Source organism: Protopterus annectens, chromosome 4.part0 (assembly GCF_019279795.1).
Source record: "Protopterus annectens isolate FY-2018-M chromosome 4.part0, PAN1.0, whole genome shotgun sequence".
NCBI classification, from domain to species: Eukaryota; Metazoa; Chordata; order Ceratodontiformes; family Protopteridae; genus Protopterus; species Protopterus annectens.
Window position 1 is genome coordinate 1692672339 of NC_056733.1, and position 144179 is coordinate 1692816517.

The window sequence follows — 144179 nt, forward strand, 5'->3', positions numbered from 1 at the left end:
GATACCATTTTTCCTTTTTTAGGGGAGAATATTTCATTAATATGATTAAATCTACTTAATCTTTTCATTCTATTTGGAATAATTTTTAAGGATTTAGGGTTAGAAGAGACATTTATAAACTTGAATTTTTCTATATTGATCATAGTTTTATGTTTTAATATTTCTAAATATTTATAATTTAACATATTTATTTATTTTCTTTTATCTGATATATCTTTATCACCCATATTACTAAGTTTTAAAGTGTCTAATTTACATTGTATATCTTGCAGCTCTTTATCCCAAGCTTTTTTTTTGTTGTTGTACCAATTCAATATCCTACCATATAGATAAGCTTTCAGGGCATCCCATATGTAAATTTCTGATATATCATTAGTATTGTTAAGTTCTAAAAAATTCTGTACTTCTGTAGAAATAAAATCATTAAAATCTTTTAATTTTGTGATATAAGCTGGGATCCTTTTTATATGACTATTAAAATTTGGATTGACTACCACTTCAAAAATTATAGAAAAATGATCTGATAAAGGACATGAAATCACTGCTGATTTGTTTAAGGAAGCTGTTAAATTATTAGAAATAAAAATTCTATCTATCCTCGAGTATGAGTACATCCATGAAAAAAAATGTATAAAACAAAGAAGTAGTATCTGCAAAATAATTTATATCTTTCAAAACATAAGTATATGAAAAGTCTTTTAATAATTTAGATGATGTAAATATTCTTCTCTTCCCATTAGGACTAGAGTCTTTGTAATCTAGAATACAATTGAAATCTCCTGCCAAAATAATGTTCCCTTTAGAGAATAGTACAACTTGATGTTGTTTCACAGTGTTTATCCCTATCCCTGGGATCCAATATATGTTAATCAATGTGAAAATTTTACTGTTTATTTCTATGGTGACTGCACAAAACATTCCTTTATTATCCTTATATGTATCTATTATTTTAGGAAAAGGCATTATGCTGTTCCATAGGATAGCTATTCCTCTATTTTTCTTAGTATGTTCAGAACTTACTAAAATCTTATATGTTTTAGATTCAAGTCTGAATATATCTTCTGTTATTGAGTTTCTTGTAAAATACTAACTGGGATTTATGTAACTTAAGATATCTAGTTAAATTCCTCCTTTTATTAGGATTATTTAAACCATTAATGTTAACTGATATACCTTTTAATGTAGTCATTGAAAATTAAATGATGTAAATATAAACATACTGATCTAAGAAATACACAAGAATATATCTAATAGGAATATTATTATGATCATTAGAACAAGCATAGTGTACGAGTATCATATTCTTAAAATTAAGGTTGTTTCCTACTACATAAGATATGAACGTCTGAAAAGTTATTAGAAAATATTTATAACATAAACATGAAACAAAATAACCAACCCGAACCCCTCTGGAGTTTAAAACTCCTAACTCGAATGGCATCAGTTACTCAAATCAAAAGCAGCATCCAATAAGCACCTGCCTAAATGTCTATAGTCACAACTATAAAAATAAGGCTTCTCATCAATAACATAAACAATTTTTTGTATGAAACAAATATATAGATATTCCCCAGGATTCATAAAGCTTGCGCCAGCCGCAGGCAGTATAATGCCAAATATGGCCGCCGAGTGATTCAGGTGAGATCCAGTTCCACGTGCACTACCAGTGTATGCCAGATCTGCACAGCCCTCGGCTCAGGTATGCTAATCACCCCATGCGCAGTACTGCACCATGCAAATGAAGGTACATGGCAACTCATTAAGTGGTGCAGGCATAGCGTAAGCCCACAGAAATGTAAACCAAAAAAAATGGTTTACATTTTGCCAAACAGAACATCGGAGCTATGAAAGCGGACCAGACTCATGTATTACAAAGTTAACATATGCCAATAGCTAAATATACAGCCAATGGCATAAGAAAAGATGCAAAACACCTAAAAAACATTTAATGTCATGTCCAAAGTAACGCAAAGTACAATTGCAGGGCATGTGTGCGCAAATGGGAACACAAGGAAAATATATACAAATGTCATAAAATCACAATGTAATACAAATCATGATTTCACCATAATACTCAATGGTATGCATGGTACACCACAACCAAGCTGCAAGGGTTGCTAAGGGTCTGTGACATTGTTCGGCACGGTAACTATGAATTAGTAGTCAATGCTATGCAAATGAGGCAAGTAATAGTGAATCGCAAATGTCCTGCCAGACTAAGGATGTACCATACGGCGCAGCGCTACAACACTGAGAAGTGGTTTGGAGGTATACATGACATCAGCAGTGGGGTGTGCACTGTAGCTGTAAGCACACTGGAGCAATGCAAATCCAGGCTGCCTGTTGCTAAGCAAAGCCGCAGGATAGGGGTGGGGATGTAGGTATAGCATTGTTTAGCTGAGAGCACATATGGTGCCCAAAAGCGCATGTGTACATGGATGAAAATGTGCCCGAAACCCGGTAAGCGGATGCACGCACCATGCACCATAGCTCAAACAGGAAGGTTAGGGGAAGAAAATAAGGAAATGCCACAGTAGGGTTATTGGAGTACAACTGAGCAATTAACACCTATTAACTCACAGTGGGCAATGGACGGCAGCTAACAAGTCTGCTCGCAGCAACCTGCAGAACAGGATAGGGGAGGTGTCGGATTGCAAAGAAAAGAGAACTGTCATAGCAGAGCAAAGCAAACCTGCAGTAGATCGGCCATAGAACACATTTCACAAGATAAGCCAGGTTTTGGAAAGTACAAAAGAAAGCAGGCTGCTGGATGCATGCCAGAAAATGGGAGGAGAAATGTTAAGGGAAGGGCAAGAGGTAATCCACGGCAGCTAAATGTAATTTAACACCAAAGGCACCACAATAGCAGTACCTGTGGTAAAACACATAAGATGCCCTGTAGCTCTGATTGTACATACACACCCTATGACATCATCAGTGTTCAAAGCACAATAGTATAAAGTGTGAAGGCACCTCACACACACCTGTGTAAACCCAAACACTGCGCCATTGGTGTAAACAGACAGGGAACTTTTACAATGTACATGTTGGGAGCTTTCATAGCTGTGATTCATCACCATGTGCTAGAGACTGAAAGTGTTGTGGAGGATAATGCTGACAACCACCGCAGGCCCTGGAGGAGGAGAAGAGTGTACAGACCAAGGGTAACCTACCAGGGGCTACATGATCTGGAAATAGTAGAGCGTTACAGGGTGGACAGGGACATCTTACAGCAAATAATTGAGCTGTGCCTGCCACGCCTGAGATCCAAAAACAACAGAGGGGAACCCATCCCAGTGGACACGAAGGTATGTGTGAGCTTGAGAATACTAGCCACAGGTACCTTTCAAAGGCCAACTGGGGATGTAATGGGGATCTCACAGGCATCAGCATCCAGGGTACTACACCAGTTCCTGGATACCATGTTACCACATGCCAATATGCATATACACTTCCCCCGAACTCAGGAGGAGTTGGCCAACAATATGCGTCTCTTCCACCATGTGGCACACTACCCGAAGGTACTGGGTGCGATAGACTGCATGCACATACAGTTCAGGTCAACACCCAGTGAGCATGGTAGGCACTACGTAAACCGCAAGGAATACCACTCCATCAACTGCTAGGTCGTTTGCAATGCCCAGGGCATTATCATGGATGTGTGTGCTGGCAGCCCTGGAAGTTACCATGACTCCCACATCTGGCATGCTCAACAGCTATATCAGGTATTTGTCAGGGGGGACATCCCACATGGCCACCTTGCGGGGGATGCTAGCTATGCACTGGAGCCGTGGATGATGACTCCCATCACAAATGCACACGCACCCATGCAAGAACACCATAATGAGGCACACGCACAAACCAGAATCATCATAGAGCATGTGTTTGGGATGCTGAAATCATGGTTCCATTGCTTGGACATATCTGGTGGAGCCTTGCAGTACTCTCCAGGCACGTGTGCCCACATCTTCATAGTATGTGCCATGCTACATAATATGATCCTGTGGAAATAGTTGCAGCAGGGACATAATGGTGAAGGCCCTCAAAGCCCACCGCAATTGCCAAGGCCATCACAGGCACAGAGGGATTCAGACCACGAACACCCTGTGCCAGCCCCAGTAAGCAGATGGAGGCATGCCCAATATGCCCATGCCTTGGCAAAGAGGGAACGTATAGCACATACACTGACAGTGTAGGCCCCTACAGACTGACACACCTCTCCACCTGCACACACAGTAAACTGGATGGCACACACACACGACCACCTGTAAATTGTAATGTATAGTTGACCTACTGTGTGAATCCTACATAGGCAGCCTTCAACCATTGCACACACAACAGCTATTGGAACAAGGAATGTCAACACCTGAACAGTACACGCACCTAACAGCATATGTGGATACTGTATGTATAAGTTCCTAGGTACATCAGTAGGTACATGCCCGATTGTCAGAGGCCATTCATCAACCAAGGCAAACAGTGTCTGCTGTTGCCACCACATCAATTAACCGACTGTCCCTCAGTGGAGCAGAGCCAATTGTGGGATCCATGTGTGTAATCACTGTTCCCCACACACTCTACATGGATTCCCTGGTGTGTTAATGAGGGTCTCCATAAAATGTAATCATGGATGTAGTGGCAAAGCATGGGGAGTACCCATGACAGGTTTCTGTCACCCCAGCATGCTCCACCTATGGTTGTGTGAAGGTGTAGCACATTATAGTGTGTGGCTCACTGTGACATACATTCCCAATGTTGGAGCACACCCATTAAACATCACTTGGACATACCATTAATAGGTCTCATCCATATGTAAACTAACTGAGTTACACATTTGATTGCAGCATGAAGTAACAGCCATAGTACAGTCCACATACAAAACACCATAACACGTGTACAAATCCCAGATGCCCAAGTGGTAAATGCACTGACTGTCATGCATGTTCCCAGTTCCATGTCCTGCAAGGGACGTTATGTAATCCCAAAGGCACGAATAATGGATGTTGGATGCAGGTCATCAGATCAGGTTTAGCACATTTTATCAGGTTTATGTGTTGGCAAGTGCTGGTAAGCGTTGTCTAAACATGACTATAAGGATATGCGTGAAGCAGGGCTAAGCTGTGCTGAATATCGCACAGATCACGGGCAACGATGTCCAGAACAGGGGAAACTAGCATTATTCACCCCTGTACTAATAGTGCCTGCTCTGAAGGGTAAAACAACCACTGCCAGGAGTAGAACATGCAATCATGTACACAATCACCTAACACTAAGCTACCCGAGATGTACCAATGGCAGGTGTGTATTGTGACAGGTTAAAAAACAAATGTGTGGAGTCCAGGAAACAGTATACACCACCATGTACACAACGAAAGGTGTGTTCTCCCTCTCACAGTCTCTCTCTCTCTATATGTTTAGATATATATATATATATATATATATATATATATATATATATATATATATATATATGTAATAGAGATAGAAAGGGTGATAGAGAAATATATGTTGATGTATACAGATTCACCTATATCTGCAAATATATAGATAGGTCAACGACATGTACACAACCGTGGAGGTAAAAATAAATAGGATACTGCCAACTATCGAATGTTTCACATACCGACACATGGAATCACGAGGCTTAAAGACCAAAAGACCATAGTACTGGAACACTAGAACCAAGAGTAATATTATCATGATGTTAAGAGACATTTAGTTATCGCTGCCGGTGCTGCGGTCCAGGTAGGTACTGTGTTCAACTGTGTTTGTGATTACTATAGTCTGTGTAAGTGTGTGTTGAAGGTGCCGTGGAGGTGCTGTGTGCGTTTCCGTGGGACTGTAATGTGTGTGTGTGTGTATGCATCGTGTGTCTGTTAGTGCTAACTCTGAGGTAGATCATTACGGTAGGTGTGGTCATAGCTGGAAGTAGGCATATGGTTACCACCTGTCCCACTTTAAGAGGGACAGCCCCTCCCTGGGCAGTTGTTTCCTGACAACAAATATTAAAAAAGGCAAATGTCCGAGATTGTAGGACATAATTATGTCCCATATATTATGTAATAGTTGCATTAAATAGTTATTCCTGTATCTAAAATACGTAAATGTTACATGAAACATGATAAGTAGCTAAAGTGCTACAAGAATAAGTATGTATTTAGGATAAAAGTACGTTCTATCCTGTGTACTGACCATGGGTATGTGTCGGCCTGTAAGCACCGATGTGTGTCCTGCAAATGTCCCATTATGGCCATTTGAAAAGGTGGCAATCCATGCCAAAGAGGTTCAGTCACCAACACAACTGCAATGAGTGCAAATATCTGTGACAGAAATAAAAGAGACAGCTGTCATTTAGTAACATTCCCTTACATATCGATGTATTTCCAGAGGTATTGAAGTATCAACCTCACCTGCATGCTATATAGGAACCAATTAACAATGGCTCAATGTATAAGCCCGCAACAACCATAGTTTTAGTCTACTAAATGATAGGTCTTCATTTAAGGAAGGAGCCCACATACACATATATGGAATATGTAGAAATGCAGTCCCCACAAACCTGTATATGCTATGTACACCCACCTACATCTCCCCCACACCCGAAACAATTGCAATACAGACTGTAATAACATCACAAACATCCACTCACTCAATTACATCTGCAGAAGCGTTAACATACCTTGTGAGAGACACATTTGTAATGGCACCATGTGAAATTGTAGCTGTTTTATAATGGAACAGATGGTGATGTTGCAGGCTTTGTTTGCAATAGTCCCTTATCAGACAGTTGAGCTGACAGGTACACTCACATGTAGAACCACATACTCTAGCCATCACACACAATCCACGGGGGACATGAATTCAAAATATCTGTGTCTCTTCAAATAGCAGTTGCAATTCCTCACAACAAAACACATACAGGCCGTCTCCCCGAAGGTAGGGCAAAAGGGCAATGCCCAAGTGGAGAATTCAATTATACCCCACTGTTGCCACATAATTCGCGAATGGAGTAGCTGCACATCCAATGTGCATGTAATAATTTACTCAGGAACACCAATTGGTGGCAGGATACCACATGTTACAGGTATTGACGTATATAAGGATGCCTTGCCATACATTCAAACCATATGCTCATACCATAGAACCGTTTAAACAGTAAAGGTGTAAGAGAGATATTTACGAAGACTCGGAACGCTAACAAGGTATGTAGAACACTCAGTATGTTAGTGTATGTAGGGCCTGTTTTGTATTAATTAAAGTGTATGCAATGCATAAAGTGGGAAAATATATTATGTAGTGATGTCTTGTTGAGCATAGTAACGCTTGTAGAAATTGTGTGTCCTGCTGTGGGCCACAAGGTAAACACCTCATACACCACAAGGGATGCTATATGAGGGCTTTAAACACAACAATTCCACACCACCAGCCATCAGTGGTAGGGTTTGTCCAACAAGTAAGTGCCATAGCAGGGGATAGTATATGTTGATATACTGTCACAGTAGGCATGTGTATGGGCATATAACGAGAATAACATGCCTAAGGTGGTCCTGCTGTGCAAGTATGCTTTGCATTATGGGATAATGTTTAAAATATGTGTAATGTACAGTATTGTAGGTAGATATGTCAGATATTTTGCACAGCATAACTGTTATATCATGCAAACAAAACGTATGTCTTTTGGCATGTACAATACACAATAACAGGATACATATAGCTGGTAGTCACGGGACACTGTAACAGCATGATAGCTAATTGAAATGGAAGAGCTACTCAATTATCCATGCACAAAGGGCATGTAATAGCTTCACAGGTTCATAGTTAGGTACTATGCTGTCTGGCCCAAGTCCATTTGTAAGCCCAACTACAGTGTTTTCACTGGTGGCACCTCCCTAGGGTAGTGTCCTGTGTCTGTGAACAGCAGAGCCATGTGTTACCTGCACCTGTGTACAGTACAGCCACTGCAGTGATCCCTGGCGTACATGTGTGTCTCCCATCCACCCATCGAGGTATCTCATGAAGAGTGCTAGTGAGTGTCCCTGCTTGATGTGCATAGGAATCATGTTCCAAAACATGGTGAGTGTCTGGTTCAGGAATGTATCCCTCAAGCACGCCCCACTCATCGTTGCATTTGTGTACATATCCATGAGCATGTTGCTCTCAGTGGCTTTTGCTTATGTTGCTTATGTGGAGTATATCCATCAATATTGTTGTGGACATGGGCCTTGTATGTTCAGCAGAGGTCACCCCTGAGTATGCAGTATGCAAATGTGTACAGTTGTGGTGTCCGTAGGTGTGCCGCATACGTCATCCTTCGGAGGTCAATAATCCTCATGGTGTGTTAATGTTGTGGTATGTAAAGCCGTTGCTGTTCTGTAAGGTGCACCCCAAAAGGGGTGTTGTACCCTTGAAGGTGTGTCATATGTCAGGAGTATAGCGGTACAATGGGTGCCTTTGTTCCAGCTACAAACCCATTACACATAAGGGTGCCCACGTAGAAGGATATCCACGCCACATTGGCAATATGGTTATCAAAGGAGTGGGTGCTATATATGTGTGTACTAAGATCCCGTATAATGTCATATGTATGTAGGGGACTACCACCTATGTGATAGTCAGTGGGTGATTGGTGTAATCCAAAGGGGATGTCTATGCACCTTGTGTCATGCAGCTTGAGGCCATGTTATCGACACCAGGTATCCGTCACAGTGACACTCTTATAGAGGGTGTCTGTATCAGCTGGTGGATCAATCATGGCTCCTTGTTTGCAGTCATCTGGAAACTTATTCAGGAAAAGTCCCTCTGTGCTAGCCTGTACCTCAGGGAAGCATATACCGAACATGAGGGGCCCTATGACCGAGGACTGTGGTACGCCAAGTGTAACTGAATTACAGTAAGTACTATGGTATGCTACCCTAACTGTGTGGGTCCTGTCCGTGAGCCACTTTGCATAACATCTCGAGACGTAGGGGTTGATGTGCAGGTCGATGTGTATGTTGTCAATACCTGAATGGAGAACGGTGCTGAAAGCCAATGAGAAGACAATGTAGGCTGTGTGGACCCCCTTACCATCATCAACTACCCTGGTAACTGTATCAAAGGAGTCCACCAGATGTAGGAGCCATGGTCTGGCCCTAACAAATCCAACCTGGGTGGCATCAAAGGTTTGGAGCCCACCAATGTTTCTGTAAATTACTTCCATGATGATGTGCCCCATAGCCTTGCAGAACAGTCCAGTCAGGTGTATAGGGCAATAGTTCCTCTGGTTCATTGTGGTGCCACCTGTGTGGAGTGTGATAACTGTTGCTGTGCACCATTCAGGGGTCACAATGTCTGATACCAGGCTATTAGTGAATCTGGTGGCCAAGTGGGGAGCCATGTCATTCTGAGGTTTGTGTAAATCATAGCCTGGGATGTTGGACGGTCACATGGAGTCTGTGTTCCAGGCCTTAGAGAGTGCAGGTTGGAACTGCATAGTTGTGACCGCAGGGACTTTGCATTGTTCCTGTATAGATTTGGGCCCTGTAGGGAGTGAGAGGGTGTAAAGTTAGCATTGAACCTATCTGCCAGGATATTGCCAATATCAGTCGGTTCTGTAATGTTCCTGCCTAACCGCCATATGTCAGAGCAGTTGTGGGTATTGCCATCGAGTACTGACATACCTTCAAAATGCTTTGTTGTAGTCATTGGAATGTGTTGCAGTAATGTTTATGTAGCTAGCTTTGGAGGATGTGATAAGGGATCCCAGATTCCTACTGAGGCTGACCAGTAAGCTACCCCACCCATGGGATTGTACTCCACTTTGCAACAGCCTCCACCTTTTGTTGTACATTATGTCCATGGAACTGGACCCCCAGAGTGGCATCCGTTATCTGGTGGGTACCATCATGGCTCTGTTTGGGATAGCATGATCCATGCAGTCGTGTAAGTGCTAATGAAGTGCACTGGTGTATGTTTCAGCTTTTGTAAGTACATTGAACATCTGCACGGGTGTCATGATGTTTACTACCGCTGCCATAAGACTTCTGAAGTAGGCCTTATAGAAATCTTGCACTGTGTATACCATGAAGGGTGTGGTGCCAGGATGTGGATAACAAGGGTGATTAGCATAAGTTCAGAAACTACAAACGAGGGGATAACCCCAGGTGTGGAACACCAGTCACATGTTGGTAATGTCCATGTCTAGGATACTGCTGGCCTAGGTGGTGGTGTATATGGGTTGATCCAGCCGAGTAGAGGTTATGAATCCTAGAAAGTGTTGGCCTAATGTGTCGGTACATGAGTAGGTATCCCAGTTAAGTGTGGGGTATTGTCAGTCTCACATCAGTAGTTCCTGTCTGAATCCTACTGCCCAGTACACCAAGAAATGAGGGCCAGTAACTGTGGGGTATGGTGTGGAATCTGTAGCAAGTTACAATGCGTATAGCAGTTCTGGCCACAGTTAGTTGCACGTGGATTACCTCTGATGCATTGTGCTAAGTAACCAGACTGGAGGTGTGTACATCCTTGTGAAATATGGACACACCTCCACCGTGGGTGTTCCGGTCCTGGTTACATGACTGAAAGGTGTGGTCTGCATATAACCTGTCAGTGCAGGTGTGCTCTCCGGAGCCTAGAGGCAGGTCCCAGTCACTGCAGAGATACCAAAGTAGTCCATTATAAGAAGTGCCTCACCTGAGTGCATTAGAGATGAAGATGTCAAGTATTGAGTAACATTACCCCAGGTTTTGCTTGCCTGTTCCTGTTCTGGTGGTGAATATGTTATTGGAAACTGTCCAACACAGGCAGTATAAGAGCAGCAAGAGCCTTACATGTTATCTGTAATCCCAGGGCTGACAGATGCAGGTCATCTGTGCCAAAGCATTGTGTTTTGTTGACCATGTCGTTCAAAGCAGACAGATACTGGATGCCTGTGGAATGACAGCAGAAGCATAGGCAACTGTTGAAGTGAAACATTCAGTTGTACAGTGGTATCAGTCTGGATGAATGTAAAATGCTTCTCAGGGCTTGGGCAATACCTTCTGGAATACAAGACCGGAGAGCTATTGCATGTCCCTGTACATGTAGTCCAGGAAGTTACATCTCAGGGCAGTCACACTAACATGGAGAATGACAGCCAAATTGTACCTGGTCAGGTGTGGCATGGGTGCATAGGTTATGTTGCAGATCCTGTTACCCGACAGCCAGATGTAAGCGACTATCACCTTGTGTAGCCTGCTGAGTGGGACATCAGTGTGACCGCCTACAGAGTCACCTATGACTGGTGTGTTGGGTATGTTATAACACCCTATTGGCTGTAGTTGATGGGCACACATGAGTCTGTGGGCTATAAGTAATTGGTGTTGTGTTTGGTGATGGGGCTGCCTCTGTTGCCTACACAGAGAGTATGGAGAGGTTCTGCAAATGTCGTAGTCATACTATGTGTGGCCTGTGGTGGTGGAGATCTAGTGAGACTATGTGATGAGTGGGGTGTGTTGCAAATGTTTAATGTTCCCACATGAATTTTAGGTTCAGTCTGGGTTGGAGAGAGCATTACCCCCAGCATGGCTACATATGTGCATCTCCCACAGGCTGTAGTGTTGTATGTTGGGAGGTGAGCATTGACTGTGTACATGAGACAATTGCTCTATTGCCTCATGTTTGCCATATTCATCATATAGACAGGCAATAACACTGGTAAGTGACACTTGGACATACCTGTATATTCAACCATGTCTCACAAGATATGTGAGGTACATGTGTACAACAGCTGTTGTACTGTAAGCAAGCTGGAAATGTAAGGACAAACAGTGTACTTGTAGGAAATGAGTTGGAATGGGTGCTATAGTAATTAGTAGCTCATGAAGTGCTTACATGTTCTGACCAAGTGCTAACCATAAATATGCAATACAGATAGGGTGTTGGATAATATAAACCCACTGCAACCCACAAGTGGAGATGCAAGTCATAATTGGAGGCAATGCACTATTACCCTGCTGAGTATGGTCTGCAAGTCTATGAACCTTTATCAACGTAGATGTTAGCAGTACAGATGTAGATGACAGTATGGATGATTTCACACTGCATAACATACCTGTGACAGGTCATAAGACATCATCACCCATACTGTGTTCCAGCTACACTAAGTATACTAGATGTACCTTCATATGTCACAGGAGTGTTCTACCAGTGGCCTGTTGACAGAAGCAACACTACAAAAGGTGTTTGAGTGACATGTGCATATCACGCCAGTGGCAGCTACAGTAAAACAGGGTTAATGTTTTGTACTCCCCCCTCAATGTAGCCCATACCACACAGACAAATGGGAGGCATCTGCATATGTAAGGATGTGAATGGCCATGACCTAGGAGCAATAGCTGTCTCAGTGTTGTGGACAACATACAGAATGGGCTTTGTGGGTGAGGTGTGTGACATGTGTGCACAAATTGGCAGCTGCTAATAGCATTGTCACCACTAGGTGAATAACCCTGTACCCATTAACTACCACCTAGGCAGCGGTCAACATTATGGGCACTGTGTGTAAGGGATGGTGCTGTGCAGTTCACCTCCCTGAGCTGGTGACATCTCCAGGCCTATTAGGTAGTCATACGAGGCACCCATGTCACAACAGGGTGCCATCAATAAGCATGGAGATCATTGGACAGGCATACTCAGCACTCAGGTGACCAATATTGGATCACATATCACCTTTAAGGGGTATTGGCCATGCGTGGATGGGCGACACCAGCCTTCACAATCCTCACCTCCACTATTCAGCATGCTGGCTACCTTGCATAAAGACATGTGCAACACTGTGATGTTGGACATGCTGCATGTACATATCCTGATCTAAAAGACATACGTCATGGACAGCCACCTTCCTACTACAAGGATCGCCACATGCTGGACAGATCCCTGTGCCATACATGTTACATACTCCTGCCATACCATGCAACCCTGTCCATCAAAGCTGCACATGTCATCTCTGTCATACATTATGTGATGACCGCATGGTAGATGTATCATTAACCGTCTGGATCAGTAATGTGGCACTGATGCACCTGGCGGTGGGAAAATGGCTGTTGGATACAGCTGGAAAACCTTGCCCGTACATGCTATAGTTGATAATAGCGAATAACGTCCGGCTAGCCATTGTCCCATGTGTATCACATGTGCAACACAGGCGATAAGTGGCAGGGTGTTGAACTGCTGTATAGTGCCGTGTAGATGCATATGGCAAAACAAATGCATGTAAAGGTTTCCGTGCGCATGTCTGCATTGTCACTGCTCATGTCTGTTAAGGCAGTGTATGTGTTGATATGTAACATATACATAGCATCAAGGTCAACAGCATTACTGTGGACACATCCAGGCATGTGCTGATAGGTATGAACACCAGTACAGGAAAACAGACATGCCCACATCAAGACAGCATTCACATGGAGTATGAGCAATGTAATGAGGTGACACACATATATGGTGATGATATCCAATGCACAACGGGTGTTATATGTGTGTGACACAAACATGTCAGTCGTGTCAGTGTCATGACTATTTTCAAAAATAACTGTTCATATGTACTAGATTTAATACAAATGTATGTGCAGCTGTATCGCTGTACACCTCTGTGATACTGTGACATGTCTCCATCATTATGTCTTCCAGATAATGCCTCGTTTACGCCTGCCAGCGTATAGCCACCTGGAGGATGATGCCCTCATACCGTACCTCCATGATAACTATGAGGTGTTGTTCAGCCATGTGCCACAGCATGCCCAGCAGCGTGATGACCTGTGGCAGGAACTTCGCAAGAGGGTTAATGATGTAGGTGGCCATAACCGCACCTACCAGCAGGTGCGCAGACACTGCACGGACCTGATACAACATGCAAAACAGCGTGCCAATGCAATCACCAGGGAACAAGGTAGAACAGGTGGTGGGCCACCATCCCAGCCCCTACTCACACCTACCAAGGAGCTACTGGCCAGACTGGAGACACCCTCAGAACAGCATCCACAAACACTAGCTGCCATCATGGAGGTGGGTGTCTCCCAACCACTGAGCCTGGAGTTGCTTGGTAAGTCATTACTGCACATATAACTATTATATCCCATTTAGTTGCATGTGTCACTGTACAATATGTAATGTAACATCATATGCAAGGTATGTTTACACGCATGCCGCATACTATAGTATGCTACCCTGTGTATGCACACATGCGCATACCATATGCTATTGTACAGGCAAATGTGTTAACATGCACAGTGCACCCTGTAGCTGTCACACAATCATGGCTAATGTTCAAGCTGCTGTGTCAACCCTATACAGGTACCTCTGGTGAGCCACACAGACATCAGTCCGTTGCAGGTGAGACAGTTATCAGTATCAGGCATGTTAATGCATAGATCTATTCGCCATGTGGCCAGTTAACACATGTACACATAATGTATGGTCCAGTCACGATATACAGGTCACATCTGTCATCAATCACACTGGCTACCCATGTGCAATATATACAAACTAAATGAAACACCGACATGAAACCACAGTATCTGTCATTGCTAGATGTGTGGACAGCTGTGCATACAACGGTGGAGGTGTTGTTCAATGTAGGAATATGTACTATACATTGGAACAACACATGTGTGGTACGCAAACAGTACCACACAGTGAGCTGGGATATGGGCAGCCCACAAGATTCACCATTGTGGAATATGCCCCTGCAATGGGTGCACACGTTGTGATGTGCCATCTGACATGTCCCAGACATGTAGCGTTCCGGCTGCAATATTGTCTCACTATCCCATAATACATACCCCACATACCAAACATACAACCCTTTGTCTGTATAACCCTGTGGACAGTGAAGTATCTGACATCTATGGGTGTATGTCATATGGGACAACACAGACATGTGAGATAGATGGCCATCACAAGTATTTGGCAAACACATGTTCACACATGGCCATGGAGGATGGCCAGAGACATGTAGCAACACACAGTAGATGTGATGTGTATACACCATGTTGCACATTGTTCACACATGGTCCAACTATAGCCTTTGTTGAATGGTTATATAGTTGATGTGGAACAATGGACATCCTAAAAGCCTGTGCACAGCTTGTGGAGGTGTCACTTAATTCATAGGTTCATACTAGGCTATCTGCCCTAGGGCATTTATAAGCCTAGCCAGAGTGTGTTTGGCTTTTGCCACCCATTTTAAATTAATTTTGCTATGCCCTCTTTCGAGGTTAGTATACTGTGCCTCTGTCTAACAGTGACACAGAAGTGATACCCGGGGTAAACTATGATCTCCCATCCACTCATCAAGATTCCTCTTGAAGAGAGTCAATGAGGGACTCTGCCTAACCTGCACTGGGATTTTATTCCAGAGTGAAGGGAGCCTCTGGGTTATGAATCTGTCCCTCCAGCATGTCCTATTTATTTCAGTGCTGAGGTTCAAGTCTCGGTAGCGTAGCTTGATGGGATTTGGATTTTCTGAGATGCAGCATGTCCATTAATTCTGGGTTGGACATGGCTTTATACGCCAGGCAAAGATCGCCTCTGAGCAGGCGGTATGCCATTGAGTAGAGCTGGAGTTTCTTTAACCGGGCAGCATATGGCATCTGTTTGAGCCCTTTGATTCTTTCATATTCGACCATATAAGATGTGTTGAACATCATGACTGTGTCATAGCATGACAGTAGTCACCTGTACAGCTTCCACAGACATAGACACCACATCAGGCCACAGATACCGTACATTTCCCTTGCTGCTGTTGGACATCACTGTCAGCCGTGCACCTCTTGTGTGTGGTACATAAATGTCACGTGGGACATGGTGTATTGACAAGTCTGCCATGTGTGGACACGGTTGCCAGGCAGCTAAGATATTTTAGTAGTTGTGCAGGGGTGTCATCCGTAGGTCTTCCAGTGACCTGTCACATGACACAGCATGGTTTAGTGTGTATACACCTCAGCGACGTGGGTCACAATCCACAGTAGTTATGTAATGTGTATGCACGCAGTCATGGCTATGCACTGTGTGTGTATTCCACACTGTATAGCAATATAGATGCCTCATCATGCCATGCAATGGCACAGTGTCTGTACTTCACACTATATAGCAATGTAGGCGCCTCATAGTACCCTCCAATGCTCATGCACATCTGCTAAATGTGCATTCTGTCTGTAGGGCATACAGACAACACTGAAATGTGATACCCATTACACCGCTGTACATGTGTCAGGACACCATTGTGTCAGACATGTATGCATGTCAATGCACACTTCAGCAGATTACATGTCATACTACATGTTAATGTCAAGGTCACATCAGCCATGTGTACTGTTAACCTGTGTTGGTCCACATGGTGTATCACATGGATGCATGCTTACTACCATGATTGTGTGAACTGCATGGCTTCTGATATGATACCTGCTTGCTGTTGTGTGCAACCCAGGGATGTATGCTAACTACCACTATTAATGTTTAAGCTGCATGTCGTCTGCTGTATCACATGCATGCTGCATGCCGTCTGTCAAATCACATGCATGCTCTGTCTCTGTGTCTGTGTCTGTGTGTCTGTGTCTATGTCTGTATGTCTGTCTCTGTGTTTCTGTGTCTGTCTCTGTGTGTCTGTGTCTGTCTCTGTGTGTCTGTCTCTGTCTCTGTGTGCGTCCCTCTCTGTGTGTGTCTGTCTGTGTGTCTGTGTGTGTGTCTGTCTGTCCATGTGTCTGTGTGTCTGTGTCTCTGTCTGTTTGTGTGTCTATTGTAATATTGTAATGTAGAGTCTTTCTTTGCATTCACAGGTGATGTAGGTGTGTTACCCTCCTGCGGTCCATCTGATGTTAGTGTCCCCACAGACTATAGCAGTGATGAACATATGCATTAGGTACAGGCAGGCTTGCCAGGGGATAAATCTGTGCCAATGGTTGCCATCCCAGCTATGTCCCCCTCTTCCCCGCACATAGTTTTCATGCCAATACATACCCCATCACCAGTGGCTATAGAGGAAGGACAGTCAGCGTGTGTTACTTTGGAACAGGAACATGTGGTGGCTACAGAAGGTGTGTCTTCACACCATGGTGTCAGTGTAATGACTGCAGATGTGCCACACAGGCATGTGGCCAGTGCTGCTCGTAGAAGGACATGCACCTGCAGGACAGAGCGCAGCAGCTGGTGACACCAGATGCATGTTTCAGACTGTAATGGCAGTACAGGCACATGCTGAATGGCAGAACAGAAAAGGGCAGAGGCTTCAGAGGGCTGCTATCCATTCTTTAAATGACAACATCCAGGCATTGGCAAATGCTCAACAGCAGATTGCTGACGTTCTGGACAGGTGATTGGGTGACATGGTTTGAATCCTTGACCATGGCATGGCAATCCATGAGCGTGAGCTGTCTGTGCTGGAACATCTGATAGGAGTGAGGCATAGGCCACATGGATGTACGCCAGCTACACCACCTGGTGCAGGTCAATGTGAACGAGCTACCTCACATGCCCACTCCCACAGTGCTGGTAGCAGTAGCAGTGCAGCTGGTGCTACGCTGTCCACACCAGGACACAGCAGGCTACATGGACGTGGCCCTGGATGTTCCCAGTGGGGACACGGCTCCAGTGGACATGTGTCATCAGACAGTAGCCAATCTGTACCTCTGCCTGGTACTGCACGTGCAACCCCTGGTAGGCACGGGTCACGTGGCTGGACACAGTGAGCTGTACATCCTAGTCTGTACAATCTGGAGCTGTCAATAATACCCCTGTGTAGGCCGGACATATGGCAGAACTATGTGCACACATACACGCACCCAGCAGAAACATCTGTAGGGCACCGCAACACCCACATGCATAACAACCACACATGTCCAATCAGATCACTGGCCCTAACCCACACAAATGATATCATCCACTGGTGCAGCCTATGCCCCTGGCAATCATTATCACCCTGTGCATATGATGATGCCTGTGCCATATCCCTGTCATCCACACCATCGGTGCAGGGACATGCTCATATGGTCTGACGCACAGGGTGAACAGAATAGTGAGATAAGTGTATATTACATTTGTTGTGTACTGTTGACACACACTAGACATACCATGTAGTACAGGTTTAGAATGCATTGTTATATGTTCACAGTATGTGTCTTGGTAAGAACAGTAACAGCATGTTGGTAATTATGCCCTGCTTCCCTCCTTAAGGTCTAATTGCATGTGACATTACATTACAGTGTTTGCAGTTAGAGTGCATTGTTGTATGTTCACAGTATGTGTCTTGGTAACAACAGTAACAGCATGTTGGTAATGATGCCCTGCTTCCCTCCTTAAGGTCTAATTGCATGTGCCAATAAGTAGCAGTGTTTGCAGTTTCCCATGTGTAAATGTGGAGTACTCGCAGGCATGTATGGCAATACCAGCATCCTATACGTAGCCTCAACCTCACTGTTAGAAAGGCTACCATTCCACAGATGTCCACACATCTACTGATCCAGAAGCATGTGAATAGGCTACAGTGGCTAGAGACATGACATCCATACCGGGTCACATCCAAGGTACAGTGACATGGTGCGGGGGCTTTACACAGTGGTCTGGCTGATTTCAGGGTTAGAGGCCAGTTGATAGCATGAGGCCTCACTGTGTAGCAGTAATACACTGTCACATTACAGGATGAGAACACGCACAGACATACACAGAAACACACAGTAACATGCCCAAACTTACGGGGTCAACAACACTATAACGCATACTCGATAGTGTTGAGGTGAGGACCCCTGCCTATGTGGTAATCACCTTCACAGTACTGTGCACCCACATGATGCGACACAAAGAATGAACATGTACAGGTAGCCAGTAAGGCTGAAACAGACCGCATCAACAGGGTATTAGACTGCAAAGCCATGAGGGGTTAGGGATCCTGTCTGTTCTGTATGGTAGCATACACCCTCACTCCATGCACCAGACAGCCATACACACACACACACACACACACACACACACACACACACACACACACACACACAGACACAGCGCATTCTATAACTGCGAAATGCTGTAGTGTGATAAGGTAGTTAGGTGTATGTTTGACTCCCAGCCCTGCCAAATGTGTGTGTGTCTGTGTGTTTCCAGCTGCCTGGGCACAGAGTAATGCTTTTAGACTGCTCACTCTCCATACATTCCTTAACAGCGTCTTTGCCTTTGCTGATGATGCCATCCACCTAGAAGTATGCATCTGGGAGTGCTATGTTCCAGTAATATCGGTAGCGCGTTCTGTAACTGCGTACTGCTGTAGTGTGATAAAGTAGCTAGGTGTATGTTCTAATCCTAGCCCTGCCAAGTGTGTGTGTGTTTCCAGCTGTTTGGGGACAGAGTAATGCTTTTAGACTGCTCACTCTCCATACATTCCCTATCGGCGTCTTTGCCTTTGCTGATGATGTCACCTACCTAGAAGTATGCCTCTGGAAGTACTGTGCTTCAGTAAACTCGGTAGAGTGTTCTGTAACTGCGTAATGCTGTAGTGTGATAAGGTAGTCAGGTAGTACATTCTATGTTCTAATCCCAGCCCTGCCGCGTGTGTGTTTCCAGCTGCCTGGGCACAGAATAATGTTTTTAGACAGCTCACTCTCCATACACTCCCTATCAGCATCTTTGCCTTTGCTGATGATGTCACCCACCCAGAAGTATGCCTCTGGGAGTACTGCGATGCTGAAACTCGGTAGCGCATTCTGTTACTGCGTAATGCTGTAGTGTGGTAGAATAGACAGGTAGGTGCTCGATTCCAAGGTGTGGCAGGTGTGTTTGTTTGGCAGTTATACCCTATGTGTTGGTATCTGTGGGTGGCTAGCTGTGGGATGTGTTCAGTGTGTTTTGTTGCTGACCTATATAGTGTCCACATCCCGCATATTCTGCCAAGACACTGGGTTGTCAACACATACATTCGCCAATAGATCTGGTGAGTAAATGTCAGCAGCCCTACTCTTACCCTTAATACAGTCTGACCCATGTGACGCAACAAAACACACATGCCTTGATAATAACAACACTACATGATGCAGGTGGCACATGTAGTTTCCTTTTCATTCCTGTCTAATGCTTTGCTGTCATGTGGTCCGCTGTTGTGATATAAATGCAATATCTACATGTGTGTGTATATGTATATGTGTGTATGTATGTATGTATATATATCTATATATATATGTATACATATAATATATATGATATATATAGATATAGAGAGATAGACATAGATATAAACATGTATGTCTGGGGACATCAGCACTATTGAATGTTTGTGTCGGATGATCTGTATGTGATAACTTCGGATGTATGTATATCTCCAATGGCGTGGTGGTAATGCACATCGTCTGTTGTGTGCAGGGTCCCGGGTTGTAGTCATGTAGACACCAGTTATTTTGTTGCTGAGAAGACCATGGGACATCAAATATGGTGATAGTAAGGCACCTGTTACCAGTTGTGTATGGATCTGAGTGACACTAAGCAGTGGTTATTAATTTGGAGGTTCGGTATGGGTCATATAACTATTCATTAGAAGACTATACTATGCAGATGAGGTTGACAATAGTGTATCCCATTTATCTCCAGGGTGTGATGCAGATCCCTGGAGTGTATGTGTGTAGTTAGCCATGTGCAGGGCTCGAATATAGTTGACAGCATGGGAGGGGGGGTCAGGCATACTGTATGTACATTGCAGAACTGTGCCTTGGGAGTGCTCCTGCCTTAGCACACCTAAGCTAGGGGTGTTTCTTTACCTGCCTGGTGACATTGGGAGGGACAAAAGCAGTAGTGGGGTAGTCAGGGTGTACAGGCTGCACAAACTGGTGATGATCAGCACAATCAGCAGATGACATGGCCAGCCCACACCTGAACAGCACGGTAATGTGAACAAGCAGCATACACACAGGTTTCTTCTGCACTCTACACCCCCGGTGTATACCTGCGGGGACATTTCACAACACAGTCCAACCAAATGTGAAGGGCTGCAGCAGGCAACATAGACCAACATGTGCAGGAGGCTGAGGGCAGTGAGGATGTGTATGTGCCGAACAACCCTTACTGGGGTGACATAAGACTTTATAGAGCCAGGGTGACTTACCAGGGGCTACATGAGCTAGGGATGGTAGAGCACTATGGGGTGGACAGAGACCTCCTACAGCGGCTTGTTGACCTGTGCCTGTTACACCTGACACATCAAACAGGCTGAGGGAAACCCATCACAGTGGATACCATGGTATGTGTTGGCCTAGGTATATCAGCCACAGGTACCTCACACAACACAACTGGGGATATCATGGGGATCTCACAGGCATCTGCATCCAGAGTATTGCACCAGTTCACAGATGCCATGTCAACACATGCTAGTGAGCATGTACATGTCCTCAACACACGTGATTAGTAGACAAGCAATATGCATCTCTTCAACCACATGGCTGACTACCCTGGGGTTCTGTGTGCTATAGCCTGAACACATGTACACATCAAAGCACCACCCGGTGAGCGGGGTAGGGCCTACATTCACTGCAGGGGCATACCCTCCAACAGCTAGGCCATATGCGATGGCCAGGGCATTCGATTGAATGTGTGTGCTGTCTGGCCTGGAAGCTATGATGATTCCAGTATATGGCTTCTGACACAGCTGCACCACACCTTTGCCAATATGGACATCCCCTACAGTCTCCTAGTGGAGGATGCTGGGTAACCACTCGTGTCGTGACTGATGACACCCATCAGAAATGCACACACACCTGAACACTCACACCATAATGAGGCAGATGCACAGGCATGACATATAATTGAGCATGTGTTCGGGATGCTAAGGTCACGGTTCTGGTATCAGGACACATCCGGTGGCGCCCTGCAGTATTCACTAGCTACATGCACACAATTTGTTATGGTATTTGCTATGCTACACAATATGATTCTGCAGTAACAGTTGCAGCAGGAACAGCATGGGGCAGGGCCACATGGCCCAACACCACTGCCAAGGCCTGTACAGGCACAGTGTGACTTGGCGAAGGAACTACCTGAGCAGGGCCCAGTCGGCGAAAGGCCCTGCACAGTATGAACTGCCCTTGGCAAAGAGGCAACACAAGGCATATGCACTGACACAGTAGGTACCCACGGATTTTCCCTCTCTGACCCACACAAAGTACAATGGATGCCAAACATGACACTACCTGTGTTTGGCCATGTATAGGAGGTGCACTGTGTGTATCCGACATAGGCAGCCCTCCAGCTCCGTCCACAGGTCCAGAACACCCCCAGGGTACATCTATCGACCTAACAATTGGCAGTTGTATTAAAATGTGTATTTACCCGTTGCTATGGTATGTATGTGAGCATACAAGAGACATTGGTGGCCGAATGTTAGGGCAGCAGACAGTACACCTCCATAGTGACACCATGACATCTGTAGCACATACAGGGGGCACAATGGTTGCCAGTATTACACAGGGTGTCCCAACCAACTGCAGATTATGGGCTGAACATCATCTGTGTCCATACAGCCCACACATGTTCCATGCAGTTAGACAGGTGTGGACCAATACAGACAAATGATATACAATGGCCTATGGATATGCCCAATGAATGACCCCAACCCCCAAAGACACAAACAGACTACAGCAGGCCAGGCAGTTTGATGTAGGTTGTGAAAGCCAGGACGTCCAACACCACTATGCTGGTATTTAAAGCTGGGATCTGAAGTACACTGGCATCCCTCCAACCAGCAATTTAGGTAGGTCCACACACTGACATGGAGTACATGGCATACCAGTACAGTAGTGGCAGATGTGTACAACTGTCAGCTGTGCCCACCAGTCCAACCTACACAAGTGAGAGTCATGTGCACCACCCACGGTGCTGTGTAGGACTGTGGATGTGGTTGGATGTCCCCCCATGCTATGCAGACATGTAGCAACTGTCAATGCCACATGACCATTAGCTACCCTGCAGACACAGCATGATACCTGCCTGTGTAGAACGGAGGGGTCGGCAACATGGTACTGACTATCTGGACATGTGACACATGCGATACAGTTGTCCATACTTGGCATGCTCACACACATGATGGTATGATGTTAATGTCGGTCGACAACATGCGTAACAGTCATACTGGGCATGCTCACACACTGAAACACAGGACGGCCAGGCATGCATACACCAGTAGTCCGGACATATCTGCCAGTACATTGCTATACTGTTGGATGACTTTGCTGTATGGTGTGTGTGTGTGTGTGAGTGTGTGTGTGTGGTCTATTGTCTGTACATATGCAATGGTCTATTGTTAATTCACATGAGCTATGTGTGCAGGGTACTGCTACCAGCACGTGAATAGGACGGTTCTTTGTTTGCGGACAGACCGACACCTTTGGATACGGACTGGGTAAGGCACATTCCAGCAGGTGGGAGCAGTTGCGCGTGGGTTTGCACGGTGTTAAGCACTGTTGACCTCTGGTTACAGCACCTTATACCCGTTTAGACTCCACATTTCTTTGACAGTGCACTACTGGCATACTGGTAGACAAAGACGCTTACAGCCGCTCGCTCACCGACATTTGTGCTTACTTTTGTCACTCACGCTGGGTGTGTGCAATCCCTTGTGATGTGTATTACATTGGACTACATGACTACAGTATCGGGTATGTCTAACCATTTGGCAATGGCAGGCGTTCGACTGAATAGACTCGGCGGCCTGTCCAGTGATGTAATCGTATAATATGCGTGTTCCTCATACGATCTGCTCCCATCTGCCTGATACATGGGAACCGATACTCTGGAATGCTGACATGTGAATGTTATTTTGTTACCGCATCTGTCTGCCGAGTCATGCTACCGCATACCTACTGTACGTTTTCCACCTTTCAGATTGCACGACGGGAGACTGTAAGAGTAACACCTTTCCCACTTTGCATGGGACAGTCCCTCATTAGGCATATGTCATGTGACAATACTCTAGCCATTGCAACTGTCCTGATTAGGGGACATTCTCATATTCTATGTGTCTGTAGTGGTTGCTTGTTACAGGTCTTGTATACCTGACACGTCGATATGTTATATGTAGTAGCATAAGCAACTTTACAGCTGCTAGACTAAGCTTTGATTTGAGCTGATATGCATATTTCTGTACTATGCATGGCTGTAGGTATGTTCTGCCCTGGTACGTCTGACATTTCTACAGAGCAGGTCCCACTTTGGCCATTCAGAATGGTGGCGGCCCTATAGATCCTATATGTAGAGCTATCCATGTGTCAAGGCAACACATACCCACAGCCAGCAGTAAACTGACTACTTCAATGGTTTGCATACGTTAAGGTTATTCTTGTAGCATTATAATTGTTAATACTGTTTCCTATTACATGTAGCTGTTTCTGATACAACAAATTAATTTCTGACACCACTACACACAATATATGGCCTCCTTTCCCGAACTCACAGGCCATGTGCCATAACATTCATTTTGCAGGACACAACTGCCCAGATGGGTGTGTCCCTCAAAGGCATACGGGTGGTAAACCTCATCTATTATGTTATCATCTACCTAAGGTGGTCAGCAAATTATGCACTTTCCGTTACTAGCACACCTCACATACCAATTGGGGAGAATGAACACTGTATCAGGAACACTGCAACCCTGTGGGACACATTTAGATGATTGATTCTATTAACCAGACACACTGACAGTCACAGAGCATATGTATTCATTCACGTTTGTCAAGGTACATGCTGTTTATGACTCATACATGTTGTCATCTGTCATTACCTGTATTCCGCCACCTGTCCACCTAATATCACTAGTTCTGGAAGTGTTTAGTTGGACTTTGTTACATTCTGATTCATAACTATGGACGTCCATGCTAATCGGGTACAAGGCACTGATTTGGTCCCTATGTATTCCTCCGATAGTTTACAGACTATCCGGTAGATGTGCTCTTTAGGTTTGGGAGGTATAGCTGTCTGCTATGCCCACATAGGAATATTAATGACTTCCACTGGGCGGGTCTACTACATCTCTGCCAGCCAGAACCTGCACACTTAAGCCCATTATTGCATACCCATGGTTCACCTACCTGGCATCCCTCTACAGCACTCATGAGAACTACTTACTGTGAGCGCAGCTCGGGTATGAGCACACCGCTACACATTGCCCAGTCTCCCCATCTCGAGACACATGTCGTACATTTTGTCAACCCATGTGTTATTACACTTGCAAAACCTACTGTTCCATGTACAGCTACATCCTGCTTGCATCAATCACTACAGGTTGCCTGTATAGTAAATTTTTAGTGTCCCGCAAGGGACCCCATTATCCATGTTTAAAGTGTAGACCTTGCAGATCCCTCCCACTGGTACTTTCCTGCTGTTGGTTTGGAATGCAGCAGTATATTTACCTTTATTGCATGTCTGTATGTCTGACCGGCTTAGCTGGGTGGTGTGGGAGGTAAAACGTTTATTTATTGGACCTCCCAGTAACATATGGCCGGTCTGAACATATGTTACCCCTAATTGCCGTAAAGTAACAGAGTTATGTACATGTGTATATCTACAATGACATATATATTTGTTTTGTGTGTATATGTATATATCAATACCTGTTGTATGTGGCCGGTGCCATTACATTAGACTATTGTTGTTCTGCCTCATTTATATGTATACCCGGCACTACATAATATAGGGCGGGGAGTGGTTCCACTACATAATACAGGGTAGGGTGGTTTCCATGTGTTTCCCTTCACATTTGACTATTTCATTCATTTATATATACTATGAATATTATTCTGGACATCAGTTATAAATTCACTACAGGTATGTAATAGTCCTATCAACAAATGTGACGGTTGGTGTACATATGTATACAGACCTCTGTGATACTCGGGGACTAGTTTCTACAGTGACAGGGAGAAGGCTATGACAAATCAGGGACAATCACGGACACTTCTACCATATTAGTACTATTAACTTGGAACATGTTGACAGATTTGTATTGCTACTTATTTTCTGCAGTTAAATGTGCCTATTACTCTTAATTGTTGTAATTAGTCATTCTCATTCAACACCTTTCCTCCAAAGGTCACTGGCTTGTGAGTGATTAAGAGGCTGGCCAGTTATTGTGCGAATGCTCTTAACATTGGTACAATGGTACATTGAACAAGTTACTTATTGTCATATGTACAGGTTGGGATATATTCTGGGGACACTAGATTGTTTAGGCCAAAACATACCCACGGTCAGTGCAGGTTTAAAACATTCATTATTTTCCTAGCTGAGAGTCTATACCTTTAGCACTTTAGTTGTTAGTCTGTTTCTTGGACGAATTACGTATTTTCTATCCTGACATGACTATTTTAGGCAACTGTTACATGCAGCATGGTACGTAGTTATTTCCTACAATCACAGGACATTTGGCATTGTATCATTGTTGGTCAGGACACACCTACCTACACAGTGACTGTCCCTCACACAGTGGATCAGGGGGCATCCTGTTTACATCAGTGCCTTCATCACCCTATTTCCAAGTGCCACTATGCGAATGTGTACAATATATTCTCTCGATTATTCATGTGGGGACACGTGCATAACGGGCAGGTGTTTGATCCTGGGTAGTAGGTTCTGCATGACCGTCTAGGGCTGGACAGTCTCGTGCACCACTACTGCACATTCAAACTTGTATCCAGATGTCTACAGGACTGGACATCGTGTCTTGATACCCATTCTGATGTTTACACAAGTTACTTATCCCATGAGGGATATCCAAAAATTTAACAAGACCGATACCGACCATTCTTCTGGCATTACGAAAATGTGCTGGGGGTGTTACATGCAAGGGATACATAGTTTGCAATCCTGAAACTGAATAGGGTGACACTGCCTACTACATACGAGTAGTGGTCACTATATGTAGATGTGGCTGCGCCAAGCTAGTAGGCCAAGTATGGCTGGATTTGGTGGAAGTTCAGGTATTGGGGCGGGTTGTGTGCTGTGGAGGGGATGATGGGTATTCCATTATGCATCCAGGTGTGTTGCATTTGAATGGGCCGGTTCCATCAGGACCAATCTGTGGGTATGTGCCGGTGACATTTTTGTACATTTCTATCGCACATTTTAATATTCATATGTTTGTGGGATTGTGTTCAACAGTATGGCCTGTCAGGTTGTATTGCAGATGTGTATACATGTTCTTTGTGTTTCTTTCTGATTCACCCGCTGCTCCCTCATACACCTCTAGTTCACCTATTCTGCATATGACACAGTCTCGCCTTTGAGGATTATACCATTACCCACCCCCCCCCACATACATATTCCTGACACTCCATCCATCACTGATTTGGTTGATGGCCCATGACACGGTCAAGGTAACACATTGCATACACTACATATGTCAGGTACCTGTATGGTTGTGTGCACTACCCTGGCATATTTCACCTTCCACATGCTATACATCACGCACATAGGTACATGCCCATACTTAACTTTCATGACATGGTTGGTACACCCGGGTAATACCCGTTCAACTGTGACACATCCTGACAAGTATGGCTTGGAACGCATATGTGCAGATTTTGGCCGACTGCTCTGATCATTGGTAGGGTGCCACCTTTTCCTATGTCCAGGATGGGATATATTCCGGACACATATCCGATTGTACTGGACAACACATACCCACAGTCAACGCTACGGATAATACTGTTCCTTTAAGCCTACATGTTGCCTTATTGTTGTAGCATTTTATATGCTACTTCTGTTTCATTTTCTTGCTTATTCTATTTCTTGTCACATATGGTATGTTAAATACGGACATACCTATTGTATGTGACTATTACATGCGTTGTGGGATATAATTCTGTCATACGGTTGCTAGATATTTACATTTATCGTGGTTTTGTTATGGACACATCTGCCCAGCTGTGTACTCTCCCTCACAATGTGGGACAGCTGGTGACCCTGACCATTGGGCTGGGCGTAGCTATTTGGCGGCATGCTAACATGATGCGTTTCACTTCCACTTGGTATAACTATCTACACTGCGTTGGACTACGGGCACACGGTTTTCAATGTCATTTGTTCAAGGGATAGGGACCCGTTATTCCCTACCGTGCACTTGTGTTTGCTTCTTCATTTTGTGTTCGCAGGAACTGTCTTGCATGCTTTGCATATGTTTCAGTATCCACGGACACTGACAGCCGTGATTACTATTGCATGCAAATTGTTATATGCAATCATTTTAGGTTGCACATCGACAGCTGACATTTCCACGCCTCCGTGAGGCACTTCGACATGCCCTATGCACTCACGCTCGTTTCCTATGCACGTGGCTGTGGCGGCAGCGTGCCTTCATTAATATGTATTTGGCACTACTGCACCATCTTCATGCCACACGGTCGGATCAAGCCTAACGCCGGCCTTGCGCCGAGCTTCATGAATCCCGGGGATAATGTTGTGTCAATTAGTAAATTGATGACAGCTACATCTTAGGAATAAAGTACAGAATTTTCTTACATTAGTTAGTAGGTTATTAAGAACTACTATGATCTATTAGTTCACTCTTCTGTTTTAAAGTAATCACATTTGATAAGAACCTTAAAAATAGTCTATGACATTATTTTATTACCGAAATATGGATAATAAAGGCTGAATTGTGATATATAGTACTGCCATAGGTGATCATCTAACTGGGACATAGTTGTAAATTAATCACCTAAGAGCCTTCAATAACCACTAACATTGGCAGCTAATAAATAAAATGCTAATAAAAGTGATTTTGCTAACAATCAACTAACATACTGATTGTTCTGAAAGAAATGAACACTGCATTTCTTTGCCAGAAACTAAATATAGTGATTACTCATCAAGAAGTAAAACAAACAACATCCTGCTAGTTTTCTTATAAGCAAACACCCCGGTGCAGTCTCTCATAGAAGAGTGACTAATAAACCTTAAAAGTCTGATCTTCCATTCATTGCATTAATCTGAGTTACCTCAAAGGGTCCATCACCATACTGAAAACTAGTGAAAAGGTCATATTAGTTCAAAGAGGCAAGGTGCTTAAATAGCTCCTGTATACTATATAAAAGCCTTATTTAAATATAATGAGCTTTTTATTATTCAATTATAGCTTATACTATCGTTGAATTTTGAAAAGCTATTTCATTAACAAAACAAAAGATGAAAATTTCACATTTTCTAATGATAAACAGATCTAACTATTTTTAATGCACCTGTCCTTGCAATATTATTGCTGCCTGTGTGGTACATCCCTATCAGCCTATTACACAAATGCATTCATAAAATAACTGAGATAACCTATTATATACATCTTTACATTTAACATTTTGATAAATGCTTCATGAATATTTTCTCAGCAAGTCAACAGTTATAAAAAATGTACATGTAACACAAGTATATAAACAGCTTGTAGCGTTATTAAATCTTGCAAAAATGCACAAATCACAACTAGTATTTCTCATCAAGATATCAGCACCCTTGTCATACATAAAGCAAATATTTTATGAGAATACTATTCGTATATGAATACATAAAGCTCAAGAATACCTATGATGATCAGAAAAAGTATTTAGGCTACATGCGTAGTATAATCCCTATTTGTTTAAGAGATTATGGCATATAATAGTTGAAAGTAGTAATCTAGCTATATCTTCTTTCTGTATGTTGTAGGAGGAAACACATTTGATTCAGTAGCTTCCCAGTGAGGATCAGAAGATCAATTTACTACCGACACCTTTATAATGATGTTTTAAGAAAGCTCCGAGCTTTCCAGCCACGATGGATACCACAGTCTTGAGCTCATCATGAAGATAAAGCTTTCAAAGTTCCGTCAGGAAATAGTAAGTAAAACATTACTTACCTACATGTAAGGCAATGTCTTGAGACTCCCTCTATACCGAGGGAGATGAGAAAGAAAGAAGAAAAAAAAAAACCTTGCATACACAACACGAAGCAATGACAGCTATCAGGCAAAGTTTCACCACACTATCAACCAGACTCTCCGGTTAATCTCCGACCAAAGCACACAGGCACCAAAACATACAATTAACACAAACAACACCACACATGTTACAGCACCAAACCAGAGCTTCCAAATAAACACACCAACAACTCAGAAACGACAACAAAGCCTTATCATTACTCCAGCCAAACTGCCACTCACATCTCGGGTCAGAGGTACCATCATTAGCACAGCAATTCTGCAACTATACATCAGGCCATCATACAAGATTCCTTTATCAAACAATTAACCATAAATCAACTAAAATACAAATACAGCAATTATAACTAAATAAAAGTTTTCCAACCACTATAAGAACCAAAATCAAGATAAACAAATATGCCCCCTAGTGATAAGCACCCCTACAAGACATCCAGAAGCATAGATGTCTGAGACAGGAGAATCACTGCATCCATGGGAATCAAACCAATAAACATTAAGATAATTAATCTTAAACAAATAGTACAAATGAAAAAAAAAATCCCAACAAATGACTATTCTACAAAACAAAATAGACAACTATTTAGTTAATCAATTTACATTATTATAATACCAAAAGCTCACCTGGATGTCTGGTTTCATTTCCCCAACTGAGTGAATCAAGTTCAAATATGTACTTGTTATGATTCATCTTTTGATTTTTTTTTTTTAGGGTCAAATGTTTTCCAAGTGTTGTTCTCAGCATTCTTTTTAAGACTAGGACTGGCCCACTCCATTTCATCTACTTTTTCCAGTATGTTATTAGATTTTATATAAGTTATTGCATTGTCTAGGTCATCAAAAATTTTAAAACCATCTTGATAAAATATTTTCAGTCTAGCGGGAAAAAGCAAATGGGTTTTTATTTTATTCTTTTTTAGTTCTCTGACTAAAGGCAAGAACATTTTCCTTTTTGATAATACTGAAGAAGAATAGTCATTATCAAAGCGTATAATATTGTCCTTCAGTTTGATTCGGGATTTTGCCCACACAGTCTTTAGTACCATTTCCTTATCATGGGCTGACAGGAACTTTACAATAACAGATTTAGTATAATTACTCTTGGTGTTTTTAGATGTCACCATTGATCTATAGGCTCTTTCAATACCATATGAAAGAGCCTCTGGCAGTTCAAGTACTTCAGGCAACCAAGAAGATAAGCATTTTTCCACATTATTTCCCTCTATGTTATCCGGTAAGCCAAAAATTCTCACATTATTCCTACGGGACCTGTTCTCAAGGTCATCAACCTTTGTCTGAACAAGAGAATTTTGCTTTAACAGCAACTCAACATTATGTTCACTCTCCTGAATTCTGTTATCCATATCACTTAATGCAGTTTCCATTCCTGAAATCAGCTTCCTTTGTTGCAATAAATCTTCATGTAGAATGTCCATTTAATGAGAACACTTTTCTTTGAAATTGTCAATTTTTATATCCGTTTTGTCTATCTTGACACTTAGTTCCTGAATAGTAGTTAGTAATGACTGTAGTTCTTTTTTTATAGTTGCCTCTTGATGAGAAGATTTAGTGAAGCTCATCCTGTTCTTTTACTGTAGTATTTCCAAGTGTAACTTTGACAGGAAAACTTAAAATCTACTTGACATTTTTTATATACTACCCTAACATATATTTTAAAGAATTAATTAAAATAAAAAAAAAACTATTATTAGGGAAGTTTATATCAATATTTCCTGTCACTAAAGTTCTATAAAGGCAGAGCTGATAAGAAAAGCTGTTACTCTGTGCTCATCTTGGCCACGCCCCATTTTTTTCCCTGGATTTTTGAGAGTGGAGAAAGGATGGCAATAGGCCTGAAATTGGTGGTGTCAGTGTTTTTACCTCCCTTATGGAGTGGAATGATGAATGAGTGTCTCCAAATTGAAGGAACATAGGATTCTTGGAGGGATCTGTTTAGTAAAATGGAGATTGGTAGGGTTATGCTGTTGGCAGATAATTTGAGGAAGGATGGGGGTAAATTATCTGGTGCACTGCAGCATGTTATATAACATTTATTAGGTTAACATCATATAAACAAATACATCTTTGTAATTACGTTCAGCATTCTGTAATGGGCTAGTTGAGAGCCTGGTACGTATTACTGATCACTGGTTGATTATATCAAAACAACATCAGGATGTTTAGTAATGTCACCATTTCTTTTTAATGGGGTAAATGAACTGATCAAGGTAGATTATTGTCATCCAGGTCCTACACATACCAAATTTTACTAAGATATTCAAAGTATATATGGATGTATGAAACCAGAATAGCAACAATCATAAATTTAAGTTTATCATTTACAATGCATGAATTCTTACTTACAGTATGACTAGATTCAGGGACATGCAATGTAAATATCTAAAAGTGAAATGTTGAAAAATCCACATGCCAGAGCTGTAAAAAATCCATAAGTACCCGCCACTTAGAGAATGACTGTATACATTACTCCATAACTGGAAGAGTACAGATAAGAATAAGGTAGCTAAATGACTAGCAACCCTATGTTCCATGATTTAAAAAAGGCAATGAGTCACATAGTACAGACTGGAGGAATTCTACAAATATATGTAAATGCAAGTGCTTAACTTTGGCATATAAAACACTCCACCATATCTGTCTTGAAGTAGATAAGAATCTCTTGTTGTCATGTTTTTGTCAAAATGCATTATGGAAGCTACAACAGTGTCCACCAAGACAGGCCACAGTGTTACTATCTTCTAGTATTTATGCCAGAAGGAATGTTCGCTGGAGCAGTTAAACTTCTGCCCTTTGTATGCTGACAGGTGTTTAAACTACTGTCATACTCAGTATGTCAGGAAAGCCTGCTTTAATACATACTGGGCAGATTGTTAGACCAGAAAAGTATAATGAAGGTACCACCAGATGTAGGGTCACATAAGCCTGCGTCAGATTGCAATGTTTTTGTTACAAGTGATTCCATTGATGCTCCACTCACCATAACTGAGAAGTGGAATATAATGGACAGCTGAGCAATATTCATCACTGATCTGTACCAAAGTCTAAGTTCAAAAATAATATTTCTGGGTGCAACAACTAATTTGTTACCTGGTGTCATTGTAGGTGAAACAAATGTGCATCTGCCTGAAGACACAGTAAATAGTCATTTTTGCTTTGCAGGGAAAGTCCAGTACCTATCATCACATTGATTTTGTGCAGTAGCTAGAATGTTTTCCCCCATTATGTTTTTTTTTAGGCAAAGAAATTTCTGCAAAGTAACGACAGAGGAAAGCATAGTTAGGCAGCATAAGATGGTGGTGTATGATGACATTGGTGATCAAGAAGAAGAGGAAGAGAGTGAGGGCAGTGCCAAGGATCAAATTATGGTATCTGAAAAAGGATGACTGTAAGGTGGAGTTCAGGGAAGACTGAAGAAAGGCACTGGGTGCCAGTGAAGAGTTACCAGATAGCTTGACAGCCACAGCAGAGGTGGTAAAGCAGACAGCTAGAAAGGTGCTTGGTGTGACATCTGGACAGAGGAAGGAGGACAAGGAGACCTGGTCATGGAATGAGGAAGTACAGGAGAGTATACAGAGGAAGATTTTGGTGAGGAAAAAGAGGGATTGTCAGAGAGATGAAGAAAGTAGACAGGAGTACAAGGAGATGAGGCATGTGGTGAAGCAAGAGGTGTCAAAGGCTAAGGATAAGGTGTATGGTGAGTTGTATGAAAGGCTGGACACTAAGGAGGAAGAAAAGGACCTGTATCGATTGTCTAGACAGAAGAACCAAGCTCTGAAAGATGTGCAGCAGGTAAAGGTGATAAAGGATAATGAGGGAAACATACTCATAAGCGAGGAGAGTGCATTGAGCAGATGGAAAGAGTACTTTGAGGGCGTGATGAATGAAGAGAATGAGAGAGAGAGAGAGAGAGAAGGTTTTATTAATGCAGGGATACTGAATCAGGAAGTGCAATGGATTAGTAAGGAGGAAGTAAAGACAGCTATGAAGAAGATGAAGAATGGAAAGGCTGTTTGCCCAGATGACATACCTGTAGAAGCATGGAGTTGTTTAGGAGAGATGGCAGTGGAGTTTTTAACCAGATTGAAAAAACAACACAAGAAAAAAGTTATTCAGCAACAACAAAAGCAAAAAACAGTGAGTCCCAGCTCTACTTTCCGTATCTTGAAATTTATTCATTTCAATCAAATTTCTCTAGCTCCTCGGCCACAGCCTTTACAGAGTAAAATATTCTAGCTTCTAAAAAATCACAATATATACAACATAAAAAGTACAGTTTTGTACCTACCGTAAATGTAGATGTTCGAAGATCCACATTGCTGCAGTCCTTACATATGGGTAGTCCGCTGTCCTCGGTCAGCCCGAATACCAAAGTATTAGGCTGACGTCGGTCAAGGCGCTTAAAACTAACATCAGGACGTCAGGGTACAAAAGCGCATGACCGACGTCATTTCCTCAGTCTTTTCTTGCCCCAGATGTCAGAAGGCCCTAACAAGAAAGGCCAAAGCCAAAAACCAGCAAAACCTAACCAACCACCCGTGCACTAACCATATTTACAATATGTACAACACAAACCACACCACCACCTTCAACAACAGAGGGAAGGAGGGAGGGTAAATTGGACTGCAGCAATGTGGATCTTCGAACATCTACATTTATGGTAGGTACAAAACTGTACTATGTTCTTCATCTCACATTGCTGCAGTCCTTACATATGGGTAGAATCCCAAAGCAGAGGTAAGGGAGGATGGCAAAACTATTAGGAACTGCCAACATGCCCTGTAAAATTGCAGTGGCAAATCCAGCCCTAGATTTAGAGTAAAGTGGAAGGTGGTAATGCTTAGAGAAAGTATGCACTGAACTCCAAGTAGCTGCTTCCAAAATATCTTTAGTAGCCACTCCCCTTAAAAAAGCTGTAGAAGTGGCAGTAGCCCTAGTGGAATGAGGCCTAATCCCAGCTGGAATCTCCTTACCATGATGGGAATAACAGAAAGCAATACAAAAACCAATCCACTTAGAAATAGTTTGTTTTGAAACAGGTTTGCCCTGAGAACCCAAAGCAAAAGAAACAAACAACTGCTGAGACTGCCTGAACCCTTTAGTTCTGCTCAAATAATATCACAACTGTCTGTGTATATCCAAAGTGTGCAAAATCCTTTCCCCTTTATTTTGGGGTTTGCATAAAAAGTAGGCAAATGAATAGTTTGGTTTAAAGCCACACTAGAAACCACTTTAGGCATAAAAGAAGGGTTAGTACGCAAAGACACCCTATCCTTGTGGAAAATTAAGAAAGGCTCAACTGCCATAAGGGCCTGTAATTCAGAAACCCTTCTCGCAGAGGTAATGGCCAACAAAAAGCAGTCTTCCATGATAAATATTTCAACTCTGCCGATGCTGCAGGCTCAAAAGGTTGTAGAGTGAGTTTCTCCAACACAAAATTGAGATCCCAAGCAGGAGTAGGAGCTCTACGTGGGGTCTTATATTCTTTGCCCTCTAAGGAATTGCTTAAACAAAGGCTGAGAAAATAATGGTGGGTCACAGTCATAGTGAGCAGAAATTGCTGCAGCATGAACCTTTATAGAGGAGAAGGACAAACCTTTGTCCAATAACTCAGTAAGGTATTGAAGCAACACTTAAATTAGGTTTAGAAACATCAAAGTCCTTTGCTGTACTCCAAAATAAAAATCTCGTCCATTTATCTGCGTAAACTTTCCTTGTACTAGGCCTTCTGGCCTCCAAAATAACATTCAAAACTTGTTGTGGAAGCTGAGACCCTCCAGGGTTTAAAACAGAATATGCCAGGCTGTCAGATGTAGAGAATGAAGTTTGACATTGAGTAAATGACTGTTCTCCTGAGACAGCAGGTGAGGAATCGAAGGCAAAGGCCATGGAGGCTCCTGTACCAGACTTCTCAGTAATGGGTACCAGTGCTGTCGAGGCCAATCTGGAGCTATTAAAATCATGTTTGGCTTGTCCTGTCTGACCTTCAGCAGTACCTTTGGGAGGAGAGGCAGAGGTGGAAAGGCATACACGTGAAGATTGCTCCAATTGAATGAGAGAGCATCCACTTTCCAAGCTGTGGGATGAAACCTTTTGTGCAAAACTTTGGCAGCTGGTAATTTAGTGGAGAAGCGAACAGATCTATGTCTGGAGTTCCCCATAACACTGTCAATCTCTGAAATACATGAGGATCCAATTTCCACTCGTGGGGATCCATAATTTGTCTGCTCAACACATCTGCTAAGGAGTTCTGTGCTCCTGGCAGAAACCTTGCCTGAAGATTTAGCTGTAAACTGAGAGCAGTCTCCCACAAAATCATTGCTTGTCTGCATAGAGGATAAGAATGCGTTCCCCTTGCTTGTTGATGTACCACATGACAGTTGTGTTGTCTGTTTGAATCAACACCTGCCCTGGAAGAAGTAAATCCTTGAAAGCTATCAATGCAAACTGGACTGCTAACATCTCCTTCAAGTTGATATGTAGATGTTGAAGTCTGGCAGGCCACGTGTCTTGTACCCATTTTCCATTTAGATGAGCTCCCAAGCTTTGTCTGAGGCATCTGTCATTAAAATCTGACTCACCTCTGGCCGGGTCACAGAGAGTCCCTTGTTTAGGTGACATTCCTGAGCCCACCACAAAAATTCCTTTTGAATGCAAGGTATTATCTGAATGACAGTGTCCAAATCTTGGCAGTGCTGTGTCCATACATTCTTGAGATACCATTGTAGCTTCCTCATATGCAGTTTGGCATTGGGAAGTACCAGAATACAAGATGCCATGAACCCCAAGGCTTGAAGGACTGTCCTTGCAGTCAGCCTGGACTGACGAGACAACTGGTGGAAGTAAAGAGAAAGATTCTTTTGTTTGTCCGGGGTCAAAAGGCCATCTGGGATGCTGTATTCAGTCTCACACCCAGAAAGCACATGTCCTGAGAGGGTACTAGACTGGACTTTATTTCGTTCACAGAATACCCCAGGCATCTTAACACTGCCATCACATACTGTAAATGATGAAGAAGTTTGTCCTTTTCTTGGGCCAGAATCAGGCAATCGTCCAAATAAGGATAGATCTGTATTCCTCTTAGCCTGAAGAAAGCTACCACTGGAGCCAGAACCTTCGTGAACACTCTGGGCGCAGTAGATAAGCCAAAGGGCAATGCAGAGAACTGATAATGTGAAGTCCCAGCCCGAAAACGCAGATACTTCCTGCAACCGGGCCTGATAGGAACATGAAGGTAAGCCTCCTTGAGATCCAGAGTCACCATCCAGTGATCTTTGCCCAGCAGAGGTAAAAGCTGTTGTAACGTCAACATTTTGAACTTGGGAATGTCCAGATATGTGTTGAGGATAGATAAATCCAAAATTGGTCTCCACGTGTTTCCTTTCTTTGGTACTAGAAACAGGCGAGAATAAAATCCTAGGCCCACTTCTGGCAGATGGACCAGTTGTATGGCCCCTATTTGAAGTAGTAGAGAAATTTGTTTGCGAGCCTCTAGTCTTTGCTGAGGAGGAACGTCCGGCATGCCTTTGAAAGGAGGCAAGGTATGGAAATAAAACTTGTAACCCTGGTGTATGATATCCAATACCCATTTGTCTTGGGTAATCAACATCCAATTTTCCTTGAAGAGTGCTAACCTTCCTCCCAAAGGTGCTGCCAGGCAAGAAGGATCTGGCAGCTGAAAAGTAGGTCATTGGGCCTGTTTACGAAAGGACTGGCCCTGCCCTCACCCGAAGATTGTGCAGGTGAACTCCTGTTCTAGGCCTGAAAGAACTCTGAGCTCTGCCCCTACCACGCCTAGATCTACCCCTAGACTGAGAATCATAAGAAGGATACGTCCACCCCTTAGCAGGCCAATTCCTACTAAACTCGGAGGCTGAACTTGCAAAAATCTTTAACAGCCTGCATAGACTTAGCCTTGTCTTCCATTTTCTTCAAGACTGACTCCACAGGTGAACCAAACAACACATCAGACTGCAAAGGAGCATCCAAAATCCTTGTCTTAACATGGTCAGATAAATTCTGATCCTTCAGCCAGGCGTGCCTGCGAAGAACTGAGCCAGTGGCAGCCACCCTAGATGAGGCCTGCACAGCATCAAAACCACACTGCAATGAATGCTTACCCACCTGTTCAGAGACATGCACCAAATCTTGTAATTCTTTACACTCAATGCCTTCCGCCAGAGCATCCACCTTAGACTTCAATTGAGAAAGAAGAAAGTTTTGATATTTCAACATATGAAACTGGCAATTCAAAGCCCTCATAGCTAAGGTAGAAGATGTATAGACCTTCTTTCCCCATCTATCCAAAGCTCTGGCTTCTTTATCTAGAGGAACCGGATTTTTACAACAGAGGCCTTGACACCCTTAGGTCCCTGACTAATAGTTTCTGGGTCCGCCCTAGGACTCTTATAAAGATATTTATGAGCCTCAGGCACCCTGTAATACCTATCCGGTTTAACAGGAGCAGGAGGCAGAGAATCAGGATTAAGTGAAGCCTCTGCAAACACATCTTCCACAACATCCAGAACAGGGGTGTAGCCAAGGGCCTATGCTGGGGTAACAGCAAAAACTCCCTAAGCCTTTTCCTAGAATCAGAGAAGTCCTGACCTTCCCACTTAAAATGTTCCCTCATAGAATGAAGTGTCTCTGAAAAGAAAAATCCTCTGGAGGAGAAGCAGAAGGAGTGGAATCATCTGCATCAGAATCAGAATAAGGAGAGTACTCCTGCAAGTCTTCAGCTGAAGACTCTGAAACATCGAAGCCTGCTCAAAACTTCCCAACTCTGGCTCCACCCTAGGCCTCTTATCAGGCGGGGCAAAGAACCTCTAATCAGAGTAATCAAATCTTCTGCCATTTTAAGCATGTGCTTCTTAGGCACAGACCCTGCTGAACTAGGAGTGACACCAACAGAAGCTAAAACTGGCCTGCCTCTGGGAGAAGCCTTGGAAACAGAAGGAGAAGGCCTACCCACCCTAGGAAGGGAGGGGAGTACAGTAACTTGAGAAGCCCCTTCAGCCTGACCTGCCTCCTGAGAGACCACCTCCTGCAAAATCAAAGTCTCCCCCTGAGACTCCAGAGAAGTCTCCGTCGGAACCACCGGTTCCACTGAAGCCTCTAAAGAACCGGCGTCCGGAACGGACGACTCATCTTGCCTGGGTTTAACTGCTTTGTCTTTGCGCTTCTTCGAAGCGGGCGCCGGAGAATCCGACGGCATATTATAATTGCACCGCTTCCCAAAGACCAGCCTAGCACAATCTAACCTTCGCTTAATAGTGCGTTTATTGAACCTAGCACAAAAGCGACACCCAACAACGTCGTGCTCAGGCCCCAAACAAGGAATACACAAAGAATTATAATGCCTATGCGGTATCTGTTTCCCACAAGAAATACAGTTATTCACTTTTTCTGACATCCGGTAAAACACTGAGGCAAGAAAAACCAAAATATTCCCAACGGGTACTTAGCCAACTTGGATTCGGTCTGAAACTCCGAATTCGAAAAATTTCAGAACGCCGAACGGCACTTGCAACGCTGCTTCTGCATCGGACCATGCGGCAAAAAAGACTGAGGAAATGACGTCGGTCATGCACTTTTGTACCCTGACGTCCTGATGTCAGTTTTAAGCGCCTTGACCGACGTCAGCCTAATACTTTGGTATTCGGGCCGACCGAGGACAGCGGACTACCCATATGTAAGGACTGCAGCAATGTGAGATGAAGAACATCAATTGATTCAATTAAACAATCAATTAATTAAAATATACACATTAAATATTTAAAGTCACAATACTAAATAAGGCTTTGCCAATTGCATTCTCTATTTAAACCATAGGGAAATAAAGTGCCATATTTCATGATCAAAATAGACTCTTTCTGTCTTAATACATTCTTTTGATATTCCGTATTATTATAATGAAGTAATACATGTTCCAATATAGTAACTTTCATACAATCAATGCTACCATCATGTACAGAATTGAAATGTTCAGCAATAGGACTATTACATTTTTTTATTTTTCACATCTCTAATATGCTCTTTAATCCTGTCCGCTAGCATTCTCTTAGTTTCACCATATAATACTTACTAGTTTTACAGATTGTTTAATGAAATCTTAGAAAGTGAAAGGATGCCAGAGGAGTGGAGAAGAAATGTATTGGTACCAATTTGTAAGAATAAGGGTAATGTGAAGAACTATAGTAACTACAGAGGGAGTGTTCAGCCACAGCATGAAGTTATGGGAAATAGTAATGGAAGCTAGGTTAACAAGGGAGGTGATGATCAGTGAACAGGAGGAAGGTTTTATGCTGGAAAAGAATACTACTCATGCAATGTTTGCTCTGAGAGTGTTGCTGGAGAAGGTCAGAAGGAGTTGCTTTGCATCTTTGTGGACTTAGAGAAAGCATATGACAGGTTGCCTAGAGAGCAGTTGTGGTATTGTATGAGGAAGTTGCTAGTGGCAGAGAAGTATATATGAGTGGTACAGGACATGTATGATGGCAGTGTGATAGTGGTAAGGTCTGTGGTAGGGGTGATGGATGTGTTTAAAGGGGAGGTCGAATTACATCAATGATCAGCTTTGAGCCCTTTCTTATTTGCAATGGTGATGGACAGGTTAAAAGACGAGATCAGAAATGAGTCGCAGTGGACTATGATGTCTGCGGATGACATTCTGATACGTAGTGAGAGTAGAAACATGTTAAGTAGACTCTGGAGAGGTGTAGATATGCTTTAAAGAGGAGAAGAATGATGGTGAACATGACTAAAACAGGTATATGCGTGTAAATGAGATGGAGTTCAGAGAAATTGTGAGGATGCAAGGAGTAGAGTTGCAGAAGGTGGATGAGTTAAATACTTGGGATCAACAGTCTAGAGTAGTGGTGAGTGTGGAAGAGAGGTGAAGAAGAGAATGCAGGCAGGGTGTAGTGCATGGATAAGAGTGTCACGAGTAATTTGTGACAGACGGGTACCAATAAGAGTGAAAGGGAAGGTATACAAGATGGTAGTCAGACCAGCTATGATATATATGGGTTAGAGACAGTAGTACTGATGAAAAGACAGGAGTCAGAGCTGGAGGCAGCAGAGTTCAAGTTGTTAAGAGTTGAACTGTGTATGGCAAGAATGGACAGGATTAGAAATGACTATATTAGAGGGTCAGCTGAGGTTGGATGGTTTGGAGACAAAGCCAGAGATGCAAGCTTGCTTTTGTTTGAACATGTGCTGAGGAGTGATGCTGGATATATTGAGAGAAGGATACTTAGGATGGAGCTGCCAGGTAAGAGGAAAAGAGGAAGGCCTAAGATAATGTTTATGGATGTGGTGAGAGAGGACATGCAGGTGGTTGGTGTGACATTTCAAGATACAGAGGACAGAAAGAAATGGAAACAGATGATCCACTGTGGCAACCCCTAATGGGAGCAGCCTAAAGAAAAAGAAGAAGATGCTTTCTTAGGCAATGCTCAACTAATGAGCATAACCACTTACCAATTTCTATTTCAAACTATAATAGTAAAACAAAACAGAACAGATTCACATAGAGTAATCAGAGAATGTAGATAATGCCTTACACATTTGAAACTATAAATGATTATTACTAACAGTGGAGATACAAATGTGAATTCATTTTAGTATTAAATATGAGAGAGAAACAGAAGGTGAGAATTGGGAAAGTAAAAGTGTCACAGGTGAGGAGTGATTTAGATTGGATGTCCAATGGAAAAGCACTTGCAGTGAGATATTTTATGTAGGTGTATTTTGAGCTGTGCTCTGAATGTGGGGAAAGAGAAGACTTCTTTAAAGTGATGGGGTGGGATTGTCAGAGTTTGGGGTCAAGAATGAAGAAGGAATGGTCAGTTCAATGCAGTTTATATTGGGTTGTCTGGAGTGAGGAAGTTACGTGGGAGAGGTTGCAGAGGTTATAGGAGATGGTTTTATTATGATGTTTGGCTACAAGAAGTGGGAAAGCACCTGGCTGAAGTAGCTTGAAAAGAAGAGTCCCTAGGAGTAGCTTAACTCTGGAGGAAACTGGTAGCCATTTGGCTTTGGAGGTGGTAATGCAGTGGTTTTATGGGGTGGGGTTGAAAATGAACTGATGGATTTTGTTTTCAATGGATGGTAGAGTGTATGATTTTTTTTTTGTTCTTTAGTGTTTGTGACTATGGTGGGAAGTCCATATTCTAGTTGAGCAAGGAGGACTCCTTAGTCATTGCAGTTCTAGCTGGTCTGGAGTGAAAGGGAGATATTTTCTAAGACCTGAATAAAAGAGAACATATCTTTTTCCTCATGTTTCTATTGTGGCTTTGGAATTTAATTGATTAGTATAGCCATAAACTTAAGTCCATAGGTTCATAGGTTTATAGGAGGTTACTAGGCTAATGGCCCTAGGGCCTTACCAGCCAAGCCATGTAAAAAACCCAAATACCCTTATTGACCATAGTTTGTAGGTCATTCTTAACAGTATGATTCTGTGATCAGCACAGATTGCCCCTGCTCATGAGGCACATAGAAGCCATCCTCCAGGGTGAATTTACAGTTACTCATCCAGTTATCAAGATTGCACGTGAATAGGATCATTGAGGACCTCTGCTAAATATAGAGTGGGGGCTTATTCCAGAAGAGTGTCAATCTCTGGGAGATATATCTGTCTTTTCAGCATGTTCTGTTAATACCACAGGTTAGGTTGAGATCCTTGGAGCAAGTTATTCTTGTCTCATTTGATTTAAGGATATGCAGCATTTCTATTACAGCACAGTCTAAGACTGCTCTGTAAGTCAGGCTCATGTTGCTTCTCAGCAGCCTGTATGATATAGAATATAGTGACAGGCCTTTCAATCTTTCCAGGTGTGTCATGTTTTGGTGGCCCTGGATTATCTTGGTTAGAAACCTCTGTGGTCTCTCCAGTTGCTGCAGGTGTCTAGTGAGGTACATACAGAAGGGAGCATTGTACTCAATAAGTGGTCTGATAAGGATTGAATACAGCTGAGTTATAACCTCCCCCTGTTTTGAATGTGATGCCCTTAATTATGAGATGTAGAATGCAGAATGTTTTTCATGCCTTTACTGGCAAATGATGATCAAAGTTTAGGTTGCTCTCAACCTGTTTCCACTGATTTTGAGCTTAGAGGGGTGCTGTCCATATCATAATTAGCAGGGGCTACTTCTTTTCCAAATGGGATAATGACGGCGGTATTTCTTTGCATTAAGTTTTAGTCCATAAATCTGGCACCATATGTTAACATTGTTGGGGGACACTATGATTGCTCCCAGTTTACAGTCATCTGCAAATTGGTATGGACAGCCACTATCATCCCACTGCACAAAGGTGGAGCATCCACAGACCCAGACAATTATAGGCCCATAAGCCTAACTAGCCTGATTTTCAAGGCCATGGAATGCATTACCATGGACCTTATAAACAAGGACATTTTCAAACTACAAACACTTGACCCCACACAGTTTGGTTTGGCAAAGGGAGATCATGCCTGTTAAACTTGGCTGACTTCTTTCAAGCACATACACCAGCTGGTGAGACCACAGAGGTTCCTGACCAGGAAAATCCATGGTCTCAAACACCTATCCTATACTGATAGGCTAAAAGCCCTGTCCCTCTACTCAGTCTCATACAGACTGCTCAGAGGTGACCTGTGTCTGGCATGCAAGGCCGTCTCAGACCCAACCTTGACGGAGTTGGTGCATATCCATAAGTCAAACTCCACACATGCAACCTGTACACAAAGCCTCAGCCTGGTCTGTGACATGAATAGAACTTGTTGGTGGGATAGATTTGTATCCCAAAGGCTCCCACATCTGTGGAATAGATCCTCTCTCCATGTCAACCAGAGTACCTCACTAGCCCTCTTTAAGAGGAACCTTGATGACTGGATGGGAAACAGAAGATACGCCCCTGGCACCCCACCTGTGTCCCTGCTGGATAGGGGAAAAAGGTGCTGACTTTGTGGGAACATGGCTAGGCTTATTAGGGCCTCCAGACCAATAGCCTAATATCATCCTATAGATATATGAACCTATGGTAAGCCACAGGTGCCCCTGGACTTCAGAGAAATAGATTACAAACAGTAGCTTGCCCAGCATAGATCCTTGTGGTACCCCACTGGTAATTGGTCTACTGGTGGACGTGGACTACCCAACTTTGACAGAGTGCATTCTGTTTGTGAGCCAGTTGGCTACCCATCTACTAATATATGGGTTATTCACCAGCTAGGAGAGATTCTCTATGATACTAGGATGAGGATTGTGTCAAAGGGCTTGGCTAAATCAAGGCAGGTGGTGCAAACTGTTTTGTCCTCATCCAGGGCTTTGGTGATATTCTTAAAAAAGTCCACCAGGTTTAATAAGCAGGGTCTACACTTGATGAAACCAGACTTGGTCGGGTCAAGAGTTTCAGGATCACTTCTGCCCTTGTGGATAAAGTCTGTGATGATTCTTTCCAACATCTTGCAGATAAGTCTGGACAGGCTTATGGGTTGATAGTTCCCATGGGTCAGTTGATGGACCCCCTTTGTGCAAGGATCACTGCTGCTGTTCCACACTCTGCTGGGACAAGTCCAGTTATCAAACTTGAGGTTAAAGAGACAGTGCTGAGTGGTTCTCCTAGGTCCTGTTTTAGATTATTTGGTAAGAAGCCTGGGATGACATCTGGCCCCATGGAGGCCTTGCTTTTGGCCTTGGAGAGTGCCTGTATGACCTGTTCTTTAGAGATACTTGGTAGAGAACTGATATCAGGAATGCTTTGGGGTATGTCTGGTAGGGGACAATGGGGTAAATTCATTGCCAAATCTCTCAGCTAGCAGGTTGCTGATATTCCAGTGTTCAATGTCACTCATCCACTATAAGTTCATCAATAAACTGGGCATTCCCTTTTAAGATGCGGATGTAGTTAAAAAATTCCTTGTGATTGTCTTTAGCTAAGGATGCTAATTTAGCCTGTAGCTAGACTTAGAAGTCTTAAGATATCTGATATACTTATTAAAGCTGTGAAGAATAGTCTTCCTCTGTTGAGTAAGCTGTCTCCTGTTCTTAGATATCAGTTTCTTTCCTTTGTTGTATAACTTAGTTATACTTACAGTCCACCAGGGTGGCTAGTTTTTATTGGAAGACCTAGTTTTGCTCCTGTTAGGTACAGCCAAGTCAATGCATTTGTTTAAGTGGCTATATAGGCCATTTGTGTATTCCTCAGCATCAGAGTCATTGTTGGTTATGTTGGCTTGGGTTTTGAAACTTTTTTCCCGTCGCTTAGTAAGAAATAGTTTGCTTTGGAGAAACTTTTCCATTTTTTTTTTACTTATGTGGGGATGTCATGTTTGATCTTTATTTCAAATGAGGCAGATTTATGGCCTGACCTTACCAGGGAGGGCAACACATAGGGGGTAGTGCAATGACCTCCCCCCTCATGTTGGTGAGCACTAGGTCCAGGACATTTAAGACCCTAGTGGGTGGGGGTGCAGACCAACTGTACCAGGGCATTTGAATTGGCAAAGTCAAGGAACCTGTAGTGATCATGTTAGTATTCATATAAGATGCCCAGCTGATGGAAGAATAGGTGAAACCATCCATGACCAAGGTATTTGGCAGTATACTGAGCAACACTAGCAAGTCCAAGTAGGTGGTGTGCTTCTCCTGGTTCATGTCAGGGGACATGTTAGCTAATGATGATACAGAAAGGTGTTTTACCTATAGTTAATTAGACCTTGAACAGTTCAAGATAGTCATACTGTTTCACCAGTCTTGAGGTGTATTTGGATTTAATAAAGATGGATACACCTTCATCTCCGATTCTTTTACACTTGTTCTGGGTCTGAACATGTGAAAGACATTTTAGCCTTGTACAGCTGGGGTACTCTCAGTGGCCTTGAACCAGGTCTCAGTGACTGCACAAATGTCAGCATCTTCCAAGTTGAGAAGTGTTCCAGGTAGTGCAGTTTATAGTTTAAGCTCCTGGCATTAAGCAGCATGACCTTACGTTTGTCTTTAGTGGATTTCTTTAAGTCAGAAGCTTTGTTGTTTGGACATTGCCTAAAAAAGGCACTATGGGGAGGCATGTTTGCCTATATCCAAAAGCCTTGAGAAGACAGGTGAAGGCCATCTGTGACAAAGTAGCATGTGCTGTCACCATGTCTTCCCAGGCTAACAGATTCTGGATCCCCCTGAAGTGAAACCAGGAGCTATGCCAATTATTGAAATCAATAATTTATTTGTCTGTATTGTGTCTTCATCCTAGGTGAAAGTAGAATGTTGCTTAGGGTTAGGGACATACCTACTGGGACACATAATCTGAGAGTTCAGTAATGTCTCTCTTCAAATAGTCCAGAGAGGCCCATCTGAAGTCATTCACACCAACATGTACTATGACAGAGTTATAATGGTAATCGTTGCTGAGAGACTTGAGTGATTGTGTAATTTGATAGATCCTGGCACTTGACAGGTAGCCGATCATGACCTTCTCCTTTGCAACCTGGTGAGGTGGATATTTGTGTGTCTCACTATTGAGTTGTCTGTGACCAGAACATTTGGTTTTGAGGTGTTTTGTCTTAGGGGCTTAATTGTTGAGACACTGATATGTGTGTTGAAATAAGCAGTGGTGGATTCTGTTCACGTACCAGTATGTAAATGTTGTTTGTGCTTTGGAGGTCTCTGGTCTTTTGGCTGGCTGTTAGTGAGAACCTCTGCATATATGGGTTTATGTGTCTTGACCTTAAATTGTGTGAAGGGGGAGCTGTGTGTGCTGACAACCTTTTGCTTGTCTTGTTTATTGTTATGTGAAAGGATTGATTCTAATTTCCTGGTATAGTTACATCTGTCATATACTGCATTTGTTTGTTTTAAGAGTGAGTGGTTATCAGCATACATTAGGCAATTGCTACATTGCCCCAGGATGCCCATGTTAATCAGGTTGGCTGGAGAAATTGTGGGAAACTGTCTGTCCATTATGCTAGCTATATATTGTAGTAACTAATGGGAATGGCCAAGATGGACCAGAGTTTGCTTGTGAAACTAAACATGGATGGTTATTCTATGGAGTGCTAAGGGTGGTAGATTGCCCCAGCAATTCAGAATGAGCAGAAGAGTTGCTAGCCGGTTAGTAAAGAGCAACTGCATAGCACAGAGAGTGGCAGTGGAGTTGATAAAGGCTCTTTAGCAGGTATCATGGGAAAATTTTTGTTTCTAAGCATTTGTATCTGGACATGGCAGCACTGTGCACAAACCCGGTGCTTTAAATGGAGTTAAACAGTTTAAACTCAAAGTATCCAATGGGAGAACCCAAAACTGAGCCCTTTTCCAACAAACCCCAACTCGGATGGTTCCCAGGCTGCACACTTCTGCCACAAGGGTGCAGGGGAGCCTTCATAATGTAGGATGGCTGGTTTCAGAGATCAGTAAATGCCAAACATTCTAGATTCAGCAGATCTGAAACAGGTCTATATTAAATCACCGAACGCTTAAAAAAGTGAATGGTGATTAATCGACCCTATGTAAGTGAAAGCTTACAATGTCGAACTGTCAGAACAGTGATTTTTTTCCCTTGGAAAAAAATCGCTGTTCCAACAACAAAAAAAAAAGTAAAAAGAAAACACCTTAAACATTACATTAAGTGAGGGGCTTTGCCCCCCCCTACTTAAATATACCAACTCCGAGATTGCACTACAATGCCAAAAATGGCAAAGTAATGAAGCGGCCAAGCAAATTCTTTCCCAGGGTAAGAATTCGCTTAAAAGCCACTTTGATATTTTGCCTTTTCAGTCTTTTAAGTTCGACCAAGACGCATTCGAAAGAATGCGTCTTCAGTTTTCTAATAGGAACCCTCTGAATCTAGCCTATGCTATGAGATACAGTAGAACCAGGTTTTTAAAGTGCAGAAAAAACAGTCAAGCAGCAACAATGATAAAAATATAACAACATTTAAGCAGAAAACATTTTGAAAAGTGCAGTGCAAGCTTTAGATCTACTTATTTTTTGCAGATCTCAATGGAAGCTTCTTATTTAGTTTAGATTTTCTCCAGGTCTCAGGCTAAGTCAATAAACTCGGAGCAGCTCTGCCAAATGGAGCACAAAACCATGCAAATGCAGAGCTTAAATACAAACAGAATTGAAGGACATATTTATTCCTATTTGGAAACACTGAGATCTGTAATGTTGAGATATATAGGATTTTTTCAGCTTTTGTTATATTACAAATATCATACAGTTAATTTTGGAGGGGTTTAGGAGTAGCTTATTTTTTTAGACAATAATTAAACTAGGAGTAGCTTATGTTTTTTTTTAGCCAAAATTAATAAAGATCAGGCTGAAACAGTATTTAAATAAGTTGAATGTGAGGGACTGGATTGAAAATAACCATGTCATCTACATAAAGAGAGATTGGAAGATTAGGGAGATCAGATGGTAGTTTGTTAATAAAGACTGAAGACAATAGTGAGGAGAATGTAGATCCCTTGGACACTCCTGTGTTAAGGGGTATTAGAGGAAATTAGTCTATTTTGACTCTGAAATACCTATTTGTTAAGAAATGTTGGAACCAGGTGACAGTGCTGGGGTTAATCCCTATTTATTGGAGTGAGTGAAAGAACAGGAAGTGGTCAATAAGATAGGAAGCTTTGGTACAATCAATGAAGAGGGATGTTGAAAGGTTATATTTCATTATTAACAGAGAACTGAACAGAGATTGACAGATAAGAATAGGGGAGAGGATTAAAGGTTGTAGTGCGTAGAGGGATGTGATGGAGTAGTATCAATAGGTATTAAGTTGTTTACAGAAGATGATTATGTATTTATTTATTTATTAGCATATGTTTGCCTGGAAAGTCTGACTGGGCAGAAGAAAAAATACAAATTTGACATAAATCTGCAATGAATGACATTAAATGCACAGTCAAGAATGGTTATTACATGTACAAAAAGACACAAGACATGGAAATATAAAAATATAACAACATTAATCATGCAATAATTATAGTGATGGACAGAGAAGCCAAAAATTGTCAGGTGTATAGAAAAAAAATGAAAGTTGAATTTATTAGTGGGTTGTATTTCCTGTAGTTGCAGAGGTCCGTGAACATATAGTATAGTAAAGCATAGAGTAGTAATAATTACATATTATATTTACATGAAAAAGTGATAGTGAAATTGATAGTATTTGATTTTTATTACATCCTGCTAGTGCTGGCAGTGAACTGAGGATAAAATCAGTGTGAAAGAAAGATAAGTGGCTAAGCGTAGAATGTAGAAGAAGAAGAGATCAGTAAAAGGATGAGGAAAGATTTTTATTATTCAACATTCAGTGTTCATAAATTCAAACTCTGAAACTAGTAGTAAGCTTTACAAGAGTCTGCCAATAATAACAGTGTATGTATGTATGTATATATATATATATATATATATATATATATATATATATATATATATATATATATATAGGTCTACTTCATTTGCCCTAACTTCCAGTTGACTGACACCTATTTGCCCAAGACCAAATGACTGAAATTTCATTTGACCGACACTTCATTTGCCCGACACTTCATTTGCCTGACAAGTATTATTGGCAAGTAAATGGAATATGTCCCCTTCCCCACTGTAGTGCGACCCTGGAGTTAAAATATATAGTTAGGGGGGTGTAGGGGGCACAGCACTTAATTTCATATTATATTGTTTGGTTTTGCTTTCATATTGTTTAGTAAAACAAAAGTAAGTGGGGGGGGGGCTTCGCCCCCACCCCCCCCAACTATATATTCTATATATTCTAACTACAGGGTCACACTACAGTGGGGAAGGGGACATATTCCATTTACTTGCCAATAATACTTGTCAGTCAAATGAAGTGTTGGGCAAATGAAATTTCAGTCAAATGGGGTCAGGCAAATGGGTGTCAGTCAATTGGAAGTTAGGGCAAATATATATATATATATATATATATATATATATATATATATATATATATATATATATATATATATATATATATATATATATATATATATATATATTTTTTTTTTTTGTCAAAACATTGGTCCAGTGCATCCATAAATGCCTTTAGACTTCCATCTTTCTAACATCTAATGGCAACCAATTCCATAGGTTTTCAGTTCTATGAAATTGTCTTACCTCTCTAATATTCATTATAAGGATAATTGATAAACAAACATTTTTTTCTGATCCCCATGACATGAATCCTAAATTCAGTTCCCAATATTACTAGCATGGTGCTGTCATTCACATATTTATACTTCAAAATGAAATCTCCTTTTACCCATCTCTGTATAATTGAATACAATTATAACTTTTTAGCTTATTCTCATAACACAGACAATTAACTCTTGTGATTTGTATTATGAGATATTTGATCCTTTGCAGTCTGTAGTATGATTATACACACAGACAGCTGTGCCATATTCATTTATAGGTCTTACTACAGCCTTGTATATAAATAGCAAAATATTTTCTTCCCTAACAGTTATGCTTTGTAAGATTGTCACTTCAACATTATACCCATACAAATGTCCTATATCTACAATAATACCTAAGTCCTTAATCTTCTCCTCACTATCAAGTATAACATTATTTATAGGGTATGAGTGACAGGGATTGTTTTTGCCAAAGTGCAATACTTCTGTTTTCCTGCATTAAATTCCATTTGCTGTTTCAACAACCACACAAATAAGGCATCCACAAGTTCCTATAGCCCTTCATTGATCTCACAACTGTTCCAATTTTTGTGCTTTCAGCAAACATCCTTATCCATATGTCAATGTCTACTGGAAAGACTGACATGTATAATGTAAACAAAATTGGTCCTAGTACCAGTCCTCATCGTATGTCTGATGTAAAATCTGTATCCCTATATGTAGCATCCTGTATTTTCACTCTACTTGGTCTATTAATGAGCCAATTAGCTAAGCTAATAATACACCCAATAATATTATTTTTACACGTTATCTTCATAATCTCACTGTGAGGGAGTGGATCAAATGCCTTAGTGAGATCCAATATGATTACATCCACTGACAACCACATATTCACAGCTTCCCAAATATTTGTGTTAAAACTTATTTGGTTTGACACACATAATCTTCTCTCAAAGAGTCCATGCTGGTGAACATCCAAGTCAGGTTTTAGTTTCACTGTCATTTGATCATAAATTATGCAAGCAAAAGATTTTCCAAAAATACTGTTCAAACTAATGGGGTCATAATAATTAGCAATATTGATTTTATCATCTTTAAATATCAGCACTACTAAAACAGACAAACACATTTGGGAAACAAATCCTGTTTCTAGATTTCCTTGGAAAAGCCTATGTGAGCATGCAGTCAAGAGGTCTGTAACGTTAGTCAAGATCAAACCGTTTAGGCCACCTGGCCCTGCTACAGTTTTAGACTTAATTTTCTTTAGACATCTCATTACCATTTCTTCTGCTATGCTGGGACAATTATCACTTCTTGATGTTGTCTGTTATTTATTTATTTATTTATTTTTTATTTTTGATAATTCTGAAATTTTCTCTGAAAATAAAGATAGTAAATGAGTTTAACTGGTAATATGAGTATCCTCCTTTATAATACTAATGCCACTATGAGCATACTTTCTATACTCCATTGAGTCTCTAAATAGAGATGTTTTATTTTCTACAATACTGGATGCCAATTGGTATTCAAAGTTTTTTTTTTGTTTTTTCCATACCAGTTTCCTAAAACTATTGCATACTTTCTGATATTTATTTTTATTGTCCTGATTAGGACAAGTCCCATAGTATGCCATATTTTTTTTCTTTTCTTATGTATAGTTTAGTACTAGGCAAACTGCCCTTGTGGCCCATTTTAAGCTTAGCTAATTACCCCATGTGGAATAAAACCCTATATCTTGTGTTTGTAAACACCTTAACCATTATGTTAACCTCCCTACATTTATCCAACATCATTGTCCACCATTAATAACATTTTCTATAGTGCCTATTTGTCCTTTTATATGACATAAAAGACTTAACTACAGCGAATGAGAACTTAAAAAAAATGCCACAGCACATTGAAATAGCCTTGTTTTTCACAACTTCTAACCAGTCCCATGCAGATAGTTACCATCTGTTGGATACATAATCTACTTGGTAAAATTTCATTTATGGTTTTTGCACCATATGAACATTTCTTAAATGTAATTTAATCACTGCTAACACTAGAGTGTTTCGAGCCTGTGAACTCTTGTACAGTTTGACAATTATTTACACATAGAAGTATAGCTGGCTAAACCAGCTCCCTGTGTAGGTTCCACAAACTAGCACCACACCCTCTCAGCTCTTGTAATGAATATAAAAAAAAATGTACACTCCTACTGGCATATCAACCAGGAGACCAGATATACAACACAGACCCCTCCCTCCTAACTTAGCCAATCAGGTCACATTTCTGCATCTTGCCTCCTACTGTTCTTGCTGTCATTTTACTGAAAAAAAAAACTTTATTTCCTTTTAACTCTGGAAAACTAGTTTATACCCTGAACATTCCTTAGCAGTGCTCGGGATTTTTTTTGGGAAAAAAAAAAATAAAAAAAAACCCTTTTTCTTTTAAAGTGTAAAAAACTTGCAGTTTATATCGTGCACAAAAGTTTTACAGTGTTCAGGTATCAGTTATTTCTTTTGCTTTTAAACTACAGCAAACTGCAGTTACTACCATTTAGACCATACAGGGAACAAAACCAGCACTTAAAAGCCAGCAAGCATTAAAGAGCGATTTGGGATTGGCTGATTGCACCCCCCACAACATTTTATCTTCAGGGCAGTTGTCCCATTTGCCCAAACATAGCTAGGCTACTGTTTACAGTCTCACCTTGTTTATTCTATACAACATTCAGTATTGCATCATTTCAAATAGAACTATCTGAGTATTCCAAGATTATTTGTAATGGTAATAATCAAACTCAATCTATCATTATTAAAGCTACATTATCCTCATTCAATTTCTTTGCATTAAGTCCCCCATTACCATGTCATGAACCTGTTTTTTTTTTAATAAAGAGTAGACTAATGTAGCTTGTAGTGGGAGGGTGGCAGAATATTTGCTATCTTTTTTGTCAGGTATTTCAGTTAGTGGATTTTTTTTTTACAGTGGACATGGTATTAATGAAATATAAGTTAATTGTGATGCAATATTTGATGACAGTGAATGGGTCAGATGTTATAAGGACATAGTCAGGAGGAGGATGGGGTGTGCATTTATTTGTTCTGTGAAAGAAATTTGAACAAATTCACCTCTTAGGTATGCGTGAAGTACATTCCTCAAGTCTGAAGCATGGTTGGAGCAGGCGGAGGCACTAACACGGTTGTTTGGGATGATAATGAACTGTTTTTAGTGTATGGATCTAAGTTGTTTTGATGGATTATACTGAGGTGAGTAGAGACAAGAAGAGCTTGCCAGGTTTTTTCTGGGACTGTGTAAAATGTTAAAAGCTGATTTTAGTTGATGTAAAAGCAAAACATACAGGAATATAAGTAGACTTAAACTGGGTCTATATTACATTATTGAAGTTTTACAACTTACAACACCATATGGTTGAACCCATATGTTCAAAGTTGTAAAATTTCGAATATATAAAAGAAAAAAGAAAATACTTACATGATGGTTGTAAGCAGAGGGGCAAGCCTCCCTGCACCCCACACCCCCCCTCTCTTTAAATATATCAACTCTGAGATCACACTACAGTGTAATAAAGGGAAATCTTCCCGTTCCACACTTTACTGCATTGTAATGCGGTCTCGTAGTTGGTATATTTAAAGAGTGGGGCTTGCCCCCTTGCTTACAACCGTCAGGTAAGTGTTTTCTTTTTTTTTTTTCTAACGTTTTTGAAGTTTTACAACTTCGAACATATGGGTTCGACCATATGGCGTTCGAAGTTGTAAAACTTCAATAACATAATATAGACCGATCTAAATCAACTCCATAGGAAAAAGAAAAAGCTCATGACTGTTTACAAAATCTTCCCTCTCCATTACTACAGAAGTGATCTAAAAGTATTAAGCAAAGTCCTTAGGTGAATCATCAAGGAGTGTGAAGCCTGTTGTGATTTTAACTATGAGTTTAGCTAACAATACCAATGATAACCACATGTCCTACTTCAGGTACAATAGAAACTCATAAGTAATTCCCAGTTCTAATGTGAACATTTCTCCAGTGGTATGTATCCCACTAAGTCTTAAAAAAACATAACTCCAACTCCACCCCTGTCAACACAAACCTCATTACCCAGCAACTTCTCCCCTTAGTGTGAGAAAATTTATATCAGTACCTATTAAAAGCAAGACACTAGTTTTATAGGTCCCAACACTTTTGCTGATTGCCTGCTTGCAACTATCAAACACCACATATCCCACCCCTTCTAAATCTCTACATTTTTCCACAGACTAAGTGCCAAACAGTTGGAGAACAGCCATCATAGTGCCGCCCACCAAGACAGGGTCCATGACAGAATGCAGGAACAATAGGCCTATTGGTCTTACTAACATTATGTATAATGCCATGAACAAATTAGTGCTGAGCTAATTAACAGTAATATAGGTGAACTTGAAACCTTGATCCTAATTAATTTGTACTTTTTAAAGGCAAATAATGTTTACTGTTCCTACTCTATTTCTTTGACATCATCACGGAAGCTTTAAGTGAGGGCAAAACCATCTATACTGCCACCATTAACCTTGCTAAACTCTTCAGCCACACCTGGGTACTACAAACAGGTCTATATTAAATCAGCGAATGCTTAAAAAAGCGAACTCTGATTTATAGACCCCATGCAAGTGAAAGCTTACAATCCCGAACACTTAGAACAACAATTTTTTTCCTGGGGAAAAAATCTCTATTCCAAATAAGAAAAAAAAACTTTAAAACATTACATAAAGTGGGGGGCTTCACCCCCCTTACCCCCCCCCGACATAGGGGGGGCTGTTCCTCCCACACACCCATACTTAAATATACCAACTCCGAGATTGCACTACAGTGACAAAAATGGCAAAATAGCAAAGGCGGCCAAGCGATTTCTTTCCCAGGGAAAGAATTTGCTTATATGCCATTTCAGTATTTTGCCATTTCGTGCTTTCAAGTTCGATCAAGACACATTCGAAAGAATGCTTCTTCGATCATATAATAGGGAACCCTACAAACTCCATCCTCTATTTTAAATGCTGTGCCATCCACACAATAGTAAACTGGCTTATCAACACAATCCTTATTGCAAAGGTAGGAGTTACTACCCCTTGCCACAAAGATGTTGCAAGTTTTGTTCCACAGTGCACTGCATCTCCTTTAAAACTGGCATTTAATTCAAAGCAGTGAATTAAGACATCCAAGGTACCTGGATAACGAAATATGCAGTTAACTAAAAATTAGACATATTTGACAACCCACCTTACAAAGATACCTATGTTTTCCTGCAGACTAATGTCTCATTTGTCTGCCCTGGGCTCATGCTACATGTCAAAAAGTGCAACATAGTTAATTTTGGCAAAGCCCTGATCCCCTCCTTTATCACTGACACCCTCTTCTAACCAGACTTTGTTACTAGAGACCTGGGTACCTAGAAAATCAAGGAGATCTCATTTGACCTCCATTTCTCAGCCATATGTAGAACGACCTGGTGCCTTGCACAGATTATAGGTTGAGCTATATCATCAATGTCGAAGAATGATAATTTTACCAAAAGGAACTAGTCTACTCTCATTGCCTCATAGACAATTTGTCTAAGCTTCATAATGGCTCTCCAGCCACAAGCTTAGTATAAACCTGTGCACCTATGCAACTATAATGTGGTGGCATCCTATAAAGAAATGTCAAGAATGTGTTATGAGCTGAAGAAATGAAGAAAACAGTGAACACAACAATTGTGATTTTTTGCATTTGCGAACCTTGCAACAGCAGTGGCACATAATTACAATGCAACCTAAACAAAATGAGTTGTCCAGTGATGGTAACACAGGCAGGCACACATGTATACATGCACATGAGAGCATGCTCAAGCACACCTATCGGTCATGACTACACTTAGTTAAGTTACTGTCTGATTATAATTTAGTAGTGTAGTAGACAAATGCATGCCAATGTACATCAACAGCTGCAATATGATAACATTGTCATTCATATGCTACATATGCTTACCCATTCTAACATTTCTACTTATCTGTTTCCTTGTCAAATGCCCTGTGTGCTCATAAATCAGCAATTACAGTAGTTTAGATAGCATATGAAATTTATTAGGGCACAGAAGACTAATGACAGGTATATGATGTACAAACTATTGTGTATGGAAAGCAAAGGATGTTATCCTATTACAGGTGAGAATATTGTAATTAGTGTGTATTCTGGGGAAGTCAGACAGTATGATGTCTGAAATTATAGTGTTCCACATCTATGAATTTCACTAATGTCTGTATTGTGCACAGAGGTACTCACATGGCTTGCATGCCACTGCATACCACATTTATTAATAACCTGAAAAAAATATTAAGAATAAAGGCTTGCAGTACTTGTGATTTGTTATTTTATTTTATTTTATTTTATTACAATAATTTTTTAGTTCATGATCAGGGTCAAGGATGAGTCACATTAAAAATTTAGGGTGAAAATATTAAAATGTCTGAAATGGTCAGCTTGCCTCCAGTTGATAGAAACAGCATTATTACTTTTCCTGTTTACAGGCCCATTTCTTCAGCATTACAATGTGGGCATTTTATTAAAGTGCTTCATAAAAAGAGATAATAATAGTTTTCTATATCTAGACCAAGATTTGTGTTTAGTTTTTCTTCAGAAAAGTACTTTTTGCATACTTTTTAATTTTTGTATCCAATATTCATGATATAGAATTAGAAAGTGCTATGTTTAATTAAAGTCGTTAAAAACTACTAAACTCAAATTCTAGCATCCAGTTTTGTCACAGCAGAAAAGTAACATCTGCATTTTTACCAGTTCCACAAAGCTTTATAATATTTTTTCTCAATGTGCCTTAAGAGTGCAGTAAAGTTTCTTTATTTTTGCTACTGTGCAGTTTCTACAACAAAAAAAAAAAAAAAAGAAAAAATCACACGTCAGGAAAAATGTCTTTTCATTCCATATGCTAGCATTTCACAGCCTATAACCATAAGGTAGCATAATAAAATGCAATATAAAAATGTAGGGAAAATATTTCAAACCACAATAAAATCCATTGATTAATCTGATGTAGACGGCCTTGTAACTTTGTGTGTTCCTCATTTTTACACAGCTTTGTAAAAACTCTTTTTCTCAGAACATATCCTGAATGCAACCAATGACTTTAACAAATGCAGGCCAAATGCATTCTATGCCATGGAGAATTTGCATTTGTTTTGGAAAATCACCATCCTTATCTAACCTTCAAAATGCTCAATTCTTTTACTGTGCAAGGGAGCACTGTATAAAGAATGTATTGACATTTAAAGTCAAATGCAATGTCTTCCAACTGTCATGCAAGGCAGTTTTTATTTTTGTAAAGTAAATGTTAGCTTTTTCTTTGTTCAGTAATTAACCCAGACTCTCCCATGATGTTGTTTCATAGAGGGGAATTTAGAAAGCTTGCCATGAGATGTAGGCCCATTTTGCTTATCGCGGTAACCGTTTCTTATTCAGGCATAGCCCTAACACCACAGTGGACTTTCTCTGTAGCCTACTGTTAATGTTTATGAGGCATTTTGGAGGAGCAGTCTATGCTAAATAGCCATATGCTGACTCCCTGGAAAATGTGCAGTGAGGCATCTACTCAATCAGCAGTGTAAGTTACATGAACTGGTATTGTTAATGAACAAAGACAAAAGTTTGCATTCACCGTTTGCTTCCAATGGGTGAGATCAGGTTTGGGGTAAGTACCATGAAGTCTAGCAGACTTGTAGTATTGTTGGGGTGTGTGTGCATGTGAGTATGTGGGTGACTGTGTTTTTGACTGTGTCCAGAGCGATAAGTGGCCTCAGGTGTGTGTGTGTGTGTGTGTGTGTGTGTGTGTGTGTGTGTGTGTGTGTGTGTGTGTGTGTGTGTGTGTGTGTGTGTGTGTGTGTGTGTGTGTGTGTGTGTGTGTGTGTGTGTGTGTGTGTGTGTGTGTGTGTGTGTGTGTGTGTGTGTGTGTGTAGTGTATACCTGAATGTGTGAATGTATGTTTGTGAAAGGGGGAATGTCATACCTACACACTTTATACACTAATGAACACATCTTGTAATATTGCAGTACAGACAATAGCCAGCACGGATACTCATTTTTATCTTAAAAAAATAATATAACAACGTTTTGCAGCAGAAAGATGTTGAATGGAGTAAACACTAAACATCAGGGATACTCTCTGCATTGTGCCTAAAGGCACTTAAAAAGATTCAAGCACTGTACCATCAGCAGTCACACACAATTATTTCATAGAGCATTAGCCATCTATTTACCTCTAGATATCAGGTGCCCTCTTACATATTACCTTAAGTCTTGGAACACAAACAAAAAAAACATTAAGCAAAAGGGGCGAAGTTTTGAACCCTGCATCCTCAGCACAAGCCCATCTCCTTTGCAGAGTGTTAGTCCATTGTATCTCTACCAGACATTAAGATTGCTCTTAACCTAATAAGTTAAATCATAAATGAAGTTTTAAAATTTATAATCCTTGCACTCTTGGCACAGAAAGCAGTTTAATAAGTCCAAGCCTGAACCATGTACACTAAGAATTTCCTACAAATGCCAATGTTTACTCTATAAAAAGTATGGAACTCTAATATCTGGCATTATTCATGGAAATCAATGATCTGTGAGTTACAAGAGACAATGTTAAACTATTACATGGACTCACATTAAAACATCAAGAGGTCTATCATCAAGTTACACTTTTATAACAATAAGAGGAATGAAACTCTAATGTCTGGCACTATTGATTGATTGAAAGGATCTGTTATTTATCAGGGCAGGGTCAAAAATAAGAAGTTACATTGGGGTACTCTCACAACTCAAGAACAGGTAAGAGGTATGTGTGTGTGTAGTATGCGCGTGCGTGTTAGTATGTGTGTGTGTGTGTGTGTGTGTGTGTGTGTGTGTGTGTGTGTGTGTGTGTGTGTGTGTGTGTGCTAGTATGTGTGTGCATGTATGTGTGGAGGGGCAGAATGAGGAGATGCCTGTGCCATCACAATGCATATGCAGCTAGTACTACATAAAGTACTGATTTGCACTCATGGTTATTACAGGCTAATCAGAGATAGCAAATTAGAAAATAATGAGATCTTTCCTCATTGCGACTAACGTATCTCTGAACTGCATTTTCCCCAAATGAGAAAGCATCTATTATTGCCAGCAGTCAGCTTCATTCTGAGTCCCTGAGATAGTTACCTTTGAACTGGACATATTCATTTTATTTTATTTACTTTTAAGGTCATGTTCTTCCAGGACTCCTTGCCTAGCTATGGCATTTATTAAAATTTTATGCAGGCAAAAAGTTAAGATACTGGAAAATAACTGATATATGCAAAAGTACACCTATGTTTTGTACAAACACAGTTAAAAGTGCTTGTTTCCCCATATCATTTAGATTCTATTATAAATATACTTAGTACAAGTTGCATTATATACAGAGAAAATTTCCTCTAAAAGCAAGAATGTGCAGCTAGGTAGTGATTTACAGAACCAGTTGGCATCTAAAGACAATGAGGCAAAGGGTATAGCAAGACGGGTATGCAAATGAGCATATAACGACATGCACATGAAGAAATAGTCTATTGAGTTAAGTATAAGATGGAAACGTACCCCTACTGCAACCACAGACCACTTCGCTCATCTAATAGACTGGTAGTTCAGACTGTCAAATCCAACAACTCAGCCGGTGACTGCCAACTCTGGTGGCAAAACCTGGAACTCACTGCCTGCTGACATTACTCAAGAGACATCCCTAACTCAATTCAAGAAAAGTGTCAAGCAGTATTTCACTTATCACTGGTTATGTCCTTGCTCCAAGCCTGAATAAATCTTTAGTTATATTTGTGTACCAATATTATTTCACCTGCAATTTATTTGTGTTGTAATTTCTTAAACTATTTCATAGGTTTGTGAGATTGAATAACTTACTTGTCTCTACAGATTCTGAAAACTGTGCTTAATTTGTTCTATGTATGTTTTCTTTTGTAACTACATTTGGAGCTTTTCTCCCCGGGCCTCTGCTGAAAATGGACATGTATCCAGTCGGACTATCCCAGTCAACAAATGTAAAATAAAATAAATAAATAAATAAACGAAGGCCACTAAAAGCAAGTTGGAATTAATAGCTGTCAGACATAAAGTTGCAGAAATAGTCACATATGAGTATAAAGGTAAATCATGTTGAGTTGCATCTGGCAAAAATGCACATTGTGATTTATTTAATGAAAGTGCTACTAGAGAACACCCAGGAGCACAGAATGGTGGCAGGCAGAACAAGTGAAAATGGTACCAGCAGAGGATAATATCTCACCAGCTCATAGACCAATAGCTTAAAGACAATTTTTTCATGTGTTTATACACTGGCTGACCTGATGACCCACAAACTGGATCTGGAGAAATGTATAAACAGCCTATGCATAAAGGTACAAAAGTATTTGCAGAACTTTGCCATTCTACATAAAGAGATCTTTCAGAGGCACATTGGTATTTACTAGGTATAAGTCCTGTAGAATACATAAGCTGTTACTAGATAAATTGCTGCCCCATGTGGGTGAGCACATCTATTTCCCCATAATAGCAGGGGAGAGAACCACCACCACCACCATGCATGGCTCCCTTGACAATGCTTACGTCCAAAAAGAGAAGGAAGCTGTAAATTGCACACATGACAATAAAATCACTACCGTGTGTCCATGGACAGCCATACATCAACAGGAAGGGCTACAATTACATCAACAGACAAGTAGTGTGTGACGCCCAGATATTGATTATCAATGTGTCTTCACAGTATCCTGACCAGCCCATGATGCCCACAGATAGCATACAAGTCTGGCAGTTAGCATACGAGATTAAGGCTGTGAGCTGTTAATGAGCTACTTCATGTAGTCCAAGATTTTATTTCCTCAGCCTTCATTTGCCTAATGTTTGACTCTAACAAGTCACTCAACCAGATAGTACCCTGAGAAAACTAGGGAACTGGGATGGGCTCCTCTTTGGTCTCCTTGACTGCATATCTAGTAATTACCTATGTATCTGAATCATTTACTTCATTACTTCCTGTATGGGGATATTCCACATGGCCAACGTATAGGTAAATGCAGGCCTGTAGGTACACCCACATATCTACATCATCATGCAGACATGCATGTCACTTTCCCTCCCTCCCTCCTTCTATGTCCTTGATATGTTGCAGGACATGCAGGATACCCATTGGAGACATTGCTGATGATGTATGTGCACAATACATAGCCAAACTGCAATATATCACCACTCATGCATAAGCTAAAAGCATTATAGAGTGAGAGTTTTGTCTGCTGCTTTGCCTGGGAGGGCATTGCAATATGCCCCTATCACAGCCAGAAAAATCTTCATAGCATGCTGCATGCTAACTAAAACAGTTATGAGGAAGGCTCCTCTTCAGAAGCTTGAATGTCAAAGTAGTCATATTGCAGAAGATTGAGCTGAAATGCTCACAGCCAAGCTTTTAGATTTAGGAACCTTTACAATTAAAAAAGATGTCCCTTTTGGAGCCTCTAGTGTAACATCCTCCAGCACCAGTGACAGACAACAACCAGTGGCTGCAATAATCCTCAGACATCTCTGTGTACAGTATTCATGATGGTAGGTAAGGCAGCAAAGTTTAGTCCACCTCTCTGGATCTTGACATGTACACATGGCAGTGCAGTGTCACACAGAATAAAATAATGCATGCAGTGAAATGCAAAGGTTGTACTGGGCAATGCATGCTCAAGTAACAGTATACAATAAACATCTTCACTTACACCACACAGGAAGGAGGGTGGTAAGGGTCACAGCACATGTGGCTAGAAATTCGAGGATACAAGGATACATAGCTGTTTACATAACCTGGGGGTGGTGGGCTACTGGTCAGTGGAGATTGAAATGAGGTCTAGAAAGAGAGGGATATCAGTTTATTCTGTGGCCTGAGTGGGAAAGGTACTATGCATCTATGCAGTGGCAATGGGACAAACATAAAGGCCAGATGTAGCAGGACTAGATGATGCAGGACACTGATGTAGCAATACTGACAGATTGTGACCTGCAGGGAGTTAGTTCATGAGACACCTTACCCCTGATACGTCTGCATCATGGCCATCCTCAACTAAATACCTATTCTGCCATAGATGCAGATCATGTTCCCTTTAATGTTCTCCCTTTGCATTCATCCTGGGTATGCACATGTGCTGTACAATAGACAACACTAATGGACAGGACACTGACAACAGCACTTGCTGTCGTCTGCATGGAGGTGGACTTGACATCAACGTGTGCCACATAACTCTAATAACACTTATCGTGGCATTGTCTCACCATTGGCTGACATAAAAATAAAAGTTACACTTCATGTCTCTCACCTCCATGATGGCAAGGGTATGTGCAATCTGCAGCTAGATTACTGCCTTTTACATTTGTTTATAGATACCAACAGCTGACTATGTCTCTGACACTGGCTATAATTGTTGTCAGTGTCAGCAACTGTTGGTAGACTACGTCAAGGTATGAATAGTGACATCTGATCTGGTGCACTGGTCTGCTGTCACAGACAAGGAGGACTAGACAGCAGGGGACAAAACCAAAGGTAGCCACTCCTTGACATGGATGGCAAGTCAATACGCTCTACATCCTGTAGAACAGGTATTGGATATGCCAACAGGATAATGGGTGTATAATTACTCAGGACAGAGACAGGCTGTTTTGATATGTCATGGGACTGTGACTTGATCTGCATATCATTATCATCATCATCACACCTATACAAATGTTTTCCTCAGCTTGTTGTACTGTTCAGCCTTAGCAGGTTTCATTGTAGCACTGGTCTTTCCTGTCAATAAACATTATATGAAATAACATGCAAATGGGAATATAACATATGCAGGCAAACAAAGAACACTTACCTGCATATGTTGTACTCCCATTTGCATGGGAGTACAACATATGCAGGCAAACAATGTACACTTACTTGTTCTGGTAGTTCATTAAGTATAACTATGGGGCACACACGTAGTGGCCATTGTGTACTCCCTAGAGTCTACCCACTAAGAGTTGCTGTGTAGCATATCTATTATGGCTACTAACCTGGCTGGTCTCCCTGTGAGGTACAGAATAATATGAACACTCCTAGAGTCTCCCCACTACCTTCTACAATGCCTATGTGATCATCTTCTCTATGCATGGATGCTGAGCATGACTCATCAACTTGTCTATTAGTGGGAGATGCTCTCCCTCTCCAAACTACAGACCTTCCCCCCATAATGCTGTGTGCCTTCTGTGCTGCCTGCCTTATCATATCATTGATTCACTTCTGGTGTTGCTGTGCTTTGTGATTCCTTCTGCCTGTGACACTGTTTTCATGGACCACTGTGTCCCACAAACAGTCTTCTAGGCACTGGTTGTCAATCCCTTAACCCAACAGCTGCTGGTAGCAAGACATCATTGTCAGCATGGTTGAAATTCTCCAGTCTTTGGCTTCTGCCCTCTCTGGCAAAACATTTTTACACTTAGGAAGAGAGGTAGCCTTTGCTATATTTCAACAATTTCTGGATGCAGTGGCTAGAAGTGACACACAGTAAGTTTGCTTGTCAATATACAATATTACATGGTTGGTGAGAGTGAGAAGGACAGTTGAGAACATGGATATGTTATGGACAGTGGGGGATCCTAGTGTATAAGTACATGCATACATGCAAACAAAAATTTCAAGCACAGGCAATAATGCCGTACTAGTCTGCCATTACACCAAAACAGTTGTTCCCATAATAAGTGTCCAAACTAGGGCTTGCTTTTATGGAATTTGCTACTCTATTCCATGCATAGCTAGTCTCTAAGCAAACCAATTAGTATACGTTTTCACTCCTATAGAATGTTTTACATAAGTTGTCTGATGATTCTCTACTACTTTTTGATGGCCTAAGCATTCACAGAGGTAGTTTTCTATAAATGCCCTATATACCTGAATAAGGTCTTCTCTTAAATATCTGTATGAGATACTGTACAAGTTCAGATATTTTAGTCTTTTATGATAACTTAAATTTTCACATCCATGGATGCCCTTGGTGTATTTCCGCTGTACTCTCTCCAGTTTATGTTTGTATTTTTTTATAAGATTTCCATATTATTTTTCCATAGTGAAGTTTGGTTTTATCACTGAACATGTAATAATCACATCTCATAACAATCATTAATTCCTACAATATTTCCACCTGATTTTTTTTTATAATCTCTTATACCCTGACATGTTTGGTTTTCGGTCATTGTTCTTTAACCATGTGTCATAAACAACAGCAACATCAATCTTATGAGAATATAGCAAATTTTCCATAAAAAAAAAAAAAAAAAAACTTTTATTATTAATGCCCCTAGTACTAACAACATGAATCATATGTTGCTATATGTAAATGTTTGACCTGGCAAAAATCCTACCTTGCTTTTGTGAAATATTGAAAAATATCTGCTGGAAAAATTCTCTTCCCTGATCTTGACAAATGTGTGCCATCCTGTCTAAACACATGCACAACCAAAATAAGGCTCAGATGCTCTACATATTTCCATGTTTTTTTCATGTAGGTATTTATCCAAAAAATCTTTTCACTCACTGTGATCTGACTGTCCTTTCTATATGTGATTTGTGTAAAATACATCCTAACACCTGTACAAGCTATGCCATCTAAGAGGGTTGCAAGTTCTCTACTAGCAGTCAGAAAGTCATTGTGGATGAGATCTTCTCTACCAACATGAATAAAAATAGATCCATACTTCCTTACATTAAGGCTATCTAAGGCCTTTCTCACACCTGCCATTTTTGCTCCTGCAAGGGTACCACTATTCAACGTTCATTATCTTCTCTGCAAATGAAAGCATTGGTTTTTCTAATAATTGAATCTCCAATTGTAAGAATATATTTTCTGACCAGATCTGAAGAATCATCAGCTTCTAATTTGATAATATCAGTTGTAAGAAAGGAATGATCTTTATAACCATTAGTCTTAGTAATACCACTCTTTCCATTGCTTATTACATTCCCAAGCATACGATTCTCATCCAGACTCCTTTCTACATCCACAGCTTGAGCTGTGTTGTCGGGTTCTGTCTTTCTCCTCTTTTTTCTTACATTAATGTTCTTTAGTCCTTCCACATTCACTTTTGATGTCTTCCTTTTCACTGCCCCTTACCTCTTTTTTTCTACCTTCTCTTTTGGAAACATGATGCCCTTTTCTGAGACTGAAGGTTTTCTGCTAACAAAATGTTATTATCCCCTCTAATGTGTGTATTACCTAATAAAGCCATGCCCTTTTTAGTGGTTATTATCTTTACTTTATATACCTTAATCAGTTTATTTTTTCTTCCGTGATTTTTGTTGCAAATTTCTTTCTTTCTATTCTTCTATATGCTATGAATCCTCATATCGCTAAATATTTGAATCCAGAATTCCGAAGTTGTTTGCAGTATTATCTTGTCAAACAGGGGTTGAGTAATCTTTACTGACAATGGACACTTCCTTTTATAAATGTGTTCTGTTTGCTTTTTGCCTAACATTATTTATCTCATCAGTGTGGTCACTAATATATGTAGCAACAGTTCTCCAAGCTGTGCAATTGCACAAGCGCAATCATCATCAGTAAGTCTAGATTTAGTACTAATAATGGTACATTAATCATCTAACTTTTGACATAAGGAGCACAGATCACCAGTGTTATCAAGTTACCTTTAAATATATAAAGCATTTAGTATATTGTACAAGATACTTGTTCTTTAGCAAATCGTTAATGGACATACTCAATTAAAGAACCCATTTTCATCTGCATATGAATAAAAAATTCTAAAAAAAGGATAATCAAAATTAGTTGCCACAAAATTCAAAGATTTTAAATCAACTGCTAAGAAAAAATTATACAAATTGTATACCACTAAATATTAAATTAAGTAGAATAAAGTCATTGCTCTGACTGTACCAGCTGTGAAAGTCACACAAAAACAGGAATTCCTTTCTCACTATCGCTTGCAGTCACAACTCTTTTTGATAGTAAAGATTAATAAATTACAAAACAACACTCTGGCAAATCTTCTTGTCTACAAGCTATCCCTTTCTTCCTGCAAACAATGAAAAACTGGTAAAAAATAAAATACAAACCAAATAAATCTTCTCTTACCAGGCAACTCCACCATCAGTCACAAACCAGCACAGGATTGTTTAGATAAGCTCTGGATTATTAAACAGTGACAAGGATGATCCTGTGAATGCATTTATCGGTAGGTAGAACACAGGTTTCAAAGGAATGTGTAGATGGTGGGAAGAGGGCTTCACAGAAAAGAGGGGCAGTTGCTTATTAGGTGTATGGGTGCCACAGGATTCTGGGCTATGTTGACAAGGTGTGTGTGTGTGTGTGTGTGTGTGTGTGTGTGTGTGTGTGTGTGTGTGTGTGTGTGTGTGTGAGAGTGCCTGTGTGCCTGCGTGCCTGTGTGTGTTTATCTGTATACATCTCAAACAGGTGCCCAAGTGGCAAACGCCAAAGATGTGTAAGGCAGACAAAGTGATGGGAGCCGCAACCCAAGTACTGCAGTTCGCCACCCTACAGAGTGAATTATTTTATACTGACATACTTCCAGAATATACATGTGCAGGTTCCCATTGTAGGTTAGCTTAATACACATCATTGATAGTACCATGATTACTTACTATACCCTATATTCAGCCAGATGGTCACATGTGTATGACATTTGAGACATATAATGGGGGCCTGTCTGGAATGATGGTGTGAATCTTGTTACATGAGCTGCTGTCAAGCACAGATAGCTTTATGTATACAGGTACCAAACTCCATAACTACTAGTGCAGGTTGTAGGCAACTATAGTACAGACAAGTAGTGATGCATTAGTGTTACATTGGGCTTTTTTCCAGGTAGACAATTACATGTATATGGCCTGGTAAACTACATCTTACCACTATACTGTTGAAGGTCATGTACCTGCCTCCTCTGAAACATCTGATTCTGTGGTGCATCATGCTTCCAACTGCACAAATACCACTGTTGCTGCTACTGCTTCCTTGTTGCACATTATGCTACTAAGATGGTGGTTTGGCCAAAAAAAATTGCAAGTAAGTACTAATAAGTTATACACATATGCAACTAAGGCTAGAGTCTATCAATGTCTGTAAAATGCTATGTTTCACAGAACCACATCAGTGACATGAGGTGTACGTACGATCCATTACATGTCACCTGGGCAGCATACATTACTGCTCATAGCAGCCAGCTTTGCAAGCTTTCCCATTGCACTATGCAATGACTCTAAAATGTGCTACATACTACTCAAATCCCCATGTAAAGTGTGAATCGCTGGTTGCCATAGGTGTTTGGTATATATCCGTAGTGATAGCTGCTGATGTTTGTGTGCCATACAGAGTGCCTGACTAGTGAGTCAAGGAGAGGAAGATTAATCTGTGCCTCCTGTACAGACAGGTCAGGGAGTTTCTAGTGGGACAGTAGACAGCTCTGGTCCATAAATTTCATACCTTGTATGACCTAACAGAGCTGCTAAGCTGGATGGCTGGTTTCTCCATATCGATGACCAGTGCAGTCTTTGGTACAAATACCTGTGAAATTCCACCCTGAAGAGCTTTGGCTGTGAGAAGCAAAGGTAATGGAGGAACATCTTAAATGGTATTTTAAGGTTTTGCTATTCTAATCTGCTTCATTTTGTAGTTTTCAAGTTTTCCTTCTGCCCTTCAGAGTACTGTCTTTAATAAAGGTTGTTTCCTCAGACAGATACCAGAGTGTACCAGGCTAGCTGATGCTGGTGATTGACTATCTGACTGCTATGTGTGATGCTGTTGGCAGTTTTTTTGTTGTGGCACTGTATTGTTTTGTGGAGCAGAGATCATGCTTGTGTCTATGTTTTTTTAAACACCTTTATTGAATTACCACTTGTGACATAGGCAAATTTACATTTATACAAAAGTAATCAAATTACATTAAATTAACATTAACAAACATTATACTTCACATATATTGCTATGTATCATATAACCTAAGCAACATTACATAAATTATTTGATTCCTGCCCCCTTTTTAAACAAGAAACATCTTTATTAAACCATCACTTACAACATAAGCAATCAGACATTTATATAAATGAAAACAAACCACACCGACACCGTCCTAGTTACGCAGCATTTTACCTCACAAACCATATTGACACACTCCCAGTTGCAAACATTATACATCACTTATGTGTCTATGTTGAGCAGTGACCACAATTTCCTTCTTGTGCTGCATTTCACATGCATGGGGTAGGGTAGCTTATTCTGTTTCACACATATGCATGTGGTGAAGTAGCTTTATTCTCAAGTTGTGAACAACATTTCCTGTTCCTGCTGCATGGTACGTACAAATGGTAGTGTAGCATGTGTCCCATTCTGTAATAACCATCTCAGATGTATGCTCAGTAACCCATACGTGTGTATCTATGTCACTAGTTAGTTGTTTGCATCATCTTCACACCTATATGTGATTGCTTACATGTCCCTTTTGGCTTTCACAATCTTCAGATCAGTAGAGAATGTCGCCATTTGCCACAGGATACAGAAAAAATACCCTATACAGTTGGTTACTACACTCACGTGTCTTGATCTGTACTGTTTGTGTTGGTACCAGCTGCAACTCATCTCCATTAATGGTACCCTTCCTTTACCATTTCCCTTCTCTAAGTTATAATGTGTCGTCAGATCTGCAGGAGCATCAGCTGCTGCCTGTAACTGGCTCAGTTAATAATGAGGTTTGTGAGCAACTCTAGAGTTCCTCATGGGGGGGGGGGCTTTGTCAGAAAACACACCATAATGGCTTGCCTAAGCCCAGACAGAGGAAGAGTTAGTGTTGGAGGTGGGGGCTGGCCAGGCATTAGCATACTGGCTAACTGTACTTCAACACATCCAGCAGCTAATTTCAGATTTGCTGTATCAGCTGGCCCATTCAGTTGGGTCCATGTGGTTAAGGACCATGCCAACAGAGACTCAGAATCAGGACATCCATCTATTGAGTCACAGTAACATCTCTCTGAAGCAGTTAGAAGTAGGTATGTTACCTGTATCATCACTTATCCCCAGCCATTTGTCTGCGCTCTCTTTTGTGTCTCCCCCTCCTTCTTTCTAGATCTATACTTGTTTATCTTGTTTTTTGTGTTAGTGTGCCCTCACTGCCTTCTCTTACCCTCTTTTCCTCCACATTTGTTTCTTTCACCTCTCCACTCTTCCCTTGTCTCTGTCTCTCTCTATATATATATACAATGAAAGATATAGTATGTGTCATACCCCCCCAACCTGTTTTGCCATTTATGAGTTCCTGCTGTGTGTTCCTACACTTGATCAAATGCGCAGGTGAAAGCTGCTCTCTCTAAAGCTAAAAACACAGCATCAATGGGACCGGATGGTGTCCCCGGCTGTGTGCTGCATGAGCTAAATGAGGAATTAAACCCGCACATAAGGCAGCTGTTTAATCTCAGCCTTACCACAGGATACGTGCCCAAGGAGTGGTGTACGGCAACTGTGGTCCCACTCCACAAAGGCGGTGCCTCTATGGACCCTGGTAATTACCGCCCCATAAGCTTAACAAGTCTAGTCTGCAAAGCTATGGTGAGGATCGTAATGGAGCTCATAAACAAAGATACAGGGGACTTGCAGACATTGGACCTGACCCAGTTTGGCTTCATCAAGGGCAGATCATGCCTTTTGAACTTGGTTGACTTCTTCGAAACAGTCACCAAGGCCATTGATGAGGGAAAGGCAGTCCATACAGCCTACCTTGACCTTGCAAAGGCCTTTGACACAATACCCCACTCGGGTATTGTAGAAAAACTTACCAGCTTAAATGTAAACCCATATGTCACAAGATGGGTTGCAAACTGGCTTAAGGACAGAACCCACAGGGTTAGAGTTGCTGGCGCTATGTCAGACTCCAAGCCGGTCACAAGTGGTGTCCCACAGGGCTTGGTCCTAGGCCCCCTATTGTTCGGCATCTACTTCTCAGAAGTACAGGCCAACATGGGAGGACTTTGGCTGACAAAGTTTGCTGACGACTGCAAACTGGGCGCCATAGTGGAAAGTGCATCGGACACGGATATCCTTCAGAAGGGACTCACGAAACAGATAGCTGGTGCCAGAGCCATGGCCTGAAGTTAAACGCCAAAAAATGTATAGTCATACCCTTTGGGAAAAACAAGGTAACCCCAAGCTACCATATAGGTGGCAATCCACTAAGCACAGAAGAGGTTATCAGGGACCTGGGGACCCAGGTTGACAGTGGCCTTTCTTTTGACACTCACGTTGCTAAAGTGGTTAGAAAGACCTTCTACATTGCCCACCTGATCATGAAGGATTCACATCCAGATCTAGTGAGGTCATTGTTCCCTGTACTCTTCACTTATCAGACCAATGATCGAGTACAATGCCCCATTCGGGATGTATCTCACCCGACATCTGCAGCAATTGGAGAGACCCCAAAAGTTCCTCACCAAAAGGATAAAGGGACTCCAAAATCTGTCATATGCTGCCAGATTGAAGAAACTCCAGCTCTATTCAGTTGCATACCGTCTGCTCAGAGGTGACATGTGCCTGACATACAAGGCCATGTCCAACCCGGAATTAATGGACATGCTCCACCTCAAAAAATCCAAATCCACCAAAAACACTAGAGCAAGCAACTTAAACCTTAGCACGGATATAAATAGGACGTGCTGGAGGGATAGATTTATCACTCAGAGACTCCCTATGCTGTGGAATAAAATCCCGGTCCATGTGAGGCAGAGCACCTCGCTGGCTCTGTTCAAGAGAAATCTTGACCTGTAGATGGGAGATCGTAGGTTTATCCCAGGAATCATCTCTGTGTCACTGCTGGACAGAGGCACAACAAACTAATGGACACAGTATTTTTTCATATAAGGGGTGGCGTAAGCCACAAAAATTTGGGCTAGGCTTATAAATGCCTTAGGGCAGATAGCCTAGTATAAACCTATGAACCTATGAACCTATACATCAATTCTTCTATCCATTTCACAGAACCAGTAAGTAACTATTTTTTAACATCTGCTATATTTTGTTGTTGTGCAGCACTTACCTGCAGCCCATGCCTCTTATATGCTCAAGAATTCTGGACAAAGCCAAAAATAATGGGGGCAAATGCTCAAAGTCAGGAACAGATTTTAAATAGTACTCTAATTCAGTTAAAAAGTTAATAGAACAATGGGTTTTACATCAGCATGCATTTTTTGAACAATAAGAAGTATGAAACTCTGATACCTGGCATTACTGACTGAGTGAAATCCTTAGTGATTTACCAAAAAATCCAACATTTTTTGATGGACAGAGCAAAATTATGACAACATCAGAAACAATTGAATGTTAAACAGCAGCTTGCCGCTGGAGGCGCCTGTTCATTCTACTTGCTATAGCTATCATACAAGGGGGCATGAGACCACTGCCTTTCTCTAATATATGTCTGGTTCTTCACTCACATCATTTCTCTCCTGTCTCATGTACCTCCCCAAAAGTACAGCATTCTGCCAATTTGTGCAGTATGCACACAGTGTTATTCATGTCTATGTTGCACAGCAGTAGCATATTTTATTGATGATGTGCAAGATTTCTGGTACCCTGATTACAGCTCTGTGAATCCTGGCCTGTATTTGTACAGGTGAACAACATAGTTAAAGGTGCCCACTTGCCAGCATCATCTATTTTTTTTTTGTATGTGTACGAGAACAAGAGTTACATCACTTTTGATTACCTCATTTATATGATTTAATGACTTACCTTAATGTAATAAATCTTTCTGTGGCTTGGTGAGGCTTGTTTTTTCTACATCATATAAAGTTCTGCTTACTCTAGACAATCAGTATTTCTTAAGAGATGTTATGAAATTTTAGTCAAAAGACTGATGTTTGACATTTCCTGTACTTTTCCCATTAAATTAAACATTTCTGAATATTAGTTAGTAATATTCCGTATCCAGAAACACTTGACAGACTTCCTGAACACTATGCTGCTCTCTGTCAGCAAGTTGATGATTTTCAGAAGGGGTAACAAGACTGTCTGTAAAGCAAAAGCACTATGTGTCTGAATAGCATATAATACAACCATGATCTGCAAACCACACCAGTATTGAAACTTAGCACTCATGGGAATATAAAAAGACTCCCTGTGCTGAAGCTCTACACTGCTTTTAAACCAGCTGTAAGGGCAACACTGTATATAACTGCATGCCAGAAAATCTTGGTATATATTATATTACCAGCTAGCTTATGAAAGGCAGTTAATAATAAGCTTGGATTACTAGCATGCAAAAGATAAAGACGATATGAGACTGTAAAATGGCGGGTACTGTCATGTCTCTGGTAATGTGGAATGTAGCTTCATGTATCCCATCCTATATGACACACCTCTGTCATTATACTGCTTTAGTAAGGAGGATCTGTGTAGAATATATATGTGCAACACCCCTACCCAAACCCAAATCATCCATTTGCACAGGCTTACACCTAATGCAAACAAGCATTTTTTTTTATGTCTCTTTATCTATTTTCCTATGAGCCAACTTCACATTTGTTTCTCTTGTGTCAGAGCTGGTCATGGGAGGCTATCAGCTGGCGGCTTCCTCTCTTTGTCTTTTTCTGATAACTGTAACCAATCTTCTGTTAGGTATTTTGTAGAGTTGAAAGATGTGATGCCTTGTTTGTCTTCCGGTGTGTTGTGCTTGTTCCTTCACAAACCCCAATCTTGAAGACTGTCAGGCACATGCCCCCAGGCAATATGTGACATGCCCTGCACCTTTCTCTTGAGTAAATGCTGGCACTGCACTGGACTGCAGTGATGCTGGAGATGATGTCACCATCACATTCTAAACACAATTTTACAGTGCCAGGGTCACTAATCATTCTTCAGGTCATCTGTGTCATAGCCAGTGCATTATCCTTACTTTAACGATGAGCGAAAAAATCAGGTAGTGCTGAATGTTGTTAGTAAAGTGGTTGTGGAGAGGGAGGGGACTAGTTACCATGCACATACTAGAGATAGTACAGCAACACAGAGTTACTTACATCATAATAGTAATAATAATAAGCATTGGGTGGGACTGAAGAGCAAGGCTAATTTTAAGAAACAGTGCATACACAGACAGGAATACCCCAAGGAATCCAAATATATTCCATTTTTCCTTGACCTTGTCACCATGCACCCAAAAGTTTCACAATGACCAGTTGATGAACCCAATCAACAAAAGAAAAACAAATTAAAAAGTCTTTGCATTTGCAATGCACATGGATGAAGGTATACATATCTTATGTTTATGGGATATAAGGGAGAAACAGGCCTGTAACATTCAAAAGTGTGTCCCATTGAGAGGACTAAACAGATAAATAGTGAGACAGAAAAAGAGAGCAACAGAGAGACAGAGAGAGAGAAAAGCTACCAGCAAGTATGCATGTAATAGAGATAGCTGTGCCATTATTTATTGAATGTTCTGAGAATACATTTGCAGTCTTGTCTTAGTTATCACCCTCTGATGGGAATGAAACTGCAAAGGGGGACAGGTGGGAAGTTGGTCATACTAGAATTCATAATTGCTAAGACTAAAACTTTGGTAAACATTGGAAATGTTGGAACCCACTACAGCAAGTCCTGAAATACGAAGACTGAATGGCTGAAAGGTCGGACTTATATATACCATTTCTCAGAATATTCACTTTTCTTCAAGGCATGGTGATCTCAGAGTTTGTATATATCATTTTGGATATTGTGGGGGGATTACCCCCCACATGGAGGTGGTGCAGGTGTGCTTGCCTCCCTTGAAAAAGAAGTTTTAAGGACAAGAATAAATTTCAAGATTCTCTCTTCTATGATTTTGGTCTTTTTTTTAGGGGCTTGTCAGCACTCAGCATTTCTATTGCCTACATTTTAATAGGGCGCCCGGAACTTCTATGAAAAGTGGTGCGTATATGTCAGTTTTGTCTGAACATTATTTTCCATATAATGTCTCTTGTTTTGCCACTGCAACAAGTCTCTTTCTGCTCATGATGTAGTTAACTCACATATGTCGTACATATGAATTCTTTGTCACTTGCAGAAATAGAAAGCATATATAAAAATATTGTGCAGCACTCTTTGCATAGGGTAACCCTGAGGGATGTAAATATTGCCAATGATGCTGGCTTCAGCCATTGGTGCAAAGGTTGTGCATTTTTCCTGCCATCTAGCACATGATAATGGGTGCTTGTCAGCTACTAATTCCTACTGAAGCTATTAAAATGTCACATGCTTCTTGATGTTTCTTAGGTTACTATATCATTGTAAACAGCATTTCATGTTTGCCTGAGTTTTTTTAATAATGCTTGTTTATTGCATACACTATATGCTTTTTTCATATTTACAAAATCCTGTCTATAGCCTAGGTATAGGTCCCAACATCTACAAAGTTGGCAGTTAAGCAAATGGATAAACAAATGCTAATATTTTCCATTTTTCCTGATTATGCAACCTGATTTTCAACTTATTTCCCCTGGCAATATTATGCAGTAGAACTTAATGAAATCAATGTTGCTGTTATGGAACTTAAATAAAAATAATTATTATTATATCTTAATGAGTTTTGGAAAATCCCATTGTAATGTAACAAGTAAAGACAAGTTCTAGAAAGTATAATAAGAAGCAAAGTATTTTGAGCAGTGAGTGTGACAAGCAGAGCATGGGAAAAATCCTCTAGAAATTAGCATCCACTAGATTCTAATGGAAAAGACATGGATTTGTTAACTATACCTTAAAAAGACAGATTAATGAAGGACATCCCCACAAATAGTTTAAATTCTTGAGCTTGAAATGGAATCTAAATGGTGCTTCAGAGTTGTTTTGTTCTGAAGAAAGTGTTATTTTTTCCTTCTGTAGCATCATTTTTACAATATCTACTCTAATAAAACTGAGTGGCAAAGTGCTAATATAGTTTCATTACAAATTTATCTGCAATAACTCCTTTAACACCCCCTGCTGATACTCAAGACCCTTTATACTTTCTCTATTATCTTCATATTGTGAAGTCATTTGTGCCAGTCAGAGATATTTCCCATTCCCAATAACACATAAGGCTGCTAACATAGTGCACTGGACCATGAGTTCCTGTGATAAATCATAACAAATTTCATTTGAGCAGAAGAAAAAAAAAGAACAGAGAGAACCAAAGGCTAGCATTATTGCAGAAACACTTTATGACCACAGTAATGTCAGGAACATTTTATATAACAGATGATTTGGGTCCGAATAACTACAAACTTAAATATTTGTTTATGTGTGTGAGCACTTTTATTTTGTTTGGATATGTGTGAGCACTTTTATAATGTGTATCAGTGTGTGTGTGTGTGTGTGTGTGTGTGTGTGTGTGTGGAGAAGTGTGAACATGCATTTTTTATTGTTTTTGATGTGTATAAATCACTGACAGCATTTAGCAAATCTGGAGTTGTTGCTGTTGAAAAGAACTTAACCATATAGGTATCTGATTAATTTAACTTTAATATTCAAAATAAATATTAACGTTTATATTAAAGGGATGCTCATACAAAGCCATCAAGACAGATGAACACAGAGAAAAGGAGTGACAGGCAGGAAAAGAAAAATGCTGATAACAGAGAAAATGACTTTCTTGTGTTGATTTTAAATAAGCTCATTTTATTACTGTGCATTTATCAATGTATTTTTTACCTCCCAGTATAATTCTTAGCATTTTATAAGATGGATAACCCGCCGTGATACATGCATATATTATGTGAAGGCCTACACCTGGCTTATGGTCTTATGCCTCTACATAAACTGTGTATGAATATATCAGAGCGTAAGTGCACCCTACTGCACAGGTTACAGATAATGTATACATTCGTTCTTACTGATGGTATAACTAACATATGCTGTGGGCTCTTTAGAAGAAAAATTACGTGATTTTCTTTGCTACAAAATTATAAAACAATATTCAGACAGCAGAGTTAATAGCATGTTTAGATTTCTGCCTTGTATTTGGAAATCATATCCAGATTAAAACCTTCTCAGCACATTTCACTTTTAAAGCAGCAATTAATGTTGTACACATAACAAATACAATATTTTTTATGTCACTAACATTGTGATGGGGTGCCCAGAAATGTGCAGAGACAACTTCAGATCTGACACTGCTGGCATTTATATAATGGGTCAGTTACAAAATAAGTTGTTGTAAATGAGTTAGACTGGTATTCTGAATGCAGGTGTAGTTTTTAGTTCTTGTAATTGCCATGTAAGAATTCTATTCAGAAATTACTTAATTTGGTACATTGTATGTCAAGGATTATTTCAAACGTAATGCTGACACAGAAGCGGGGTTCAGAAATAGGGTTCTTAGTACACAGTGGTATGTGAGTTCTGCTGTTATAATTCTAGCAAAAAAAACATTCAAAGACAGAGGTACTTAAAATGCTTTGTTGTGCATACTGCTACAGCATTTATGGGTCATGTATGCAGGTAAGTGTAACATTATTTGTAAGGGGTCTACCAACATACGCAGTAGCATTCATGATTCAAAGACATAAAACTGAGAGTAAAATACATTAAGCCACATACAGATAGACAGAGTCACTGCACCAGAAGGGCTGCCAAAAGTGCATGGTGAGTTTATAGTTACACTTAAGCAGAGATAGAATGGGAACAATGTACATACAACAGACAAGAACCACAATGACCGAAGCTATGAAAAAGCCGCCATATATGATGGCATAATTAGCGTTAAAAATACATGATGAAAACAGGATGCAGAAGGGAAAAAGGTAACAGCAGCCAAAACAAGAGGCCTAGAATTCGATAACAAATACTAATAGATAGAAAACGGACAAATATAGATCCATAATACTGAGTACGCACCTAGCAAATCAGTAAACCTCCTTTACTATATGTTGTCTCCCGCTCATTTTGCCAGAGCTCAGCAAAGCTTGGCATCCTAGCGTGTGTTCCAGAAGTGACTTACTCGTATCCAGTGTCATCCAGGTAAAGCTAATTGCATTCCATTGTTAAATCTCACTTGATTAAATTATTCTGAGTGAATGCTACTTTTTTCTGCTTTTATTTGTGCATGTCACTGTATTTTTGTGAGAAAACAAATTACTCTTCCTCTCACTGTTACTGCTGTTAGACTTTCTTAAAATCATCTTCAGCAAGGGATTTCCAGTTAGCTGTTTAATTGGTTTGTGGTAGCACTCCACTTAGGTGTGCCTCTTCTACTGTGTTTTTATATTAGAAGGACTGGGTTTATTCATCTTGGGGCAGGAGGACTTTGTCTCATCTTTCTGAACTGGGAAACACACACAAGGGCTCATAGTGTAGCCTTTTTATTGGCCAGAGGGATCATTAGTTAGCTTTCTTTTTTTTCTGTGCTGCATACCTCTCAACCTCTTAGAGCAAGAAATCTGGACAAAGTCATAAATAATGGGGGGACAAAGGCCCAAAAATATGGACAATTTTTAAATATTGCTCCTACAAACTTAGAAAGTAGATAAAATAAGTTTTGCATTCGCATGAATTTTCTGAAGAGTATGAAGTCTGAAACTCAAATATCTGCCATTTTTTCTGAATTCAGTCTTTAATGAATTGTCAAAGATTTGTCAGGAAACCAAAATTTTATGGAAAATTGATCAAAAATATGAGGGAAAAATCTGGACATTCTATGAAATTCTGTACAGTTGAGAGGTATGCTGTGCTGCTATAAATCTAGCACATTTACTTGGAGCTGCTCAAAGCATAGTGGCAGCAGTTAGAAATGCCCTGTACAGTAGCTAATGCCTAGAAAGCCAATCTTCAGTATACAATGGTCCAAAAAAACTGTACCATGTGAAGCAGTAAATACAGAGCTAATACTTTATATGCCAAGAACCTTAGAGCAGCTAGTTGGGTGTCGAGTGACAATATATATAGATTTATTATAACTAAGTTCACATAAACATTAAAACTAGCAGAATTTAGTGCTGCTCAGCATAATCTGCCCCAATAAAGCACCTTATTAGTCTTCACCAATAAAGTACCCATAATATTCTTCTAACCCTAATACACCACCTCCTTGTAGCTCACCATTGAAAGGACTGGACTACATGAATATACAATTTTCTAAAGTCTCTGTAGCTAGCATGGTGGATATGGACATCTTAAGACAATGTAACAGTTTTCTAATGTTTACCAGCAACCACTTAACTCTTAAAGAAAAAAAACAGACTATGTAACATGTGTACTTAACACATTCAGCTAAACTCTCACACACACACACACATATATATATATATATATATATATATATATATATATATATATATATATATATATATATATATATATATATACGGTTCTACCTGAGTTAGTCGACACGCCAGAACACCGACAAGCGAATCGCGAGCCCCAGAAGATCGACAATTCAGAAGACAGACGCGACAGATGAAAACACCGACGCCGAAGATGCCGACATGGGAAAAGGCTGTGTAAGTATGCGGTAGTGACGGACGTTAGGGTGCGAGTAAGGTAAGTGTGGATATTGACGGTCTGTGGGGATAGGGGTGGGTTAAGTGAGTTAGGGTCAGTGCGCGGGTTAGGTAAGTGTGTGGTAGTGATTGTGTTTGGGTTAGGTGCGGGTTAAGTGAGTTAGGGTTACGGAGCGGGTCAGGTAAGTGTGCAGTAGTGATTGTGTTTGGGTTAGGGGCGGGTTAAGTGAGTTAGGGTTAGGGAGCGGGTCAGGTAAGTGTGCAGTAGTGATAGTGTTTGGGTTAGGGGCAGTTTAAGTGAGTTAGGGTTAGGGCGCGGGTTAGCTGAGTATGCGATAGTGACAGACCTTAGGGTTAGGGTTTGGGTTAGGGTTGTAGATAGTTATGTATGTGAGGTTTAGTGTGGGTTTGTAGGGATTTTGGTGTGCTTGTGTTGTGTGTGTGGTTTTTGGACAGGGAATGTGTTTTGTTTGTTGATTGTTGTGATTGTGGTGAGTGCAGTGTATGAGGTTTCGTGTTTCTGTACCGTCGGTTATTTCATTGTCGGGCATGTGGGGTTTCGTGTTTTTGCACTGTCAGTTATGTGGTTTCGGTGATTGCGTTGTCGGTGTTTTGGGGATTCGATTATGTCAGGTAGAACCATACATACATATATAGACACACACACACACACACACACACACACACACACACACACACACACACACACACACACACACACACACACACACACATATCAGGTTGTTGAAACCATGCACAAAACACCCACCTCAGATAGTACACATCAGACATATAGACAAATGTATGCTAAGGCACTTAAAAGCAAATTTTCCTAAATAACAACTATCACCTAGACTGCCTATTATCAAAGCTATACTACATCAAGCCTAAAGGCACTCAGAAAAAACAACACCTAATTCCACACATACAATCGTACTCAATGGAGATCCAAGCACTAAGCCTTTGAGGTAAGCAAACACACTTTCCAGGACTCTCAACATAGGGAACTACATTGTAACATTGTAAAACATAATGAAACAATGAAACTCTCTCAGTGGGTAGAACAAGGAGAAGATGATGGTTAGTTGCTTATCTCAAAACAATGTGCTCTAAATCATGCACTCAAGTCATTACATCACAGGTACTACTATGATTCCATCATAGTCTGTTTAGCTGTAAATGACCTTGAAGCATAGCTCCCTGGACTATATGAAGAGAGACATTATAGAGCTCTCAGGCTACATGTCTCAGGATGGCATGAGCCAAGCATTGAGCATATTAGCATCACAGAGGATAATGCCATAATATGAACAAAAGAGCATTTGAATTTAACAATTGACTGTCTTTCCAGTGCCATTCTATGGGAATCCAATATTTGTCAGATTGGGAGGACATTGCTAGCAGACAACATTGCTTTGCTAAAGATGGTCTGCACCTGTCCCCTCTGGGTGTTCGAATACAGGCTAAAACCTTATCAACCCCCATAGTGCCTTATTTAAGCAATGCCAAACTGGCAAACCTACAAACATAGCAAAATCAATTAAAGTGAACCTCAAGCTGTTACTGGTCAATGCCAGGAGTCTAAATTAAAAAAGTACACTTCCTTCAAGCCCTCTACATTCTCAAGAATATTGACATCTGTGCAGTTTCAGAGACATGGTTTAAAGTGATATAAAGTGCAGTAGCAGTGTCTTCCACAATTTTAGACAAGTAGCTGCACAGACAAGGTCTAAAGTTGGAGGTGTCTCAATATAAATCAATAACAAGCATACCTCTAGGGTAGTTAAACAGGATGACATTCTGGAGTTCCTTCATGTGCAGATCATCACAGAAAAAATCCTGTACCATATCCTAGCCAGCTATAGGTTACCCTGTATATCCCAACAAGCTCACAATACATATTTGGACCTACTGGAGACACTGACTATCCAACTTGTGAGACTTTAATTACTCCTGTTTAGACTGTGTATCTTACACAGACAAATCTACAGGCACAGAGATTCCTGAACTTTGTAAATGCAAACACCATTGGCTAAATATTAAATAAGTCCACTTAGGGCTACTTTATTCTAGCCCTTGTACTCACAAACATGGGAGAATGTTGTGCCCAGAAGAAGCAAGCACAGAACTAGCCCCAGAATGGCACCTCAAATTAAGTAGAATATACAACAAAGGAAAAAAAATATTTAACAAAAATCAGGAAGGGTAATTCCCATGAAGATAAAAACTCTCCCATCAAACTAAATAGGCAACTAAGAGGGCTAGTTAAGTCAAATGTGCCAAATTTGAGGTTAAGGTAGTATCTCAGCAAAAATGACTTCTTCAGCTATGTCAAAAACCTCAAGGGTATCACATAGAGATAAGATGTACTGGTGGTTATCAGTGCCAATTTCACCAAGCCTGGAGATACAGTGAACCTGTTAGCAACTAATTCAGTTCCAACTTTAACCCCCCCCCCCGTCACTCCAATTATCCCCCAAAATGTACCCTGAAACATAATTCCTCCAGCTATAACTAGTGAGGATGTACTGGCTGCCCTTGTTAAAGCCAAGAATATAGCCTCAACAGACACCAGTTCTTCTTCTTCTTTCAGCTTTTCCCGTTTAGAGGTCACCACAGCAGATTATCTGTCCGCTCATGATTGGCAGTGGAGTTTTACAGTGTCGAGTTGCCAGCCCGGTGCCCAACCTTCCACAGGAGGCACACACACCTACACACTCACACCGAGGGCCAATTTAGAGTGTCAAATCCACCTACTGCATGTCTTTGGGATGTGGGAGGAAACTGGAGCACCCGGAGGAAACCCACGCAACCACAGGGAGGACATGCAGACTCCACACAGAAGGAACCCCAGCCGAGAATCAAACCAGAGAACCTCTTGCTTTGAGGTGACAACACTAACCGCTGCACCACCATGGCCACCCTCCCTCTATGGACACCAATAACATCCTGGAATGCCTCCTGAACAGTCTAAAATACACCTTGTCGGGATCCCAAATTCTCAGATGATTCCAAACTGGGAGCAGTGATTAAATCCATCCAAGATGAGAAAACTGATGAGAAACGTCTAGCACAGACTAATGCTTGGTGCCAAAGCCATAATTTAAAACTCAGTGCCAGGAAATGCACAATAGTACGTTATGGGAAGCTAGGCACACCTGGTAACTATGCAATCAATAAATCATCCCTAAAAGTTGACTCACTACTCGGGGAACTCATGTACATAGTAACCTAGCCTTCAATCAAGGTAACCAGGTTAGTAAGAAAATCCTTCTATATTACTCAGCTTATAAGTAAAAGCATGGCATCAAGGTCTAGAGTAGTCATCATACCACTGTACTCAGCCCTCATCTGACCCATCATAGAGTATAATGCCCCATTTGTTATGTACCTGACCAGATGCATACAACAAGTGGAATGTCCTTAACTGTTCCTTAAAAAGTGAATACAGGGAGTAAACACAATGTCCTAAGTTGATCATCTCAAATACCTGCTTCTTTACTCAGTTTCATACAGACTTTTGAGAGCTGATTTTTGCCTGGTATACAGGGCATCCCTGGACAGTGTTTGGTTGAACCTTTTGCACATCCACAAAATAAACAGCATCAGAACTACTAGATTAAAAGACCTAAATTTTGCTTGTGATATAAATAAGGCATTTTGAAGACAGTTATGTTTTTCTGGGAATTCTCATTCTCTGGAATAGACTCCCCATCTATGTAAAACAGAGGTCCCCTCTATTAAGTGCAACTTGTGCTAATGGAAATTCATCCCTTTTCTGACACCTAGGTCTCTGATGGACAGAGGTAGTCAATAAATCACCGCCTATATAAATCACATTTGCAGATCACATTTGGGTTGCATGACTAGACTTATAAGAGCCCTAGTGGTTGTTAGCCTAGTAAGCACCTATGGACCAATGAACCTATGACACGGACACTGACAGGTCAACTTATACATATCTGTGCTACATGCAAGAAGGTGCGCACAGATCAAGGCAGCCTCATTCCATTGGGAAGAAAGAATAATGCAACAATGTTCATATTTCCTCAAGGATGTCTTTGACCTGGCCCTGACGGAAATCTTATACATTTTTTAATCAAACTGCACAAGGGTCACTTACTCTGGGGATCTTAACCTAGCCTCTGACCTGAATAGGGCATGCTAGAGCGATAGATACATCTGCCAGAGACTGCCACTTTTGTGGAACAAGCTTCCAATTCGCATGAAACAGAGCCCCTCCCTGACCCTCTTCAAACACAACCTAGATCAATGGAAGGGTGACCGTGAATTCACTCCTAGGGTGGCACCCATGTCCCCCGTAGACAGAAAAAGTTGGTATTAACTACCAATGACCCTTCTTTGTGTGACCTTCACCTAACCACCAACCATTGGGACAACTCACAATAAATAGTGCTAGGCTTGTAAGTGCTTTAGGGCCATTAGCCTAGTAACCTTCTATGAACTTATAAACTTATGTTATAATAATGTTCACTGAAATAAAACCATAAGACATTTATTACTGAAAATGTAAAACTACAAATAATTGTAACAAAACAATATTGATGGTGTAGTTATTAAGCTAATATACAATATATGTTGTTTGTTAAGGGAAAAGGGAAAGGCACTATGGATTTTAGAAAAAGGGGAAAGAAAAGGTGAATTAGAACATTAGTGAAGCATGTTAGGACCCAATGAAATCAAAAGACAGATCTTTCAAAATGCCTTTGCATAGAAGGCTGCTACAGCACTATATATAAAATGAACAAGAGGCAGTTTGTTGAAGTACTGTTTTGTATGTTCACAAGTCCAAAGACTCACCTACCACTTTTTGTCCCAATAAGGAAGGAAGGTAATAGCTTTGATTGCTGATATGCAAGCAAAATCTATTTAGCAAGCATAGGGACTAACAAATTTGAAGTTAGGGTGGCCTGCAAATGTAATTCTAGCTTGACATATCCATACAGGTACAAGACAAGAACAGTATTTATCGGGTCTATATCACATGAGCGAATTGCACATATTGCGAAAGCTCATAATATCGAACGTACCAGACCTCAAACTTCCTATTGTGGGGGGTTGCGCCCACACTCCCCCCGCTAAATATATATTCCAACTCCGAGATCGCACTACAGTGAGGAAAGGGCAAATATCCCATTCTTCACTGTACTGCAATCTCAGAAGAAGCACTTTGAGGTCCGGTACATTCGATATTATGACCCTTCGCAATTTTTGCGATTTGCTCATATGATATAGACCCATATTTATCGGTGCATTAAAAAAATATCGTTTTTTAAATTTATGGGGGAGAAGCGTGAACCAGGAGACTCATCCAGTTCTAATGTTGGATCATTGTCATTCATCCATTCTGTTCCTTAGGATCTGCATAACAAAAGACTCAAAGAAGTGGCAAAATAGGACCAAAAGCAGACAGAGCACACATAGTAAGTTACCTCTCAAGCTGATATATACATTTAAAGTAGAACTTTATTGAAAATAATATCACTAAAATTGGTTTAAATGTTAGTCAAAGATGAAGGAAGGTCTCATCCATCAAATAGCTTTGTAAGAGAGAATATGTGTATGAAAACTGGAGACATATGAAGGAGGTGAAGTGGTATATGAGATGGAAAATGGTACATGTGAAGTTACATGCCATAGGTCAAAACAACCTAAATAAGTGTTGACACTGGATGCTAAAGAGGTTGCATACAGCTTGGAAGGGATTTAAGTTGAATTATGGAACTTAACAGGACTGTGACGTGTTTCTCAAATTATTGGGATTGGATGGATATAATGTAGAAAATCTACTGAACGATAGAAAGTGATGGGGCCAGTCAAGCTGAGATGATGGAGATCAGAGAAATGTGGAGCAGAATTTAATTCTTGCAGAAGATACATTGAGAATGGTAAATCTAGGAATATATGTTGTTTTCGACAGAGAGTTAAATATGGATTTGTAGACTACTTTAAAAGTTAGATAGTAGGCCGAGTAAGGTTTCTGAAGAAATCATTAGCATTTAATAAGCCAAAACATTAGAGTTTCTTGATACTAGTTTTAGTTAGGGCAATCTTAGACTAGTTATGGTGGTTTTAACATCACATTATTTATTTATTTGTTTATTTAGTTATATAAAATGTGTTTACCAGAGTGGAACATTGATCAAGAAGATAACTTAGCAAAAGGAGCATAGCTGGCCTTAGGCATAGGCCAACTAGGTGGCCGCCTAGGGCACCACTGTAGAAGGGGTGCTTTTCCAGTGTTTATTTGGTGTAGGTAGACCAGGATGGGGGCAGTAGGTGGTGTGGTGGGGGGCACCATGGAGCCCTTTTGCCTAGGGCACCAGTTGACCTAAGGCCGCTCCTGAAAAGGAGAATATACTTTGGAAATTGCAGCTCTCTGTTACTGTTTCTAGAGTAGGGTAATTCGAATGTGATACTGCTACATGAAATGCCCACCATACGTGTAATCTGAGTCTGTAAAAAAGAGTAAAATAAAGTTGAAAATTTCTTTCCTAGCAGTTTTGAAAATAAAATGTAATGATAGAAAGTTGACTTTTGATGATTTGGAGGAGGTTATTCAGCAAATTATGAAATCACCTGCATGCTTGAGCTAAATTTTCATAGCTCATAGGTAAGTACCAAACTAGTTGCCTTTGCAGACCATTTAATCTTAGCCAATTTCTCTTCAAATGTGAAAATCAGACCTTGTACTTTGTGTCTGTGAGTTAAACACCTTAACCATTATGCCAATCCCCAATAATATGTATGGAATATAAGAGTAAATATACTTCAGATATAAGATATGTAGATAGGTGGGCAATGATAAGGATAAATGGAATAAAAAAACCAAAGTCAATTGACACATTTCCTCAGCTATCTATGTATACCCAGAGCCGAGATGGCTGGACAGGTTGGATGGAGCTGTGTGAACCTACTAAGAAGGAGAATGTAGATGAACGTTATATAACAGGACACATTATATTTGCTGAAGACTGGACTGTTAGATATGTAGAAAATTAGAATCTTAATGTTTGAAGATCCATGCAAAGTCTGAACGTATGTTCTATTTTTTTCTCCTCTGTTTTCATTTGGTACTGTGGGATAAATGAATTTAAGAGGCATTATCAATAAAGTGAGACACATATCAGACTAATACATTTAGGAGATATTATGACTGCTCTTTTTATGTGATAATGTCATATGATACTCAAGTTAGAGAGTTTATCAAGCAGATAATGCTTCCTGAATTTCTTTATTTGATAGCTCTTGTAATACTAACCAATATACTACTCTCTCTTTTATTTCTATAAGGTCTATAAGTTGTGATATATTGTCAAATGTCTTAGAAGCATGAAAAATCAATATGCAAATAAGTATAAAACTAGAATGTAATAGCACACCGTAAAACTAGCTATCGTGCTTGCTTAGAAAATGCTTTGTGAAATAAATCAATGTCTTTTAAAAGATGATCTGTAAATTACTGCAAAGGATTGGTCTAGCAGTTGGAGCAGAAGCTTAAGGCTGTGGTCTGTTAATTAGCTTCATCCTCAAGACCAAGATTATATTTTCTCAGTGCCCATTTGCCTGTTTTGTGACTTTGAGCAAATCATTTAACCACAGTTCTCCCAGGCTGAATCTGAAATTATACACTAAATGGCCATTAATATTCAAAAACGGGTATGCTCATTGGCCAGCCCAATCAGCGTGCCCATTGTAAATCCCAGAATATACCAATGGAAAAGGTCTGGTCACCCAGACCTCTTTCCATTCGTATATTCCTAAACTTTTATTTTTTTTCAACAAAAATTTAGAAAAAAAAACTATAGTCCATACTCTGGACATACCCGAGAGGCAGCATGGAGGAAATACAAATAAAATCAGGTATTTTATTTAAAACTAAAGACACATACCTGATTTTCTTTGCACTTCCTCCAATCTATCTCTCTCTGCTACCCCTACAGTAGCCCAAACGTTTTTTTTAATAATTAAAAAAAAAAAGAAAACATGGAAAATGGAGCAACGGAGACTTTCCTTTCTCTGTTGCTTCCTTTTCAAAGCATTGATGTACTGGGTATGTGTGGGAACACAAGTCCCATACACATGTGCAGTACATCAAAACTAGGCAGCAGTATACCACCAGCCATGGAAGAACAGTAATGCGCCATTATACAAAGACATTATTTAAGAAAAGTAAGTATTTTTTTCCTTAAATAATGTCATTGTATAATATCAATAACCAACTCCGTGGTTGTGGTATATTGAAATTTACCCATGGATGGCTTTATTTAATCAGTCGGGCTTTACCCTCATGATTAAACCACACCAGCTATGGGTAAATCTTTAATATACCACACCACGTCATCGGTTATTGCTTAAATCATCCATGTGGACCAGTGTTCTACCCTTAGTAGCAAATACTAATAAAGAAACAAAACAATCAATGTTCACTGAAATAATCCACCACCCCTTATCCTGAGATCAATCCTGCAAACTATGAGTTATGTTAAAAATGTCAACAAGAAGATAATGTTAAAAAATTTCTTTGGAGTAGTTTGCACAGTGGGTAACATTTTATGTTGTACTGATTTTTTTTTTAATTAGTTGAATAGAGAGCGTTAGCTTTCTTTTAATTTAGAAGAGACAACTAGCTGGCCTCTATCTAATTATACCAAAATTATTGGCGACATCATTCTAAAGTTGATTCCCAGTATAAGCAAGAAATCTAAATTATAGTTTTTATAGTCTCATATGTAATTCTTAATTAACTGATCTAGTAGTCTAAGGTCACCATAATACTTAATATAGATTTTTTTCTATACATTCACTAACTATTGATTGTAAAATTTTAGTACAGTTACAGCATTTGGAAATAGTTCTGTAGCAGCATTACAGACTCCCAATATCTTTAAGAGCTGTGATGTGCAGTCGCTTACCAAGGTAGGAACATTATAGTGGCATCAAACATGCTGCAGACATATTGTGCCAGGAAACTCGGTAAAGCTTGTATAATGACATAATTTCTGCATTCAGTCTCTAAAATTATTCATTATTTCATTAGATATGCAGTATTATACAATCATCTGCTGATTTTATCACTTTCCTGTATCTAAAATGAAATGTTTCGAAACTGGTGAATAATTAGAAAAAAATGTATTGTCTCGGTCCCCTTCAATAACACACATCACACCAGATGACATTTGACGACCTTTATTAAATTTCCATAACAGCTTTGATCACCAACTTTATTAATTACAACTATTCATGATATAATTGATGATATAATCGATTCTAAATACAGCATAACATCCTTGTAATGTTAATCAGGGCAGCGTACCTACTCACCCTGCCACAGTAAGCAGTGTCCATACCTCTACTCACTTACTTTACTTATGAAGCAGCGTCCCATCTCACTTCATACACCATTCATTGTAATGTTAATCAGGGCAGCGTACCTACTCACCCTGCCCAACAAGCAGGGCCCATACCTCTGCTCTCTTACATTACTTATGAAGCAGTGTCCTAACTCACTTCATACACCATCCATTGAATTACCTTCACCAAATAAGCACCGTCCTTACCTCAGCTTGCTTATCTATTTAGCAAGCTTCCCCCAACTACTCATTTCCTTTCCATAGATCCTTGAACTGAACATCCAGATATCAGAGGGGGAACAGAAGAGGGCAAGCCTATCTCTCTTTTCTGCCTACCCCCACTGCTAAATAACCCTACTCCCCACCAACAAAAAGAGGGAGGGTGAGAGGGTAGCAAGTTCATGCCAAAATGTGATTTCTTAACCCAACTACACTAGACTAAACCTCTTAAGCCCCTCCCCATCATTATCTCAATTCCTCCCAGCCATCCCTGCCTCCACTTAAACTTTTCACCTCCCCAACCCACTTAACTCCCTCTAATATTAATCAACCCCCCCCCCATGGAGATGTCCCGGGACAACTTAGTTTGTTGCCAAACTTCATTTGTCCCGGTCCCCTTCAATAACACACATCACACCAAATGACATTTGACGACCTTTATTAAATTTCCATAACATAGCTTTGATCACCAACTTTATTAATTACAACTATTCATGATATAATTGATGATATAATCGATTTTAAATACAGCATAACATCCTTGTAATGTTAATCAGGGCAGCGTACCTACTCACCCTGCCCCAGTAAGCAGCGTCCATACCTCTACTCACTTACTTTACTTATGAAGCAGCGTCCCATCTCACTTCATACTCCATTCATTGTAATGTTAATCAGGGCAACGTACCTACTCACCCTGCCCAACAAGCAGGGCCCATACCTCTGCTCTCTTGCATTACTTATGAAGCAGTGTCCCAACTCACTTCATACACCATCCATTGAATTACCTTCCACCAAATAAACACCATCCTTACCTCAGCTTGCTTATCTATTTAGCAAGCTTCCCCCAACTACTCATTTTCTTTCCATAGATCCTTGAACTGAACATCCAAACATCAGAGGGGGAACAGAAGAGGGCAAGCCTATCCCTCTTCTCCGCCAACCAGCCTAACCAGGCTGTTCCCCCTCCCTTCTACCCAAAATTGTTCAATCCACTTCCCATAAGGGAATGGTCAAGCCAAACATCATTTGGTGTACCCATCATCTGTAAAGCACCTTACAATCTCGTCATAAACCCCTTTGCCAAACCATCACTGAAACATACCCCAATGAAACTAAATAAAGTAGGATTACCATGACCCAGTTGTAACACCAGAACATCCACACCAAGAGAACACATACCATTTAGCCCACTGCCTCCAAAGCTGAAATCATGGCTCAACCTGAATGTATTGACAGCCTATAACCACAACAAAACCATAAACTATAACCCATTGCACTCAAGACAGCACCCAGTCAAACAACTAGTAGCAAGTCTCACACCCAAGATCCTGTTAATCGTAGCATATGACCTTAGCCCACCCACTACCCAGTTCTGTATGTGCAACAACTCCATTACCATAAGGAACAGTCTAACTCCAACTTTAATGTCCTACATTAGCTGGCAGAAAACCAGCACCCCTGGACCTAGTTCCCGAAAACCCGCCTATGCTCAGCATCAAAATACTCTACATACCCAGCCATAAACACTCCCAGTTCACTCATTACCCAACCATTCTTAACCCCTGTTTGGCCTTGGCCTTTCCCATGGAGAACTCTTTCCTTATATTACCTATACCACTAGTAGGCAATTAAGTCCTGTCCTACTGCAGCCTTATCATGCAGCCAAGCTTTTTTTAAAACTTTCTAACTCCCCTGTAACAATGCACCCAGCTTTAAAACTACCCAACCAACCGCCTACCTACCATGCTTCTTATAACTCTACTCACAAAACTAACCCAAACACCAAGTGAAATGATCCTTGTAGTATCCTGTAAAATCTTAACCTGTTATGTAACATTAACACTACCTACTCAAGGGACAAATTTGTCACCCCAAAGACACCACCCATTAGGAACAAACTCCAGCATCCTATCAGACACCTCATTGGTCTTCCCCTAAATACAATTCAACCACTGAATGAGTAAATACAACCACCCTAAGGTTCTTAAGAAAGCAAGGGTTGAACTTCACTGGCTTGCAAGAGCCATAGGGGTTTAGCCTAATAAGGCCTGCACTCCTATGAATGTCATGACTACTCATCCCATGGGATCCCCACCCTACCATAACCTTCCCCGCCCATTACCCCCTTGGCCCCCCTACCTACCTCTTCCTTACTTGCCCCCATACCGATGCAATAATCAGCTCCCACTTATTGAACACGGAGCTCTAATATGTCTTAATAAGGTGATTATTCAGACCAACTTTGAGCCCCATTCAGGTGGCAAAACACCCAACCTATCAAAAACATTACCTTTCAGATCCTTTTTCAAGCCACCTTATGATGCCTTCTACCCTCCAGCAATTTCAGTCAATAACTGTTGCCACCTTGAGCTCCCCATGTGTAGCATCTCTGCTTGCCACTGCTTCCATCATCTTTGAATTCACTGTGTATTAACACCAATGGTACTCTTCCGTCAGTAACTGTCACCCACTTGTGCTCCCCATGTGTAACCTCCTCGCTCGCACTGCTTCCATTAGCTGCAAATTCACTGTATCACCACAACTGGTACTCATCACACCACCATCTACAATGAAAAGGACAAAATTAAACCCTTTAATAGTAATGAAAAGGCTCCACCTTATACCCACTTATTCCAAATTACAGCCGCAGCATTCCAAGACCCCATCTGCAAGAAATAAAAGGACATGTAAGCATCCAAAATACATAACACCTTCCAAAACATCTTCAAGAACATCCTATCCTGCCAACCCAGGAAGGAATGTACCAGCGCCACTCCCATCTATGACAAAGCAGCCATACTGAAGCTATGCTTCCAATGACCCTATCCAATACCCAGTATAAATTTAACTACCAGTCGAGTATGTTAAACCAAACCCCACACATGAAGGGAGCTATCAATATCCACAACCAGGGTAACCTTGCAATTCCAGACCACATCAATTAGTGCCCTGTATAAGCCAAGCTATCTTTTATTGTAAAACCATCTGTCTAGCCCTTAAGCTTCAATCTCCAGTTGAGGCACACTAACAACATACTATGGAACCATGCAGCAAACTTAATAACTGACTAGCAGCTTATCAATACAATCAGGTAGTATTTGAAATATTCCTTTCACAAACTTAAAAAGTTTTTTTAGAACAGGTTGCAGTAGCATGAATATTTGAAGAAACAAGCCAAATATGGACATTCAATGGAAATCTGTACTGTTGAATGATAAAATAAGGCCCCACTACACACACGACTGCTCTCCAGCCCACAGAACTGCTGCTCTATGGACTGCACAACACTCCCAGAATCATTCCCCAAGCCTGACTCCTGTAGTACCCTTGCAGGAACTCTGCCACTACCCTTAAACTCTAATCAATTAACTCCATATGCGTACAACCTATAAGTGACTGAGGCAAAAGCCGAATACTAGGGAATTATTTATCCTAAACAATTAGTGGGGTTACAGCCACCCATGCTCCCTCTTCACCTGCCCACACACTACCTGAAACCATCAATTCCGCCATGCATTAATGAACACTGAGCAACATAAGATTACCTATGTCTTCATTGTGCACACCTCCAGCAACCGGCACATCCACCCCTTCAGCATCAATTACATTTAGCCACCTCTTGCAGGCCAGCAACTCTTGCTCAATTTGTGCACCATCTATCCATGAAAACACCACTGATACTTACACCTCCACCTGTAGAACTCATTTCCTGCAGGTCTCCGACCACTGCCCACTCTGCTCTCCCCACCTGCAAAGAAAGCAAATTTGTGAATTCTCAGCACATGTATACCCAAGTTCCTATTCCAACCTTACTGTCCCTGGGGCGACCCTGTTCCTCAACTGTACAGCCTCTACACTGACCCGCACCACAAACTGCATGCAACCAATACAATCTGAAAGGTGTTTCAAAGAACACATGCATGTTTCCATGAGCCTAAAATTGTGTGACGTGGCCTATGGTTTGAAAACAGCCCAAGGATAAACTTGATCTATCAGTTTGTATGAGAAATATTTAAAACTGTCCATACTTTCGGGCCTCTGCTCCACTTTTATTTATGGCTTTGTCCAGATTTCTTGCTCCAAGAAGCTGGGAAGTATGCAGAGCCCCTCGGAGTTACAAAGAGAACAGGGCAGTTTAAGTAGCAAGGACAATGTTTAGGTTAGTGTGACTAGTGTTCTGCGAGCAAATATTTAAGGAATTCAATGTTTATTGCACTGTTGTTTGAAACCACAAACCATAGGGGAATCCAAACACAACCATGGTATGTGTTTAAAACTTTATATGAGTTTATATAGTTTCATAGTTTCATAGTATAGTACTAGGCTATCTGCCCTGGGGCATTTGTAAGCCTAGCCATAGTGATGTGGCTTTTACCACCCCATGAAATGGTATAAAAATGTACAGAATAAATCTAGAATACTGTGCCCCTGTCTAGCAGTGACACAGATGTGACCCCTGACTCTATGCACAGACTTTTTTTTTTTTTTTGAGTCGTGATGACAAGGGAACTGACCATTCCAGCTAACAGAGGCCCCAGAAGGTGCAGTGAAATGTTCCTCTCCACATTTTTTCCCCTTTCTGTCATGACCACTAAAAGTACTAAACTTGTCCAACCAGCGAGCGGCCACACGCCTTGATGGAAAGGCAGAGCAAAACAAGCCCACCCAAGACCATGACCCGAAACCAAAATCAAGCCTCCCATCACCAAACATGGGAGGGGACCAAACAACAAATAGAACTCATTCGAAATCCCTCTCCAACAAACTTAGAGTGCCACCAATGCACCAGGACTCACCTCCGCCCTGCCCGCACCTCCACTAGCATACAGCATCTTTTGTTTTTTTGTTTTTTTGTTTGTTTTTTTTATTTTACATCCGTTGACCTGGCCAGCTCAACTGAGCCAGTGGCTCACCCCCAGCAGAGACCCGCATGACACCCAGTCCAAGCATCAACTCCACAGTCACAGAGCTGCAACAGCAATCAGCACACTAGCAGCAATTTCCCAAATCTGTCATTGTACCCTCACCACTCTTCCTGCCAACAAGAGAGCACAAACAAACCCTGTCTGCCCCCCCAAAAAATACATAAATAAATATATATATATATTATATATATATATATATATATATATATATATATATATATATATATATATATATATATATATAATATGTATATATATATATATATATATATATAATATATATGTATACCTATATCTATCTAACTATACATGTATATGTGTGCTGCCCACCAATCAATAACCTATGGCCTACCTTTCCACCCAGAAACTTACAGGTCATCATGGACGTATCTTGCCTTAGCAAGTTCACACCAAAATGTGATTTCTTAACCCAACTACACTAGACTAAACCTCTTAAGCCCCTCCCCATCATTATCTCATTTCCTCCCAACCATCCCTGCCTTCACTTAACATTTTCACCTCCCCAACCCACTTAACTCCTTCTAATATTATCCTAACCCCCCCTTCCCCATAAAGATGTCCCAGGACAACTTAGTTTGTTGCCAAACTCCATTTGTATTTGTATTAACTGTTTTACCATGTCTATTAGAGTATATGTCTGAGAGGTGATGGTGGATGGACAGATACCAAACCTTTTCATGTTAACAGTGTGATCAGTGTTCTGCATGGGATCTAGAGAGTTCCCTCTTCCAGACAAATTTTAGAAGCAAGCATCTGGTATATTGTAAGCAAGTTATGGATCTCCAAACCAATAGCAGAAAGTATAACAAACATAAAAAATAGCTGTTGAAGGCGCAAACACAACGATGCTCTCTTGTTTAAGAACGTCTTTCTTAAGCGCTTTTCGTCCAGATATGGATCTCAAAAGGTGTAACACAGAATTTACAATAAAAATTAAGAACATGAATAACTACCATTTCTTGCATTTTTGTTTACATTTTTTTGTTTGTTTAACTTTTGAATATGTAAGGTTATTAGGGTCTACTTTTAATTACCATTTTCTGCTTACCATGACCATTTGCCCATCTGCTGTGATTCCAGTGCCTGATACACTGTCATAAAATAAGTAAGAATTTAATAATAATTTGATGTAATAAGGATGTATGGTCTTAGAGAACTACTTTTTCCATGAGGGACATTGCCTGTAACCCAATATTTAAATATACTAACTCCATGTTTGTACAAACCCAGATTAAAAGAAATGTGTGTTGAATTATTTTATGTGCAGCTGGTATATAAAAGAATCTCAGTGAAGCAGAAAATGTTATACTCATCTTGTAGTGAAAGCGCATATATCTACAAGGCAGATGAAATATTAGGACCTGCATTTATGTAATATGATAACATAAAGCAGCTCTGAACGATATTTCAGTTACAGTTTGACAGTAATTAGTTATTATATCTGTATATTCAAATTAGATGTAAATATACTTTGATATGGCTGTAGTAACACAAATTAGTTAAATTAAAAATAAGGTGACAGACATTAACCTTATAGAAGATATAGATGGAAAGGTAAAATTTTGTTTTATGTAATGGAAAATGCAATATGGTGACATATTATGCTATACAATTCAACTTTATAGGTTGTATTCATAGTTGGCATGTGGATGTGTAAAGTCAATCTGCTCTGTTCACGTTTGTCTTCAGCAAAAGCACGGTTTATAAAGATCATTTACATTAATGTTCTATGGCCATGAATAAACGTAAGCAAATGAACAAATAATGAAATATTCATGAGAAATGAAGTAAAGCCTCATATGGTAATAAATCCTCCCACATGTTTATGATTCGTAGTCATATTTTGATACATTTCTGATCCATGTGCAGATCTGATTATAAAGTTGAAATTGTACTTTTCCTGTCTACTTTGCAATCGCCAAAGATGCTTTCTCTTGCTGCATGCATTGTTATTTCCCAGTGTGAGCTGCTTGTCTTTGCCAAGCCAAAAACACTGGTTTACCTAAAACAACATCCAACGTCATATACTGAAACTTTTGATGTACTTCAAAGGACCCAGCAATGAAAACATGGCTGCATTCATCACCAAAAAATCAATGTTCTGAGTATAAAAACATGCATGGTAACACAACAGCCATATTCATACACAAATACTGCAAGTCCAAGTTTATCCAGTTAAAGTTGTCTTACATGAACCTGTACCGCATCAGCAATGAATAACTAGTAGTACAGGAATCACTTACCATTACACATTTCAGTGATCTGATGTCACTACAGACTTGTAACCTTTCCCTACCACTTTTCTGTATTCATACAGCCATTTTACATTTACGAGTGACAGTGACCTTGGAGAACATGCAGTACATCATACTTCAATCACTTAAAATTATGTACTTTTATCCTGTGTAGCATAACCAGTAAGTGCCACAAAAATTAATTTAAAAAATGTCTTTTCACATTGCCATTTTGACTACTTCCCGATATATTTCCAGTGCTGTTGTCATGAATTCTCATTAATAAGATACCCCTGTCTTCAGTATTTACATGAGTCATCTGTATCTGACAATTAGATAACTGAAAGACAAAATTCTCTTAGCAATCAGTGTTATCTAACATCAATATGAACAGATTCCCAACAATTTCTAACATTTTAATATATATATTCTTACTTAAGTTTAAGGCTTCTTAAACAATTTGATCTCTATCTCAAGAAATAACAACTTTATATATGGCAGTCAGATAATTTGCATAAATTCAAGCTCATTTACACATGTTGTATGCAAATTAGATTTAGTTATGCTTATGTCTATGCGCTGCAGTAATACATGAAAGTTAACTTAACAAATCTGCATTAACTGGTCTCAGGTACCTGTGGAAGAGCTGAGCAAAGTATTGCTGAGCCAAAATGTCCTCATGAACATGTGAACAAGCATAATAGATTTCAAATGTTTCTATTCTTAGAAAAGGGAAAATGGAGTCAGATATAGTTGAGTCTGCATAACTGTGATGCATAATCTATGCCTATCCTACATAATGTGACACACCTCATCACCTCTTATCGCTCAGTAGTTTATTTGACATAATAATGATATTCATAGTAAGATTTGTTTATACTGTAAAGTAAAAAAAAAAAAAATATATATATATATATATATATATATATATATATATATATATATATATCTATAAGGGTCTACTTGAAAAGACCGAAAGCTCACTTACCCAAAGATGAGAAGACTGAGACGACAATACCAGATCTAAATTTAAACGACTCCTCGCATAACTGATGATTTACCCAAGGAAAGGGAGCAGTCAGCCAATATTTGGAAGTTTGCCCTTTTACCTACTATAGTGTGATCTCGGAGTTTGTACAATTAGTTAGGAGGTGTGGGTGGGACAGCCCCCCACAATGGAGGGTTTATGAGGGCAAAGCTGTGGTTTCTTGAGATTGCTGGCCAGCCGCTTTGCTTCCCTGGGTAAATTGCCAGTTATGTGAGGAGTAGTTTAAAAGAAGATTCTTTGTCTCAGACTTTTGTCTTCAGGTAAGTGGCCTTTGGTGTTTTCAAGTAGACTTATATATATATATATATATATATATATATATATATATATATATATATATATATATATATATATATATATATATATATATATATATATATATATATATATATATATATATATATATATAAATACAGATAAATATAGATATAATATATGAAAAAAATATTTTTATAGATGCAATATTGATAAAAACATGCTTAAATAAATGATTAATGTATGACCTTCAGGTATATTGTTCAAATCCTAGTAGCAACAGTACAGCACGGAATCAGAAACACATATAAGAATCTTAATAAGTAATGATTTTTTCAATTAATTTAATTTACCATGGAAAGGAAATGTGAAAGCATTCATTAAAAGTAAACAAATTCATCTAGTGACAAAGCAATAAAAGAAGTAAACTGCTTCCAGAAAACAATTGCAGCACAATCCGTATCAGCCAGAAACTGTAAACGTATTATCATTTCTTATGTTGCACCAGCATATCTCATTAATATGAGTAGACTGCAAGTGTAAGAATCACAATCACTTCATAGCATTATACTGATTGTTTGCTTTTTCTTGTACCATTTCCAAGAATTTTATTTTATCTGAATAAAGTTTCACTATAAATAAAAAAATCACTATAAATAAAAATTGCACTGCTTTATCACATCAGGAGTCCATTTATTGTCTCCATTTCTTGTCTATCTCTCTCCTCTCTGTTACCCTCTACCAATCTTTTTTTTATTGTTTGCATTCCTTTGTCCTTCTTCTATTTTTTTCTCTGTCATTTCTGTTCATTTTATACAGGCTTGGAAACCCTAGGAGCAGCCCATCTGTGCCCTGCCAGTCAGGGAACATTCACTCTCTGCCTTGCCAGGGACATCCTCACAAGGTCAGGACAATAGCTCCAATTCTGTAGGAATCATGACATGTGGCAGCCTGCCAGACCTCAAAGACCATGGGCTTGTGGACATGGTTGAGTGGTGGAGCACAGAGGGGGAGGCAACTTCAGCTAGTCCAGAATACTCTTTGCTGGTTTCAAAACTAGTTGCCTAGGTTGGCACTGACCACCACCCCAACAATGATACACCTGCCTCCTCTACACTGGGGTCCTGCACTTTAACATCACCGGGCAATGGAAATATTTGTGGTGCCATGGAAGGGATCCTTCTGAGCTCAATTCCTCTTCACCCCCTCTCCTTCCATAATTTTCTCTTCTACGCCCTATAACCAATGTCCTACCAAAAATATACTCTTATAAAAAAAATTAAAAATTGGGGGGTATATCCCCTAGCAAAAACATAGCACCTCTCCTTTCACACATCCTCCAGTGCAACACTCTTGATGCGTTCCTTCTGTGTTTCCCTCTTTGTTATGTTGCACCTTTTTCAATATTTCCTATCTTCCCCTTTCTACTATATTAAGAAATCACAGGGTGTCCACATGAGGATACCCCTGTATAAAACATAGCAAAATCTTTATCTTTTTTTAAATGTTAATAAAAATAGCTTTGTTGTGCACTGCTTGCCTTAAATCCTTCAAATGTGCTTCAGTATAGCCATGTTCATTCATAATATCCAAAACCTTCAGTAATTAAATGAGAAGTTATGTTTTTACTTAGTACATTTCACGTACTTAAGGAATAACTTCAGCAAGTTTTCCCAATTTATGAAAGTGGGTGTTTGTTAAAAAAATGCTTCTGCTTTTACTTACTCAGCATGAATATCTTGCGATAATGGAATGTCTATATAGGCATAGCAGTGCTCTCTGTGAATAACTACAACAAAAGTGTGAACCTCAGGACTATGAATACCCCCTATATTTCATTACCTATGATATATGCATTTTCCAGTGCATATTTTTACTTTATAGCAAGTATTTAAAACATGTACCCCCGGATTCACTAATCTGCCATGCAGGACTAAACTAGTCCTGCATGCAAGTAGCAGTTTAAGAGGAGGACGTCAGCGCGCCATGCATAATAATGAAGGGGTGCCACCAGAGCTCCAAATCCTACACTGAGCATGGACAAGTGCAGGGGGCATGTCTGAGAGCAGAGCTCTCAGAATAAACACACCCCTGCAAAGTAGAACACAGGAAAGTGTAAATAAATGAGTGAAACCACTCATAGGTGTTCACATATCTCCACCAACAGTCCCCATGTGTTCAACAGCAACAGTACATTGAAATAAAACGAAGAAATCCTTGTATTTATTTTTTTAAAACCATGAGTATAGCTAGCCATACATGCGTGGGTTTGCCCATCGCTTAGCTATGGTTAAAGCAGCTGAAAAGGCTGAAGAGGATAACAAAGAATATATACGTGAATGAAGCAGCACAGCAATAGTGGAGTAGTTAGAGTATCTGCTTAACAAACAGACATTCCTGGTTCAAGTCCCACTGCAGCACATATCATTTTCCATGTGAAAACTGTATATGAACATATATTTACATCTTTATGCCGTATAACTTACATAATAACATTTAAATGTGAACTGGAGTATTGCATGAAATGCACATGTGAAGTGTCAGTGTCATAATGAATAAGGCACAAGTAAGCAGGTTTAAGCACAAATAAGCAGTAGTAAGCGTGTCTAAGTGAGTTTACATGGGGGTAAGCATTGCCTATACAGATTAAGCAAATTAGAAGCTAAATGAGTATAAGAAACTGTATCTGGAGATTAGTAGTGCTTACCATCACACAAACCCAAGCATACCCACTTACAACTGCTTTAAAGGGCCTTAATTATTCTGGATCCAATGGGTCATGTTCTGCCCAGCAAGGCTTGAACCTAGAACCATGCACTCCATACACAAAGTGATTTACCACTAAACCATGGCAGATATGCATAACCTGATGTTTTCACAAACATATAATGCAGCAAAATCAGTCAACAGTACAGGAAATGCATTATTATCACACCAAATAACCTGTTAATGCAAGAAGTCTGGACAAAGTATGCCACATTGTGGGTACAAATAGGGATATATGTCAACTAATGCTCTGATACACTTAAAATGTTGCTAGTTACACAGTTATATGTATTAGTACACATATATAGAAGGAGATGAAGTCTGAAACACAAAAGTGTTGGTGCTAGTCACTGACTTCAATGCTGTTATCATCCATGACAATTGCCAAGCGAATGAGGAACAGGCCAAAATATGAGCCGAACATGCATGGACATATGGACTGATATATATCTGTAAATGTAGACAGACATACAGCTATATGTAGATATATATTAATGTATGACTCACACATAATCATATAACATCAATTTTATATAGATACAATACATATGTTCATATGTATGTATATATATATATATTTACAGATGTATATATCTATAGATACATATATATATATATATATATATATAGGCATATGATATATATATATATATATATATATATATATATCTAGGTATATACATATATACACACACAAAAGGTATCAGTAGCCTTACATATGTAGAAGTAGTGTGGAAGTACTGGGTGGAAAGTATATCCCTCAGCCGCAAGCCCTTCAATTGGCACCTGTGTAATGTGTAGTGTGGCAACCATTCCCACCAATGAGAATACTGACGTTAAACATATACCCACCCAGAATTCAAAGGACATGACACAACACACAAGTATGCATACATAGATAACCTTTATTCCTGTACTATACAATAATGTATGCCAGTACTGACACCACATAAGGTTTGACATATGTAATCAGTCATGAATGCAAGGCTTACACAAAGCAGTAGATGCAAGCAATGTGTATATATACCATACTATGCTGTCCAGGCCAAGGCCTTCAGTTAGTACAACAGCATAAAGAGGTTTTTGCCTTCAGGATACTTAACAATCAACAATTACAGATGTAGTTCAGCAGCCTCCAATTACACCCTGTAGTCAAGCCCTAGGGGGAAAAGTAGCACTTGTGTTAATGCCACAGTATCTTGTACATAACATTGCTTAACCTAACATCTCACTATCACACTGAATGACCCTCATCTTAACAGTTATATCCCTGAAAAGGTGCCATAGCCTAGGTTACTGGCATAGAACCCCCCCAAAAAGGTTGTACAAGGGCAAGGATCACTGTGTACCACACAATTACCTCTGGAATGTTCAAGGGCACGTATGCGTTCTCAAGCTGTTGCTGCCATATATACGGACATGGCCCAACAGTTGGTGTGGGAGTCCATGACATGACTGGGATGATAGCAGCAATGCTAGTGGTAAATAATGATAGGCCATTACCTAACAACCCTTCCTGTATCACAGTAGGACAAAGCCTGGCATATATGTGGAAGACTGAGGCAGGGACATAGGGCCATATTTGCATTATTGCTGTTAAACACCTTAGAAATTGCTGGTGTTACAGGATTCGTTGCAGCATACCCTTATGTAGGGATACGGCATTGAAATACAAATGGATCTAGCCATGTACTGATAGCACTCAACAGACAGACTGCCACAGATATATCTGGGACAATACCTGTGTGGTGCACAGACAAACCCTAACAGACAATCCCCCTTTTATCATACAGATAGGCCCACGGTTGAGAACTAAGCAGACAGACAACATTCCATGAAAAAGTACCATGTACACAGAAACCCTGTAAGAACAGCAAGATACATTGCACACAACAACACTACTCCCTCTCTCTGTAGTTCTGGAACCTTACCCAAATGTGGATGTGCCCTATGTATGCAGGTTCTGCTGAAAGAGGTATTGCTACCTGTTGTCTGTAACACTGATGTCCATGATGTCCACACACAGGAAGGATGTCATCCATACTGTGAAGGAGAAGGGACAACGCCCTCAGAAGGCAGCACTTTATAGTACAGGGTTGCCATGACAGTGGTTATCTGAAGTACTACATAGCAGGCTGCGTGCAATTAACAACTGGTGGACACTGACTGGTGCAGAGGCCACCACCTGATCATGTGCAATACCAACAAAAGCATGCTGCAATCTATTCAAACCAGCTCATTCACTCTACTGGAGAGACAGAGAGAGAGAGAGAGAGAGAGGGAGGGGGAGAGAGAGATAGAGAGAGAGAGAGAGAGAGAGACAGAGACAGAGACAGAGAGAGAGATAGGAAAAAAAGAAGTTCACAAAGCTCGGGGTTGTGTTACAGCGGAAACAACATAACAGGTATGTGAAACAGATATGCATTTACTGGCATGTAGTATATGAAATAGAATAATAGGATGTATACTGTGAAAGGATGTATATGTGCCATCAGTACTTGTACTTGTAATGATGTTGTGCTCAACAGCTGAACTGGATAGTAGTGTCAGTCCCTGTGGTCAGTGGGACATACCTGGCAAATGTGCAGACCAGCAGTGAATGGCAAAGATGTGACCCATGATATCTGTGTTCTGTAAATTACTGTGGCCAATGGCTGGTGGAGGCATTACTACTGATATGATACACACATGGGTGAGAGACCACACCACCTGCAGGACAGTCATGTTAAAGTGTAGCATAGCATGCCCAACTGCCATAGCAGTATAATATGTTTTCTAATGTTTGTCACCATATATACCCCCCTAATGTTAGTCTGTGTTCACATGTGACACCTGTCTGTGTTGCAGAAAGGCTGAACAGTTCACCTGTGAAGTAAAGAGGGTATATGAGTATGGTCCAGATGGTCGTATGCACCCCACATACAGATACATATATGTGTGATACATTCCACGAACTCAACGAGGAATTAAACCCACAGCTAGGACAGCTGTTTAATCATAGTCTTACCTCTGGATACGTACCCAGGGAGTGGCGCACTGCAACTGTGGTCCCACTTCACAAAGGCGGTGCCTCCACCGACCCTGGAAATTACCGGCCCATTAGCTTGACAAGCCTTATCTGCAAAGCCATGGAGAGGATCATAATGGACCTCATAAATAAAGACATAGGGAATTTGCAGACTTTGGATCCATCCCAGTTTGGCTTTGTCAAAGGCAGATCATGCCTTCTAAACTTGGTTGACTTTTTTGAAACAGTCACCAAAGCTATTGATGAGGAAAGGCAGTCCATACAGCCTCTACCTCGATCTGGCGAGCCTCGATACAATACCCCACTCGGGTATCATTGAAAAACTCATCAGCTTAAATGTTAACCCATACATCACAAGATGGGTTGCAAACTGGCTGAGTGACAGAACCCACAGGATCAGAGTTGCTGGCGCCATGTCAGACTCAAAGCCTGTCACAAGTGGTGTACCACAGGGCTCAGTCCTGGGCCCACTCTTTGGCATCTACTTTTAAGTATACAAACACACAGGAGAGGGTTATATGGACAAAGTTTGCAGCAGATGACTGCAAACTGGGCATAGTAGAAAACACATCTGACACAGATATCCTTCAGAAGGGTCTCACAGAAATGGATAACTGGTGCCAGAGCCATGGCCTAAAGTTAAATGCCAAAAATGCATAGTCATACCCTTCGAAAACAAGGTTACCTAGCTACCAAATAGGTGGCAATCCACTGAGCACAGAAGAAGTTATCAGGGACCTGGGGACCCAGGTTGATAGTAGTCTGTCATTCGACACCCATGTAGCTAAAGTAGTTAGGAAGACCTTCTACATTGCCCACCTTATCATGAAGGGATTCTCATCTAGATCAAGGGAGGTCATAGTCTCCCTATACTCATCACTCATCAGACCAATGATTGAGTACAATGCCCGAATGGCCCTGATCCGACACTTGCAGCAGCTGGAGAGGCCACAAAAAGTTTCCAGCAAAAAGGATAAAGGGTCTCAAACATCTGTCCTATGCTGCCCGACTGAAAGAACTCCAGCTCTATTCAGTCGCTACGCTGCTCAGAGGTGACCTTTTGCCTAACATACAAGGCCATGTCAAACCCAGATTTGATGAATATGCTTCACCTCAAAAATCTAGATCCCGTCAGAGCCCACAAGGGAGACTTAAAAACCTAACGACGGCTATTAATAGGATGTGCTGGAGGGATAGATTCATCACCCAAAGACTCCCTATGCTGTGGAACAAAATCCCGGTATATGTGAGGCAGAGCACCTCGCTGGCCTTGTTCAAGAGAAATCTTGACCAATGGATGGGAGATCGCAGATATACCCCAGGGATTACCTCAGTGTCACTGCTCGACAGAGGCACAGCAAAATAATGGGTATAGTTCCCCATACTAAAGGGGTGGCGTAAGCCACAAAACTATGGGCTAGGCTTGTAAATGCCCTTGGGCAGATAGCCTAGTATGAACCTATGAACCTATGAACCTATATTCAGAGCTGTGTATGTGTATAGAACCTCAGACAGTTATACATTCATATAGGTATATAAACAACACAAATTGATATCTACACATATATGCACATATGTATATATACATACATACATACATATATATATGTGTGTGTATACAGATATATATATATATAAACGGATATATATATATACATATGTATATATATATATATATATCCAGAGATACATACACATATATATATATATAAATATATACATATATATATATGTATATATGTATATATATATATATATATATATATGTATATATATATATATATATATATATATATATATATATATATATATATATATATATATATATATATATATATATATATATATATATATATATATATATATATATATATATATATATATATATATATATATATATATATATATATATATATATATATATATATATATATAAAAATATATATATATATATATATATATATATATATATATATATATATATATATACATGTCAATACATTTCCCCTGCCATGACATGTGTGACTGAACATCACACATCAATACACAACAAACCTACATACCAGTACATGGCTGCAAGATGGAGTGTGGAGTGAGATGTGTAACCAATGTTGGGAGCACATTGCAATTGTATGAGATGGTGGGATAAATATGTTAGTGAAGGGTATTAGGCACATATTGGTATGTAGGTCTGGTTGGGTGACAAACAAGACAGCATACAGGGCTGGTATATGACACGTGGTGGTTAAACAATGTGGACTAGTAGTTACATTTGGAATGTGGAAACCATTGAGCCCCCACATGGGAACAAAGCGAACATGGTGCCCACCCATGGACAGTCACGACAACATCTACATGGACATAAAGGTGCCTGGGCTGTGCGCTGGGCAGGAGGGACATGCATATAGAACCATGTGTATATGTACTGCATGCCTCCAGGTGATGTAGCATATACCCCATCTCTCTGTGGAGCTCCCTATGCCCAATACCCATGACATAACTGGGTGACAGACACATCCATGGGAGGGCACCATCCCCTGAGGTGGTTCCACATGATGGTAGTGATGGAACAGTAGATAAAAAGGTTCCACGGTGGGCCACGGATGTGATGTGTACTGGTAACATGTGCACATTTGGTTGGAGTGGTGTTGCTGGCAAATAACCCCTACACATACTGGTGTGCAACTGTTCTGGAACATATGTGGGCTGTAATAGTCCACACAATCCCAGAACATGTCCAACGGCATGCATAGATATCCCCAATACTACAGAATGGCAGATGTGTAGCAATCTCATAGCAGGCCTACCACATGCATATGTGGAAATATAGTGGCAGTGACAATGGCATGCAGGTGAAATACCCTGTAACAGCCCTAAAACTCTAGTGTCCCCACAGGGAGCATGTCTATAACCACATAGCAGAAAGTGTTGTACAATACAATATATGGCTCAATGGTACACATTCCGGACACATACCACTAGCGTAGTGTGAACATTATGCTGGAGCTTATATGGTGGTGGGAGACTGATATGTGTATTGTATTATGGTAAACTTGACATATGAGTTGCTCAGACATATTTCCATCATTATGTTTTTCAGGGAGTATGGCAGACCCGAGGAACCCCGTCTAAAGTGCCGCTGAGGAGGAGATCATCATTGCTAGCATCACCCACAACTATCAGCTGTTGTTCTCATGGACAAGCATGGACCAGTAGGAGAGAACAGCCATGTAGACTGATGTGGTCCGCAGGGTGAATGAGGTGGGAATGCACAACCGTACTTATGAGCAGGTCCGCCACCATTGTAGTGACCTGCTCCAGCAAATACGTCGTCATGCCACTGTCATGAGGGGTGACCACTTTGCAACAGGGAGGGCCATAACATCCACCCCCCCCCCTCACCAGAGTGGAGGAGCTGCTCGTCAGCCTAGTAGCACCTGCCCACCCGCAAGAGCTCCGGACTTATACAGTCATGGAGATGGGTGCTACTCACACACCACACATTGAGCATTCAGGTAAGGTTCCAGGGCAAATCAGTAGACTACTGTAGTGTATGCATCTGTACAGATAGACCATGCATATGTGAGATGTGGGGTATGTTGCTGTGTAGTACTGATAACCAGTAATGCATAAACTGTAGTACTGTGGACTTCAGCTGTTGTTGTACTGTAATATTGCAGCCACGCTGTAGCAATGCCACAGCTGTGGCAACTGACATCAACTCTATCTCATGTCAATGTAGGTACCTCTGGGATACCAGCAAGGCAGCGGCCAGATGCTGGTGAGTATGGTTTAAGGCTATGCTTGGCAATTCACTGTGCATATCATAGCTAAGGTGTAGGCCATGTACATATTTAACACACCTACCCATAATGCATGCTGTACATGTGCACTGACACAGCACACACCTCACTAATGGGATTATCAGCCTCAAATACATGCAATACACCGTCCATCTCAGACAATTGTGGCTACACTGCAGTGCACATTGCCCAGACACAGCTGATATCTGCCCAACATACACAGCTATGTCATACACAGAGCAGTTGAACATGCTACATATAATGACATCCCACTCCCTCTGCTAACAGATGCTCTGGGGTCCTAAACCTAATCAACACATTACACAGAATATACTGGAGGGATAGGGCCCTGTCCTGGGGAATCCCCACACTCTGGAACAGACTACCCATACATGTCAGGCAATGCTACTCATTGGTCCTCTTGACAGAAACAATTGGCAATTGGATGGAAAATGGGGAATACACCATGGATAGCATGTCTGTACCACAGCCTGACAGGGGCACAGGGGAGTAACATTAGTGGGTGGTGCATGGTAGGGAACGCCTGTGGCTAGGCTTATGTAGGCCATAGGACCAACAGATGAGTACTCACCTATGAACCTATGTGTACCACAGGCAACATCAGCCAGGGCCCAATAATGATAAATAATGGTCTCTACACTCACCATAGGTACAGTACATTGTCTCTATGATTGGTCTAATGGTAGTCTACCACTCAAACATTCACCACTGATGATGACATATGTGAATACACATCAGGCATTCACTAAACACGTGTCCACATATGATCCACGAACACACAGAGGCTGTGAGCAGCCGCAGAAACACAACTGACACATAGAGACACATCCTGCAATGGTGTGTACACCCGTGAGGTATGGTGCACAGTACATGCCAGGGTGCCGAACAGATGCACAGCAATGCTGTGGACATGGGTGCAGTGGGTTCCAGGGGGAGGACCATCACCTACAAACAGAAGCCATGCATCACAGTCATGTATAATGTTGGTAACAGGGATTGACTACAGTTGCACTGCATGCTGCTGGGCACACATGTCCTGCATGCTGACATGTGTGTAATTACAGGCATGGGTGTGATACTGTAGTGCACCATCACCTGCTACTGTGTGTGTTATGGGGTTATGGAAGTTGTTTGTAGGTGCTGTCATGTGGAGTGTATGGGTTGCCATGTATGTTGACTGCATGTGTGTATGTCTGTGTGTGTGGCCATGTCTGCACACACACACGTGTGTGTGTGTGTGTGTGTGTGTGTGTGTGTGTGTGTGTGTGTGTGTGTGTGTGTGTGCGTGTGTGCATGTGTGTTTACTGTTTAGTGGTGTTGTACAGGTCTTACAGTCTGTTCCCTGTTTTCCTCTCACAGGTGGCAAGGTGGGGCTGAGTCCCCCCTGCAGGGAATCTGATGTCACTGATACAGACAATGACCATGATGATAGATGTGTTGAGGCACAGGAAGGGTCATCAGGGACTGTGGATGGGCCACCAATTGACAACCCACATGTATCCACACCATCCACGCAAACAGTCACACTGCCTCTACACATCTCATCAACGTTGGCCCTAGCTGAGGGACAGCCTATGATTGGCATGGGCCAGGACAGTGTGGTATCTATAGCACATGTGTCAGGACACAGCAGCCATAGCCAGATGTCTGGCAGGGTATCACAAAGGCAGATGTGTAGGGGTGCTCGTAGGAGCACTGCTGGTCATCATGCCCTTGGCAGATGTGCCACATCTATTTCGATCACACGCATGTTCCAGACTGTCATAGAGGCACAGGCATGAATGGAGCGGTACACCAGGCAGGGTCTAAGGGCTCAGAGGGCACATCACACCTCTGTAACTGACAGCATCCGTGACCTAGCAGGTGCCATCTGTAATTACACCAAGGTCATGTATAGATGGTGGGGTGAGACATTGGCACTCATCCACAATGTCATGTCCATGTATCAGGACAGGGCGGGATGGTTGCAACGGCCACATGGACGTATGCCAGTAACACCAGCAGCTGGAGGCTACTGTGGACATTCAACCAGTCACAGCCACTCCCGTAGTGGCAGTACCAGCCCCAGCACTGTGGGGGGGCTGTCCACAGCCAGTCATAGCAGACCACGTGCACGTGGCCCTGGCCAGTCCCAGGAGGGACCTGAATCCAGTGGACGTCTATCAAACTCAGCTGACAGTACTCAGTCTGGCTCTCTACCTGATACTGCTTGTAGCTCCCCTGCCAGGCAAAGGTCCCATGTCCGTGGCTGGAGATGGTGAACTGCAAACCCTGCCAGGTACAGTCTGCAGCTATCCCACAATTCTTTGTATAGGCAGACATATGGAGCAACTGTGTGCATGCAGACACACACACATGAACAACAAACCTAGGGCAACCACATACCTGCACACATGACATCACCAGTGGCCCATAACAATACTCAGCCTCTTCACACACACACACACACACACACACACACACACACACACACACACACACACACACACACACACACACACACATGTTGTCAGTTGTATGGCTCAGCCTAGGCATCTGGCAAACTAACAACACACCCTGTGCATATGATGATACATGTGCCACTCCCTGACATCCGTAACATTGATGCAGGGACAGGCTAACATGGTTTTGATGCACAGGGAGACTGTGCAACAGTGTAGCAATGGAATGATGTGTAGCATGTGGTCAGAAGTAAAGTGAAATGCTAATATCTTGGAAGGTGTAGCTGTGCAGCCATGATGAATCATAGCTGTAATTAACAATGTTGCATTGTTGTCAACAGTATCTGTTCTGATTGTGTTGTGTTTGTCCATTTGCCACATGGCTAATGGGTGTAGTGGTGTCAAGTAGGCCTTCTACAGTGGACACCAGTAAGTGTAGTGGGTGGTACACATGCCATGGCTGTGTACAACTCACAGTGCCTTTGGTTAGGATGCAGTACAGGTACCGGACTGTACACATGGAGGTGTGTCCCCATGCAGGTAACACATCTGTTGCACATTTAATCCCACCAAGACAGGATAGGCACAACCACACAGTGCTATATATGCAGTATGCAATGTGGATGACATTGTACATGCTAACAGCAGGGTGTATGTCCTTCTCCCCACTTTACTGTGATCCTCTTCTAAATAACATGTGTGTGCCAATGCCGGTGGCATAGCCCTACCCTTAGGAGGGTGTGAGGCGCTCAACTAATGAGAATGGTGTAAACAACAACTAACAACCTGATTACATACACTGTACAGTATTACAGACAGCTATGTGGGGGGATAGACACAACAGTAACTGCAATTATGGCAGTGGTGTCCACAACAGCCACACCCAGTGAGTTATAGCAACCCCAGTAGTGCTGCACACCTCAACAGTGTGGAGGAGGGCATTGACACATCTATGACCTGTGAAAAACTGTATGCCCATGGGAAAGCACCTGTGGTATGTTGGCATATGCCAAGCAGTTGTGTTGGAAAAATATCCTGTGAACAGAGGTAGATCTCATAACAACTACACACATTCCTACAACCAGGATGGTGTACAAAAGCCTGCTATGATCTACATAGGTATTGTGCACCTCCTAACCCTCATCTATACCTGCCATGATTGGGTTAAGGAGGTATAACAGGTTCAGGTTATATTCTCTGCCTTTGACAAGTCCAACACTGGTGGGGTACCATGTGTTGAGATAACCAGTGACATTGGCCATGGGTTAATTGTTGGTATATTCCATGTCCCTGAAGGCCACGGTCATCAGGCTACTGGGTGGTAGTTCCCAGCTGACATGGTGGGTTTGTGGATGTCGCTGCCGACATTGATGAATCCATTGTCAGGTGTAGGGCTATTGGATTGTATTTGGGATCACAACTACTTACTGCACCTGCCCAGGGGGTTCCCCCAAGCATGACATGTCACTTGACTGTACTGTCTGATATGTTAATAATGCCAGCCTTACATCCTACAGGTGGGATGGAGTACTGTTAACATGTACTGCCCTTGTCGTGCAGGGTCCTGCTTATGGGATCTGCTAAGGTTGGTATTGTATTGCAGGCCAGATGAATTTGGCTGGGGGGGATACCTATCCGTGCCAAATGTATGTTGTTTGGGTCTCTCAAACCCATCAATGGTGCATGTGGACATATATAGGTTCATAGGTTCATAGGTAGGTACTAGGCTATATGCCCAAGGGCATTTATAAGCCTAGCCTCAGTGTGTTGGCTTTCGCCGCCACATTGATTAATTAACTGATCCTCTGTCAAGCAGAGCCAATGAAGTGATCTCAGGGGTGTATTTTCTGTTACCCATCCACTCGTCAAGGATTCTCTTGAAGAGTGTTAGTGAGGGGCTCTGCCTGATGTAATTTGGAATTTTGTTCCAAAGCATGGGGAGTCTCTGTGACAGGAATCTATCCCCCCAACAGGTTCTATTTATTGTTGTGGTGAGGTTTAGCTCACTAGAGTGCGTGGCTCGCAGTGACTTGGATTTCTTTAGGTGGAGCATGTCCATCAATTCTGAGTTGGACATGGCTTTGTAAGTCAGGCCGAGATCACCTCTGAGTAAGCGATATGTCACTGAGTACAGCCGGAGTTTTTTCAGTCAGACTGCATAGGACATATGTTTGAGACCATTAATCCTCTGGGTGAGGTACTTTTGTGGTCTTTCCAGCTGTTGGAAGTGTCTTGTGAGGTACATCCCAAATGGTGCATTTTACTCTATGATGGGTCTAATGAGTGAAGAGTAGAGGGGCACTATGACCTCTTTATTTGTAGATGCAAACCCTTTAGTAATTAGATGGGCCAAATAGAAGGATTTCCTAACTACGTTGGCAATATGATTGTCAAAGGAGAGATTACTATCTACCTGGGTCCCCAGATTTCTTCTTACCTCTTCTATATTAAGGGGGCTGCCACCTATGTGGTAATTCGTGGGTATTTTGTTTTTCCCAAACTGGATGACTATGCATTTTTTGGCATTTAGTTTAAGGCCATGACTTTGACACCAGGTGTCCGTCTCAGTAAGGCCCTTTTGGAGGATGTCCGTGTCAGCCGAAGAGTCAATTATGGCTTCCAGTTTGCAGTCATTGGCGAACTTGGTTAGCCATAGTCCTCCTGTGTTTGCCTGTACTTATGAGAAGTATATGCCGAACAGTAGGAGTTCCAGGACCGAGCCTTGTGGGACACCACTTGTGAATGGTTTAGAGTCGGACCTGGAGCCCGCTATTTTTCTACATATGTTGTGGTTATATTCCCAATTCCATTTACAGATGTATGTCCATATATACCTATATTGATATATAAGTGTTCAACTTTGACAGGGGACAATCATTCCTTCGAATGGCTCTTTCTGCAAACCGAAAGGACTAACCCATCATTTCTTACTGCACCACAGTTAGGAGAACTGCAGTTCTAAAGGCACCTTGGCTGACTCTCAAACTGCAAGTTGGAATACATATCGTAATGATGGGGGGCATGACTCCCTGGGCCCCCCACAACCCCCCTACTGTGATATACAAACTCCTAGTGTGCACTACAGTGGGGATAGGCAATTATTCCCCATCCCCACTATAGTGGCATCCGCAACCAAATTGCCTAATCTGCAATGAGCGAATGCATAGTGACATTCGCTCATTGCACATTCGATGCGTGTATTGCAGGATTGCGCAATGTTGAGAACATACTTTAGGACTTCCAGCTTCTGGACACATGGATTTCTCCCTTTGAAAGGTAAGCCATATAAATGCTGACATATATGCATTCCTAGTGCTGTCTATATGTGGACATGTGAATATATACATATATATTGATGGCTGTATGCGTATCTATGCATATATGTATTTATATATACATATATATATATATATATATATATATATATATATATATATATATATATATATATATATATATATATATATATATATATATATATATATATATATATATATATATATATATATATATATATATATATATATATTTGTATATATATATATATATATATATATATATATATATATATATATGTATGAATATGTATATGGATATGTCTATAACTATATCTACATATATAGATATGTTATATCCATTTAATGATGAATATATATGCACACACAAATACATCTACATGGTGGAATACATTCCCTGTAGTCTTGTATACCTGGGTGGGATGATATGTATGTGGAAACATCATGATTATGCATATCTGCCATGGCTTCATGGTAAATCACTTTGTGTATGATGTGCAAGCTCCTGGTTACGAGCTTTGCAGGACCTGTTTATTTTGTTGCTGGGCAGAACACACAAACCTGCTTACAACTGCTTTACGGTGCCTTAATCACTCTCTATCCAACAAGCCATGTTCTGGCCAGCAACAAATTAAACAACTCTTGCAAGGCTCAAACCAAGGATCCTGCACACCCTAGACAAACCGATGTACCATTAAGCCAAGACAGGTACACAGATATTCAATGTTTCAGAAACATATCAGCCAGTCCTGTCATGCAACAGTGCAGAGAATGTATACCAACATAGATGTCTGTGTGTGTAACTATAGTGCAACCTTAACAGATACAACATACCCATATATGTATAGATATGCATATATTCAAATATATATGTTGTTTTACTATTTCTATATACATATATATAACTATCTATGCACATATACCTATATATTTGTTAGCAGATAAAGATATCTATATAGATATATATGGCCATACATCTGTAGACAGCAACTGCAGATTAACAAATACACCTATGTCCACATGCACTCTTAATGGGGTTGAGAGGCCCCACACACTATACGTCTTGTATGAATAGGCATCCCCCCACAGCCAAACACCTGTGCCGTGCAATACACTACCAAGTACAGTCTGTCTCCCATAGGACGTGTAATATGTTGGTGCCATGAACGTCCCCAGGATACAGATACACAGACACATATATGCTGATACAGATATACATATATATACATATATATATATATATATATATATATATATATATATATACACAGACACACACACACATGTGACTACACATACACATGCAGATATATGTACAGTAACATACATATGTAGGAGGTGCACACAATATGGAACAGTCAGCATGCCTACAGTTAACACCTGAACAACTGGACACTGTATGGGCTACACATACTAATGTCAATCATTGCCTGCAACATATACCCATAGAATGATCATTGGAAAGACACCACACACAGGTTTGCAGAAATGGGGCTCCTTTAATTGTGTACCATAATGGCCCTATATGCCATATCATATAGCTGTTCAAATACTGACAACCATATAAATGGAGTACTGCAACTGTGAAACAGTTACACTTATACAGTAGTCTGGAAAGGTTCACAACTGTTGTAGTCCAAGCCAAGCCCTTCAGAATGTACAATAGTGCTGACAGACTGGGCCACAGGCTACAACACAATCAACAGTATGTACTGCAGGTGTGTAGTTCGGCAGCCTCTATCTACACTTTGTACAAACTCCATAGGTGGTAAAGATGTTTTGTGATCAAATGGGTTGTACCCGGAACATAACAAGGCATAACGCACAGAACAGTCTGTATTGCAGGAGGCAGTAGGCTTGCAGTACCGCAAGTCATGTAAGTAATTTCAATATAGAGTATACGGTACTGTACATCCACATACCTTGTGGCAGCTCATGCCTGATACCCCCACATTTGTAACAGCCTAGGTAATTTATGGTACTCCCCACCTGGACTCAATAATACAAGACCATATACCACTACTGCATACACTGGCCTCTGCACTGCATAAGGGTGCACATGTGTTGTGTAGGTGATGCCCACACATATATGGCCACAGCCCCACTGTATGTGCAGGGGATACAACAGCAGTGTACTAATGGCAGCAATGGCAGTGTGATATACTCACAGCCCACTACAGAGCAACCTTCAACAGCATGACATATGTGCACAGCTTGGTATGTAGATGGGGGACACAGGTTGGAACACAGGCATATATGTGGAACTCTGTTGCCATACACTAAGCAAGGTGCTGGTGTTACAGGAAAGCCTCCAACATACCCTTAGTCAAGGAATTGAGGTTAGATATAAAACATGGATGTAGACATGTACTTGTAGCACACAACACACACACTGCCAGTGTCATATCTGACACAGGAACTGTGTGATGGATGGACAACACATGATAGGCATACCTCTGCCCAGCAAGAAGGTAGGCCCACAGTAGTGAGCTATGCAGACAGACTGCATTCCAAGGTACACTAGTATGTACACACACACACACACCCTGTAACACCAGTACTATGCAAAGCATTACAAAACTCTACCCACAGTCTGTCTGTAGTACCTGAACCTCCTACAAATATGTGTCTGCTCTGAGTGTGCAGGTTTTTCTGTAAGAGGTATTGCTATCTGCTGCCTGTATCACTGATGCCCACACACAGGATGGATGTCCATCACACAGGAAATGTAAAGGGACCACGGCCACATGCTTTAAGGAGTTATAGTGGGTGGTTGTCATGACAGTGGTAATTCAATGTAGTACACATGTGTAATTATATATATATATATATATATATATATATATATATATATATATATATATATACATATATATATATATATATATATATATATATATATATATATATATATATATATATATATATATATTTATGGCTATCTGGATAAGTATATGTACATATATTTCCACCATATGTCCTGGACATGGAGTGCAGCCATATGTCAGCCCCTACACTCCAACATTAGTAGTACAAGGGGATGACAGCTATGTATAGCAGGTAAATTACTAGACTGTTGCTACTGTCATTGGGATTGTCTTCACAGACATGGTGTGTGTGGATGTTGATATCTGCTTTTAACATGTGTGCCATTGGCTACTGGCAGACATCCTAAGGAAATCATTGTAAAATACCACTGCTAGCATGTAATGCCCCTGTGAAGTGCAGCAGAGATATTGGCCACTATATGTGGAACTTCAGGCACAACCTGTATTGTCCAGAGGTATACACATGATCCTTTAGTGCACCACATGTGTACCAGGCCTGACAATATGGATGTAGACAGCCATGTAGATTGGTATAACACATAATTACTGGTATACATTTGGCACCATAGGTGTTGGATTCACACACTCCTGTCTGGCCTGACACATAAAATAACGGCTGGTACAGGGGTGCCATGGACACATACCACCCACTAGATATTGACATACATCTGTACAGCATCCCACTGCTCTGTCTGACATAAATAATGTTTAAGAGAGGGCCAGCAGCAGTACATCTGGTGAGTATCTGCACATAACATCCCACTGGTTAAGTACACTAAGCTGCTAGTCATGTAACAATGCACTGTGCAGGCTACAGGCAGACTGGCTCAACACTGGCCTACTTCTCGTATGGGGTAATGTATATGTACCTGCATATATATCAGGCTTGACAGCCATGTCACAGCACAGGGTAAGATACACCTGTGTGACAGTGCATAGCCACAACCAATGTGAACATAGCCACATATGGTAAGCTAGCATAATATTACAGTATATGGACTATCTGTTCTACACCATCCTCATATGTGCCACTCACAGAATGACCATATATATACTGGGCTGCTACACGGTTTGGTTTGATGGCTGTCTGTGGTATGGGGCATGTGTATGTATGGCCCTACAAATATGTACGGCAAAACTGTACCATACAGTGGGGCAGCATGTAACATCTGAGAGAGGGGGAGGTAGAACAATGACATCTACCACAGTCTGTACACAGGCTGAGGTACATATTAACAATACACACACTGCTGACATTCACCATCACTACACAGACCTCAGTACTGTACAATCATCCACAGAATGTCCAGCTTATGTCATGAAATATAACCACTACTGCACATGGCATGTGTAGCAATCTGATATATCACTGGCTTGTTTTCAGATATGATGACAGTATTTATGGTGTACAGCACATATGCACCACTTCATGCATGCCATATGTACAAAGATTGACAGAGGTGTGGTTGACCGCACATACACATGGCCAGTATAGACATTTTACTGTGATAACCCCATATAATTTCCATTGTAACAGGGTTTGTTGCAACATATGTCCTGTGAGGGATTTGAAGTCAGTAACTGTCCCGGCCTTCACCATCTACAGACTGCAATCCTCACACTACCTTCTGCATTCCATGGATTGATGCACTGTGGCTAACACATAAAACCATAGGCACAACACTGCCCAGTCTGCAGATGACCCTGCAGATGGGAATTCCTCATATACATGGAACTGACATGGGAGGTATTGCGACATGTACGACAGGCATGTCCAGACAAACACTGTTAAACCAACATTACTCCAAATGCAGTATGGCAGCACTTTCTGTCTGTAGTCAGGTCAGGCACACCCCCTCCTGTTGGTTGCCCTCTTTCCACAGTGTATGTTGTTAGAGGTAAATCCCCAATCCATCTGGGATGCTGTTTGCCACAGATCAAATCTAGTTCCTGTTCACAGTGACTGCAAAGGCTCAACACCACCATGATGTTCCTAGGTATTGGAGTGTGTTTCCATGCATTTGGCTATGGGATTGTTACCACAGCTTTTCCAAATGCAATCAGCTAGGGTAGGGCATCAATTTGTGCAGAGGCCATCAGCTGATCATGAGCATCATGTAACATACACATGCTGCTGCCTAAGCAAGGATGGTATGGGTCTCCACATCCCCTAGAGAGGGAGTGGAGGAAGGCAGACAGAAGCAGATACATGTCAGGGAGGTGTGGGAAGATAAAGCTGAAGAATGTTTGTGTAACACACCTACCAGCACAGGGTATCAAACCCCTGACAACTGTGTAGTGCTATCACAGTTCAATACAGTTATTGGATGCACCACATGGGTTACCTGATGTGGAGCACTCAGAACATATATGTCAGGGTGAGTGACATCTGCAACAGGGATACGGTAGATATACGGTAGGTGCCGTACATGTGCCTGTCTGCATGAACATGTGCCAGCACCAACACAGGCACACAGGGATGCACACACATTGACACACTTGGCAGTGCCAGGAGTGCAACTCATCAGTAGTGGGATTGCCACAACACATTAATGTGCAGGCATCACATGCACCACATGGGTCATATGGAGGCTGTATGGGCAAAGAGTATGAGGAGATTTCAGACATCAGACAGCATGCTTCAGTATGTCCTGGGGGGTTGTAGTGAGTGTGGATGTGGACATACGCACCATACAACACACACACATGTACACACAGGGTGCCAGTTCTGACATGCATGGGTGCATGTATACATGGGTGTGTGGTGGTCAACTGTGCCAGCAGGCTGTACAAGGGTAGGCAATGGGTATACCATGGCATCAGGCCACATGACAATGGTCTGCATTGTGGCTCAGGGCTGTAGTTACTGCATTCACCCACAAAGGTGGTTATTGCATCCCCATCTAGTCAGCTGGGTGACTATTGTGAGTGGCCAGTTCTGTACACCACATGCCATGCATGTGTTCCTTAGTCCATGACATAGATAGTGTATGGGATGTGCACACCTCCCACATGCATGTACAGTGACATGTGGAACTGTACCTGGGGAGTCTGGCCCATGTTGTGAACACAGCTTATCATCACTTGTGCCAGTCTTGCCCACCTGTGGCAGGAACTGGTAATGGGCAGCAGGTTTACCCTTCCCCTACATTGATAGCATGCCAACAGCATTCCCTGATGTCAGAGCCATCTGTCCATACAGGGCATGTTGTCAGGCATGGTAAGTCTGTTGTAAGTCACATGTGAAGGCACCACAGCTGGTGCAGGTGTCCATTGGGGAACATGGTGGAGGTGCACTGTCTGCATGTACGTGCATATTGGACAGATGGCCAGGGTGACATGCCCTCTGTAGCCCACTGCTGTCACTGCAGAGTTACTATCAGTGGCCAATATGCAGTGCACTAACCACATATTGGCTGTTGCCTAGGCATGTGTGTGCATATGACACATGGGTTGCGTGTGTGCTCTGGGTAATAGTGGGGTTACTAATTTGGATTGGCTGGCCTTTATGTCACATGTATGGGTATGGCTTTGCACCACAGCCTCCCAGCTAATTTACATCTGTTATCCTTGTATGGTTGTCATTTTGACATATAGTAGGGCCACCATAAAGGTAATGAGCAAAACCCCCTACACATTGGCCACAGGTGTCACACACTCCCCTCTCCACAGGATACGAGTTACACACACACACACACACACACACACACACACACACACACACACACACACACACACACACACACACACACACACACACACACATCATGTCTGGGAGTTGAACCCCTACCTAACTAGTTTATTACACTACAGCACTATGCAGTTATAGTATGCACCACAGACATTACTGGAGTACTTCTTCCCCAAAGGTGTATTTCACAGTGTCTGACATCTGCAGGATTACCAAAGTAGGGCATTTCACCTGTACTGCGAGTGACTAGCCTAAAATACATTGCTCCCTTCACAAACAGTGAGACACACATAAAACATCCACAATAATGTGGGAAGAAATATTCAGGGAATTGTTATGGCTAGCTAGGCTAGCCCTAGGCTGATAGCCTATACCCACTAACCTATGAACCTATGGACTGTCATGTGTGGGTTTAGAACCCCTGCCAAGGCCTATATTACACCACAGCATTGAGCAGTTATAGGTTGCACCACAGGGATTACAGGGAACTTTCACTCCAAAGTAGCATTTCACAATGAATGATAGCAGGATTGGCAACGTAGGGCATTTGAATTGTACTGTATGTGCGTAGCCTATGATGCATTGCTCCATACACAGACATTGAAAACCACGCTAAACATCCAGAACTGCCATGGGTGGTGATGGAACCTTACCACAGTTCTAAATCACAATACAGCAGTACACAGTTACAGGGCACGCTACAGACATTACTGGGCTATGCCTTTCCCAGAGGTGTATTTCTAGGTGAGTGACATCAGCAGCCTTGCCAACATTGGGTTTATGAATTCTAAGGAGTGTGTGGGACCTAAGAAGATTTGTCCATCACTCAGTCCTGAACAGACAGAGACACAAAAACACACAGATTCACATGCACACACAATTGCCAAGACTACACCTACTTAATTTATCACACTACAGCAGTGCGCAGTTACAGGATGCACTATGGAGATTACTGGGCTATGATTTCCCCAGAGGTGCATTTCTAGGTGAGTGACATCAGCAGCCTGCCAAAGTTGAGTATGTGTATTGTACGGGGTGTGAGTGGCTTAACAAGCATTGCTCTCTACTCAGTCAGACGCACACACATTCACACAGTTGCCAGGTCTGTGGTTAAAACACCTATCTAACTACTTTATCACATTACAGCAGTGCGCAGTTAAAGGAAGTGCTATGGAGATTACGGGGCTATGATTTCCCCAGAGGTATATTTCTAGGTGAGTGACATCAGCAGCCTTGCCAATGTCATGTATGTGTATTGTATGGGGTGTGAGTGGCCTAAAAAGCATTGCTCTCTATGCAGTCAGACACACACACATTCACACAGTTGCCAGGTCTGGGGTGAGAACACCTAACTAACTACTTTATGACACTACAGCGGTACACAGTTACAAGACACACTATGGAGATTACTGGGCTATGATTTCCCTAGAGGTGTATTTCTAGGTGAGGGACATCATCAGCCTTGCCAAAGTCGTGTATGTGTACTGTACATGGTGTGAGTGGCCTAAAAAGCATTGCTCTCTACACAGTCAGACACACACACATACACACAGTTTCCAGGTCTGGGGATAGAACACCTACCCAATTACTTTATCACACTACAGCAGTATGCAGTTACAAGACACGCTGCGGAGATTACTGGGCTATGATTTCCCCAGAGGTGAATTTCTAGGTGCGTGACATCAGCAGCCTTGCCAATGTTGTGTATATGAACTGTATTGAGTGTGAGTAGCCTAGAAAGCATTTCTCTCTACACAGGCCGAGACAGAGACATGCAAACATACACACACTCACACAGTTGCCAAGTCTGGGGTTAGGACTACTACCTAACTAGTTTATCAGTACAGCAGTACACAGTTATGGGACGCACCATGGGGATCACTGAGCTACAGCTCTCCCAAAGGTGTATTTCACATTGGATGACCTCAGTAGGCAATCACGGGGTCATTAGCCACAGGTACATGTATACAGCTACTAGGTGACAACTTCCTTGTACAGCCATGTTACACAGCTGGCATGTGCAACACACCATCATGCTGACAGATACTGGTGGCTAGTATCTGAAATGAGTGACATCTGCACCTCATGTGTTTGGGGCCCTTTGGCTGTGTGCTGGGTGGGACAGGCCCAGATGGCTCCTTGTCACGGTCCCCTCTTCAACACATCTATGACCGCCTACCTTTGGCTTATTATAGTGTGTTGTCCTTACATATATGTCTGTATTCCTATCGACAGTGTGTGCAAGGCAGGAGTGGTGCATACTGACATGTGTCTGCACTGAGAACTGCAACTGACAGATATGTCTGGTCCACTGTTGTTTGCTGACATGGCCTTCTTGTGTTTAAGTGTGTGAGCATGCCCAGTATGGGCTTTCAGTATGTTGTTGACTGACATTGCCTTCATTCCTCTAAATGTGTGAGCATGCCCAGTATGGCCATCTATATTGCATGTGTGGATCAAGTCCAGGTGGTTTGTACTACGGTGCTGACTTTTGTGTTGTACACCGACAGGTAGCATACTGGGTCTGCAGGGTATACATCAGTCATTTGACATTGACTGTTGCTACATTTCTGCATAGTTGGGGGGGCACCTGACTGTTACTACAATTGGGGGGGCACATCTGACTGTTACTATAAGTATACATGGGATGGTGGGGTACACCTTACACTTTTACACAGTTGCTAGGACTGTACAGGTATGTCAGGTACACCATTTCGGTCTGTAGTCTTACCTATCATGCTGGCTAATGGCATACCAGTGTACTACAGATCATAGCTTTCACTAACTACATATTAGTTTCTGACTTCCTAGCCTTCACAACTTACATCCAACTGGCTGGCCTGCTGTAGTCTGTCTATGTAGGGCTGGGGTAGGGGTTACCCATGAGGCTCATTCAGAGGCCATAGTACAGCATTTGTTTGTGTTTGTCAACAGCTATCCTGCTGGCTGTGACTGTTGTTAGGTATGTGCCCCCCCCCCGACTGGCATGTGTGAGTCACTTGCCTTGCGAATGTCCCAGTATTGAGGGTGGTGCTGCAGGGCTGCCTATGTCGAATGCACATAGTACACTCCCTATACATGGTTGAGCACAGGTAGTGTCATGTTTGCATCCCTTTTACTGTATGTGCAAGTCGGAGAGTGGTGTCCTTCCCTGGGTCCCTACTGTGTCAGTACATGTGCTATGCATTGCCTCTTTGCCAAGGCCAGGGCATACTGGGCATTCCTCCTTCTACCTACTGGGGCAGGCTCAGGTTGTTCCCCCTCTGAGTCACTCTGCACCTGTGCAGGCCTTGGCACTGGTGAAGGGCTGTGTGGCCCTGCCCCATGCTGTTCCTGCTGCAGCTGTTTCCGCAGGATCATATTGTGTAGCACGGCACATACAAGGGCAATTTGCGTACATGTAGTTGGTGAGTACTGCAAGGCTCCACCGGATGTGTCCAGGCACTGGAACTGTGACTTGAGCATCCCAAACATACACTCTATTATGATTCGTGTTTGTGCATGTGCATCATTATGGAGTTCTTGTTCGAGTGTGTGTGCATTTTTGATGGGTGTCATCAGCCATGGTTCCAGTGCATATCCACCATCCCCCACTAGGTGACCATGTGGGATGTCCCCATTGATAAATGTCTGGTACAGGTACGTCAGATGCCAGATGTGGGAATCATGGTAGCTTCCAGGGCAGCCAGCACACACATTCATTATTAAGCCCTGGGCATTGCACATGACCTGGCAGTTGATGGAGTGGAAGCCCTTGCGGTAGTTGTAGACCCTACCCCACTCACCTGGTGGTGCTTTAATGCATATGTGCAAGCAGTCTATTGTACCCACTACCTCAGGGTATTCTGCTATTTGGTGGAAGAGACGCAGATTGCTGGCCAACGCCTCACAGGTGATGGAGAAAAATACATGCTCACCAACATGTGCTGACATGGCATCCAGGAATTCGTGGAGTACCCTGGACGCTGATGCATGTGAGATCCCCATCATATCCCCAGTTGTCCTTTGGAAGGCACCTGTAGCTAATATTCTTAGGCCTACACATAACTTGGTATCTACTGGGATGGGTTCCCCTCTGTTGGTTCTGTGTGTCAGGCATGGCCGGCACAACTCAGCAATATGCTGTAGGAGATCCCTGTCCACCCTACAGTGCTCCACTATCTCCAGTTCATGTAGCCCTTGGTAGGTTACCCTGGGTCTGTACACTCTTCTCCTTCTCCTCACTGTAGGTTGCTCAGCAGCATTCACATCCTCAACACCCTCAGCCTCTTGCACATGCTGGTTTATGATAGCAAAAGCAGCCTCTAACATTTTTTCTCTTGCTTTCGTTTTGTAAACTTTCCCCATCTGTATACACCAGTGGTGCAGAGTTTTTGGGGAAAAACAAGGGGGAAAGGTGTTTGCATAGTGTAATTGGCTGATTCTGATACATTTCACCTGCCAGCTAAGCTAGTTCTCCTTGATTGCCTTCCTACTGCTGTTTTTATTTCCCATTGCGTCCCTGTTTAAGCCCGGGGGCATGCTGCGCAAATGGAGTGCTCAAATGTGCACAGAGCTGCTTTTTCCTGGTTTCACTTCCTTTTTCTTCCTGTACAACCAGGTGTGTGGCACGCACACCCGCTTACACTTTGTAGAGAGTGCTAGGCAGGTTTAGACACACCCATAGCTTAGCTGTGCTAAGCTAGGAGCAATCACGAGCCACAGGTCTCCAATCCACTTACAGTATGCCTGACACTCCCCCTATGATCTCACCTATATCCTAGTCTTGCACTCAGCTATTTATACTGTTACACTCTTGGGACCTGCCTCACACCATGGGAAAATATGTGATTAACTAACTCTTCCCTCATTTGCATAGGATTGCCTGCTAATGCATAGTTACATGTCCCACACTGAGCCTCCCCCCTTAGCAACCATTACTCACTGATCAGGTTGTCTTATGACTGCCATTGATTTGCATGGCAGAATACTGATTTCAGTTAAAATGCTTATTTTAGGTTTATTTTATTATTTTCCTCCCAATCCTGTTTGTGTGTCGCTGCCCTATGCTTAACCAGGCGAGCTCGGTGAAAAGGAAATTAAAAGTTGTTTATTATTTTTTTTAATGGTTTGTAATGCCAATGGCCTTTTACTTGGACATTGGCATGCTTCCTCAATGATATGCAGCCTTTATTTGGAGCTGTCATAGCTCCATTTTGTAGATTGCAGAACTGTACTCGGTTATTAACCGAGTACATTTCTGCACACTGCACTCATCCTGCACGGACGGCTGCCAGCTTCCTGGATTGCATATTACCCTCATTGCATGATTTTCACCTGAAAATGAGGGTAATTTGCATACAGGAGCTCAGTCTGTGCAGGATTAGCATGAGAGCTGACGTGCACTTCCCGGGAGCTCGTTCCTGGATCGCACATCGGCCATATTGCCAAAAATAGCTCTTAAACTAATCCTGCATGTTATAAAGGGCTTCATAAACCCGTGGGGAGGTAGTCTTTTTAGTAGGTATCAAGGAATCTTTAACACCTACTTAAGGTGCCACTTAGTCAGGCATATGTGATCTCAGTATAATATCTAATCTAAAGGAGGCTTCTTGGAGATACAGTTTCCCACAGTGGTACACAACAGAGTTAGCACTAGAATATTAGTGCTATCATTTTTTTTTTGATGAGAATATGATACTCCACTATACAGAACAGTGCTTGCCACTGGCCAAGAAAACATTAAGTCATGCTATATAGGGATTCAGTATTAGATTGATACATATTTTAATACAAGCTGTGTAAATTATGTCTCAGATAGCCAATTAAAAAGAATTTCTTGTATATTATAACTAAATAGGTTCTACTTAATAATTAGCGATTGTATGTTTTTTTTTACAAAATTAAAATATTACTTTAAAGAAAATACTTTCAATGACATCAATACTTTTATTAGAGATTTTTTTGACTGGTAATGTCAGGAACATATCATCAACACAAAGGTAAAATTCATATTTAGCAGGACGTGAGATGTAAAACCCTAGTTTTATGACTATTTCTGAAGCAGTATGGAAACTTCATTTAGATTCATAATTTAATGGGTAGTTACTAAACATGTGGTCCAGAAGACCTTCAAAAAGCCTAATTCAGATTTCCAGCTGATCCAAAACACTGGTCAGATGACTTGCTCAATTTAAATAAGCAAATAAAAGTTGAGGGAATCAAACAATGGCCCACACACAAGCAGCTTATTTTAGTTGCTATAAAAACTACAAGTCCCCATTATGACACATACATATGCTACATCTAACTCAGTAGGCGCTTTCGGAGTTTTAATTTTATTAAATCTGTTAGAATATCAATGTAACTCTAAAACACTAATGGCTTGTTTATCTGTATTTTATAAAGCCACAGTGATTCAGTTTAATGAGTGAAGGGATAAGATATTTCAAGCATTTATCATAAACTAACATGACTTCAAGGGATGTAATCATTCCATTCTACTCAGCTCTTATTAAGTCAATCCTTGAATATAGTGACCCTTTTGACGTGTACATGTCTAAGTACTTGTCATAAATGGAGTAACTACAATTCCTTTATCACTAAAAAAAAAAAAAAAAAAAAAAATCAAGGGCCTAAATCATAAAAACTATGTTGACTACTTCAAAGCCTTGTCCCTCTTCTGTGTATCATACAGGTTACTGTGAAAAAAACACTGTCTTGCCAAAAGAGTCTCATCCAACCCCATCTGGTGAGACATATTACACATTTGCAAGTCCAGTATAGTGGGAATACCCATTAGAGGTATCACAATCTACTTTGCAACATTAATAGAACATGCTGGCTGTATAGGTACATATCGCAGAGAATACTACTTTTATAACAGTCCACTCCATATAAAGCAAACTAGTTCTATTATTCTGTTCAAATACCGCTTTTATGACTGGATGGGAAACTACGTTCAACCCCTGTTTAGCACCAATGCCCACATGTATAGGGTCATAAGTAAATGTTCTCACCCTCTTGGGTTATTCATATATAAAATATAAGGGGTAGAAAAACTGGGAATGTATAGCTAAATTTCTAAAGAACCTGCCAGATCAATAACCTAGCAATTACAGAGGAACCTAAATTTTTTGTAATAATGAATTAGTAACATAATTGGTCTGCAAGATGCACACAGTTTAAAATTAAATATGTAACCAAAGACATCCATGTTGGGCTAGGTCAAAATTCTTTCATAACACTAGCATACCTTAAGTAAATATATCATAATATCTGACATACTATTTAATAAAACTGAACAGGCACACAACCAGAACACACCAGTGTAATCTGCACTATTTATATATGACTGAATTTGTAGGGGTGTCATTACCACTGGTGATATGATGTCAAGTTTTGATGAAACATCTCTGTGGTGCTATGTTTTCCTTTAATAACTTTTACTATTTTTTCTTTTTTTTCCCTTTTTTTGGTTTTTCTCTTTCAAATTTGTACCATTACTAGTTTTTGTCACTTGCTAAGTGCACTAGTCTTTGAAGCTATGAGATATGTAATAGCTTAGGTAGATGACATGTATAAAGCCCTTTGTCTCTTCTTGGGAAGTTTCAGCAGTGTTGTGCTGTTTCTGGTGTCTTGTCACTGGAAACCTGCAGAACAGATTGGGAAATAATTTTTCTGAGCAGTGTTGAACACAATGTACACTGATTTTATTCTTATTATTTATTTGTTCCCAATCTGTCTAAGCACTAATTATGTTTGATGGCCACATTTTCTCACTTTTCATCAGATTTTATAATTTTTTTTATCTCAGTGCACTCTGTGGAATTTGATTATGGTTATGTTTTTGGTGTGTTTCCACTCTATTTTACCTTAGATACTTGCCACATCCCTCTAAATTTCATTTGTTCTAGTAGAAGATTAATTTATTTGTATACTGGTGCAACAGCACTGTAGATTTTGGTACTGCTCACGTTAGTGCATAAAGGAGTTAGAACATGTGATTTACTTCTCGTGAACCAAGCTTCAGACTGATAGCTGACTCAGTTATAACTGGCTCTGCACTGTAGAGATTTTGGGCCCAAGGACTCTTCAGATAACCAAGAACTAATTAGTACAACAATCACTACAGGAGCTAGCCAGGCAGGGGTGGGAGTGTGCCAATATCACCAGCTCACCCACTACAGTGCACCGACCAGGGAAGGGTGGTAATGTGCCAACATCTCCAACTCACTCATCACAGTGAACTGGCAAAGGAGGGGTCGGTATATGCTGACATCACCAGCTCACCCATCACAGTACACAGGCCAGGGAGGAGTGTGAGTGTACCAACATCACCAGCTCACCCATCACAGTGCACCATTCAGGCAGGGGTGGGAGTATGCTGACATCACCAGCTCACCCATCACAGTGCACTGGTCAGGGAGAGGTGGGGGTATGCTGACATCACCAGTGCACCCATCACAAAGCACTGGCCAGGGAGAGATGAGAATACACTGCCATCACAAGTTCACCCATCACATTTCACTGGCCAGGGAGGTTGGGAGTATGGTGACATCACCAGCTCACCTATCACAGTGCACTGGCTATGGAGTGGTGGAAGTGCACTGCCATCACAAGCTTACCCAACACAGTGCAAGGTGATGCCAGCATCTCACTGAAGGAGCTTCAGGTGAAAGATTTTGTTGGATTACAACACTTGTAACTTGTGACTTGGAGGAACATGAGGCCACCAAGGACTATGCATGTACCATAGCTGGAAATGCAGGTATATGGATATATATATATAACTGATAGAGCTAACTGCTCTGGGCATTGTACAACTCTTTCTGGTCAAAAGCATATACAGATAGTAAAAAAAAATAATCCTATGAGCTCTGGACAATAGTAATAATCATTAGCTGTCATCTTTCACTCCTGGTGTGGCTACTGGGGTCTGAATAAATGGATGGACCAATAGGTGATATGAGTTTAATAGTAGTATGTCGGGTATGATATGGGTATAAAAAAACTGTAATGTCATATGCAATTTACTGCCTGCAGTTCTGGTGAGTGTTAATACAGGGTATTCAGCATGCTACTATTCTTTGTGAAGATTCTGTTTTGTTTCGGACTTGTTTCAGACATCTGTCTTGGATTAATGTACAGCACTCGCACAGTGTACTCTGTTATTGCCCCACTTGTGTTCTTTAAAAAAATGCTTTTCATACATGGGCTAGCAAATTAAACAGCGAAAGAACTGTGTGATATAATTATTTTGGTTCAATGGCTAGTTAATATAAAAAAGTAGGAACGATATATATTTAATGAGATGAGCTTAATTGTAGATTGACAGATAATTATTACCCTCTGCATTGATGCAAGTTTTTTTTTTGTTTGATTTGTTTTCTCCTGAAGAGTGACTAAAAGCTTGGATTTCCTTGTACTACTTCTGCAAACTATGCATCAGCTCCTGACAGATTCTTAAACATGCTTCTATGTAGATAGGAGTAGATGTGAACAGAAAAGGTTACAGGTTAATTACATAACTTTTGTCATATGACCTGAAGTTATTGAGAGCTTTGTTTCACTGTTAGTTTGTGACATTTTCATAAACTGTCAGGAAGTCTGTGAAATATAACAATAATAATTTTTTTACTAATCACTTTTGTGTACCTCTCAACTGTCCAGATTTTTGCAGAATGTCAAGATTTTTGCCTCATATTGTAAGTCCGTTCCTCATAAAAGTTGTGATTTTCTGGACATTTTTGGCAAATCAGTGAGGACTGAATTCACAAACTAATGACAGGCATTTGAGTTTCAGACTTCATATCCTTCAGAAAATGCATGGTAACACAAGACCTTTTATTTTAACAACTTTCTAAGTTTATAAGAGCAATATTTAAAATGTGTAGCTATTTTTTGGTGCTTTTTACATCCATTATTTTTAGTTTGGCTTTGCCCAGTTTTTTTGTGCTGAGAAGATTATAGCTATGCCTGGCATTGTTCTCTGACAGGGTGCTAATGTAGAAGTAATTTTTCTATTTAATTGTTTCATAGAATACTGTGGTCTCTCTCTCTCTCTCTCTCTCTCTCTCTCTGCAGTAAGTGGGGGTTATGGTGTTTCACCTCATTGATATTCAGTGTTAAGTGTTAGTCACATATCTTTGAATTTATTACTGCTCAATATCTGAGCTGTTTGGCTTCTGCTACATACCTACAATCAACTGCATTATGAGCTGAGTTAAGTACAAACTTGCAGTGTTAAAGATTGTACTGCATTTTATGTTTCTGTCTATTTAATTGTTTTATTGAATATTGTGGTCTGTGTCTCTGTAGTTATTTATTTTTCTATTTAATTGTTTCATAGAATACTGTGGTCTCTCTCTCTCTCTCTCTCTCTATCTCTGCAGTTAGTTTCTCACCCTCCCTCCCTGTTCTTGTTTTGGTATTAATCTTGGTGGCTTTGGAATTGCTTGCCTCACTTGTAAATTTGTGTTTGAACACTCCTCCTGGGTCTATCTCACTTGCTCACCCAACCGAGTACAGTGAGATTATATTTTGACTTCAGACACTCCTACCAGTCCCATCTGTTCAGCTCTATCCCAGTTCTGTTCGAGTGTAGTATCACTAACTTATTCTACCTAATACATAGATAACATTTGTGAAGGGCAAGCCGCTTAGGTCCTTAATTTTGAATTATCTTCTGTTTCTCCTTTCTCCCTTTCCACTTTACCAAAAAAAAAATTCTAAGATTGTTTCCTGCCTTTCCTGTAACTATTCTAGTCCAGATACAGATTTGCTGTAACCAGGACTGTTTGTAAGCTTCTGATCCCCTAAAGCCTTTCTGTGTTGGACGGAAGCCTTCAAGCTTATCAGAGGGAGTGGTAGGCACTAGGTAGCCTATCTACAACAAGAGTGGTTTCTGGCCCAGAAATTGTAGTTTATTGGCCGTTAGGCAGTTTTTCCATCTCTTTCAACTTTCTGGTTTAAAAGCCTGTGTTTGCACTTGTTTCCCACCTTTCCTGTAACTAGTCTAGTCCAGTTACAGATTTCCTGTATCCAGGACTGTTTGTAAGCTTCTGAGCCCCCCAAGCCTTTTTATGTTGGTGGGAAGCATTCTAGCTTATCAAGTGCTGGTTGGGATGGTGGCCTAATGGTTAAGGTGCTTGCCTTACAAGCAAAAGGTGCAAGGTTTGAGTCTCACAAGGGCTAACTGGCTAGGCTTAAAATGGCTCACAAGGGCAGTTAGCTTAGTACTAACCTATGTGCCTATAATGGGAGTGGTAAGCACTAGGTAGCCTATCTACCATAAGATCCAGGTACAGATTCTTAGTTTTAGCACTTGAATTTGCTTATTCATGCTCTGCACTTGTTCAGAACTTTTTGTTAGCACTGAATAAGCTACAAATTACTACAGCACTCAGCCTTCCTCTTTACCCAAAGGAAAACTGTTTTTGTACTTACTTTCCCTTGCTTGCTTAGAGAAAAACAGCTCTTATACTCACTTTCCACACTTGTCTAGAGGAAAGTAATTTTTTATTCAGGCATGTCCAAGGGTCAGCTCCCAGTGTTCTCTCCTGTCTATCTGATAAATTTGGGCATCTTGGGGCAATGTAGCAATTGCCTCATGTACACAGACAACCCTATCCTCCTACCACTCAACACCACAACCTGTGAGAGATGCACTTATCTAGCCAAACTGGAGGTAAAGCTCTCTCCAACCAAGACTGAACTTGACAGTCAAGAGGAGAAGGTAAACACTTGCACCACACCACGCTCATCACATAGTCCCACTAAACTTACAACACCAAAATGCACACATAAAAGAACAAAAACATTCACGGAGGATCTCAATAATAATCTGCTCAAGCAACAGAGACCTCCAAAGCAGAAACTTAAGCAACGTCCACCCCCAATATAACCCAAATGACACATAGCCCACAGACTCAGTGTGCCAATATATCACAGCCCATAAGGCAAAACAACATACCCAACATACTAGTCATAGGTGACTCTATAGTCAGGCACACTGATGTCCCACTCACCAGGCTAAACAAGGAGAAGGTTAGTGTCAGCTGCCTGTTGGGTGTCAGGATCTGCCACATAACCCATGCACTCAGGTCACTCCACAACAAGTACAAATATGACTCTGTCATTGTCCATGTTGGTGTGAATGACCTGAGATGTACCTCCCTGGACTACATGAAAAGAGACATGGAAGAGCTCTCCGATCTTGTAGCCCAGGCAGGTATGACATAGCCCTGAGTAGCATCCTGCCATTGCCCAGAATGATACTGCATTACAAAGACAAAATGATTGACTTCAACAACTGGCTAAGCTTCTGATGTCATTCTAAGGTGATCCAGTATCTGTCTGCCTGGGACAACATGGTCGACATACCACGATGTTTTGCCAGAGATAGCCTGCACCTGTCGCACCTGGGATTCTGGATACTGGCTAATGATCTTGCCTCCCCTATAGTGCCTTTTTTAGGTAAGATTCAAATGACAAATTCATCACTGTAACAGGAACAGGCAAGCAAAAACATAGGGTAATGCTAATCAATGTTAGAAGTATAAATCTCAAAACGCACTCACTCGAGGTACTCCTTAAAATGGAGAAAATCGATATCTGTGCAGTGACTGAGACCTGGTTCAAGGCTCTAGAGAGCACCCCTGCATTACCAGGCTATAACTCACACCACACTTTTCGGCCATCTAACCTGGACCAGAACACCAAAGGCGGTGGTGTGTCCATATTCATTAAGGATATCCACACCTTTAGGCTAGTTGCGCAACATAATGCATCCAAGGTTATCCAAGTGCAACTAACTCTGGGCAAAACTGCAATCCAAATTGTAGCTTGCTACAGATCCCCCACCATACCCCAGGATTCCCACTCCTCTTTTATCGATATACTGGAAAATATTAGGGTTCAACCAAACACCCTAATAATGGGTGATTTCAACTACCCCATAATTAACTGGGAAAACTACTCATGTACCAACTCCTTCACTCAACGCTTTCTGGTATTCATAAATTCCAATGCCCTGGATCAACTTATCCACACCCCCACCAGGGGGAACAATATCCTAGACCTAGTCATTACCAACATGAGTGACCGGTGTTCCACACCTGAAGTCAGCTCCTCATTGGTCAGATCCGACCATAAGATAATCACCCTAGATATCCGCATCCCACCCTCACCCAGCATTAAGGAAACCATGGTAAAAAATTTCCCCAAAGCCAACTTCATGCTTCTTAAGACAGAAGTGGCGAACTTCAAGACACCCATGCAGATGGACAATACTGTCAAGACTGCTGAATCCTACACAAATGCACTCTATAAGCACTTACATGAGTGCATGGATCATGTTTTCCCAAACAGAACCAAGACGCTATCCTCCAAAAAAAGGAAGCCAATCTGGTGGTCCTCTGCCATAAACAAATCCTACAACAGTAGGAAGAAACTGTTGCAAAAGAGAGTAAAATCCCATGAGTGGAGGAGCTCCCTGGTCAGCCTCAGTAAGAAGCTGCGATCCCTTATAAGATCCTCCATAGCTAGCTATGAAAACAAAATCACCACTGATTCTAAGTGCAGACACAAAGCATTCTATACCTATGCCAAGAATCTCAATGGCAACACCCAAATCTGCTCTGAGTTACAGCACAACGGCATTCAATGAGGAACAGAGCAGACGTACTTAGCAAAATCAGCGACATTTAAGAGATGGGGGTGTAATGCCTTGCATTCTATTTTTTTTTCATTCATTTCATCACAGTGAGATGTCTGAGGTATATTAACTCAAGAAAGTTGCAATAGCTGCTGGCTGGAGGTGTGCACATGATGTGTGTGTGTGTGTGTGTGTGTGTGTGTGTGTGTGTGTGTGTGTGTGTGTGTGTGTGCCTGCATTTGTGTGTGTGTGTGTGTGTGTGTGTGTGTGTGTGTGTGTGTGTGTGTAAGTGTAGACATGAAATACTTACACAACATATATTTTGTATGTAAAATAGCTTCTGCAAGAACAATAACATATTACAGCAAGTGTGAAACATTAGGCAGAGGAACTACTCTATATCAAAAATATAAAAAATTATATAGTAATAAAAAAATACCGAGACCAATAGCACAGAGATTAAGGTACAGGATTACCAACTTGCAGACCTGTGTTTATTCAAACCTGGTTTGGGCACAATTGGGCAGGAGCAGTATCTGCGCAGAAGAAAGGCCTGCCAATTTACTTCTATATATCACTGTGGGGTGTACACATCGAGTCAGTATGACTTGATCAACTAAGGGAACCTAACTAGCTTAATAAAAAAAATAAATAAATAAACACACAAAAAGGTTAATGGATATCCCATTAGAAAACTAAAAACAACACTCGGCGATATACAGAACTCATAATAAATAGCAAAATCTACTCAGATCCAATTGACATCACAATATGCTAGCAAATATATTTGCTGCAAATTTCACTCCTGAGAGGACTATACAAAGCCCTTATCTCTTAACCCCAGCCCATCATCACTAAGAACATGTACTAAAAGTGCTGTCCAAGATTAAGATCACTTCCTCCATGAGAACAGATAACATATTTGTCTGTGTGTTAAATAGTACTAAACAGTGGAGCCTCCCCATAAATTATTTAACCTGCACCTGGCTACAGGATCAGTCTCAGAGGTGTGAATACAGCACTAGTGAATGTCACTACTAATAGGTGGCCAGTTACCAACCACAGAAACTATAGGGCCATCAGCCTGTTGAGCTTTATGGAAGTCACTATAACAGATTTGATTAATAGAGTCATTAAAAATCTCATCAGGCTATATCTGCAGTAATTTGGCTTTGTAAAGTGTAGAGATTGTGTCTAATACACTTGGTAAATATATTTAAATTTCTTTGAAAAAGTAACACAAGTAGTCAACAGTGGTCACAATGTACACACCTTGATTTGCCTAAAGCATTCAATACCATTCCATATGTTAATAAAATGAGCAAACTAAATGCATTACACATAGATCACAATTTGGTAAGATGGATAATTTTCTTTTTTCCTGTTTTGGTGCCTATCACTCTCCCAACTAAACTAGCTGGAATTTCTTAACTCTCAAAAGTTCAACTAACTTAAAATTGGATAAAATATACATCATCATACAAACAAATGTCCAGCACTGAAAACAGTAATTATGTGTTCCTTCTCATCTATACCTCTCATGTCTAAGAGCACATAATTTGCCCAATTCCATAGACTAAACAATAAACAATGTATTTCTCATACATATCCAAATATTGAAATACTCTCCCAGAAAACCTAAGACAAATCAGTTTACATGCATTTGCGTGAACGACCGAAGGGCGATCCGTCGTAATTCCGAACCTAATTGTTGAATCTTGTACATTCAAATGCTCATAATGTCACATGCAACATTGAATTCGAAATTCCCGATTGCACAACCGCCGCAACAAGCACTACCATGGGTCGAGAGGGGGGGAATAGTAGCCTGGCCGGCATTCAGTAATCTCGGGTTCGACATCCACAGATTCAACATTCCACAATCTGGGGTTCTGCATTCAACATGTTCGCGTTCGGACATCGGTCGTTCATGCAAATGCATGTATACTGACAAATCATATATCCAAAATATTTCAACGTAAACTTTACGGTTCATATCTTGGATTCCAAATAATGCTTCTACTGAGTAAATGTTGCCACAACTCCATCCACATGTCCTCTATCTGTAGTGCCCTTTTGGTCTTCTTGCATAATCTAAACATTTAAGCTTTCATCAAAAGACACAGTGGCCTGGCAACAAATAGAAATTATTGACAAAACCTGCTTTCTAGTAATAATGCCCTTCACATTCTTTTGCACCTGTCTATTAATCTAATTAAAAATTCTTAAAATTATGATTGCTATTTAGTAAAAATGATACGTGTCTCTGTGGAAAATAATGACTTCCAGGGTCTACATATGTTATTTTTCTTTTCTGTATTTTAATTTCCTTGTTTTTTTTGTCTTGCTCTGTATCGTATTGTATTGTATGATACCATGAAGATTTGTTAGCTGTGGATCTTACCTCCTAACCCTTTAGTGCAAGAAATGTGGACAAAGACTAAAATAATGGTTGGACAAAGGGCTAAAAATAGGGACAGATTTACCATATTATTCTTATAACCATAGAAAGTAGGTAGACTAATAGGATTTGTTAGCTTGCATTTTCTGAAGGGAAGTACAAAACAGAAATGTGTAGCAGTCGTCAGTCTGTTTACAAGTTTATTTAAGTTTAAGTTACTAAGCTTCAGTCCTGATGTGTTTGTGTGTAATAAAGCTGCTTAACCCAAACCCACAACTGTTTGTCCGTTTTATCCTGACCAGACAAGTGACATGGTGTCAGAACCAGGATTGAGAGTGCAACTTCTTTAAGCCATGAGGTGCAGAGTTGACAGTGCAGGTATACTGAGCAGGTTGGGTGATACAGTGTTGAAACATTTAAAAAGGGCCAGAAACAAACTTCAGATAACCAAGACTTGCACAAAAGATTTATTTTGGAAAGAAAATGAAATGAAGCATTCGTAAGGCACAAAACTCATTATTAATCAAACGAGTAGCACAAAACACATTATTAAACAAACGAAAGGCACAAATCACATTATTAATTAAAAGAAGTCTTCAAAACCATGATATTTGATAAATATATCAGAAATACTTATATGGGGTTCAGAACTACCTCTGATTTGCATAACTAGCATGTTTAAAGTAAAATGAGCACAAGAAAAGTATAATGAGCATGAAAAGAGGTTAAATGGGCATAATGAGTACAATAAAAGGGCAGAATAAGCTTAAATAAGCAAGGCGACTGCATGTTTTTTAGTAAACGACCATATTTTGGCATAAACTACTATTTCGCATTGACCAAAACCATTCAAAGCATAACTAGAGTTGTTCAAAGTATCTCAGAGTGTGCAAAGTGTTTGCAGAGTGTGTGCTTTATTATGGTACAATTATTTCAAAGAGATTGCTGTGTGCAAAGTACAGTTATTTTGCAAAGTGCAGTCAAAGCTCAAAGTACAGCCATTTCAAAAAGTTTCTTGTGTTGTGTACATTTATTCACAGAGTGCTGCCATTTCAACAAGTTTCTTATACTGTACTGAGTTATTTCAGAAAGTATGGCCATTTTTAAAAGTTCTTGTGTTGTATACAGTTATTTTGCAAAGTGCATATATTTTGAAATGTTTCTTACTCTGAGTTTCTTGTGGTGCGTATAGTTGATTCGCAAAGTACAGTGATTCTAAAGTGTTTTTGTGCTATGGAGACTTATTTAGCAAAGTGCAGTTATTTCAATCAATGGCAGAGGCATTTCACACACCCATTCCACTTGTGTTTGATCATAATATTGCAGAGAATTGGAGAGTATTTGACTAGGAATACAATATTTTCATACAAGCAGCTTTTACTGATAAAGATGCATGTACGGGGGCATTTATTTTGCTTAACTTATCGGGATCAGAAGCCATTCAAAGAGAGCATTCATTTGTGTATGCACCTGCAATATACAGGAGAAGGGGGAAACAACTCTATTGTTGTACAGGCTGAATCAAGAGAGGACCCTGAGTGCTTGAAATGTAAATTTGTAGAAATGTGCGACCCCCAGACAAATGTTACTTTAGACAGGTACCTATTTTATACAAGAGACCAAAACCCAGGTGAAACTTTTACAGCTTATATCACTGACTTGAGAAACAAAGGTAAAACATGCAGATTTGGTGATGTGAAGGATGAGTTAATAAAGAACAGGCTTATGTGTGATGTTAACAATACTGCAGTGAGAAAGATTTTGCTTCATGACAGTAACTTGATGTTGAGCAAACCTATGGAGATTTGCCAAATCCATGAGCTCACAGAAAGGCACACAAGTATGCTTGCAAGTGGTAAGAACATGGTTTCTGCAGCCTGGGCAAGTGAAGACAGCATGCAGCAGGTGGCTTGCAGAAGTTGGCGTAAGCACATGACAGCTGTATCTACAGTAGATTTTCTAGGGAGGACACATAACTTTCCAGCAATTTTCAAGACTAGCTCAGCAAAATAGACATGCTCAGTGTAGTGTAAGGGTGAGTCAGCAAAACCCAACTCAAGTCTTATTGTTAACTATAGTAATTGTGATGCCAACCATGAGTCTAAAAGAGTGAAGTGCTTAGCATTTGGTCAGTAATGCCATAAATGTAAAAAATGGAAACACTTTCAACAGTTTTCTAAATCAACAAGCCTCATTCAGTTTATAAGAAAGGTCAATTAAAAAGGCAAGTTAAACATGTAGAAAGCTTCAACCCTAGTTTCTGTGTAGATGGTGAATCAGTGGTCAATGAAAAGGTTAATGCAGTAGATTTGTTGGCAAAGAATGAAGGGTTTTGTACTGTCCTGATCATCAGTAAGCCCACAGAGCTCAAGGTAGACACTGGTTCAAAGTGTAATGTTCTAATAAAATGAGAAGAAAGTGGTGGAACCAGCAAACCCAAAAAATATAAATAGTCAGAAATAAAAAGGCATGGTGGCTGGAGAGTAAAAAACTCACTTTTATTACCAATAAAATATACAAATTGTTTAGGTAAGCACTTACAAGGTGACCCTCTTGTTCAGACCTTAATAAAAACTTCTACAAACATACAGTTTAAATACAAGTGACAACCAATAAAAACACATAATCAGAATTAATGAGGCAAACCTCTTTTTCTTAGAAGAGGTTTTAAAGAGATGGCACTGTTCAGGCCAGTTGAAACATAAGCTTTAAAATCAAAAATCCATCTAAGCTCTATATATTCAGTTTCATTATGTAAATCTCCTTCTCTTAAGCTCTCATTAATTTTCTGTAAAACCAAGAATTTAAAGTTGTGCTGTGTACCATAATCTGATACATGTTTAGCCAGTGCATTTGTAGGTTTATTATTATGTATGTCATTCAGATGTTCTATGATCCTCTCCTTCAACATATGATTTGTTTTGCCTATATAAAATGCACTGCATGAATTACACCTGTCTAGATAGACTATGTTCTTAGTGCAACAGTCTGCATAGAAATAAAATTCTACTGGTTTCAAGTGTATCGGATGCACAACCATGCAGGTTGACCATATGTTACAACAGATTTTGCAAGCCCTACATGCATATGTTTGTTTATGTTGAGAAATAAACCTTTCACTAGATATGTTGTGTTTGTAACACAGCCGTTGTTTTAAAGTCTTACTATTTTTAAAACTGAAGCAAGGAGTGGACCTTACAACTCTAATACGAGGGTCTGCGAGTAAAATAGGCAGTTCTTTTTGACTATCTCACAGGTCCTGTTAACATCACTGGAAAAAGATAAACACAGCCTATACCACCTCAGCACATTTTCCTCCTTCATCATGTACATTTGCAGGGAGTTCTTCAGAAAAATAGGGTTTGGTCATATTGCTATCAAGGGAGCTCACTTCTGCCATAGCCTTATCAGTCTCATAGGCTTTGTAGGCCCTATTCATAAGATCTACACGCAAACCATCTAATGCCTCTACATGGTCTCCCCCATCAGTATATAGTCTCTTACAGTGAAATACTTGATTTTTAACTATATTCCTGGTTATGTGTTTGGGGTGCATGCTAGAACAATGAAGAATATTATTCTTCCTACAGCTTTTTTTATATAACCTATTTGAAATGCTGCCAAACATGTTTTTGTTCACATTAATGTCCAAGTAATCAATCTTAGTCTGAGAGTACTGTAGAGTAAAAGAGAGATGAGGTGGTACTCCCTAGAAAATTCACAAATCTTTCTAGCTGTATCTTATTACCATGCCATGTAAAAAAGATATAATCAACAAAATGTTTATAAACAGTGACATGTTGCTTAAACATGTCACAGCAAAAAAAATCTCTTTCTCACATTGGGCCATCACAATGTTAGCATATGTATTTGTACATGCTGTACTCATAGCGACCCTCACTCTCTGGTTCATAGGTTCATAGGTTCATAGGTAGGTACTAGGCTATCGGCCCAGGGGCCTAAGTAAGCCTAGCCAACAAGGTTCCCTGGCTTATACCACCCAAGAAAGTTAATTTCCTGTGCCCCTGACCAGCAGAGCCACAGAAGTGATCCCCGGGATGTATTTCCTATTTCCCATCTACTCATCAAGATTTTTCTTGAAGAGTGCTAATGAGGAACATTTCTTGACATAGATGGGTAGCTTGTTCCAGAGTATAGGAAGTCTCTGGGACAGGAAACTATCCCTCTAGCATGTCCTGTTTATTGTGGTGACAAGGTGTAGGTCCCTAGAGCATGTAGCTCGGAGGGATTGGGATTTTTTTAGGTGTAGCATGTCCAACAGCTCTGGGTTTAACATAGCTTTATATGTTAGGCAGAGAACTCCTTGGAGTAGGTGATATGCTACACAGTAATGTTGGAGTTTTTGAGATGGTCAGTGTATTGATCTGCTTGAGGCCAGTAATCCTCTTTGTGAGGTACTTCTGTGGCCTTTCCAGCTGCTGCAGATGTCTTGTGAGGTACATTCAAAAAGGGGCGTTGTACTCTATAATGGGTCTAATGAGTGCTGAGTAGGGGGAAACAATGACCTCTTTTTTCCCGGATGAGAACTCTTTTGTGATGAGGTGTGCTACATAGAAGGATTTCCTGACTATTGTGGCTATGTTATTATCAAAGGAGAGACTACTGTCCACTTGGGCCCCAAGGTCTCTTATCACACATTCGGTGTTAAGTAGACTGCTGTTTATGTGGTAGTTCATGGGTACAGAGCTTTTATCAAAGGGGATGATAATGCACTTTTTGGCAGTGAGCTTGAGGCCATACCTCTGACACCAGGCATCTGTCTCAGTGAGGCCCTTCTGTAGGATATCCACATCATTTGGAGACTCGACTATGGCTCCTAGTTTGCACTTATCTGCGAACTTCATTAACCAGAGGCCTTGTGTGTTAGCCTGTACTTCAGAGAAGTAGATACCAAACAGGAGAGGTCCCAGGACTGAATCCTGTGGTACTCCACTTGTCACTGGATTGAAGTCAGATTTGGAGTCTGCAACTTTTACAGTGTGGGTTCTGTCAGTGAGCCAGTTGGCAACCCATCTTGTGATGTAGGGATTTATAACTAGTTTAGTGAGTTTAGCTATAATTCCAGAAAGGGGGATGGTGTCAAAAGCCTTGGTGAGGTCAAGATAGGCTGTGTGACCCACCTTACCCTCATCTACGGCTTTGATGACTACCTCATAGAAGTTGCTCAGGTTCATAAGGCATGATCTGCCTTTCACATACCCAAGCTTGGTGGGGTCCAGAGGTTACCAATGTCTTTGTTTATGAGTTCCATGATGATACACTCCATGGCTTGCAGACCAGGCTTATCAGGCTAATAGAGCAATAGTTTGTAGGATCGGTGGAGGCTCCTATTTTGTGTAGTGGGGTAAATGTTGCTGTGCGCCATTCAGTGGGCACAAAGCTTGACGTGAGACTATAATTGAACATGGTGCTTAGGTGGGGAGCCAGTTAATTCTGAAGTTCATGTAAAACGCAGCCTGGGAAGTTGTCCGGTCCCATGGATGCTATGTTTTTGGTTTTAGAGAGTGCAGCTTTTACCTGCATAGATGTGATTACAGGGACTCTGCATTCTTCATTCATTATGTAATTAAGTGTTAATTGCTTCTTGTGATTAAAGCATGTATTTCTTGTAATGTTTTACTCCTTGAAGGCTTTGACCAAGACATCAGAGTATAATAAACATGTGTGAATTACTGGCTGGTTGTATTTCTCTTTGCTATGTTCACTCTATCTCAAACAGAAATATATTATTTTCCAAGATCAAATCCAGTAGGGCACAGATCATATTGACCTTTGTATTAGAAAAGTTACTTTCCTTAGTTAAGAAGTGTCTTGCATTTTCAATGCCCTCATCATTGGGGATCACTGTGAATAGAGAATTAACATCTAGTGTTACAAAGAATACATTGCTGATATCAGTATTGTGTCTATAACTGGCCCAGGCATACAATAGCTCCAAGAACAGTTTGCTATCTCTCAGTACAGTCTCTACAGTGTTCAATACATGTCTAAGCTGTTTATCCACATATAGAGACATAGGTTCATACTAGGCTATCCTACATGGGTGTCGAATGACAGACTACTATTTGCCACCTATGTCAGCATCCCCTCCCTCCTGTGTTTGCTTGTGCCGGAAGTAGATGCCAAACAAGAGGGGAGCCGAGACTGAGCCCCTGACACCACCACTGACAGGCTTTGAGTCTGACATGGGGCCAGCCAGCAGCTCTGACCCTGGTCTGTCACTCAGCCAGTTTGCAACCCATCTTGTGATGTATGGGTTGACATTTACATCATTTTGAACTAGCTCTGCTCTCAGGAGCCCGAATAGGTCAGAGTGGGGGATTCAGGGGATCTTTATGAACCTTGGGTAGGCCATATATGATTGGTATAGTGGGATGCTCTACAGAAAAATACATATACAGTGAATATCCAATTTGATCAGTCATCAATAAATCATACGTATAAAAATTCAACCTGTCTATATGCGTAAGATGTTGTATGATGACAAAGTGTATGCTATAATACAGAAATTTCAGGTGAATGGTATTATAGACAGGTTGAATTTCTATATGATATGATGTCGCCAGAAACATTTGCTAGAGTGAGAGCTGGTGAGCAATTTAATTTGACTAACTGTGCGAAGCTTGTTACTTAAGGAGGTGAAGATATTCATATCGAAGGCTCAGTAGTGCTTTCATGCTATTCGGCTCAGAACATTTACAGCTTGCAATTTTATAGTCAGAAAACCCATGCAGTCATTGCTAGGTCTAAGAGACAGTTTAAGAATTGAACTGCTTTCTTTTACCAAAGAAGTCCTTCATGTGAGCACATGTCAAAGTTCCAACTTCAGTGATGCTATTTTCTCAGAGCATGCTGATGTTTTCAATGACAAGCTAGGCAAACTTCCAGTTATGTACTCCATGAAAGTAGACCCAGAGGTCAGTCCAGTGATATGAGTTCCAATAGCTATACAGGACAAAGTCTATGTCCAGTAAGATAAGATGGTGCAGAAAGGTGTGATTTGTGCAGACAAAGAACCAACTGAGTGAGTGTCTTCCATGGTGGTTGGTCATAAGAAAAGTTCAGATGAAATCAGAATATGCATTGACCCAAGAGATTTCAACAAGGCATTAAAGAGACCTCATCATCTTATGTGTACAGTCAAGGACGTTGCGACCCTCATGCCAATTGCCACTGTTTTTTCGGTCGTGGATGTAAAGAGTTCATTTTGACAAGTAATGCTTGATCACAAATCTTCATTACTGACTATATTCAACATGCCATTTGGTAGATACTGATTTCTCAGAATGCCTTTTGGAATAAATTCTGCCAGTGAAGTCTTTCAGCATGCAATGAAGCAATTTTTTTTCAGGTTATCTGTGTGCTGTAATAGTGGATGAGTTACTGGTTGGAGCTAATGGAGAAGCAGAGCATGACAGAAACTTCAAGAATGTTCTGGACAAAGTGCATGAAGTGAACTTGAAGCTCAATCCTCTGAAATGTAAATAGAGGCTACCAGAAGTTACTTATGTAGGTCATTTATTTACCAGTACAGGCTTATGACCAGACCCTTCCAAACAAGCAGACATTCTTGAGATGCCAGCTCCAGACAATGTCCAAGCCATACAGTGTTTTCTTGGTATGATCAACTATTTGGGCAAATTTATTCCTGACTTTAGTGAGTTATCAGCACCTTTAAGAGAGTTGACATGCAAAATGTTGCCTGGTCATGATTGGAACAACACCAGAGAGCATTTGATAACCTTAAACAGCAAATTGCCAACCTGCCAACATTGAGATACTATGATGTCCATAAACCAATACCTTTCTGTGACACTCAAAGTTTGGTCTTGGTGCAGTTATTCTTCAAGAATGCAGACCAGTTGTCAGTGCATCTAGAACTCTTACCTAAACTGTAATGCAGTATGCTCAAATTGAGAAGGAACCTTTAGCAAGTCTGTTCACATGTTCGAAGTTCCATGTATATATTTATGGCCAAGCTATTCAAGTCAACCTCTAGTCACTATTCTAAAGAAGCCCATGCACACAGCTTGGGAAAGACTACAAGGAATGATGCTCAGATTCCAAAAATACAACTTCAAAATCGTTGGGTTCATATCACGTGTTCGAACTTTTACAAGTTTGAACCTCATATGGTCGAGACCATAAGTTTGAATTTGTAAAAGTTCAAGCATTTCAATGGAAATCTCCATAAGCGGAGGTTTCCATTTTGTTCAATGGGTGTGATCTCACAGTAGGTATATTTAAGTATTGGGGAGTGTGGGGTGCAGGGTGGATTGCCCCCTGCTTAAAACAGTTTATTTTGTTTTCAGTTGTTTTTTTTTTTTTTATCTGTAGTCGATGTTTTGTAACTCTGAACATAATGGTTCGAACATTACGTGTTAAAAGGTATAAGACTTCGACTATGTGATATAGACCCAAAACGGTCTATACAAAAAGGCAAACTTCTATATCTGTCTGATACCTTATCCAGATTGCCCAGAAATACCACAGAACAGCTTGATGCAGAGAATTTTGACTTTCATGGCATAGAAGTGTGTGATTTTTCTACCATTAGACTTGATGAGCTAGGAGATCATGCAAAGACTAATCCAGTTTTGCAAAACCTCAACCACCTCATCAATGTTGGATGGCCATCAACGCAATCTTGTGTATTGCCAGAAGTGCAACCTTATTTTCTATATAGAGATGTTGATGGAAGATGGTATCATTTTCAAAGGTCCCAAAGTTATTGTTCCTACTTCCATACAACATGAACATATTCAGATTTTGCATCGTGGCCACCCAGGTTCCGCAGCTACCAAAAGAAGGGTGAGAGAGCTAGTATTTTGGTAGGGTTACCACCTGTCCCACTTTCTGAGGGACAGTCCCTCTTTGGGCAGTTGTGTCCTGCAAAAAAAATGTAAAAAAAAAAAAAAAAAGAATGAGAGGGACAAAAATTATTTCTATATTATATGTTATATTTGCATATACATATAGTTATTCTATATCTGAAACCTAAAAATGTTAAAGAATAACAATAAACAGAATAAGTAAAAAAAATGCTAGAATAAGCTTTTATTTAGGCATAAAAAAGAATTCTGTCCTTACTGTACTGGCCATGGGTATGTTTTGTCCTTCAAAATCTGGCGTTTGCACCAAAAATGTCCCACTTTGGGCATTTGAAAAGGTGACAACCCTATATTTTGGCCTTCTCTGCCAAATGACATTGATAAAGTGCTTTCATCTTGTTCCGTATGAAATAGTACTAAAGCGCATTTGCAAAAAGAGCCACAGTCCTGAGCCACCTTGGTCAACAGTAGCCAGTGACATATTTGAGTGGAACAATCAGCATTATTTAGTATTGATAGACTCTTATTCAAACTGGCATGAGATTGATTTGCTACCTAACCTAATGTCCAGTGCTGTTATTACTAAGTTGAAACATCATTTCTCAGTTCATGGTAGTCCACACAAACTTATTTCTGACAATGGTACCCAGTTTACCAGTCAATTGTTTCAGAAATTTGCAAAAAAGTGGGACTTCAT